This window comes from Alnus glutinosa, chromosome 7 (assembly GCF_958979055.1).
Source record: "Alnus glutinosa chromosome 7, dhAlnGlut1.1, whole genome shotgun sequence".
NCBI lineage: Eukaryota > Viridiplantae > Streptophyta > Magnoliopsida > Fagales > Betulaceae > Alnus > Alnus glutinosa.
In genome coordinates, this window is record NC_084892.1 from 957,771 (window position 1) to 1,100,907 (window position 143,137).

Genomic DNA, 143,137 nt, shown 5'->3' on the forward strand with positions numbered 1-143,137 from the left:
GGAGAGAGAGGGAGACTCGCCGGTAGCTTCAACAACGAGTGGGACGGCCGGCGAGCGAGCGAGAGAGAGAGGACGAAAATATTTGGGGGAAAACATTTTTCCCCCACGCTGCTTTCAGCGTTTTTGTATTTGTTTTGAGAAATGCTACATACCAAAATTTTTACAAAAAGAAACTTACAAACTGACGTGGAACCTCATATAAGGCTCCACGTCAGATTGATGGTCAAATATGTTTAATCCAATAGACAAAAATTCCCTGCCCTTTCCTGTTGAACCCAGCCCCCCCGACCACCGGCTTTCCGACCCATGCCAACCCACCAACCCACGCCGGTGTGCGTGAATTTTTGGCCGGAAACCCACTCACACCGGCGTGGGTTTGAGAGATCCGGCCAAGAATCCATCGTGCAACGGAAAAAGAGAGAGAGAAACCAAAGATCGGCCAGATTTCATGTCGCCGTCGCATCCCGACCCACCAACCTACGCCGGTGTGCGTGGATTTCCGACCGGAAACCCACGCACACCGGCGTGGGTTTGAGAGATCCGGCTGGATCTCCCGAAAAGAATCCCGGCCAGATCTCTCGAAAAGAATCCCGAGACCGGCCGGATTCCATGTCGCCGTCTCTGTCGGAGGGTCACCGATCGTCGGGGGGTCGAGGTCGTGGCTGGATGACCGGCCGAAGTGCTATCCAGTTTTTCGACGTTGCTGGGTCGGGGTAGATCGACGGGATTGACATTTCTTGGACTATAGCTTTTTTTTGGATTTAAAGGGCATTTTTGTCTTATGCAGAATGTCATGTCAATTTGTAAAGCTTTTTTTGTAAAAGTTTTGATACATCTAGCATTTCTCATTAGTTTTTGATTCGTTTAATTTTATTTTTTTTTTTTTTTTTTTTTCTATTAAAACAAATTTGGCGTGGACAAAGCCACATTAGTAGAGTCGTAACCGGGTCTACGATACAGACTTTTTCAACGCCAAAAATGCATCTATCCCGAGTTGCCATGCCTTCCCTGGCCCACGACAGCTTCATTAAATTTTATGTCCTTTAATGGTGCTCTCCAAGGTGATGCTGCGTAAAAAAAGAATAAAAAAATATAATAAATTAATGGCAGCATAATATTTTGATAAAAAAATCAACGTAAATCGTGCTAAACTTTTGTTAGGATCGAGTATAAGAATCACGCATATTCTGATATTCATCATGGGGACCGAGTTATGCTTGATGTCATGAATGCCAATACATCATTTTCAGACCCAAAATTCATTATTTTTTTTCCTACGAATCTCTATTTTAAGATTTTTGTTTTACTATTTTAAAAAATATTTATTTTCTCATTTTAATACTGATTTTATTATCAGATTTCACTAAATTTTTGTCAGAATCTATATTTTATTTCACAGTTTCATTTTATATACTAATTAGTGGCGTGCCATGCCGTGTCGTTTTGGCACGACGTGTCAGAACAACATGCCATTATATATACATTGGCATGTTATACTGGCACGCCACTAAATCATAATTTCTTGATTATTGACCTTTTAAAAAGATCATTAATCAAAGATTACTATTATTCAGACATTCACCTCTAAAACTCGGTCACAAAAATTATTTATTTTTGTAGCCATGTGATTCTGTGAAGTGTGAACCACATCATCTCCGAATAAATTAACCAATATTCTCATGTAAGCTCTTGCATCACCAGCAAAAGAGCAACTGGTGGAGAGTCCTCTTTTTTTTTTTTTTTTTTTTTTTTTTGAGGAATGGTGGAGAGTCCTTTAAATTTACGTGTTCACAAATCCGAGGCCCACGCCCCCAGCCAACGAAGCCGTGCTCCCCTTCTTTTTCCTGCCTTTCCAAATTCCAAATATAAATTATGTAATTGGTAACCGTTAAACAGATTATCTTATTATTCATAATTTAAACAAGGATAAAATTGAAAATCTTGTCAACCAAGCCATTTGGGCTTTACAGGGCCTAAATTTAAGATATTTATAAATAGAAACAGAGATATTTACCCAACAATGTACACCTTATTTTCAAGACAAAGGAGAAAAAAGAGTTATAATAATATTGGAGCTCCATTTAATATATTGAGAGATCAATCAGTATTTTATTCATAAATTTGAGTCACAATAGTACTCGTAACATCGATCTACCAACAGATTGCCAAATAATGGGACAAAATATCTCAGCTTAATTGGGCAAGGTTCTCACATACCCTAAACCCTAAACCTCTCGCTCCACCTAATAGATTACTTTTTCAAGGATTTCTAATTTAATTGTTGTTCTTTACATATTTTTCGAATTTCATATTCTGTGCATTTTTTTACCTGTTCTTCTTATTCTGGATGAATTGGAGTACTTTATTTGAATTTTTCTGATTTTAATTTTTACAGAAAATTGGAGAAGGAATTGGCAGGGGGAAGAACTCATTTTGTGGAGGTATGCAGTCTGCCCATAACCACCTTTCCTCAAAATTATGAATCAGTAGTTTGCAACATGATGCTAGTTTAAGGGTCTTCATAAAAACATATAATTTGTAAAATCATTAGTTTTTTTATTCTGGGCATTACACAAGTGGAGGTAATTAATCATCTCGTTTAATCTCATTTAATTCGTTCTAGTTACAAATGCCACTAAAATTTAGTATTATATATATATATATATTACAAAATATTCTAACGGAATTAGATCGAGGATTGAACGGGTTTTCAACTTTTGATAATTTGGTGACAATATTACAAAATTCATGACAAATTCTAGGGGTAGTAAGTAAAATTTGTTTGTTTAATTTGTTTTTTTTTTAAAAAAAAAATGAAAGAAGATATGTAAAAAGAGAACGAAAAGGAAATGGAAACCAATATAAGGGAGCAGCTAACTCTTAGAAAAACATCAAGGAGACAGCAACACTAACAACGGACAAACATTACAAATGAACCAGTTTCGAAAAATATCTTAAGAATAATGCATTAAAGATTAGTGCCTGAATTTTCAATCTGACAACAACGTGCCTGCCTACACTATCTTAAGAATAATGCATTAAAGATTAGTGCCTGAATTTCCAATTTGACAACGTGACTGCCTACACTGTGGTGGAGCTAGTTCTGATTCCACGTCTACATGAAAAAATGAGCTCAACTGGTCAAAGCCAATACGCCATTCTCAGACCCAAAATTCATTGTTTTTTTCCTATGAATCTCTATTTTAAGATTTTTGTTTTTTTTACTATTTTAAAAAAAAATTATTTTCTCGTTTTAATACTGATTTTATTATCAGATTTCACCAAATTTTTGACAGAATCTTTATTTTATTTCACAGTTCAATTTTATATAATAATTAGACTTTTTCTGTTTTTTTGGAAAAAGTCAGTTTGCTTAGACTACGTAAGGTTGCCTTTGTGGACTTAACCAACCTTGGCAGCTAGCCTATGGATTGATGGTACGTACCCTCCAAAATTCTTGCGCAATCAATTACCATCCTCTACTGTCTTCCATCTACAGCATTATTCTTTTCAAATACCTTCTCTATATATTGGAGAGACGGCGAATTGATGTTGCAAATAGTTAAAATTACCGAAAATTTCATTTCTCACCTCTTTTTTTTTTTTTCATTATTTTTGTAACCATATATATTCATAAACTTGAAAAAATATTAATTTAGTGTATTTATTTTTCAGTTTTTCTTAAATTTTAATCATCCATTAAATCCTAACGGATATGTGTCAAAATTCTCAAAATATTTTTTTGTTTTTTTAGATGAAAAAAAAAATAATTGCATAGATTTAAGTGTTAGTCAAGATTTAACGGAATTTACAAAAATATTCTTGCTTAAATCTTTGATTTGATTTATTTTATTTTATTTTATTTTTTAAAAAAATAGTATTTAAAAAATTTGACAAAATTTAAACAAAAATCATAATGAAATGATGAAATTAAAAAAAAAAAAAAAAAAAAAAAGAAAAGAAAAGAAGAAGAAGATAGATAGTATACTAAATTTACACTTTCTAAAATTTAAAAATATAATTGTAAAAATAATGAAAGAAGAGAGCGGTAAGTGAAGTTTCCGTCGAAATTATCCACAACATCCAAACTTTCTGCCTGTGGGCTGTGGCCATGTGATTCTGTGAACCACATCATCTCCGAATAAACCAATATTCTTATGTAAGCTCTTGCATCAGCAGCAAAAGAGCAACTATTGGAGAGTCCTTTAAATCTTGTTATCTCAATCTCTTTGCCTCCCACCAGTTGCCATGGCTTCAGAACAGTAGCGGAGCCAGGGTTTTGATTTAGGGGGGTCAAAATTAAAAAATAAAATTAATTAAATATTAATTAAAAATATTAAAATATATAAGTAATGAAATAAATAATAATTCAACAAAATTTAATTATTATTTAAAATACATATATGTAACTTACAATTTGTTTTGTTAAGCCTAACATTAATTTATTCATTTATCCTCGACAAGACTTTATATTTTGAAATCGGTGCATGCCTGCATGATTTTGTCATATTTTAAAATAATGTTTTTTCAAATTGTGTTTTTGAAAAGTTATGGTGTTGACAAATTCCTTTTTATAGATATGTTTTTAGGATTTAGTCTTTTTCATTAAGATAGTAATCAGAACATTTTGTTCTTAAGCAAGAATCTACTCGTAGATTTGCTAAATAAATCTCGACACAACATCATTTAAAATTTGACTAGAGCTGAATGAAATTATTGTTGTTCTCCGTAATCTGAACTAAATACAATTATATATTTCATACAATTATAATATGTAATAAAAAGCTATATATTTAAAAACAATTAATTTAATTGAGCAATATAAATATAAGAGATTACATACATTTTTGTTATTTAAAAATAAATCAGTGTAAAATTTAATTACATACCTGAAATTTTTTGAAAATCTAAAATTTATCATTTTTTTTTTAAAATAAAAAATATTATTTTATGTCTAAATGATTTAATTTTCATGTTTTTTTTTTCTTTCTCCTAGTTATCAAAGTATTAAAAAAAGTCAAGAAAAAAAAAAAAAAAAAAACCATGTGTTTTGTCTCTTACGACCGTCACTCTTTTTGTTTTTTTGTCAAACTTATGACTGTCACTTAACCAACGTACGCAACGTTTCTCTTCTCCTTTAAGTTAGACGTTAAACGCATCGTTTCTCATTTAAGTTAGACGCATCGTTTTGGTAAGAGACTTGAGTTGTCTTCTTCCTTCGTCCTCTAGCCCTAACTCCCTAACCCTCTGAAAATCTGAAATACAGACACAATTACACAAATAATGGTGTGAAAAAAATAGGGGAACACAGACACAATTCCTTCGTCTTTCCAGTGCTATGAAAGATTTTTGCCCCTTAAATAGTAACTGAGGGTGGGCAACAAGGGGCGGAGGAAAACTTCTACAGGAGAAAAATAATAATTTTGGGGGCTGAGGGGGGGCATTTGACCCCCCTCGACCCCCCCTCCCTCCGCCCCTGCTTCAGAAGCTCAGCAGCTTCACTTTGTCTTGTTTCCATTGATGGCCCAAGGCCACATGATTCCAATGATGGACATTGCCAAATTGCTGGCGCAGCGTGGTGTGGTTGTCACCGTAGTCACCACAACACATAATGCTGCCCGTTTCGAACCAAGCATTGCTCGTGCAATTCAGTCTGGTCTCCAAATCCAAGTTATCCCACTTCACCTTCCATGTGAAGAAGCAGGAATACCAGAAGGGTGCGACAATCTCGACAAGCTTCCTTCACTACAATTGGCCATGAATTTCTTCACTTCAACTACCATGCTACAAAAGCCAGTGGAGAAGTTGTTTGAGGAGATGGCACCGCGACCAAGCTGCATAATCTCCGACATGTGCTTGCCGTGGACAGCTGATGTTGCTCGCAAGTTTCACATCCCAAGATTTTCATTCCTCGGAATAGGCTGCTTTTGTCTCTTGTGCTGGCACAATTTACGTGTTCACAAACCTCACGAGACCATATCCTCGGAGTCTGAATACTTTGTCCTGCCCGGCTTGCCTGATCATATTGAATTCACCAAATCTCAACTAGCTTTATCCGCCGATCCAGAAATAGAAAATTTTTGCAAGCTAACGGTAGAAGCTGACTTAGCCTCATACGGGGTTCTGGTTAATACTTTCCAGGAGTTGGAGCCAGAGTATGTCAAAGAATACAGGAAGACGAGAGAAGATAAAGTCTGGTGTATTGGCCCTGTTTCGCTTTGTAACGTGGACAATTTAGATAAGGCTGAGAGAGGTAACAAAGCCTCCATTGAAGAATACGAATGCTCGAAGTGGCTTGATGCTGGGGAACCCTGCTCTGTTCTCTATGCCTGCCTTGGAAGCCTGTGTAATCTTATAACTTCACAGTTGATAGAGCTGGGATTGGGCTTAGAAGCCTCAAAGAAACCATTCATTTGGGTCATACGGGGATCAGCAAAAAGCTCACAAGAATTGGAGAAGTGGATTTCAGAAGACAGATTTGAAGAAAGGATCAAAGGGAGAGGCCTTTTGATTCGGGGTTGGGCTCCACAATTACTCATATTATCTCATCCTTCGGTTGGAGGGTTCTTAACGCATTGCGGTTGGAATTCAACCATAGAAGCAATATGTGCCGGGGTGCCGATGCTAACATGGCCGCTCTTTGGAGACCAGTTTTTGAATGAGAAATTAGTAGTACAGGTGCGAAAAATTGGTGTGAGGGTTGGGGTGGAGGATACTGTAAAGTGGGGTGAAGAGGAGAAGACTGGGGTGTTGGTGGAGAAGGAAAATGTTAAGGCGGCCATAGACATGCTAATGGATGAAGGAGAGGAAAGAGAAGAGAGGAGGAAAAGAGCAAGAGAGCTTGGGGAGATGGCAAAGAGTGCAGTTGAAGATGGGGGATCTTCTCACAAAGACATGACACTGCTGATTCAAGAAATTATGCGACAAGCAAGTTGTGAAGAATCAACCCTAACAGACGTATATTAGAGATAGAGAGTTGTTTCTCTTCATTTCATATCAAAGTTGGCTTCGTTCAGTGTTAGAATATGGAAACTTTCCATATTTAGGTTTGATTTGATTTCCATATAAAGTATGTACCATTTAGGTTTGATTGTAATAAAATCTTAGAGATTTGAGTATTATTCTTGTATTCATGATTTGATTTCCACCATAATTTCCCTATTTAATCGATCGGGGTTATTTGTATTGTAATAATTATTGTAGCCTTCGTAGCAATTTTTAAGAGTGGACGTATTAAAGTTTGTTAACGAAATTTCTGGAGCTGATGATTTGGAATTCCGGGTCGACACGGTGTATCGCGGCTTACAAGGTCGGTGAGAATCAAGTAAGGGTTCTTCAAGTTTTCTGCAAAACAAAAGGGGTCGTCGGGGTGTTCCAGCAACGCCTCCTCCGACGATCAAGTTTGAATTGGTGAAGAAGTCTAGTCGGAAAGAAAAAGTGCATATATCTTTAGAAGAAGAAGATACCGCCTTTTTATATCAGAAAAACCTTTTATATGCCTACCCCTCTTAAATATCCTTCACGTCAACATTTATTACCTGAAGATGCCTTTCTTTTCCTTAATTAATTTGAGCCCGTGAACCCAGGCGTTTATGCCGGCTCATCCCTACTTTCTCTGATCGGCGGCGAATGATCATCGATTAATAAGACAAAAATATTAATTAGAGAGAAGTCTCCCACTTCATTCAAATAGCTCTGCTCGTAGCTGTAGACTCCAGCTCATCTCTCTACCATTTCGAGTTACGGCGGGAAATTCCTTAACAAAGTTGATCGCTACATCATGTTGGTACTTATCCTAGATATGATAGAAGCTTTAAAAAGCAAACCTTAGGCATATATTTATAGGCACTCTGATCCACTTCACATTGTATCATCAATGATTTAGTGTCATTATTCATATCCATGCGATTTAGTGAAAGGAAAAGAGAATAGGGAGAGAATAATAATACAAAGAGAATTCTCTCGGCTCGACACTGCGTTTACGACTCTACATTCAAAGGAGTGAGTGACTAATTTCACCATGTCAAAAAAATATATATATATATATACTATCCCCAGTTAAACCCCAACATGTTAAGTTGAAATTCTCCTCTTGTTTCGCATAATTACAATCTAAATCACCATGTCTAACAATATCATGACATAAACTTGAGTAATATATGGTTGAAATTACTCTTGTATCCCTCCTATTGGATATGTAATTAATTATTATTAAATTTTGATTAAAACGTACCTCATATTTTGAGAACACAAAAAAAAAAAAAAAAAAACTTCTAAAATTACTCCATAAACTTTGTTAATTGATTTTTTGTAAATTCATTAAAAGCATAGAGATGGAGCTCTTGGTCCACACTGAACAGCATCTTTTGATAGGCCATTGGATAAAAAAAAAAAAAAAAAAAAGAGGGAGCAAGTACGAAATCCAGCATTTATAAAAGACACAAATGAAGGTCACGTACGTGACCTTCTACTTAAGGTCACATTACCAGAATGCTTAAAATATAAATTTAATTATAGTATTGATGGATTGATTAGGCGTGCTCTCACATACCAAGAACAGGCATATATATAAAAGAAACCCTAGATTCATTAAGTCAAAATTTGTCACGTGAAATGATTTTTGTTTAACTTAATAGAAAATGCTGACAATCGGATAAGCTTTTAAGGGGTTACTATATAAAATTTGGAGAGGTGTAGGGAGAGTAAATGTAATTTTTCTCAAAAAATATCTTTTTTTTTTTTTTTTTTTCTAATTACAAAAATAATCTTTTAAGTCAGACACTACAAACCCAAATTCTTAAATAAATAATTAATTGATCAGCCCAATTAAGATAATAATTAATTACAACTAGAAAATTATAATGGTCTAATGTGTTTACCTACTTAAACATATCCAATAATTACCCAAATTAAAGTCAAAATTGCCTAAAAAAATTATCATTGTATACGTCCAGCGTCACGCTTTTGGCTTTTGGCTTTTACTTACGTAAATTTTGTTATGTTTTGCTCGTGTTTTTAGGAGCATTTTTGTTATTATAAATCCATTAGAAATCGTTATTGATTATAAGTCCTTATTAATTTGTAGGAATTCTTATTTATTTAAGGATTAAGAATCTTTATTTTTTATTTTTTTTAGGATTAACTTCTAGTGACCTTAGGATATTTTAGATTTGTAACCCATATAAAGTCATGATTTGGTATTCATTTTCATAATGTTCATCGAATAAAATTTTCGTAAAAGAGTTATTCTTTTTTTTTTTTTTTTAGTGGATTGTAATGATTTCCTAGCGGATTCCACTGCCCTATAAAGATGTCATGTATGACTTTGGTTACCCTACAAAGATGTCTTTATTGTCCTATAAAGAGATCATGTTACCCCTACATCTTCCATTGCATCAAATACTTCCCACCAAACAAAGGTTATCTAAACTCTTGCATCACCAGCAAAGTATACTGAGAGAAGAATAAGAAGCTTATCTCTGTAGAACCAGTCTCTTTGTGAAAATGTCAAACACAGACGCCATGGCTTCTGATCATCAAACCCACCAGCTTCACTTCATCTTGTTTCCTTTAATGGCCCAAGGCCACCTGATTCCCATGATAGACATGGCCAAAATGCTGGCACAACGAGGTGTGACTGTCACCGTAGTCATCATATCACATAACGCAGCCCTTTTGGAAAAGAGCATGGCTCTTTCAGTTGAATCTGGGCTCCATATTCGAGTTATCCTACTTCAGCTCCCGTGTCAAGAAGCAGGAATACCAGAAGATTGTGATACTATCGACAAGCTTCTTTCAAATGGTCTGTCCGCGACTTTCTTCACTTCAACTAGCATGCTGAAACAGAGAGTGGAGAAGTTGTTTGAGGAGCTGGCACCGCAGCCAAGCTGTATACTGTCCGACTTGTGCTTGCCGTGGACAGCTGATATTGCTTGCAAATTTCATATCCCAAGATTTTCTTTCCTTACAGTGAGTTGCTTCTGTCTCTTGTGCTTGCACAGTTTACGCATTCACAGCAAGGTTCTCGACAGGACATCCTCCGAGTCAGAGTACTTTGTCTTGCCTGGCTTGCCTGACCATCTCCAGTTCACTAAATCACAGCTAGCTTTTTCCAACGACCCAGATCCAGCAATGAAAAAATTTAACGAGCAAATGGTAGCAGCTGAACTAGCCTCATATGGGGCTATTGTAAATACTTTCCGAGAGTTGGAGCCTGCATATATTAAAGAGTATAGCAGGACAAGAAAAGGCAAAGTTTTGTGTGTTGGTCCTGTTTCACTTTGCAACAAGAACAAATTATGGAAGGCTGAGAGAGGTAACAAAGCCTCCATTGAAGCATATGAATGCTTGAAGTGGCTTGATTCTCAGAAAACCTGCTCTGTTGTCTATGCCTGCTTTGGAAGCCTATGTAATCTAACACCTTCCCAGTTGACAGAGCTCGGATTGGGCTTGGAAGAGTCAAACAAACCATTCATTTGGGTCATTAGGGAAGCAAAAAACTCAGAAGAACTGGAAAAGTGGATTTTAGAAGATGGATTTGAAGAAAGAGTCAAAGGGAGAGGCCTTTTGATTCGGGGTTGGGCTCCACAATTACTGATATTATCGCATCCTTCAGTTGGGGGGTTCTTTACACATTGCGGTTGGAATTCAACCATAGAAGCAATATCTACTGGGGTGCCAATGCTTACATGGCCGCTATTTGGAGACCAGTTTATCAATGAGAAACTTGTAGTGCAGGTACTAAAACTTGGCGTGACAATTGGGGTGGAGGATCCTGAAAAGTGGGGTGAGGAGGAGAAGACGGGGGTGTTGGTGGAGAAGGAAAATGTTAAGGAAGCCATATGCATGCTTATGGATGAAGGAGAGGAAGGAGAACAGAGGAGGAAAAGAGCAAGAGAGCTCGGGGAGAAGGCAAAGAGAGCTGTTGAAGATGGGGGATCATCTCACCAAGACATGACACTACTTATTCAAGATATCATGCTGCAAGCAGGTTGTGAAGAATCAGCTTAACACAAGCATATGAGAGCGTTTTTTCCCCCCTTCCACTACATAAAAACGTGCGTTTTGTTGAATGTTAATTTGGTCTTGGTTGAGTTTTGAAATGTGTTTTTTTTTTTTTGGAAAAAAACAAATTGATTTTGGTTTCATCGCTAATTCTATGGTTGAATAATGTTACATCATTGTCGACGTCGTACTTAACCCGTATATATATATATATATAATTCATCGCTACTGCTGCAACCACAACTCGAAGACAGACAAAGTAAAAGAGACAAAAGGTCACATGGCCAGAATGCGTCAAACATAGTTTAATGGCATTGAGGCATCAACATGCTCAAACATTACAATCAATCCAACGAAGCACACACATTAACATGTCTTTTATTAGACAATCCAATACACCAAGAAAGAGGCACAAGAGAGATCCTCATCCCTGTATTGATCTAAATTTGAATCTTATCTATGTTTCACTTTCCACTCTCGGCAACAACCCCACATAGGAATGGCCAGCAGCTTCACTTCGTGATGATACCGTTGATCTCCCCAGGACACCTTATTCCCATGACTGACATGGCCAGGCTATTTGCCGAACGTGGTGCTGTCATCACAATAGTCACAACTCCCCTTAATGCCATCCGGCTCAGACCAGCCATCAGCCGTGCCAATGAATCTGGGCGCTGTATCCGGCTTCTCCAGCTCCAGTTTCCACTCCATGAGGCCGGCTTGCCAGAAGGGTGTGAAAATATGGATGCAATCCCCTCACGCAGTTTATTTAGGAACTTCTATGCTGCTGCTAGTAAGTTGCAGCAACCACTAGAACAATTGCTTGAAGAGATGGAACCCCGCCCGAGCTGCTTAATAGCCGATAACAACCTTGCTTGGACAGCTGATGTTGCTGACAAGTTCCATATACCAAGACTTTTGTTTGATGGGACAAGTTGTTTCAATCTTTTGTGCTGTCATAATCTGCAAGCATCCACGTTCCTCGAGAGTGTCTCTGGTTCAGATCAGCCCTTTACAGTGCCTGGTTTACCTGATCAAATTGAATTAACTAAAGCACAACTACCATCGGGCTTTAATCCGAGCATGCATGATTTTAGAGATCTTCAAGCAAAGATAAGAGCTTCTGGGGAAAGAGCTTATGGCGTGGTGGTCAATAGTTTTGAGGAGTTGGAATCAGAATATGTTAAAGCGTATCGCAACGCAAAAGGAGATAAATCAGTTTGGTGTATTGGCGCAGTGTCACTGTCCAACAAGGCAGACTTGGACAAGGCGCAGAGAGGTAACAGCTCCTCAATCGATGAAAACCAGTGCCTGAAGTGGCTTGATTCATTGCCTCAGAGCTCTGTTGTTTATGCTTGTCTCGGAAGCCTTAGCCGCCTTCCGCCTTCACAACTAATAGAGCTTGGTTTAGGCTTAGAAGCGTCCAACAGTCCATTTATCTGGGTGCTTAGAGGAGATGAAAATGGTGGAGAGATGGAGAAGTGGATCTTAGAGGAAGGATTTGAAGAGAAGACGAAAGGGAGAGGCCTTTTGATCCGGGGTTGGGCTCCGCAAGTACTGATCTTGTCACTCCCTGCAATTGGAGGGTTTTTGACACATTGCGGTTGGAATTCGACGCTGGAAGGGGTTTGTGCTGGCGTGCCAATGGTAACATGGCCTATTTTTGCTGAACAATTTTTTAATGAGAAGTTGGTTGTACAAGTTTTGAAGATTGGGGAGAGAGTGGGAAATGAGATAGCTGTTCCGTTAGGGGAGGAAGGGAGGTATGGAGTCTTGGTGAATAAGGAGCAGGTTAGGGAGGCTATCGGAAAGATAATGACTGAAGGGAAAGAAAGGGAAGACAGAAGAGAGAGATCAAGCAAGCTTGCAGAGATGGCAAAGAAGGCAACAGAAGAAGGGGGATCTTCTTACCTTGATATTACATTGTTAATGGAAGATATTAGGAAACTAGCCATAGGCCATCAAGCTTAAAGTCATTAGCCATTTGTGGATGCATTATCTCTACTATAATAGCATTCTCAATTGGGAAATGATCTGCACACTACTCTTCCACAACATTTTCACAACACGCCTACGTGGCATTAATATTTTATTGTTTTTTTTCTCTTTTCGTTCACGCTGCTAGAAATGAGTCACCCACACTGAAATCTCTCAAATTTCAAATTTCGCACCAAGACCTCTCTCTCTCTCTGAAATCTCTCTGCCCGTACAGATCTGAAATCTCTCTGCCCGTGGAGCGTCGTCCGTCGTCCGGCGCTTGCTTCCGTCGTCCGGCGCTTGCTTCCGTCGTCCGGTACTTCCAACGCTGCCCAGTCCGTCGTCCGTCGCCCGTCGTCCAGCGCCCGTCGTCCAGCGCCCGTCGTCGTACAGATCTGCTCTCCAGTCAGTAACGTCGCCGGCTTCTCTCTTGGCGGTAGGCGTCCTCCGTCGTCCCCACTCCGGTAGATTTGGCGGCCGGATCTGTCTCCGGCGACGCCCATAAAAAAGGATCTCTCTCTCTTTGGCCGGATCTGTTGCTACAAATAAAAGGGGTGAATTTCCTCTCTCGCCGGCCACCAAGACCCACCGACCGCCACCCATCGGAGCAACCCCCTCCCTCTCTCTCGCCGTGTTCCTGTTGTAAGTTTTCTGCTTCTCTCTTTTCATGATTTTCGCCACCCATCAGAGCACCATCTATAGCTGTTTGGTGCTAAAGTTTAGGCTTTTGTTGGATTTTTTAAGTGTTGGGGAATGTCCTCTTCCTTTCAAAAATTAGCAAAACCCAATGAAACCCATAAGAAAAACTCAATTCTGTAACACAAAAATATCATAACTTTTTAATGGGTGTCAACGAGAATAGAGAAGAGTGGGATTTACAATAATTTGGTACCTTAGAGGCTTTTGTTTAAGTCATGGTTTTGCAAATTGAATTGTTTTGGTGAGTGAATCTCACGGTTTTGAAGAATCTTGTTGAAACTATCGACTTTTGCATGTACAAAAGCAGATTCTTTTGGTTTAAAATCCATTTTTTTTTTTTCGGTTGGATCTGCTATAAGGCAGATTTAGTTTAGAGCTTTGAATCAACTAATGTAGAAAGTTTGTTTAGATTGGTTGAATGGAAGTTTTTGTTTTCTTCACAGCAAGTTTTGACAATTGTTTCTTTTTTATTCATCTAAAAAAACATAATGGTCTTCTTGTTTTTGCTTAAATGGGTCAATTTTTTATATTGGGTTTATCTTAGTTCCTGAAAGCTATTTGTGAGAATTGTATATGTAGTTGCTCATTGTAATCTTGTGTGTGGATGATGAGGTTCGAGAATGGATTTGGGGTTTCTCTCTTTTTCTTTTATGTTTTCCTCCTTTTTTTCGTTTGCATTGATGATGCGTCCTGCAAAAGCTTATTTTGGTCTCTGTCTGTATTTTCAGGTATTCATGAAGTAAGTTGACACAACCTGAGTGCAGGGTACTGTTAATGTTAGATTTTTTTATCAAAACATTGTTGCTGTTGTGGGAATATGAATTGCTAAGTTTTTTTTTTTTTCAATTACAACATGATGGTGTAGTGTAATTTATTTGTTCTTACTTTTTCCCGGTGCCAATTTCATTCTCAAGTTTGGAATAATGTATATGGCTTTGACATGAGTTGCATCAAGAAGCAAGCCTTGATGGAGCCCCTTGTCGACACAGTTGATCAGAATCAAATTTTTACGATCTGCGAGCTACTTAAGGTGGGAATTACAGGGGCATGCTGACACAAACATATGAAATAATATTAGATATTGTTTGATGGTAGATTTAGTTTGCTTTTCGTTTTTGCTTTCTGATTGATCCTTATGATGGTGGTTACTTTGCTTTTTGGCTAATGTAAGTTCATTTGCTTCCCTTCATTCAGGTAATGGATATCTCCAAGATGGCTCCTGGGGATGCTTCCTTCACTGCTCCTTTCCAACTTGTGGTAGAACGTGATGATTACATCCATGCTCTTTTGCAAGTGTCATAAGTTGACAGGCTTCTCCACATTTTATTGTTTGGATTAAGTTTTGTTGTGGTACATGTAATGATTCAAACTGTATATGGTTTAAAGGAAAAAGCATTTCTTTATTTAATATATTTCATTCTTGGCGATGGAACTAGTGTATTTCATGCAGAAAACAGCGTTCTTGTCCCATAAATTTGGTGATTTTCACATGAATACGTGATCATGGCTGAATATTTGGTGATCAATATTTTTAGACATTACTATTCTACATTAATTTACATACCAAAAAGAACACTGGTTTTCGTTTGTATTTTAAACTATACCTTTGGTTGGGGGGTACTACAAACAATGAAAGAGAACCAAAGCTAACCAAAAAGCAAAAAGACAACAAGATGCTTAAGCAGATTCTTCAAAACTGAATGAACATCTAACAACACTTGTAGAGCTTATCCATTATCCAACATTACAATATAAAAATTTCACTATATCCTAGTTACATATAATTCTATAAACAAAATTAAAAAAGGCTAAAGCAGCATGATATTGTTTCATCATTGATCGGTACTTCTTTTATGAGATGGTCAGCAGTGCTTGAAATTTCTGTGAATGCTTCGAGCCATTGAAGAGAAAAAGATCTAAAAGATCCTGCAAAAAACAACCAATAAAGCCAAACCCCTTTTTTACAGAATATTGTAACATAACTTCCAGATGCAAAAAACAACCAATAAAGCCAAACCCCTTTTTTTGAGGTCGATTGAAAGGCATGATAAAAAAAAAAATAAAAAAAATAAATAAATAAATAAAAATGCTGGCTACATATAGTATACATTCTAAATATGCTGCATTGGTTCCTCCAAACACTTAATTGGTGATCGAAGGGAAGGAAATGTAGGAAAAGAAAAAAGTTGCAACTTACAAAGAGTTAAAGAACACAACTTACAATGATATCCTGAACTCATTGTAAATTGCATTCTTGATCAGTTTGATATTGGAACCACCATGTGCAAAAAGAAAAAGAAAAAAGGCACATATTCACACCGCAAGGAATCATTGTGTCTAGAACTCAGTTACTATCGATTTGAACAAACTATAGCATAGTTAAATAATAACACAAACCATTGCACCATGAAAGTTGAAAAAAATAATCACTAAATACCAAATTACAGCATAACAAAACACAACCATGGATCCAATACCCTGCTTTAACAAATCCCTTCATGGAGTTTGAAAAATATGAACAAGGAAGGTTTGTATGAATTTGCTCCAATTGCTAATATGTTGAACTGATTTGAAATAATTTTTTTTTTTTTTTTAGATGAATAAAAGCTTTCATAGAACAATCAAATTATTGAAGAAAAAAAAAGATTATCCAGCACTCTTATTCTCTATTCATTTGACAACAAACTAATCAGTACGAAAAATCTGATGACATATATAAATGATTAATTTGTTGCATTATTGGGCATATATATTTTTTATTTTATTTTTTCATCTTATCTGAGTTCCAAGCAAAAACAACATGGCATACTTGTAACTTCTTAATTAGAATAAATTGACATTGTAACCTATAGGGAATTAACCACATAGAAAATTCTATCACAAACCAAAACTCTCTTCTGGCACTGCCAAACATACACTTCATTTGGTTATTAAGAAAACGTAGAGGAAGAAAAATATTCAAAATAGATTTATGAAAGCTATTAAGATTATTTTAGTATTCAATCATACAAGCAAAGTGCCAATCATAGGATTGAGAAAATTAATAGCGACCCAGATATATACTACCTTAATTTACATCAAAAGACCTACAAGAATGTTTAAAAAATTGAATGTGTTATTTTATATAATTCTCTAAATCGCAAATACTGCTTAATGAAACCAAAACAATATAACTCACCATAAAAGAAGATGGTTTACGAGCAACATAAACTTTTTTAAAAGTTTTTTTTTAAAAAAATTCACAATTATGCAGGAGCCACTTCAAAATTTCGCTTAAAGAATTAAAGGGCTTGTGGGGCTACGGCCCCCACTGGCCCTAATGTGGCTCCGCCACTACACATAAGGAAGTGAAAATGAGTGTATTATTAGTCTTTTTTTAATAAAATATTAACCTCTCATTAGTTCATTTATAATAATATTAACCTCTCATTAACCTATCTGTAAGCATGAACAAATGTGTGTATAATTAGTTGTATGTATAGTAGTGGGAGTCAAAATTTGAAGCCATTGGCCGATTTATTGTAGCAGAAGACAAGAAAGAGAAGCTCAATCAAGTGGCCAAAAACAAGGCAATTTCGTGATAAGCATCATTTCCATTTTCCAATCCCACACGCATAATTTTCACAAACACTGTTCTGTTTTACTCGTAATTTCTTGTGCGTAGCCAGTAAATTAGTCCAAATCCACGAAAATCTACAAAATTTCTGAAATCTACTAGCCAGCTCAGTGGAGCATTTTATCAAGCACCTTGTGTGCAATGGAAAAACAACCCAAAAATTATAATAAAGCAAAATGCAAAGCAAAACAACAAAGCTGCAAAACCATAGTTCACGTAGCAGCCAAAACAAAAAAAGAACAAAAAAACCCCAAATCAAAATTTCAAACAGAATGTAGCAGCAAAAAAGAAAAAAAAAAAAAAATACCTGCCCGCCGGAGAGAAGATCTGCCGGAGACAGAGCTGGACTGGGATGAGATCTGCCGGACGACAGAGGACGCCGGACGCCGGACGCCGACAGAGAACGGCGAAGAGAAGGGCGGACGTCGGACGCCGAGAGAGAACGGCGAAGAGAGGGAGCCCGCCGGAGAGAGAGAGAGAGAGAGCTGGAGAAGTAGAAGAAGAAGCGGGCGCTGGAGAGAGAGATTTGTGGAGAGGATCTGCCGGAGCTGGAGAGGATCTGCCGGCGACGGGATCTGCACGGAGAGAAATTTGAGAGAGAGAGGGACTGGGCAGTGGCTCGGTTGAGGGAAATTTTGATTTTCCCTCTCTCGCATGTCTTCTTCTAGCCGCAGGAACCAAAACACAAAAAAAAACAATAAAATATGCTTGCCACGTAGGACTGTTGTGTGAGAGTTGTGAGGCTTTTGTGTATAGATCATATCTCTTCTCAATTTCCTCTGTTTTTGTTGTTGAGAAAGTTGATCCATTAACTCATAATCAACATTTTCCCTTTATTTAGCGGGGGTAATATGGTTTTATACTTATTTAATTTGGTCAAATGTTGGAGGACTTATCACTGGTAACCCAGATGAACTCTAAAAGTGAGGATTCATTTGCAAGAGTCATCATTCTGACCTCCATTAATTTTCAGTCTTGTAAAGCAAATAAGCAAGAAATTTTTTCTCAAACATTTTTTGGCCCTTTAATTTATTTATTTCTCCATTTTTTTCCCCCTCTTTCTGGGTAAGGAAAGAGAGTGGGAAGAAGGGGTACGCTGCTTCCACGTGCTTGCTATACAAATTTTGAAAAGAATTGAAGGAGGTTCAAGAATTTATATACACATAATTTAGATTGTACTTAAGTCACGTAGAATATTTAGAATCGTTAGGTATTACCATGCTCTCCAACCGACATCCATGACGACTCACTTTATCGAGATTGATCCAATAGAAATTATTTATCTTTTGGTGACTTCACTCATTTATTAATATTCATTGATTTAATACTATGATCATACATTATACCAAGAAATTTTCTTCTAGCCTAAAAGTCGCCCCCATGTAACTTGACTACAAAGTCACGAACTCATTTGATTCTATGCTCGATACGGTGATTGGCTATGATATATACTAAAGGATGCAAACCTTTATAGAACTCACCTTTAAAACCGATTTAAAAAGCCGGACTATCCAGAAAATTATATACAGTTTATTAACATATACTTACTGCCATATTTGTTTTTCTGGACTTCTTTTCCCAAGACTAGCCGATGAGTTAGCAACTTAGCACAAAAGCCAGGATTAGGATTATCCTGATCATCCCGACAGCCAACCCAACTGGATCCCACTTGGCCTCTTCTAGCGCCCAACAGCCAGGATTAATTAGGATTATCCTGATCATCCCGACAGCCAACCCAACTGGATCCCATTTGGCCTCTTCTAGCGCACGATGCTTTGTTGGCGTTGAATTAAGCCAGCTACATGTTGCAACACTAGTCTCTTTCTGCCATACATAGATCTAAAAAATCTAAACACTATCAGTCAAACATCATCATCTCTATTCTCTATGTAGCAGTTACCTTCACAACACCCAAGGGCCAAGAAGATGAGTTTTTAAACTCCATTAATCTAATTTTCTATATATGCTCTTAACGCTTCAGCGCACCGAAAATAGTCAAGACACCAAGAAAACTGCTACTTATCCCACATTGCAACAATGGCTTCCGAACCTGATCAGCTTCACTTTGTTCTGATACCGTTAATGGCACCGGGCCACCTGATCCCCATCGTAGATATGGCCAGGATATTGGCACAGCGTGGTGTGACTGTCACCATCGTCACTACACGCCTTAATGCCGCCCGACTCAATATTACAATTGATCGAGCCATCGAATCAGGGCTCCCAGTCCGGCTTCTCCAACTCCGGTTCGCATGCACCGAGGCCGGGTTGCCGGAGGGATGTGAGAACTTAGAGGCTCTCCCCTCACGAGAGCTGTCCAAGAATTTCTTCCATGCAGCTAGCATGTTGCAATACCCAGTTGAACAGTGCTTGAAAGAGCTTCAACCTCGTCCAAGTTGCATCATCTCCGACAGATATCTTCCCTGGACAGCTGATATTGCTCGAAAGTTTCAGATTCCGAGGCTCGTTTTCGATGGGACAAGTTGCTTCGCTAACACATGCTCCCACAACATACAAGTTTCCAGGATTTACGAAAAGGTTTCTGAGTCGGAGTCCTTTGTTGTGCCTTGTTTGCCTCATCGAATAGAATTGACTAAGGCTCAATTACCAGACGTCTTCAATCCAAGCACGTTGCACTTGAACGACTTGCAGCAGGAAATTGAAGCTGCAGAAATGGCAGCATATGGAACAATTCTCAACACTTTTGAGGAGTTGGAACCAGAATATATCAAAGAATATAGAAAGGTGAAAGGAGGTAAGGTTTGGTGTATTGGCCCAGTGTCACTGTACAACAAGGATACCTTAGATAAGTCTCAAAGAGGCAACAAATCCTCAATAGATGAAATCCAGTGCTTGAAGTGGCTTGATTTATGGCCTGCATGCTCTGTACTTTATGCTTGTCTTGGAACCCTCAGTTGTCTTGAGCCTAAGCAACTGATTCAGTTAGGACTGGGCTTAGAAGCTTCTAACCGTCCATTCATATGGGTTATAAGAGAAGGATACAAATCAGATGAACTCGAGAAGTGGATTTCAGAAGAAAGATTTGAGGAGAGAACGAAAGGAAGAAGCCTTTTGATCCGCGGTTGGGCTCCACAGGTATTGTTTAATCATCGTTTGTCTCAAATCCTAATTTAATCATTCAATTTATATTCTTGATACTCATCTTTCATATGTGGCTCAAACTCTTCTCCATTCTGCTCTGAAATCAGGTTAAATCACTATTTATTCTTAACCCTCAGCTTTCATATGTGGCTCAAACTCTTTTCCATTCTTTTCTGATATCAAGTTAAATTACCATTTACCTGGAACAGATTTAATCATTTAATTTATCAGGTACTAATACTATCTCACCCAGCCATCGGAGGGTTCTTGACGCACTGTGGTTGGAACTCTACACTGGAAGGGGTATGTGCAGGAGTGCCGATGATAACATGGCCTCTGTTCTCTGAGCAATTCTACAATGAGAAATTTGTTGTCCAGGTGTTGAGTATTGGTGTGAGTGTGGGGGCTGAGTATGCTGTAAAGTGGGGGGACGAAGAGAAGTATGGGGTTATGGTGAAGAGTGAGGATGTAAAGAAGGCCATTGATCTGCTGATGGATGAAGGTGATTGGGAAGGAGAGACGAGAAGAAAAAGAGCCAGAGAAGTTGCAGAGATGGCAAACAAGGCGGGAGGAGGATCTTCGTACCAAAATATTACACTGCTGGTCGAAGATATCAGGCAACATGCCACTGCCAACAAAGTTAAGACGTGCTTGTGACAATGGGTGCCTAAAACTACAATCAGCTGATGGTCTTTTGTTGTATCAAACAGTAGTATTGAAATGTGATTGGGAAGTCCATGTTAATTGGCATAATAAAAAATATCAATGCCCTTGGTAGAACTAGACCATCTCATTGGTGTTAATTGTTCTCTCTTTACCTCAATCCTTTTCTCGTAGGAAGGAAACTCATGTTAGCCCAAACATTGCTGGGATCAGTCGATCGTCATTGTCTTTAGTCATATTTTAACCATTGCTTGTTAGAGGATAAACCTCTGCAGCAAGTCATCCACAGTATCAGCACATCTCTTTTTTGATGAATAAAAACCCTTCATAAGCTCAAAACTCAACATCCTTACACTCCAGTTAAAACTGGATACAAAACCTGCATAGGACAATCCCCAAGCAAGGAAAACTACTTGAACAGAAAAAAGAACCTGCTAAACCACTACCAATATCAGCACATCTCTACATCAACTCTACTGCATCAGCACATCTCTGCATCAACTCCTCATCCACGGCAGCACATCTCTACATCATCAAGTTACCATTGCAGAACACACAAGTCACAGCCAAGCCATACCTCTGATCTCTTGCCATTCCTCAACCCATACCACCATGTAATCAGCCTTTAGTTTATCTCTTTGTACTCTGGTCTTTACCCTTTCTTATAAGTCTATATATTAGCTTATTTTGTAACCAAACAAGCAATGAAATCAAGCAAGATGTAGTTGTTAATTTTACCTTGCTGTTCTCTTCTTCTTCGCTTCTATCTTCTATCTTCTTCTCCTTCTCTATTATTTTTCTATCATTGCTAACAAATTATGAGTCACGTAATTGATGCAACTTTGGCCGCATCTCATGCTTACAATCTCTTCGTTCTATCCTTATTACTTATTAGTTATATGATTAAGGAAAAACTAATCTTACTCACCTCTAACTTGCACTCAAATTGCAATGCCTTAATCAACCTTAAAATGTTGCATTGACCCCCTTATATTACTTGGGCTTTTCACTTGGTCTCTGCCTTCAGAGTTTTTGTTAATTTGGATGTCCTGGGAAACAAGCCTGGGGGGAGACCCACAGCTAGCCTGACCGCGGATTTGGAGGTGACCCACAGCCGACTATAAGTCTCCTCCCAAAGTTTGAGGGGTAGTTTCTCCTATGATTAATTACAATCAATTCAATAGTTTATGAAGAAGTTGGACCAATATTCGATCCTTTGCATTTAAATATTACCACGTCAAAAGGGAAAAGCAAACTGATGATAACAATCTGATCGATTCACATGGCCTGCAATTATTAAATATGAATTGTTCCGTATAAGCCTATGATAGACATGGCCTACAAGAATTAAATATGAATATTTCTGTATAAGCCTATGATAGACATAGTTCTGCAATAAAAATTAATGGCTTCTTCAGCGTCTCCCCAGCTTCACTTTCTTTTGATTCCTTTGATGTCCCAAGGCCACCTTATACCTATGATAGACATAGCCAAAATGCTGGCACAGAACAACGTTATAGTAACCATAATCACCACACCGCTCAATGCCATCCGATTTAGCGATACCATTGACCGCGCAGTAAAATCTGGGCTATCCATCCGAATTCTGCAGCTTCACCTCCCATGCGCAGAGGCTGGCTTGCCAGAAGGATGCGAGAACCAGGACTCTCTCCCTTCGCCAAGCTTGATGAAGAATTTTATGACCGCGATGAGCATGTTGCAGCAACCGCTAGAACACTTGCTTGAAGATCAGCTAAAACCCTCTCCAAGCTGCATAATATCTGATAAAAATCTCGCTTGGACGGCTGACACCGCCCTCAAGTTTCGTCTTCCAAGAATTTTATTCGATGGAACAAATTGTTTCAATCTTTTGTGCACTCACAATTTACACAAGTCCAAGGTCTACGAAACTGTTTCCAGTTCAGAGCTTTTTGTAGTGCCCGGGTTGCCGGATCGAATTGAATTCGCAAGAGCTCAGCTTCCTCGAGCCTTCAATCCAGGCTCGAACCTGCAAGATATGAAGGTTGTTCGTGAAAAGATAAGGGAAGCTGAAGCAGGAGCTTTTGGAGTACTGGTCAACAGTTACGAGGAATTGGAACCAGCATACGTCCAGGAATACCGGAAGACTATAGGAGGAAAAATATGGTGCATTGGCCCGGTATCTCTACGCAACAAGGACAACTCCGACATGTCTGAAAGAGGTAATATTAAATTACCATTTATTTCAAAAGCGAAATTTTCCCTGAATTTAATCATCTACCTTATATTCTAATTAACAGGCAAGAAGGCCTCCACTGATGAAAAGCAGTGCTTGAGGTGGCTTGATTCATGGCCGCCGAATTCTGTGATTTATGCATGTTTAGGAAGCCTGAATCGCCTTGTACCCTCACAATTGATAGAGCTCGGTTTAGGCTTGGAAGCATCGAGGAGGCCATTCATCTGGGTTATACGAGGCGGATATAAAAGAGAAGAAATGGAGAAATTGTTATCAGAAGATGGTTTTGAGGAAAGGGTAAAAGGAAGAGGCTTCTTGATCTGGGGTTGGGCACCACAAGTGCTGATTTTATCGCATCCAGCCATTGGTGGGTTCTTAACACATTGTGGCTGGAACTCGACAGTGGAAGGCATTTGTGCCGGCGTGCCGATGGTAACATGGCCTTTGTTTGCTGAACAGTTTTTCAATGAGAAGTTTGTCGTGCAAGTGTTAGAGATTGGTGTAAGGGTGGGCGTTGATGTGGTCGTGCACTGGGGGGATGAAGAGAAGTTTGGGGTGCTGGTGAAGAAGGAGAATGTTAAGGAAGCTGTAGAAAAGGTAATGGGTGAAGGAAAAGAAAGAGAAGAGAGAAGAGAGAGAGCAAGAAAGCTTGAACAGATGGCAAAGAAGGCAATTGAAGAGGGGGGATCTTCTTACATTAACGTTAAATTACTTGTTGAAGACATCATGCAACTGGTAAAAAAGCAATCAAATACTTGCTAATTGCCTTTGTGCAATTAAAACAAGTAAGAAACTTGTATGTTTCTTTTTCTTTTTCTTTTTGTAATTTTATCCTTTATGTTTTGGTTAAGTACTAGTGGAACTGTTTCACAAAGCAAATCTTAGAGGAAGAAAGTGGCACTTATTGGCAAGACACTCTGAATTACATAAATAAGTACTTACTAATTTATCTATTTTCTTCACTTTTATTTTGGAGAATCCAAAAGGAAACTATGATTCTTGAATTAATTTTTTCTTTTCTTTTTTTTTTAGAGAGATTGATACATTGTAGATTCTTTTTAGTGAGTCCATAATATAGCATGTTGAGATCAATTCTAAAACTTAAGCTTGTGGGTTTGAGCCCGTTAAGGATAAAAATCATTTGTGAGAAATATTTACTTGTATTTCCTAAATTAAAGGATTTAGAAAATTCGATTACCGTAGATTACGAGATTTGTTAACCCTAATTTAAGGTATGTTTGTATTTGAAATTATTTAAAAAGATATGATACGTTTACAATATTTGTGCAACCCTAACTTTTTTAAAAAAATTAATCATTGGAGCGTAAGACCCACATATCTCTTATTTAAACCATATGTAAATCTCTATAAATTGAACCTTGTACTCAAATCAAATATGAAAGAAATATATAGCATATAAGGCTTTTAATGTGTGGATGTAGGTCATGATCGAGCCGAACCACTTTAATCTCTGTGTCTTTCTCTCTTCTCATTATCTCTTTAGACTATTATAAGATTCTATAGAGCCCAACTATGTGATATTAATCACTCGCATTTATAACATCTTTTCAATGTGGGCTCAAACCTTTCTATACTCATATACTGATCATCAATTCATCGTTCACGTGTAAGTCTATCACCACATTGACTTCCCCTCCAACAGAAGATTTTTATCAATATTATAAATTATCTTCAAGATCACTTATGAGTTATGCGAGTTTGTTCGCGCCACACATCTTTGTCCTTACTTCAAGGACTAGTTATTGTTTGTCCTTGTGCCATGAATTTTTTTCCCCCTTATTCTTGGAACCCTTGTTCATATCTGCACGTTGCATCTTTGTCCCTGGCCTACTCTAAGGATCCTTGTATCATGGGTCTTTTTCTAGTTAACAATTGCTTGAATTGGTTTTTGTTTTGATAGATTCCGCCTAAGAATTATTCTCTTCTATTCAGCTTTAGAGGCTTCGTGGTGTCATTTCTTTCTTTCTAATTTCTTTTGTATTGTGTAAAAAAAAAAAAAAAAAAAAAAAAAAATGGGCTTGTCTGGGGAACACATACGTACGATCGATCGTCGATCTGATTCCTCAATTTCCGCAAACTCTCCAAATTCTAATGGCTAATGATCGAAAAACCAAATCCTTAATTAATTCACTTTGCTTTGCTCCCCCAACTTATCCTACGGCCGGCCACCTGATCCCCATATGGTAGACTGCATGGCCAAGCTACTAGCACTGTATGGTGTCACCGTCACCATAATCACCAACCCCCGTCAATGCCGCTCGAACGAAACCGATCATAGATCGGGCCTCCAGCTCCGGGCTCCACGTCCATCCAACTTCTTCAAGTTCAATTTCCATACGCTGATATTGGATTGCCTCAAGGATGCATGTGAAAGCATGCCTCCTTACAGGCATTATAGCATGTATGCTATACAACCACAAGTGGAGCAAATCTTGGTCGAACTAAAGCCTCATCCAAGTCGTTGCTTAAGTTCGGACAAATTTCTTTCATATATATATGGGTTGAAAGAGGAGGCAATTCACAAGTTGGAAGAGCTTCCAGAGATGGCCAAGATGGAAATGGAAGAAGGGGGTCTTCGGATGCGTTTGGGATTGTGATTTCATAGACCAAAAGTGCGATTTTAAACCAAATCATAGAAAATGAATCGTTAGAAAAATACATTTTTAAAAAACGTAGAATTTTAAAGGTTTCGGCCTCCTTCACCGAAATCCTGTACAAATGGCCAGATTCCGGCCAGCTTCGCTGGAATCCTTCCAATCCAAATTCCGGCAAAACTGGTCGGAATCCTGTCGGTCAGTAACTGAATCTCTTCATCAATAGTTTTTTCGTACGAGCTAAACGCCAGAAAATATTTTTAAGGAAATCATTTTTTCTGAAAAATGTTTCGTTGAAAATATTTTACACAAAAATCATTTTACGTCGAAACAAACGGAGCATCATATTTATATTCACGTGGTCATGTATGTGAGACTGGTGAAATCCATATGGACCATAACTATTTAATTAATGGTGACACAAAGTGATGAAGAGAGCGATGGAAGTAGGAATAATCATATAATTAATTTGTATATTTTGCATTTTATATTTTGTACATGAAGTAACTTGCCATTTGTAAAACTGCTCACAAAAAATAGATCAATATTGTGGAACTATAATGGGATAAAATAGAGTTCATAAAATCTCTGAAATTTGGCTGTATTTTTTACAAAATGAAATTAAACTAGAACACCCTTGTAATTTTTACTCTAGCAAGGGAAGTAGTTTTATCGAACCAAAATTATCAAATCGTATGATTATAATTGTCCAAAAATTAACGGCCATGATCTAATTGCTTCAAGCTATTTTATGCTTCGAGTCAGATGTGACTCGATCTCTCGAGCACATTGGAGCCAGATATGTTGTGAGATAACGGCCAAAGATTCCATGGAAGCCAAAATCTTGGATTATTCTTCAACTTGCGAGCGACATGTGAGGAATGTAAATAATATCACTATCGTCTCAGCATGTCCAAATACATTTGAATGTGAAGACTCCTCTTTAGTGCATAATACTAGTCACCGTCCAACTCCTTCAACAAACTCAGATACAAGACTCCTAGCTAATAGATAATATCTTTAGATAGAATTCTGTAAATTCAAATATAAAGATATTTGAATTCTGTTTTCAATTCAAATTTATAGATAAGATTATCTCTAGATAAGATTTATGATTGTAATTCAAATTCTAGATAGGTTGTAACTAATTTGAAGATCCTGTAATTTTTTCCTCTTTATTGACATTACTAAACATCAATAGCAAGCTAGGCCTAGACTTGAACTCTTCTAGCTAGCCGCTTTCAAAGCTAGGCCTAGACAAGGCACATGAGGTCTATTAAAGGTTGTAGTATGCAATCAAAAAAGATATAACTTTCAAAATTATTTTAATCTAGGAATAATTTTAAAAGGCTATATCAGGAAAAAATAACCCATCATCCTTTAAAAAGTGGCTTCAACTCTTATCTTTCCCACAAGAATATCATCCACGGCTTCCCAAATTCACTTTCTTCTTGTTCCGTTAATGTCCCAAAGCCATCTCATTCCCTTCACAGACATGGCCAAACTACTTGCATGCCGTGGCCTAAAGGTTACTATTATCCTTACACCCCTTAATGCAACCCGGCTCAACACAATCCTTGATCAAGCAAAAGCCTCCAACCTCAACATTCAATTCCTTTCACTACCGTTTCCTTGCCAACAAGCTGGCTTGCCTGAAGGGTGCGAGAACATGGACACCCTCCCATCTCCCGACTTAGTTCCACAATTTTTTGAAGCAAGTAACATGCTTCAGGACATTCCGAGGAAGGAGTCCGGGGAGTACCTTCGGCTTCAAACTCCTTAGTAAAAGGCTCATCTTGGGGGGTGCCAGCTTCTTCATCCCTCTCTTCAAGAGATTCACCACCTGAAGCAGCGGGCTCTTGACGCACCTCCTCGGCATCAGAAGGTCTTATAACCGCCTTGCCCCACATCCGCTCGGCCTCCAAGATCTTTTCAGCAATTCGGTCCTGGGCTGTGAACTTCCGCTTTCTGGCCGGATGTTTTACCCTGCGCGTGGCTTGTATGTCTCGGGCCTTAGGAACCGTTTCATCTCCTTCTCCAGATCTCCCTGGTTCCGGGGCAATCACTGTCGAAGTTCTGAGAGGAGGTTCCTCAAAAGAAGTTTCTGCACTCTGTTCACCCTGATACGATGCCTCGGAGCCAGACTCATCCCTTAAAGCAAAGGAAGGAGCAGCACTAGCTTCTGGTGTAGGAGAAACTTTTGGAACGAAACCCCGAAAACTTGCAGACCCCTCTTCAACGTTCACTCCAGATGATGGTACCGAATGAGGAGTTCTTCTTGCACCCAAGGCAGCTAGAGGAATGTTCTGTTTCTTCCGCAAAGGGACATCTTCGGGAACTTCTTCGAAACTTTTAAATGGCCTCTTCTTAGTAACAGGCCTCGGAGATGGAGGGGCATCGTTCCTCTTCTTAATAGCCCCTCTCTTGGTAATAAGCTGTTTGTCTCTCGGGATGTCGTATCCGAGAAACCGCCTTAAGTTCTCCTCAGTGACAAGATTGTCAAAATCAACTTCCTCAAATTTGTCAGCCTTGACCCTAGCTGCGGACCACCCACTTATCTTCTTGACATCCTCCTGGTCGGATACGCTGAGTGAAGGGGAGTCGCTTCAGTCAGGTCGTAGCAATTGCCAGGTCCGAGGCATCCTACGGTTCTCGGGCAGAAGAGTACCTTCAGGGCATTCCCACTCCCCAGAAACTCTGAAAAATTGCATTTTCCAGAATTTGTTGTTTGTTAGCCCACTCTTGAGCTTGATGAAGACAGGCGGGTGACGAACACACAGTTCAATCATCCCCTCTGAAGTTTGCCTCGGTCTGTAGATGTTGAAAAACTGCAGGATATCCATCTCCTTCTTTAGCACGAGCCTCCAAAGGATGTACGAAGCGAACAAATACCTCTAGGCATTAGGCATGATCTGACTGGGTGCAACCATCAGAAAAAGGACGAAATCCCGAGCAATCTCCGGAAATGGCAACCGGAGTCCAGCAAGAAACATCCTTTCAAACAAGGTGATGTCGCCGCCATCAATAAGCCGAGCTCCAGGTGCTTGATAGAACATCCTCACTGTTGGAGGAATTTCGTAGTTCAGACGAAGAACACCCTCATGCTTCGCAAAAAGGGCGGTTTCCACCCTACTCTCCAGGGGAGAGAGATCCACGAAGCCGTTGGACCTTTTTGTCCGAACCCGAGATGTAGCAGGAACAGTCGAAGCAGCCTTTTTAGGAGCCATTGAAAAAAGAAGAAAAGAAGAAACAGAGGATACAAGGAAAGAAAAAAGTCCAAGAAGAAGGCAACAATGGAGGATCGAGAGAGAGAGAGAATAAGTAAATGACGAGGAATGAACAGTGAAAGTGTTCAAAACTTTAAATACCCCCTCCCCTACATGTCCAAAATATCAAAAGGCACCATCATTTCAAAATTTCCGAAATTGAAAAGGCGTGCGTTCCGTATTCAAGAATTAAATGCGCTACCTCGATAGTACCGTTTCATGATGACAAAGGACGGCGGTTCAGAGCTGACGTCGTCATTGAAAAAAGAAGCGGCAAGGTTTAAATGTTTGAACTGTTGAAAAGACGTGCCCTTCACTGTAGCAGGTACAGGTTGGCAGGTTTGAATAATTCTCTTATTTTCATTTATTTCTGAAATTAGAGAATTAGGGGGGTAACTGTTAGGGATAAAATTAACCCTAGAGACACGTGGATTCAGAAACATCTCGGAGTTACGTCTCGGACATTTGTTCCGCCCAGCAAAGAAAAGATCGTCTAGGTATAAAGACATCTCGGAGGTATAACGACGTCTCGGTCTTAACACTCTAGGTTACGGTATATAAAATATTCCGAGATCTCCTAGTCTGATCGGAGCGAATATATTTCGGATATTTGAGTCTCGGAGTAATAACGCCTTGGGGTAATAACGCCTCAGGGGTAATAGCGCCTCGGGGTAATAACGCCTCGATGTGATATCAAGTCGGTGCGACAACATCTCGGAGTAACAACATCTCGACCTTACACAACCCTGTTATGGTGCGGCGATACCCCGAGATCTCCAAGTCGGAGCGAACATATCTCGGGTATCATCACCTCGGAGGTTGGCTGAAGTGTGCAGCAATTGTCTTAGAATGCGATAAGGATAGAATCCCAGAAGATCAGGGATAAACCACAATTCCATAATTAATGGGATAAGATAGTTATTGATACGGAATCAAGTTTAAAGAGGTACAAACGTAATCAACTTCGGACTCTACAATCCCATTCGAATTCCCTGAAGATATGGTTAAAGTTCAACCAAGCTAGGACTCAAACTCCTAATCCAACTAGGCGTCAAGAAGTCTGGTGAGACCGCAAGTCTGGTGAGACCGCAAGTCTGGCCTATAAATAAGACCGTCACACCAGGTATGAGATTACGAATTCTCTGAGCTCTTGAGATTGAGATTGAGATTGAAAATACTCTTAAGAAAATTGATTTGAACTGACTTAGGCATCGGAGTGGGCGTAGTCGGCACCCCCGACGAGGTGTTTGTTCTTTTTGCAGGATTGAAGTAGTAGATCAGAACCCAGCAGAGAATCACTAGGCGACACGTCACCATACCGGAAACTGTACCAACAAGAAGTTTGGGGTGCTGGTGAAGAAGGAGAATGTCAAGGAGGCTGTAGAAAAGGTAATGGGTGAAGGAAAAGAAAGAGGAGAGATCGAGAAGAGAGAGAGCAACAAAGCTTGAACAGATGGCAAAGAAGGCAATTGAAGAGGCCGGGGGGATCGATCTTCTTACCTTAACGTTAAATTGCTTGTTGAAGACATCATGCAACTGGCAAAAAAGCAATCAAATACTTGCTAATTGCCTTTTGTGCAATTAAAACAAGTAAGAAACTTGTATAGTTGTATGTTCTTTTTTCTTCTTCTTCTTTTCTTCTTTTTTTTTTTTTTTTTTTTTTTTTTTTTTTTTTTGTAATTTTATCCTTTATGTTTTGGTTAACTAGTGGAACTGTTTCACAAAGGAAATCTTAGAGGAAGAAAGTGGCACTTATTGGCAAGACACTCTGAATTACATAAATAAGTACTTACTAATATATCTATTTTCTTCGCTTTTATTTTGGAGAATCCAAAAGTAAACTATGATTCTTGAATTAATTTTTTTCTTTTTTTTTTTTCAGAGAGATTGATACATGTAGGGTCTTTTTAGCGAATCTATAATATAACATGTTTAGATACGATTTAATTCAATAACTTAAGCTTGTGGGTTTAAGCTGGTTAATGATAGAAATCATTTGTGATAAATGTTTACTTGTATTTCCTAAATTAAAGGATTTAGAAAATTTGATTACTGTACATTACAGATTTGTTAACCCTAATTTAAGGTATGTTTGTATTTGAATTATTTAAAGAAATATGGTACATTTACAACCTTTGTACAATTCCAATTTTCTTTAAAAAAAATCAATCATTGGAGATGTAGGACCCACATATCTCTCATTTAAATCATGTTGTACTCAAATCAAATATGAATGAAATATGAGAAATGATCCATACATTCATTTCTCACAACAGCCCCACAACAAGCTGACGTGGCGGGTAATATTTTATTATTTTTTTTGTTTTCTTTTGTTTTCTTTTTGTAAAAAAATAATAAAATATTATCAGCCACGTCAGCTTGTTGTGGGGCTATTGTGGGAAATAAGTGTAGGGATCATTTCTCATGAAATATATAGCATATAAGGCTTTTAACGTGTGGATGTAAGTCATGACCTGGCCGAATCACTTTAATTTTTGTCTCTTTCTCTCTTTCCCATTATCTCTTTAGATTATTATAAGATTCTATAGAGCCCAACTATATAATATTAATCACTCGCATTTATAACATCTTTTCAATGTGAGCTCAAACCTTTCTATGCTCGTATACTGATCATCAATTCCTCGCTCACATGTGAGTCTATCACCACATTGACTTCCCCTCAAACGGAAATTTTTTATTAATATTATAAATTATCTTCAAGATTACTTGTGGGTTATGTGAGTTTGCTCACGCCACACATCTGTGTCCCTAATTCTAAGACTAGTTATTGTTTGTGCTCGTGCCATAAATTTTTGCCCCTTACTCTTGGAATCCTTGTTCATATCTGCATGTTGCATCTTTGTCCCTGGCCTACTCTAGTACTACTCTAGGAATCCTTGTATCATGGGTCCTTTTCTAGTTAACAATTGCTTGAATTGGGTTTTTTTTTTTTTTTTTTTTTTTTTTTTTTTTATGGATTCCGCCTAAGAATTATTCTCTTCTATTCAGCTTAGACGCTTCGTAGTGTCATTTAATTTCTTTCTTTCTAATTTCTTTTGTATTATGTGAAAAAAAAAAAAAAAAAAAAAAAAAAGGGGAGGGGGGCTTGTCTGGTGCCCGGCCTCTCGCGTCGCACATGTGCTGCTGAGTGCTGACGTTCAGCTGAATCAGCTAGCAAGCCCCTGACGCATCCAACAAAACAAAAATCCAATCATTTCATTTGACGGTGGACCTTCAAGACCCTTGCAAGAACACATACGTACGATCGATCATCGATCTGATTCCTCAATCTCCACAAACTCTCCAAATTCTAATGGCTAATGATCGAAAAACCAAATCCTTAATCCACTTTGCTTTGCTCCCCAACTTATCCTACGGCCGGCCACCTGATCCCCATATGGTAGACAAGGCCAAGCTACTAGCACTGCATGCATGGTGTCACCGTCACCATAATCACCAACCCCGGCCCCGTCAATGCCGCTCGAATGAAACCGATCATAGATCGGGCGTCCAACTCCGAGCTCCAAGTCCATCCAACTTCTCCAAGTCCAATTTCCATACGCTGATGTTGGATTGCCTCGAGGATGCATGTGAAAGCATGGACGTCCTGGCCTTCCCTCTACGGACATGTTCAAAAGCCTCCTTACAGGCATTAATTAGCATGCATGCTACAACTACAAGTGGAGCAAATTAATCTTGGTCGAACTAAAGCCTCGTCCAAGTTGCGTAATTTCCGACAAATATCTTTCATTTATATGGGTTGTAAGAGGAGGTGATGATCACAATTCACAAGTTAGAAGAGATTGCGGAGATGGCCAAGAGGGCAATTGAAGAAGGGGTATTCAGGTGTTTTTGGGATTCCAATTTTATAAACAAAAAGCGCGATTTTAAACTAAGTCGGAGAAAATTAATCGTTAAGAAAATACATTTTTAAAAAAAATTGTAAAAAAATTGTATTTTCAAATCACAGGCAATAAAATGCTTTCTTGAAAATACAAAATTTTAAAGATTAATTAATATACGATTTTAAATGCCAAACTGTAATTTTGCCAAACGTTTAACTGCATTTTAAAAAAACATTTTTTCAAATAACACATTTTAAAATCGTTATTTTTTTAAAATCACACTTTTTAAAATCACAAACTCAACCCACATCGCAGAAAATATATTGTTAATTTGAAAGTGCGTTTCTAAAAAATGCGATTTGAAAATATAGAAAAATTTGTATTTTCTAAACGCGGGTAATTAAGGGGTGAATTTTTTTAAAAAAACAGACTATTTTAAATATTAAACTGCAATTTTAAAAATTATTTTCAAATTATATAATTTAAAATCATTATTTTTAAATCACTTTGAAATCATGAACTCAATCGGAGTCCTAATACTCGGTCAGGAAAAGTGACTGACTAAAAATTATACAAACTTATCTAAACTAATTTTTTAAGACATCCTTAAACCAAATTAATTAGAACAGTACTGATTGAATCAACCATCGGTAGATGATCGATCATTTCCAATGCCAGTCATTTCTTAATAATTACCTAGCAAATTAATTGCTGCGCGTGGGTAAAGAATGATAGAACCTTTGACGGTGGCAAAAATCCAACTAGTATTAATTGTCATTTTCAGCGTTCAACGTCTTTAGTTTATTCGGAAAAAAAAAAAAAAAAAAAAAAAAAAAAAAAAAAAAAACAATTAATATCCACAAATCTCTCACAAAATCGATCCCACGTCCAAATTAATTGATTGAATCATTGAATCTTAAAACTCGTCTAAAAAATTAAAATGAAATTGGTCAGCACTGTTCCTTAAACTTTTCTTCAATTTAATGAATTGAATCACTTTTTATTTTTTTATTTAAATGCATTTTACAATATATATAACTTCTCTTATCATTTTTTATTAAGTTTAAAATTTTGAAATAAGTAGTGATTTAATTAAAGATTATCTTCTTAATTGATCATCTCACATTTTAGAGATATGATACATTGTCACCCCAAGATACAACTCTTGACCACTTTTACCCATGTGGCAACTTTTATTTTTATTATTTTTTTTTTTAAAGAAAAATAACCCTAAAGCTAGTTATGAGACCACCTTACCACATGAGTGATCAAAAGTCATGTCTTAAGATGGTAAAAGATCATATCTCTACATTTTAATTAAATGTTTTACCAATTAGCCTCATTTATGACATAAGAAGGATTGTTTGAAAGTCCGAACCTCCTCCAATTAATGGACGTGTTTTGCCGACACAGGCTTAGGATTCACATTCATACTCCGTTTGTTTCAGCGTAAAATGTTTTTTGAAAAATGTTTTTGACATTTTTCGGTGTTTGAGGGGGGGACGAAAATAATAGTCAACCTGAAAATGATTAATTTCCGTTTGTCTAAAAATGCTTAATAAATTTCAGAAAATGATTTAAGCTTTTTAAAAGCGTAAATCATTTTTCCTAGACGGCAGATGCAATTAACTCTCTTTCAAACGACCCAGTTGACCTTCATGCTCAAGCAGTTGACTATTGCCGGATTCTGACAAGCCAGATTGCTGCCAAAATCTGAAAATTTCTGCCGGAATCCGACTATGTTTGGCCACCGTCGCCGGATTCCGGCAAACTGGACTCCAGCTAAAATGGCTGAAATCCGACACTATTGTGCCAAATTTCAGCCACCTAGTTGGGATCGGGCCAAAACGTTCAGCTTCTAGCCATTTTGGCCAGAATCCGACACAAATGGCCAGATTTTGGCCTCCTTCGCCGAAATCCGACACAAATGGCCAGATTCCGGCTACCTTCGCTGGAATCCTGCTAATTCAAATCTCGGCGAAATTGGTCGGAATCCTGCCGGTTGGTGACTAAATCTCGTAACCGATGATTTTTTCGTACAAGCCAAACGCCAAAAAATAATTTCAAAAAAATCATTTTGTTAAAAATATTTTACACAAAAACCATTTTAAAACAAATGAAGCATCATATTCATATTCACGTGGTCACGTATGTGAGACCGGTGAAATCCAAATGGAACATAACTATTTAATTAATGGTGAATCGAGCGATGGTACGTAGTAGGAATAATCATATAATTAATTTGTATATTTTACATTTTATATTTTGTGCATGAAGTAACTTGTCAACGTAAAACTGCTCACAAAAAATAGATCAATATTGTGGAACTATAATGGGATAACATAGAGTTCATAAAATCTATGAAATTTGGTTGTATTTTGTACAAAATGAAACTAAACTGAACACCCTCATAATTTTTACTCTAGCAAGGAGAGGGAACAGTTTTATTGGACCAAAATTATCAAATCGTATGATCATAATTGTCCAAAAATTAACGGTCATGATCTAATTGCTTCAAGCTATCTTATGATTCAAGTTAGATGTGACAAGAGAGTGAGGCGAGAGATTCCATGGAAGCCAAAATCTTGGATTAATCTTCAACTTGCGAGCGACATGTGAGGAATGTAAACAATATCACTATCGTCTAAGCGGGACATGTCCTGATACATTGAAAAATGATACCTACACAATCCCTCCTACCCAATTCTCATACAACCCTCTCACATTGTGTGGGTCTCATACATGTGGATCTCACATGTAAAACCCACACAATGTGAGAGAAGGGTTGTGTGGGAGTTTGGTGAAAGTTGTAAGGGAAACATTACTCTTATCTGAATGTGAAACTCCTCTCCAGTGCAGAATACTAGTCACCATCCAACTCCTTCAACAAATACAAGGCTCCTAGGTAATAGATAATATCTTTAGATAAGATTATGTACATTTAAATATTGAGATATTTGAATTCTGTTTTCAATTCAAATCTCTAGATGAAATTTATGTTTTTAATTCAAATTCTAGATAGGTCGTAACCGATCGAAGATCATGTAATCTATTCCTCTTTATATATGTTACTAAACATCAATAAAAAGTATTGGACTTCAAAATCTGTTAAGGAAGACATATGTAAGAAATAATGTAGCTAGCAAGCTAGGCCTAGCTTCAACTCTTCTAGCCGCTTAATTCTCTGGTGGTTTTTGCAGCAACTTCAAATAATTGTGGTTTATATTTTTCTAACTTAATTTCGTGTTCGATCTTATTTGCAACCTATTATTAATTAGTATAATCCGTATATGCAGTGATATTGTATTCGTTCCATTGCATGGGGTCAAGTAGAGACTAACAAGAATTAAATCTCCATTTATTTTTTGCTTTTATTTTTTAGTCTAATAAAAATCATATTTTTCAATTCCAATAATTAAGGAGAGTAGATTCTATACAAAAAATTAAAGTTGTAGTACGCAATCAAAAAAGAAATAACTTTTAAAATTATTTTAATCTAAGAATAATTTTAAAAGGCTATATCAGGACAAAATAACCCATCATCCTTTAAAAAGTGGCTCAACTCTTATCTTTCCCACAAGAATTTCATCCATGGCTTCCCAAATTCACTTTCTTCTTGTTCCGCTAATGTCCCAAAGCCATCTCATTCCCTTCACAGACATGGCCAAACTACTTGCACGCCGTGGCCTAAAGGTTACTATTATCCTTACACCCCTTAATGCAGCCCGGCTCAACACAATCCTTGATCAAGCAAAAGCCTCCAACCTCAACATTCAATTCCTTTCACTACCGTTTCCTTGCCAACAAGCTGGCTTGCCTGAAGGGTGCGAGAACATGGACACCCTCCCATCTCCCGACTTAGTTCCACAATTTTTTGAAGCAAGTAACATGCTGCAAAAACCACTAGAGAAGTGGCTAGAAGAGTTAGAACATTCTAGGCCTAGCTGCATTATTTCTGACATATGTCTTCCTTGGACCTCAGATCTCTCTCGCAGGTTCAAGATTCCAAGGTTTGTCTTCCATGGAATATCTTGCTTCACTCTCTTGTGCTCTCACAACATATCTCGCTCCAAGGTGCTCGAGACACTCAAATCTGACTCGGAGTCATTTTTGGTGCCCAACATGCCAGATAGAACTGAATTCACCATGGCCCAGCTGCCTGAAACAATGAAACAAATTTCGGGTGACTTGAGTGATCTTATGGACCAATTTAAAGCTGCTGAGCTTTCGGCACAAGGGATATTGGTGAACACTTTTGAAGAGTTGGAGCCAAGGTACGTTAAAGAATACCAGAAAGTGGTTGAGAAGATTTGGTGCATCGGACCCTTATCTTTATGTAACAAGTCCTCCATTGATGAGCCGGAGTGCATGAGGTGGCTCGATTCAATGAAGCTCAACTCTGTCATTTACGTTTGTTTTGGTAGTCTCTGCCACTTGTTAGCTTCACAATTAGTTGAGCTTGCTTTGGGCTTAGAAGCATCCAACCGTCCATTCATTTGGGTTGTTAGGAAAGGAGATTACTCTACAGAATTAGAAAAATGGTTATTGGAAGAAAAGTTTGAAAAGAGGATTGAAGGGAGGGGTCTTATAATTCGAGGATGGGCGCCACAAGTTCCAATATTATCCCATCCAGCCATTGGAGGGTTCTTAACGCACTGTGGATGGAATTCAACACTAGAAGGAATAAGCGCCGGCTTGCCGATGATAACATGGCCTATGTTTGCTGAGCAGTTCTACAATGAGAAGTTGCTTGCCCGAGTGTTGAGGATTGGTGTGAGGGTGGGAGTCCAAGCTTGTGTGAAGCGGGGGGTAGAAGAGAAGCCTGGTGTGTTTGTGAAGAGGGAGGACGTAAAGAAGGCTATAGAGCAGTTGATGGATGAAGGTGAGGAAGGAGAAGAAAGAAGAAAGAGAGCTAGAGATCTTGGAGGGATGGCTAAGAGGGCAGTTGAAGAAGGGGGATCCTCTTACATGAACGTGACATCGTTGATCCAACATATCAGGGAACAAGTCAGTCATGAGGTATCAAGCAAATAAAAGGAATTTCAATTCCTCTATGATTTCTTATATATACAGTACTCATTTCCTCGTCTCTTTGGAAACTTGGACTGCCCTCAATGGCCGCTAGGCCCGCTACCACCCGTTCGACGGGCAGTTTTCCATCTATATTTAATTATCCCTTTTAGATCTCCCCTTGACAGAGGAAAAGGCCCCTCTTGGTAGATTTTTTGTAGCCTCCCTTTTGATAGGCTATTTGGTAAAAAAAAAAAAAAAAGGGTTCACAAGTACTGTATGCCTCCTTTGCTCTGAAAAAATAAATAAGCGTGTGCGTTCTTTTTGTTGAAAATGGATGTGCTTAATTTTGGTCACTTCGAAAAATCCACAGGGAACATCATGGTAGACTGGTGGCACATTTGGTCCAAAAAAAATAAAATTAGTAATGTCATTCCTCTTGTAATGTACTGATTCAAATCACCAGTACTGCTAGCTCTTACGTCACTCTCGATCACGATAAGAAGCAATAAAAAAGAGAACGAGACAACATACAAAGAAGGGCACACCAAATTTCATGAACAATTTGTTAGCTATATATAATTAAATGCTATTAATTAAGCTGGTAAATAAGCGGCGAAATAATTAATTATATAAATACTTTTAGTTATTAATTTGTAACATTTATTTAAATGGAGTGAAAAAACCTTCAAAGAGTTAGCAAACAGAAATTTAGAGAGACTTCTACATATTGAATGTTGTACCGATGAAATACACAAATTCTTTATTTATAAGCTAAGTCAGGGATTTTCAAAATTAATATACACCGTCATTGATCCTCCCATCAAGAAATAATTAATTAATTAAATTGATTTGATATCAATTTACAAATTAATGTCAATGACAATTAATTTGATTTGATTCCATTAGTAATTTAATTATATTAAATTACTATACTGTACACCGTATATGCAACTTATTATTAAATATAATAAATCATATATACATGTGGTATATAAGTCATATATAGAAGATAAATCTTACATTCTCCCACTTGACATGTATGACACATGTCCTCATGGTGTTAAGTTCTTTAATGTCGCTACCTACTTATGGAACCCCCCACCACTCAGCTAAGAAATTTTCCACATAAATCATAGCGGTAAAACCATTATATGATAGGTCATCACTTTCATGTATTACAATGTGTAACAGTCTTTATATAAGCATTATATGGGTAATTAGTTTTTATGAATGAACTTCTTATAAGTTAATAATTTCATATCTATATGCCAAATTGAGAGAATTTAAACAAAAATGAATTAATGAGTTTCATATGACTTTATACTTTTTTAAACGGTAGACTTTTAGTCATGAGATTCACAGTCATTAATTCAGTACTTATATACTCAATAGACACTTTATATCTCTTAATGTTCTCTCTCGTATATATTGAAATACTTGATATCGATATATTTACTTTTGTTTCTACTCATTATTCTAATAAAAGATAACTTAAAGTAAAATTATCGCATAATATTTTTATAGTCTAACCGTAAAATATTCGACAATCTTGAGATCAACCTTTAACAAAATGTCCCTTCCATATATCATGCATGTATATGTAGTGAATTCATAGTATATAATAATTTTAATTTTTATGGTAGACGTAGCAACTTTAGTCTACTTATTGCATCTCTAGAATATAACCTTTTAACAATAAAATAAAATAAAATAAAATAAAATAAAATATCATGGAATAGACTTTTTACCCTCTCCGAGAGACATAAAATTTTCTCCTACCCCCGCTTCACCAAACTGATTTATCTCCTTTTGCCTTGCGTTACGCTTAACATATTCTGATTCCAACTCCTCAAAAACTATTGACCACTGCCACGCCATAAGCTCTTTCCCCAGAAGCTCTTATATTTGCATGAAGATCTCCAAAATCATGCATGCTTGGATTAAAGCCCGATGGCAGTTGTGCTTTAGTCAATTCAATTGGATCAGGTAAACCAGGCACAGTAAAGGGCTGATCTGAACCATGCAGAGACAGTACTCTCGAGGACCTTGGATGATGGGGGTAGATTATGACAGCACAAAAGATCGAAACAACTTGTCCCATCAAACAAAACTCTTGGTATATGAAACTCGTCGGCAACGTACATCAGCTGCTGCAACGGGGTTGTTTGTTAAGGGAGGGTACAATACCGAATAGTGGGATACTGTATATATAATTATTTTTTTATTTTTTCATATTTTTTAATACTAACCAACATCAAAATATTTTTATTTTTTTATTTTTTATATCACATTAATAATTTTTTATTTACTACGATCTAAAATTTTTTTACTTTTCTATACATTTTTTTAAACTTTTATATCTCATCATCATTTTTTACTAATTTCAAAATTAACAACTTACTATTCTATTCTGTACAAATCATTACCAAACCAGCCTTACTAACAGCAGCAAAGAAGTTCTTAAAGAAGTTCCTTATTTTTATTTTTTATTTTTAACAAAAATTAATCTCAAAATTAGTTAAAACTGACATTAATTACTCTTAAGAAGAAAAAAAATTGATTTCTAGCGTTACAAAAAATAAAAGTATATATACCTAACTAGCTAAGCCTAAATCTCTATAATTAAAGGACGTACAAGTCAGCTTAAATACCCTGCGTTCTAGACGTACATGGAAGGACTTGACTTGAGTGACCCAGATGGTCCCACGCACGTAGAATATCGAGACTGGACCACATGGACCACGCTTAATTGACGGACCAGCTCTATGTAGGGCTGATCAGTTGTCAATTTTTTATTTTTTTATTTTATTTTTATCTCCTTTGTTTTCGTCAAATATGTTGAAGAAAAAGAAAAACGTAATCCTATCAAATATAACCCCACAATATTTACTTTTAAATTAAATATCCATCTTGGAAAGACAGCAGAATTTTCTCAATGCATGCATGTGACCAACGGAAATTAAAATACTTTTCAGCCAAAGAAAATAAAAGTCCAATCTTGTCTAAGAAACCAATGACCAAATTATGCTTAATTCGTAGCTCATGCAATTAATTACAACTGGTCCAAGCAAAGAAATATGGAGCCTATATCTTCACATGCAATTCGTAGTTCATGCAAGGCATGGCAAAGACATGTGCAAAAGCATATTCAAACCTTCAGGTCAAATATAATTAAGATCACGTTCGGAGCGTAGGAATAGAACTAAGAATAAAATAGCTATTTCAATAGATATTCGGTTATCGGTTAAACCATCATTATTAATTGGAGATAGTTTTTCTTTGAAAAATGAAGAACATCTATTTCTCTCAATAAGAGGAGAATAATATGTATAAATCTCTTGATAAATAAAATAGCTCTAAAAATAATGTTACTAAAAAACCATTCCTCACTTTCATTACGGTCTCCTTCATGGGTGGTTGACCATCCCAAACAACTCCAACCAAACCAGTAGGGTGGTCGCACTACCCACAAAGCCTTCATAGATGGTTGCATATTATAGCCACTCTCGACGTGCCATCTGGTGACCTGTGACCACCAGGTGGCCGGTACTCACTGCCGGTCGCCACCCAACTCAAGCCACCACTGGCCACTATTTGGCCCGACTTGCTGCCGACAACTATATCTAGCGGTCCTTCACCATCTCAGACCATCGTTTGCCACTATCCTTGATGACCCTCCACCGTCTCTGAACGCCATATGACGTCATTCTCAGTGGCCCTTTGTTGTCTCCGATCACTGTTCGTTGCCATGTCTGACTGCCCTCCATCATCCACCACTAGCCATCGCTCGACCCAACCCATAACCCAGAATAACCCACTACAAGCCACCCTGGCAATGGGCTGCACTACGTGATGGCCAACTGGCTAGTTGTGGGTTGGGGCAGACGGTGACCAAAGATGGTGGAGGATCGTCAAATATGGTTGCCAGGTTGGATAGAGGCTAGTGGTGGCCAGCAGTGGCCAATGGTGGGTTGGGCCGGTGGTAATCTTCGATCTAGTACGGCCAACTAGGAGAGAGGAATGCTATTCTAGTGTTGTTTTTTTTAAGTAAAAATATTTTAGAAAATTTGGTTGAAATTTAATTTCATTTCCGTTAGAAAATTTGATCATTTATATGTTGTCAACAAACAAATAAATAAGAATGATCATTCTATATATCAAGTAATATTCATCATTACTTATGGTATACCAAAACCTAACCTAAATTTAATACTAATGATGATCGACGCATGCCGTACACAAGGCCATATTAGATTTGGACCATCATATTTGGTCATACTAAATTAACAATAGTAATAGCAATAATAGCTATAATCTTTTCCTTTTCTTTTCTTTTCTTTTCTTTTTTGTTTGAACAATAATAGCTATTACCATCATAAATTTGGTCATACTTCGGCTGCCAGCTAGCCAATGGCTGGTGCTATATATATATATATATATATACATCAATATCGTTGTTATTGATTATAGCTATTATATATATATATATATATATATATATAAAATAGCTATAATCAATAACAACGATATTGATGATGACTATGATAACAATAATAATTAAAAAAGAAAAAAACTCAAAAGCCCAGCCAACTACCCCTTCGAAGTTCGACCTGAAAGTATTCTTAATTCACACACAACTAATCAGGACGTGTTGGTTGGGTCAAAAGTATGTGATTCCAATGTAATTAATTAGAATAACCAAGTCCCATGCAAGTACTTGACCCACACACACACACACACACACACACACACACACACATATATATATAACAAAGTACTATATACAAATAGTTAATTGCCTCCTCGATCTCCTAATTGCACACGCCAACTGACTCGATCATCCCAAATTTATTAAAAAAATAATTGCAACTAATTTTTTTTTTTATCATTAATTGTCGACTATATAATTATTAATATGGTTTAAAAAGTCGAGAGACGTTGTCGTTACAAATAAATTGAAATAATTTCTATGCTTGCATCCATTATTTACCAGTAATTAATAAACTACCTTTTCAAAAAAATAATAATAATAATAATAATTAATTGACCACATAACCCCCATGGCGCAGAGACATGGCTAGCTAGATCCGCTTCTTATAGTGGGGTGGTGCGCGACTGTAAAGCTTGGTCAACAGTCAACACCCCCTACACGTACTACTATTTTAAGATCTGAAACAGCTGTTCATCCGGCCGGCACCAGGGCTCCCCCGCTCCGGTTCGCCTTCTACAACTCCAACTTTCATGCCGAGAAGCACTGGGATTTCCTGCAAAGTTTTATTGTAAGGTTAACTGCCATAAACCCTTCCCTTTCTTTTTATTCATTTTCTTCTTCTTCTTCATGGCACCATGGCTGCAGGTTGCATGGGTGAGATTGATGACCTTTGAAAGATGAGGTTGCGGCTGTTTTCCATAATCTATGAAATAACTCTATATATATGTTGATTCATTTTTTAATATCAATTATTCAAAAGGAGAAAAAATGGATGTTTAATTTATAGATTAGTGTTCTGTTAAAATTGATTCTTACGGTAAGTCATAATTGATGATGTTACAGGCAATTAATAATTGATGATATGATACTGACAAGTGCAGCTGGGTAGCTGGAGGATAAGGGCTACATTTGTGTGGTTCAACTTTCTGAACATTAAAAACCCCGTACGTAAAGAAGCTCCCGATTCATACAGCAAAAGAACATCAGTTTCAATAATCCCCCAACAGGGCTCGACGCTTTGGTTGATCATCTCTTCTTCATCAGGGATGGCGTAAAGGCTAGCATTAATATCCTCCTCAGTTAGCACAAGGCGAATTAAGGCCTTCCTGCAGGCTAGAAGGTACGTTTGAATTCATCAATAATAAAAAAGAATTAGTGCCAATCTCTTGAATTTATCACTTAAAAAGCAAGGAAATCTGTAAAATCTGTAGTATTCTTTCTTCTCGATCCTAATTAATGATAGTTGAGAGGTGGAAGAATGATCGATTTCCTTAAAATGAAGTCTCAGAATTCCTTGCAGCTGCAGCTACAGGAAGATGGTTAATTTGCTATAGGCTTATAGCACTGAAGTACGTAATTAAGAGGGCGCTGAGGTGAATCTGGATCGGCCTTTCGGTTTCTGCTCTGTGGCAAGGTAAGGCTCAAAATCTGAGGCCAAATTAAATATATATATATATATATAAAATTAATAAATGAAAAGACAGCCAACGAGGGCATGCTGTCTGGGTTGAAAGCGTGTGAAATATTGGCAATCTACTAAGAAAAAACATCGTACATGCATGTTTTCTCACACGCAAATTGACTAGTACATATTCATGCAGTTGAAACTTGAAAGCATGTGATTGGCAATCTAGCCAAGAAAAAACAACGTACCGGCCTAGGCCTGCATGTCACAACCCACACGGCAAATTGACTAGATCTTCAAGCAGTCAGTCAGCTGGCCGGGTTGAAATTAAAGCATGTGATTATTGGCAATCTACTAAGAAAAAGCATCGTGCATGCTTGTCACGCAAATTGACTACGTTCATGCAGTCTAGGTAATTGAAAGTAAGAAAGATAATTTGTGTTCGCATGTCATGTCCGAATTGTGTTGAGGTATGGGTATACAACTATATAGGTTAACCATAACTCGATTCATTTAATTAAACGAGTCAAACCTCTCAACCCTAACCCTCTAAGTTTGTATTGAGTTCGTGTCGGATTCACAGGTCATGTCAACATGCAATTGCCTTTCATTATGTCATGTGTCGGGTTTTGGTCATATCGAAGTATGGGTATAAAACTATATAAATCAATCGTAACCCAACCGATTTAATTAAACGGGCCGGGTCGTCAGACTCATCAACCCTAACCGTATAATTTAAATGTAATATGTTTGTATTGAATTTACAAATTGTGTCAAAAAAGTTGCTGGCCTAATTGAAAGCATGTGATTGGCAATCTACTAATTAAGAAAAAACGTCGTGCATGCATGTCATGCAAATTGACTAGATCTTTCCAGTTCAGACGATCGACGAACGAAAAGTAATCTTTCTTGAATGTGCGTACAAATTGCCAGTAAATTGTTGAATCTTTCAAAGTCAAGGACTCAAGGTCATGACCGAATCAGAACCTGCCCAACACTTACGCCATAGCATTCATTACAAATAATTTGGTGATGATCACCAAATTTGTAAAATCCATCTCCTCCTGTTCTTGCAATTAATCATTATCAGTGATATTCGATATTCCTTCTTCAATGGATTCTGCAACCGGCCAGCCTCACTTTGTCCTAATACCACTCATGGCCCAAGGCCACATGATCCCCATGATTGACATGGCCAGGCTCTTTGCGGAGCGTGGCGTTATTGTGAGCTTGGTGACAACCCCCTACAATGCGTCACGATTTCAAAGAGCTATCAACCAAGCAAGAGGCTCTGGGCTCTCGTTTCGGCTTGTTCAGCTCGAATTTCCATGCCAAGAAGTGGGACTTCCTGAAGGATACGAGAACCTTGACATCCTGCCCTCCAGAGACCTACTGAGAAAGTTCTACAAAGCTCTCAGCATGCTCCAACAGCCACTAGAAAAACACCTCGAGAAAGAAACTCCCCCTCCAACTTGCATAATATCTGACAAGTGCCTCTCTTGGACATCCATCACTGCTCAAAACTTCAACATTCCAAGGCTTGTTTTTCACGGGATGGGCTGCTTCTCACTTTTGAGCTCCCATAATATTAAACTTTACAATGCTCACAATTCTGTCAGTTCTGACTCGGAACCCTTTGTGATCCCTGGAATTCCCCATAGAATTGAGATAACAAAAGCCCAGCTGCCGGGAGCTTTTGTTGCCCTGCCTGACTTGGATGATTTTCGAAACAAGATGCAAGAGGCTGAATCAACCGCCAATGGGGTTGTGGTGAATAGTTTCCATGAATTGGAGCGTGAGTACATTGAGGAGTACGAGAAGGCTATTAAGAAGAAGGTGTGGTGCGTTGGGCCAGTTTCTTTACGTAACAAGGAGAATTCGGACATGTTTGAGAGAGGTAACCTTAAATCACCACATAGATCGAACTCATATCTTTCTAAATCATTACTAATTCTAAAATTTTAGAGAAACTTCATTTATCACTTCTGATTTTTCATTATTTTTGTATTCATATGCGTCCTTAAATTTTAAAAAGTGTTAATTTAATTATCTCTCAATTAGAATTTTACATTAAATCCTATTAAAATTTTTAAAATAATCCTGTATTTTCTTTATATATATATATATATTCAAAAATTCAAGCATGGATATTTTTGTAAATTCCTTTAAATCCTTACCAACATCTAAATTCTTGTAATTTTTTTCTTTTTTTCTTTTTCCTAAAAAAAGATAGAGGAGTATTTTAAGAATTTTGAGGCACATTCATCCATTAGGATTTAATGGAAAATTCTAATGGATAGGTAAGATAAAAATATATATATATATATATACTAAACTGACACTTTTTAAAGTTTAGAGTAATGCTACACATCATCCTCTTATCCTCCTTTTGTCCTCCCAAAATTGATATGGCTCTTAAAATCACTATTGAATTTTTGATATATCACTATTGGATTTTAATCCAATGGTGATTTTAAGAGTCACATCAATTTTGGGATGACAAAAGGAGGAGAAATGGATGATGTGTAGCATTATTCTAAAGTTTAAGGGTATGATTGCAAATTAATTAAAGTGGTAAAATATCAGGGGTGATAATTAGTAAAGTTTTCCATAACTTTAAATTACCACTTATCAATCTCAAAAGTTTAAACGAATAGAAACTCATGACCTATATTCTAATACTATGTTAAATTATCATTAATCTCAAAAACTTAAAATAATATATTTAAGCAATTAATTTATATTGTAACAGGTAACAAAGCCTCAATTGACGAGCAACTTTGCATAGGATGGCTTAACTCGAAGAAATCAGGATCAGTTATTTATGCTTGTCTAGGTAGCCTGTGCCGCCTGGTTCCCGCACAATTAATAGAGCTTGGGCTCGGCCTAGAAGCATCAAATCAGCCATTTATTTGGGTGATCAAAACAGGAGAAAGGCATTTGGAGCTGGAGGAGTGGTTGGTGAAGGAAAGATTTGAGGAAAGGATCAAAGGGAGGGGGCTGTTGATCAAGGGATGGGCTCCACAGATGCTTATTCTATCCCATCCAGCAGTCGGAGGATTCATAACCCACTGTGGATGGAACTCGACGCTAGAAAGTGTGTGCTCCGGTGTGCCGATGATAACATGGCCTCTCTTCGCCGAGCAGTTCTTCAATGAAAAACTAGTCGTAGAAGTTTTGAGGATTGGGATTAAGGTAGGCGTCGAGATCCCTGTCAGGTGGGGGGATGAAGAGAAAGTTGGGGTGTTGGTGAAGAAAGATGGGGTTGAGAAGGCAATAACCATGCTCATGGATGGGGGAGAAGAAGGTGAGAAGAGAAGAAAGAAAGCAAGAGAGCTTGGAGAGATGGGAAAAAGGGCACTGGAGGAAGGTGGATCTTCTCAATTAAACATGTCATTCTTGATCGAAGATATAACAAAACAATCCACCCAAGGAAAGGCGTAATTAAAAAAAATAAAAATTAACTATGTTATATATTTTATTGATCAATTATTGAGTGGAGAGATTCAAGGAGATTAATTTCTTGATTTTCTCCATTAATTAAAATAAATTTCTTGTATTCTATGTTATTTTGTATTAGTAGCACTGCACCTTACACATAGCGGTGCTCTAATATAGAAAATAAATAAAACGAAATAAAGAGATCGATAATATCAATAAATAAAATATGTTATTTCAGCATTTGTTAGTAAAGTGTACGTGTTTGTGTATGTATTCTGTATTTCTTTTCGTTCTCTCTTTAATTTATTCAGTTTGTTCATCCACCCCTTTTTTCTTTTTCTTTTTTCTTTATTATCACTATCATTATAAAAAACATTAAAAATTAAAAAAATTATATATTTCTCAATGCTAAAGGATACATATAACTTTTAGAGGCCGGTTTGTAAAAATTTCTTACAAACTAATTTGTAGAATTGGTAGGAAATTAAAGCTCATGGATCAAACCGCAATCCATCTCTTGGTCTTTCTCCGATAATTGAACAATATTATATATTATTAACTGAGGTTACATATTGTACGCATGGCAACATTTTATTATTTTCCATAGCTTTTTATACACGTCGCAAATTTTATGTTAAGTTTTCATACGGTATATGGACAAAAGTATCAAATTGATAAACTTGTAAAGTACAGATATCAATTTTATCAGTTTTTAAAACTGAGGTAAATTTAATTTTGATACAAAAAACAAAAATAAAATAAAATCACAAGTACCAATTACGCATTTAATCCAATTAAAGAAAAATTACCATTAATTATTAGCATACCAAAAAGAGAGTCAACCATGAGTACTTTACAATGTGCATGGGTCAACAATACTGAACCATGTCCGACTGCTCATCAAATTAGAGTAACACAGCGTCACAGCTGCTCTCTTATGTGAGTACTTATGGGCCTAGAATGCCCGATCATATTTGACTATCCATCAATATTTGGGCAAGATGGCCATAAAAGGTATATATCGATGATGATTTATATATTATGTTCATGGTTAATAATATGTATAATAACACTTTGGAGAAAATAAAGAATTTCAGAAAATAAAACTTATAAGGAAAACAAAATATAAATATGTCAAGAACGATGATGTCTCTTTTTTGAAAATAAAATAGATATAGTCGTAATGGGGCGACGAAAAGCCTTACGAGCGTTTAAACTATTATCCGTGCATGAGATCCGATGAAAGATAAAGCAATTTTTACTGCGTTAATAAAAGTGGTAGCGCCATGTAGAATTGCAAATTATCGTATTTATCTCGTTTAACAAATTAATGGCGGGGCGTTACAATATATTTATAATGAACAGAAATGAGTACTGAAAGATTAAGATTTATTCAAATACTATATATTTAATTTTACTCAATCATCTTTCATCACCCAACCGGCCAGTATGCTTAAGTTACAATATTTCTCTATCGATCGTACATATAATATATAATAAATTCTTACATATAGTATATATCAGTCTGTTTGAATATCTTCTTTATCCCTATCAAGATCAGGAACAGACAAAATATTTTGATGATAGAGAAGCTATTCATCTCCATTAATGTAGGTAATATCCATGCAGAGAGCTGCTTCAGATTTTCCCAGTTGCTTTGCGTACGACACCCTATATGTGTAATTTGCTCCTAGTCCCAAACATTGATACTCTCCAAAGAAGACCGTTCTGTATATATTCGATCAGAATTAATCATATTCAAAAACAGTAAACAACGTACTTTGATAATAATAATAATAATAATAATAATAATAATAAAAACCACTAAATTAATGGATCGATTAGGCCACAAACTGATCTCTGGAGGGGTCTCTCCAATCATTCCAACCATCCGGAGCAACGACGCCCGGTATGTTGTAGAAAACACCAGAGTGGCATAAACTCCCCAAGCTCGCCCAAGCCATACTCTCCCAGTTCCACTGATGCTACAATTCACGAAGGAAAAACCAGTTTGCTCTTTCATCGACTGCCTCCCATGAGCTGTGATAGCCCCGCTAATCACAATTATTCAAAAGTAGAAAAAATGGATGTTTAATTTATAGATTATAGTGTTCTGTTAAAATTGATTCTTACGGCGGGTAATTCATATATAATTGATGATGTTTCTGGCAAGGAAATAGATCCATCCAAGTGCACGTGGACAGCTGGAGGATAAGGGCTACATTTGTGTGGTTCAACTTTCTGAACATTAAACCCCCGTACGTAAAGAAGCTCCCGATTGATACAGCAAAAGAACATCAGTTTCAATAATGCCCCAACAGGGCTCGACGCTTTGGTTGATCATCTCTTCTTCATCAGGGATGGCGTAAAGCTAGCATTAATTTCCTCCTCAGTTATTACAAGGCGAATTAAGGCCTTCCTGCAGGCTAGATGGTACGTTTGAATTCATCAATAATAAAAAAAGAATTATTGCCAATCTCTCGAATTTATCAGTACTTAAAAAGCAAGGAAATCTGTAGTATTCTTTCTTCTCGATCCTAATTAATTATGATAGTTGAGAGGTGGAAGAATGATCGATTTCCATAAATTGAAGTCTCAGAATTCCTTGCAGCTGCAGCTACAGGAAGATGGTTATTTTGCTATAGGCTATAGCACTGAAGTACGTAATTAAGAGGGCGCTGAGGTGAATCTGGATCGGTCTTTCGGTTTTTGCTCTGTGGCAAGGTGAGGCTCAAAATCTGAGGCCGAATTGAATATATATTAAAAAAATTAATAAATGAAAAGACTGCCAACGAGGGACATGCTGTCTGGGTTGAAAGCATGTGAAATATTGGCGATATACTGAGGATGCGTTTGGAATTGCGATTTTGTAGATAATAAGTGTGATTTTAAACTAAATCGCATAACATAAATCGTTTGGAAACTATTTTTTTAAAAATTGCGTTTTGAAAACGTAGAAAATCTACTTTTTCAAATCGCAGGTGAGATGGTGTTTTTTTGAAAATGCAAAATTTTAAAGGTTAATTTGCGATTTTAAATGTTAAACTGCGATTTTGCCAAACGTTTAACTGCGTTTTTAAAAATCACTTTTTTCAAATCGCACATTTTATAATCGTGATTTTAAATCGCACTTTTTGAAATCGCAAATCCAAACGAACCCTAAGAAAAAACAACGTACATGCATGTTTTCTCACACGCAAATTGACTAGATATTCATGCAGTTGAAACTTTGAAAGCTTGTGATTGGCAATCTAGCTAAGAAAAAACAACGTACCGGCCTGCATGTCACAACTCACACGGCAAATTGACTAGATCTTCATGCAGTCAGTCAGCTGGTTTGAAATTAAAGCTTGTGATTATTGGCAATCTACTAATAAAAAGCATCGTGCATGCATGTCACGCAAATTGACTATATGTCCATGCAGTCTAGGTAATTGAAAGTAAGAAAGATAATTTGTGTTTGCATGTAGATCGGGTTCGGGTCATGTTGAGCTATAGGTATAAGATTATATAGGTTGATCATAACCCGACTCATTTAATTAAACAAGTTAAACCCCTCAACCCTAACCCTCTAATTTTGTATTTAGTTCGTATCGAGTTCGCGGGTCATGTCAATAATTGCCTCTCATTATGTCATGTGTTGAGTTTGAATCGTATTGAAATATGAGTATAAGACTATATAGATCAATCATAACCCAACCCATTTAATTAAATGGATCGTGAGACTCAACAACCCTAACCTTTTAATTTAGATGTAATATGTTTGCGTTGAATTCACATATTGTGTCAAAAAGTTGCTGGCCTAATTGAAAGCATGTGATTGGCAATCTACTAATTAAGAAAAAACATCGTGCAAATATGCATGTCATGCAAATTGACTAGATCTTCCCCAGTTCAGACGATCGACGAACGAAAAGTAATCTTTCTTGAATGTGCGTACAAACTGCCAGTAAATTGTTGAATCTTTCAAAGTCAAGGTCATGACCGAATCAGAACCTGCCCAACACTTAACGCCATAGCATTCATTACAAATAATTTGGTGATGATCACCAAATTTGTAAAATCCATCTCCACCTGTTCTTGCAATTAATCATTATCAGTGATATTCGATATTCCTTCTTCAATGGATTCTGCAACCGGCCAGCCTCACTTTGTCCTAATACCACTCATGGCCCAAGGCCACATGATCCCCATGATTGACATGGCCAGGCTCTTTGCGGAGCGTGGCGTTATTGTGAGCTTGGTGACAACCCCCTACAATGCCTCACGATTTCAAAGAGCTATCAACCAAGCAAGAGGCTCTGGGCTCTCGTTTCGGCTTGTTCAGCTCGAATTTCCATGCCAAGAAGTGGGACTTCCTGAAGGATACGAGAACCTTGACATCCTGCCCTCCAGAGACCTACTGAGAAAGTTCTACAAAGCTCTCAGCATGCTCCAACAGCCACTAGAAAAACACCTCTAGAAAGAAACTCCCCCTCCAACTTGCATAATATCTGACAAGTGCCTCTCTTGGACATCCATCACTGCTCAAAACTTCAACATTCCAAGGCTTGTTTTTCACGGGATGGGCTGCTTCTCACTTTTGAGCTCCCATAATATTAAACTTTACAATGCTCACAATTCTGTCAGTTCTGACTCGGAACCCTTTGTGATCCCTGGAATTCCCCATAGAATTGAGATAACAAAAGCCCAGCTGCCGGGAGCTTTTGTTGCCCTGCCTGACTTGGATGATTTTCGAAACAAGATGCAAGAGGCTGAATCAACCGCCAATGGGGTTGTGGTGAATAGTTTCCATGAATTGGAGCGTGAGTATATTGAGGAGTACGAGAAGGCTATTAAGAAGAAGGTGTGGTGCGTTGGGCCAGTTTCTTTACGTAACAAGGAGAATTCCGACATGTTTGAGAGAGGTAACCTTAAATCACCACATAGATCGAACTCATATCTTTCTAAATCATTATTAATTCTAAAAATTTAGTGAAACTTCATTTATCACCTTTAATTTTTCATCATTTTTGCATTTATACGTACCCTTAAACTTTAAAAATTATTAATTTAGTCATCTCTCAATTAGAATTATACATTAAATCTTGTTAAAATTTTCAAAATAACTCTGTATTTTCTATATATATATATATAAATTCAAAGATTTTAAGCAAATATATTTTTTAAATTCTGTTAAATCCTTACCAACATCTAAATTTTTGTAATTTTTTTCTTTTTTTTTTTTTCCTTAAAAAAGATAGAAGAGTATTTTAAGAATTTTGACACACATTCATCCATTAGGAATATTTAACGGAAAATTTTAATGGATGGGTAAGTTGAAAAAAAAAATTGAAAGATAAATATACTAAATTGACACTTTTTAAAGTTTAAGGGTATAATTGCAAATTAAAATGATGAAATATCAGGGGTGATAATTAGTAAAGTTTTCCATAATTTTAAATTACCACTTATTGATCCCAAAAGTTTAAGCGGATAGAAACTCATGACCTATATTCTAATACTATGTTAAATTATCATGAGCCTAAAAAACTTAAAATAATATATTTAAGCATTTAATTTATATTGTAACAGGTAACAAAGCCTCAATTGATGAGCAACTTTGCATGAGATGGCTTAACTCGAAGAAATCAGGATCAGTCATTTATGCTTGTCTAGGTAGCCTGTGCCGCCTGGTTCCCGCACAATTAATAGAGCTTGGGCTCGGCCTAGAAGCATCAAATCAGCCATTTATTTGGGTGATCAAAACAGGAGAAAGGCATTTGGAGCTGGAGGAGTGGTTGGTGAAGGAAAGATTTGAGGAAAGGATCAAAGGGAGGGGGCTGTTGATCAAGGGATGGGCTCCACAGATGCTTATTCTATCCCATCCAGCAGTCGGAGGATTCATAACCCACTGTGGATGGAACTCGACGCTAGAAAGTGTGTGCTCCGGTGTGCCGATGATAACATGGCCTCTCTTTGCCGAGCAGTTCTTCAACGAAAAACTAGTCGTAGAAGTTTTGAGGATTGGGATTAAGGTAGGCGTTGAGATTCCTGTCAGATGGGGGGATGAAGAGAAAGTTGGGGTGTTGGTGAAGAAAGATTGGGTTGAGAAGGCAATAACCATGCTCATGGATGGGGGAGAAGAAGGTGAGAAAAGAAGAAAGAAAGCAAGAGAGCTTGGAGAGATGGGAAAGAGGGCACTGGAGAAAGGTGGATCTTCTCAATTAAACATGTCATTCTTGATCGAAGACATAACAAAACAATCCACCCAAGGCAAGGCGTAAGAATAGAGAAGAGAATCTTTTGAATAATTAAAAAATAAAAATTAACTATGTTATATATTTTATTGATCAATTATTGAGTGGAGAGATTCAAGGAGATTAATTTCTTGATTTTCTCCATTAATTAAAATAAATTTCATGTATTATATGTTATTTTGTATTAGTAGCACTGCACCTTACACATAGCGGTGCTCTAATATAGAAAATAAATAAAACGAAATAAAGAGAGATAAAATCAATAAATAAAATATGTTATTTCAGCATTTGTTAGTAAAGTGTACTTGTTTGTGTATTCTGTATTTCTTTTCGTTCTCTCTTTAATTTATTCAGTTTGTTCATCCACCATTTTTTTTTTTTTTTTTTTTTGTTCTTTATTATCACTATCATTATAAAAAAACATTAAAAATTAAAAGAATTATATATTTCTTAATACTAAAGGACGCATATGACTTTTAGAGGCTAATTTCTTTCAAACCAATTTGTAGAATTGGTAGGAAAGCTCTTGCAAAAGCTCATGGATCAAACCACAATCCATCTCTTGGTCTTTCTCGGATAACTGAACAATATTCTATATTATTAACTGAGGTTACACTTTGTACGCATGGCAACATTTTATTATTTTCCATAGCTTTTTATACACGTCGCAAATTTTATGTGAAGTTTTCATACGGTCTATGGACAAAAGTATCAAATTGATAAACTTGTAAAGTACATATATCAATTTTATCAGTTTTTAAAACTGAGGTAAATTTAATTTTGATACAAAAAACAAAAATAAAATAAAATCACAAGTACCAATTACGCATTTAATCCCATTAAAGAAAAATTACCATTAATTATTAGCATACCAAAAAGAGAGTCAACCATGAGTACTTTACAATGTGCATGGGTCAACAATACTAAACCATTCCGACTATCAAATTAGAGTAACACAGCGTCACATCTGCTCTCTTAGGTGAGTACTTATGGGCCTAGAATGCCAGATCATATTCGACTATTCATCAATATTTGGGCAAGATGGCCATAAAAGGTATTATGTTGATGGTTAATAATATGTATAATAACACTTGGGAGAAAATAAAGAATTTCGAAAAATAAAACTTATAAGGAAAACGAAATATAAATATGTCATGAACGATGACGTCTCTTTTTTGAAAATAAAATAGATATAGTCATAATGGGGCGACGAGAAGCCTTACGAGCATTTAAACTACTATCTGTGTATGAGATCCGAGGAAAGATAAAACAATTTTTACTGCGTTAACAAAAGTAGTAGCGCCACGTAGAATTACGAATTATCGTACTTATCTCATTTAACAAATGGCAGGGCGTTACAATATATTTATAAAGAACAGAGATGAGTAATGAAAGATTAAGATTTATTCAAATACTAAATATTTAATTTTACTCAATCATCTTTCATCACCCAACCAGTATGCTTAAGTTACAATATTTCTCTCTCGATCGTACATATAATATATAATAGATTCTTACATATAATAGTATCAGTCTGTTTGAATATCTTCTTTATCCCTATCAAGATGAGGAACAGACACAATATTTTGATGATAGAGAAGCCATTCATCTCCATTAATGTAGATAATATCCATGTAGAGAGCTGCTTCAGATTTCCCCAGTTACTTTGCGTACGACACCCTATATGTTTAATTTGCTCCTGGTCCCAAACATTGATACTCTCCAAAGAAGACCGTTCTGTATATATTCAGAATCATATTCAACAACAGTAAAAAATGTACTTTGATAATAATAATAATAATAAAAAAAACCACTAAATTAATGGATCGATTAGGCCACAAACTGATCTCTGGAGGGGTCTCTCCAATCATTCCAACCATCCGGAGCAACGACGCCCGGCATGTATGTTGTAGAAAACACCACAGTGGCATAAACTCCCCAAGCTCGCCCAAGCCATACTCTCCCAGTTCCACTGATGCTACAATTCACAAAGGAAAAACCAGTTTGCTCATTCATCGACTGCCTCCCATGAGCTGTGATAGCCCCGCTAATCACAATTATTCCAAAGGAGAAAAAAATGGATGTTTAATTTATAGATTATAGTATTCTGTTAAAATTGATTCTTACGGCGGGTAATTCATATATAATTGATGATGTTTCTGGCAACGAAATAGATCCATCCAAGTGCACGTGGACAGCTGGAGGATAAGGGCTACATTTGTGTGGTTCAACTTTCTGAACATTAAACCCCCGTACGTAAAGAAGCTCCCGATTCATACAGCAAAAGAACATCAGTTTCAATAATGCCCCAACAGGGCTCGACGCTTTGGTTGATCATCTCTTCTTCATCAGGGATGGCGTAAAGGCTAGCATTAATTTCCTCCTCAGTTATTACAAGGCGAATTAAGGCCTTCCTGCAGGCTAGAAGGTACGTTTGAACTCATCAATAATAAAAAAGAATTATTGCCAATCTCTTGAATTTATCACTTAAAAAGCAAGGAAATCTGTAGTATTCAGCTTTCTTCTCGATCCTAATTAATTATGATAGTTGAGAGGTGGAAGAATGATCGATTTCCTTAAATTGAAGTCTCAGAATTCCTTGCAGCTGCAGCTACAGGAAGATGGTTAATTTGCTATAGGCTATAGCACTGAAGTACGTAATTAAGAGGGCGCTGAGGTGAATCTGGATCGGTCTTTCGGTTTTTGCTCTGTGGCAAGGTGAGGCTCAAAATCTGAGGCCGAATTGAATATATATTAAAAAATTAATAAATGAAAAGACTGCCAACGAGGGACATGCTGTCTGGGTTGAAAGCATGTGAAATATTGGCAATCTACTGGGGATGCGTTTGGAATTGCGATTTTGTAGATAATAAGTGCGATTTTAAACTAAATCGCATAACATAAATCGTTTGGAAACTATTTTTTAAAAAATTGCGATTTGAAAACGTAGAAAATCTACTTTTTCAAATCGCAGGTGAGATGGTGTTTTTTTGAAAATATAAAATTTTAAAGGTTAATTTGCGATTTTAAATGTTAAACTGCGATTTTGCCAAACGTTTAACTGCGTTTTCAAAAATCACTTTTTTCAAATCGCACATTTTATAATCGTGATTTTAAATCGCACTTTTTTAAATCGAAAATCCAAACGGACCCTAAGAAAAAACAACGTACATGCATGTTTTCTTACACGCAAATTGACTAGATATTCATGCAGTTGAAACTTTGAAAGCTTGTGATTGGCAATCTAGCTAAGAAAAAACAACGTACCGGCCTGCATGTCACAACTCACACGGCAAATTGACTAGATCTTCATGCAGTCAGTCAGCTGGTTTGAAATTAAAGCTTGTGATTATTGGCAATATTCTACTAATAAAAAGCATCGTGCATGCATGTCACGCAAATTGACTATATGTTCATGCAGTCTAGGTAATTGAAAATAAGAAAGATAATTTGTGTTTGCATGTAGATCGGGTTCGGGTCATGTTGAGGTATAGGTATAAGATTAAATAGGTTGATCGTAACCCGACTCATTTAATTAAACAAGTTAAACCCCTCAACCCTAACCCTCTAATTTTGTATTTAGTTCGTATCGAGTCCGCGGGTCATGTCAATAATTGCCTCTCATTATGTCATGTGTTGGGTTTGAATCGTATTGAAATATGAGTATAAGACTATATAGATCAATCATAACTCAACACATTTAATTAAATGGATCGTGAGACTCAACAACCCTAACCTTTTAATTTAGATGTAATATGTTTGCGTTGAATTCACATATTGTGTCAAAAAGTTGCTGGCCTAATTGAAAGCATGTGATTGGCAATCTACTAATTAAGAAAAAACATCGTGCAAATATGCATGTCATGCAAATTGACTAGATCTTCCCCAGTTCAGACGATCGACGAACGAAAAGTAATCTTTCTTGAATGTGCGTACAAACTGCCAGTAAATTGTTGAATCTTTCAAAGTCAAGGTCATGACCGAATCAGAACCTGCCCAACACTTAACGCCATAGCATTCATTACAAATAATTTGGTGATGATCACCAAATTTGTAAAATCCATCTCCACCTGTTCTTGCAATTAATCATTATCAGTGATATTCGATATTCCTTCTTCAATGGATTCTGCAACCGGCCAGCCTCACTTTGTCCTAATACCACTCATGGCCCAAGGCCACATGATCCCCATGATTGACATGGCCAGGCTCTTTGCGGAGCGTGGCGTTATTGTGAGCTTGGTGACAACCCCCTACAATGCCTCACGATTTCAAAGAGCTATCAACCAAGCAAGAGGCTCTGGGCTCTCGTTTCGGCTTGTTCAGCTCGAATTTCCATGCCAAGAAGTGGTACTTCCTGAAGGATACGAGAACCTTGACATCCTGCCCTCCAGAGACCTACTGAGAAAGTTCTACAAAGCTCTCAGCATGCTCCAACAGCCACTAGAAAAACACCTCGAGAAAGAAACTCCCCCTCCAACTTGCATAATATCTGACAAGTGCCTCTCTTGGACAGCCATCACTGCTCAAAACTTCAACATTCCAAGGCTTGTTTTTCACGGGATGGGCTGCTTCTCACTTTTGAGCTCCCATAATATTAAACTTTACAATGCTCACAATTCTGTCAGTTCTGACTCGGAACCCTTTGTGATCCCTGGAATTCCCCATAGAATTGAGATAACAAAAGCCCAGCTGCCGGGAGCTTTTGTTGCCCTGCCTGACTTGGATGATTTTCGAAACAAGATGCAAGAGGCTGAATCAACCGCCAATGGGGTTGTGGTGAATAGTTTCCATGAATTGGAGCGTGAGTACATTGAGGAGTACGAGAAGGCTATTAAGAAGAAGGTGTGGTGCGTTGGGCCAGTTTCTTTACGTAACAAGGAGAATTCCGACATGTTTGAGAGAGGTAACCTTAAATCACCACATAGATCGAACTCATATCTTTCTAAATCATTATTAATTCTAAAAATTTTAGTGAAACTTCATTTATCACCTTTAATTTTTCATCATTTTTGCATTTATACGTACCCTTAAACTTTAAAAATTATTAATTTAGTCATCTCTCAATTAGAATTACACATTAAATCTTGTTAAAATTTTCAAAATAACTCTGTATTTTCTATATATATATATATATATAAATTCAAAGATTTTAAGCAAATATATTTTTTAAATTCCGTTAAATCCTTACCAACATCTAAATTTTTGTAATTTTTTTCTTTTTTTTTTCCTAAAAAAATATAGGAGTATTTTAAGAATTTTGACACACATTCATCCATTAGGAATATTTAACGGAAAATTTTAATGGATGGGTAAGTTGAAAAAAAAAATTGAAAGATGAATATACTAAATTGACACTTTTTAAAGTTTAAGGGTATAATTGCAAATTAAAATGATGAAATATCAGGGGTGATAATTAGTAAAGTTTTCCATAATTTTAAATTACCACTTATTGATCCCAAAAATTTAAGCGGATAGAAACTCATGACCTATATTCTAATACTATGTTAAATTATCATGAGCCTAAAAAACTTAAAATAATATATTTAAGCATTTAATTTTTATTGTAATAGGTAACAAAGCCTCAATTGACGAGCAACTTTGTATGGGATGGCTTAACTCGAAAAAACCAAGGTCAGTTATTTATGCTTGTTTAGGTAGCCTGTGCCGCCTGGTTCCCGCACAATTAATAGAACTTGGGCTTGGCCTAGAAGCATCAAATCAGCCATTTATTTGGGTGATCAAAACAGGAGAAAGGCATTTGGAGCTGGAGGAGTGGTTGGTGAAGGAAAGATTTGAGGAAAGGATCAAAGGGAGGGGGCTGTTGATCAAGGGATGGGCTCCACAGATGCTTATTCTATCCCATCCAGCAGTTGGAGGATTCATAACCCACTGTGGATGGAACTCGACGCTAGAAAGTGTGTGCTCCGGTGTGCCGATGATAACATGGCCTCTCTTCGCCGAGCAGTTCTTCAACGAAAAACTAGTCGTAGAAGTTTTGAGGATTGGGATTAAGATAGGCGTCGAGATCCCTGTCAGATGGGGGGATGAAGAGAAAGTTGGGGCGTTGGTGAAGAAAGATGGGGTTGAGAAGGCAATAACCATGCTCATGGATGGGGGCGAAGAAGGTGAGAAAAGAAGAAAGAAAGCAAGAGAGCTTGGAGAGATGGGAAAGAGGGCACTGGAGAAAGGTGGATCTTCTCAATTAAACATGTCATTCTTGATCGAAGACATAACAAAACAATCCACCCAAGGCAAGGCGTAAGTATAGAGAAGAGAATCTTTTGAATAATTAAAAAATAAAAATTAACTATGTTATATATTTTATTGATCAATTATTGAGTGGAGAGATTCAAGGAGATTAATTTCTTGATTTTCTCCATTAATTAAAATAAATTTCATGTATTATATGTTATTTTGTATTAGTAGCACTGCACCTTACACATAGCGGTGCTCTAATATAGAAAATAAATAAAACGAAATAAAGAGAGATAATATCAATAAATAAAATATGTTATTTCAGCATTTGTTAGTAAAGTGTACTTGTTTGTGTATTCTGTATTTCTTTTCGTTCTCTCTTTAATTTATTCAGTTTGTTCATCCACCATTTTTTTTTTTTTTTGTTCTTTATTATCACTATCATTATAAAAAAACATTAAAAATTAAAAGAATTATATATTTCTTAATACTAAAGGACGCATATGACTTTTAGAGGCTAATTTCTTTCAAACCAATTTGTAGAATTGGTAGGAAAGCTCTTGCAAAAGCTCATGGATCAAACCACAATCCATCTCTTGGTCTTTCTCGGATAACTGAACAATATTATATATTATTAACTGAGGTTACACTTTGTACGCATGGCAACATTTTATTATTTTCCATAGCTTTTTATACACGTCGCAAATTTTATGTTAAGTTTTCATACGGTATATGGACAAAAGTATCAAATTGATAAACTTGTAAAGTACAGATATCAATTTTATCAGTTTTTAAAACTGAGGTAAATTTAATTTTGATACAAAAAAACAAAAATAAAATAAAATCACAAGTACCAATTACGCATTTAATCCCATTAAAGAAAAATTACCATTAATTATTAGCATACCAAAAAGAGAGTCAACCATGAGTACTTTACAATGTGCATGGGTCAACAATACTAAACCATTCCGACTATCAAATTAGAGTAACACAGCGTCACATCTGCTCTCTTATGTGAGTACTTATGGGCCTAGAATGCCAGATCATATTCGACTATTCATCAATATTTGGGCAAGATGGCCATAAAAGGTATTATGTTGATGGTTAATAATATGTATAATAACACTTGGGAGAAAATAAAGAATTTCGAAAAATAAAACTTATAAGGAAAACGAAATATAAATATGTCATGAACGATGATGTCTCTTTTTTGAAAATAAAATAGATATAGTCATAATGGGGCGACGAGAAGCCTTACAAGCATTTAAACTACTATCTGTGTATGAGATCCGAGGAAAGATAAAACAATTTTTACTGCGTTAACAAAAGTAGTAGCGCCACGTAGAATTACGAATTATCGTACTTATCTCATTTAACAAATGGCGGGGCGTTACAATATATTTATAAAGAACAGAGATGAGTAATGAAAGATTAAGATTTATTCAAATACTAAATATTTAATTTTACTCAATCATCTTTCATCACCCAACCACTATGCTTAAGTTACAATATTTCTCTCTCGATCGTACATATAATATATAATAAATTCTTACATATAATAGTATCAGTCTGTTTGAATATCTTCTTTATCCCTATCAAGATGAGGAACAGACACAATATTTTGATGATAGAGAAGCCATTCATCTCCATTAATGTAGATAATATCCATGTAGAGAGCTGCTTCAGATTTCCCCAGTTACTTTGCGTACGACACCCTATATGTTTAATTTGCTCCTGGTCCCAAACATTGATACTCTCCAAAGAAGACCGTTCTGTATATATTCAGAATCATATTCAACAACAGTAAAAAATGTACTTTGATAATAATAATAATAAAAAAAAAAAAACCACTAAATTAATGGATCGATTAGGCCACAAACTGATCTCTGGAGGGGTCTCTCCAATCATTCCAACCATCCGGAGCAACGACGCCCGGCATGTATGTTGTAGAAAACACCACAGTGGCATAAACTCCCCAAGCTCGCCCAAGCCATACTCTCCCAGTTCCACTGATGCTACAATTCACAAAGGAAAAACCAGTTTGCTCATTCATCGACTGCCTCCCATGAGCTGTGATAGCCCCGCTAATCACAATTATTCAAAAGGAGAAAAAAATGGATGTTTAATTTATAGATTATAGTATTCTGTTAAAATTGATTCTTACGGCGGGTAATTCATATATAATTGATGATGTTTCTGGCAACGAAATAGATCCATCCAAGTGCACGTGGACAGCTGGAGGATAAGGGCTACATTTGTGTGGTTCAACTTTCTGAACATTAAACCCCCGTACGTAAAGAAGCTCCCGATTCATACAGCAAAAGAACATCAGTTTCAATAATGCCCCAACAGGGCTCGACGCTTTGGTTGATCATCTCTTCTTCATCAGGGATGGCGTAAAGGCTAGCATTAATTTCCTCCTCAGTTATTACAAGGCGAATTAAGGCCTTCCTGCAGGCTAGAAGGTACGTTTGAATTCATCAATAATAAAAAAGAATAATTGCCAATCTCTTGAATTTATCAGTACTTAAAAAGCAAGGAAACCTGTAGTATTCTTTCTTCTCGATCCTAATTAATTATGATAGTTGAGAGGTGGAAGAATGATCGATTTCCATAAATTGAAGTCTCAGAATTCCTTGCAGCTGCAGCTACAGGAAGATTGTTAATTTGCTATTGGCTATAGCACTGAAGTACGCAATTAAGTGGGCGCTGAGGTGAATCTGTATCGGTCTTTCGGTTTTTGCACTGTGGCAAGGTGAGGCTCAAAATCTGAGGCCGAATTGAATATATATTAAAAAATTAATAAATGAAAAGACTGCCAACGAGGGACATGCACGCTGTCTGGGTTGAAAGCAAGTGAAATATTGGCCATCTATTAAAGGTGCGTTTGAAATTGCAATTTCGAAAACAATAAATACGATTTTAAACCAAATTGCATAACATAACTCATTTGAAAACTATTTTTTAAAAAATTACGATTTGAAAACGTAGAAAATCTACTTTCTCAAATTGCAGGTGAGATGGTGTTTTTTTGAAAACGCAGAATTTTAAAAGTTAATTTGCGATTTTAAATGTTAAACTGTGATTTTGTCAAACGTTTAACTGCGTTTTTAAAAATCACTTTTTTCAAATCATATATTTTATAATCGTGATTTTAAATCGCACTTTTTTAAATCGCAAATTCAAACGGACTATAAGAAAAAACAACGTACATGCATGTTTTCTCACACGCAAATTGACTAGATATTCATGCAGTTGAAACTTTGAAAGCTTGTGATTGGCAATCTAGCTAAGAAAAAACAACGTACCGGCCTGCATGTCACATCTCACACGGCAAATTGACTAGATCTTCATGCAGTCAGTCAGCTGGGTTGAAATTAAAGCTTGTGACTATTGGCAATCTACTAAGAAAAAGCATCGCGCATGCATGTCACGCAAATTGACTATATGTTCATGCAGTCTAGGTAATTGAAAGTAAGAAAGATAATTTGTGTTTGCATGCAGATCGGATTCGGGTCATGTTGAGGTATAGGTATAAGATTATATAGGTTGACCATAACTCGACTCATTTAATTAAACAAGTTAAACCCCTCAACCCTAACCCTCTAATTTTGTATTTAGTTCGTATCGAGTCCGCGGGTCATGTCAATAATTGCCTCTCATTATGTCATGTGTTGAGTTTGAATCGTATTGAAATATGAGTATAAGACTATATAGATCAATCATAACTCAACACATTTAATTAAATGGATCGTGAGACTCAACAACCCTAACCTTTTAATTTAGATGTAATATGTTTGCGTTGAATTCACATATTGTGTCAAAAAGTTGCTGGCCTAATTGAAAGCATGTGATTGGCAATCTACTAATTAAGAAAAAACATCGTGCAAATATGCATGTCATGCAAATTGACTAGATCTTCCCCAGTTCAGACGATCGACGAACGAAAAGTAATCTTTCTTGAATGTGCGTACAAACTGCCAGTAAATTGTTGAATCTTTCAAAGTCAAGGTCATGACCGAATCAGAACCTGCCCAACACTTAACGCCATAGCATTCATTACAAATAATTTGGTGATGATCACCAAATTTGTAAAATCCATCTCCACCTGTTCTTGCAATTAATCATTATCAGTGATATTCGATATTCCTTCTTCAATGGATTCTGCAACCGGCCAGCCTCACTTTGTCCTAATACCACTCATGGCCCAAGGCCACATGATCCCCATGATTGACATGGCCAGGCTCTTTGCGGAGCGTGGCGTTATTGTGAGCTTGGTGACAACCCCCTACAATGCGTCACGATTTCAAAGAGCTATCAACCAAGCAAGAGGCTCTGGGCTCTCGTTTCGGCTTGTTCAGCTCGAATTTCCATGCCAAGAAGTGGGACTACCTGAAGGATACGAGAACCTTGACATCCTGCCCTCCAGAGACCTGCTGAGAAAGTTCTACAAAGCTCTCAGTATGCTCCAACAGCCACTAGAAAAACACCTCGAGAAAGAAACTCCCCCTCCAACTTGCATAATATCTGACAAGTGCCTCTCTTGGACATCCATCACTGCTCAAAACTTCAACATTCCAAGGCTTGTTTTTCACGGGATGGGCTGCTTCTCACTTTTGAGCTCCCATAATATTAAGCTTTACAATGCTCACAATTCTGTCAGTTCTGACTCGGAACCCTTTGTGATCCCTGGAATTCCCCATAGAATTGAGATAACAAAAGCCCAGCTGCCGGGAGCTTTTGTTGCCCTGCCTGACTTGGATGATTTCCGAAACAAGATGCAAGAGGCTGAATCAACCGCCTATGGGGTTGTGGTGAATAGTTTCCATGAATTGGAGCGTGAGTACATTGAGGAGTACGAGAAGGCTCTTAAGAAGAAGGTGTGGTGCGTTGGGCCAGTTTCTTTACGTAACAAGGAGAATTCGGACATGTTTGAGAGAGGTAACCTTAAATCACCACATAGATCGAACTCATATCATTTTAAATCATTACTAATTCTAAAAATTTTAGTGAAACTATATTTATCACCTCTGATTTTTCATCATTTTTGCATTCATACTTACCCTTAAACTTTAAAAAATATTAATTTAGTCATCTCTCAGTTAGAATTTTACATTAAATCCTGTTAAAATTTTTAAAATAACCCTGTATCTTATATATATATATATATATATATATATATATATATATATCAAGCATATATATTTTTGCAAATTCCGTTAAATCCTTACCAACATCTAAATTCTTGTAATTTTTTTCTTTTTTTTTTTTTTCCTTAAAAAAGATAGAAGAGTATTTTAAGAATTTTAACACACATTCATCCATTAGGATTTAACGGAAAATTCTAATGGATGGGTAAGATGAAAAAAAAAAAAAAAATTGAAAGATAAATATACTAAATTGACACTTTTTAAAGTTTAAGAGTATGATTGCAAATTAAAGTGGTAAAATATCATGGGTGATAATTAATAAAGTTTTCCATAACTTTAAATTACCACTTATCGATCCCAAAAGTTTAAGCGAATAGAAACTCATGACCTATATTCTAAAACTATGTTAAATTATCATTAATCTCAAAAACTTAAAATAATAATAATAAAATAATATATTTAAGCATTTAATTTATATTGTAACAGGTAACAAAGCCTCAATTGATGAGCAACTTTGCATGAGATGGCTTAACTCGAAGAAACCAGGATCAGTCATTTATGCTTGTCTAGGTAGCCTGTGCCGCCTGGTTCCCGCACAATTAATAGAGCTTGGGCTCGGCCTAGAAGCATCAAATCAGCCATTTATTTGGGTGATCAAAACAGGAGAAAGGCATTTGGAGCTGGAGGAGTGGTTGGTGAAGGAAAGATTTGAGGAAAGGATCAAAGGGAGGGGGCTGTTGATCAAGGGATGGGCTCCACAGATGCTTATTCTATCCCATCCAGCAGTCGGAGGATTCATAACCCACTGTGGATGGAACTCGACGCTAGAAAGTGTGTGCTCCGGTGTGCCGATGATAACATGGCCTCTCTTTGCCGAGCAGTTCTTCAACGAAAAACTAGTCGTAGAAGTTTTGAGGATTGGGATTAAGGTAGGCGTTGAGATTCCTGTCAGATGGGGGGATGAAGAGAAAGTTGGGGTGTTGGTGAAGAAAGATTGGGTTGAGAAGGCAATAACCATGCTCATGGATGGGGGAGAAGAAGGTGAGAAAAGAAGAAAGAAAGCAAGAGAGCTTGGAGAGATGGGAAAGAGGGCACTGGAGAAAGGTGGATCTTCTCAATTAAACATGTCATTCTTGATCGAAGACATAACAAAACAATCCACCCAAGGCAAGGCGTAAGAATAGAGAAGAGAATCTTTTGAATAATTAAAAAATAAAAATTAACTATGTTATATATTTTATTGATCAATTATTGAGTGGAGAGATTCAAGGAGATTAATTTCTTGATTTTCTCCATTAATTAAAATAAATTTCATGTATTATATGTTATTTTGTATTAGTAGCACTGCACCTTACACATAGCGGTGCTCTAATATAGAAAATAAATAAAACGAAATAAAGAGAGATAATATCAATAAATAAAATATGTTATTTCAGCATTTGTTAGTAAAGTGTACTTGTTTGTGTATTCTGTATTTCTTTTCGTTCTCTCTTTAATTTATTCAGTTTGTTCATCCACCATTTTTTTTTTTTTTTGTTCTTTATTATCACTATCATTATAAAAAACATTAAAAATTAAAAGAATTATATATTTCTTAATACTAAAGGACACATATAACTTTTAGAGGCTAATTTCTTTCAAACCAATTTGTAGAATTGGTAGGAAAGCTCTTGCAAAGGCTCATGGATCAAACCACAATCCATCTCTTGGTCTTTCTCGGATAACTGAACAATATTCTATATTATTAACTGAGGTTACATTTTGTACGCATGGCAACACTTTATTAATTCCCATAGCTTTTTTATACACGTCGCAAATTTTATGTTAAGTTTTCATACGGTATATGGGCAAAAGTATCAAATTGATTAACTTGCATGTAAAGTACAGATATCAATTTTATCAGTTTTTAAAACTGAGGTTAATTTAATTTTGATACAAAAAACAAAAAATAAAATAAAATCACAAGTACCAATTACGCATTTAATCCAATTAATGAAAAATTACCATTAAGTATTAGCATACCAAAAAGAGAGTCAACCATGAGTACTTTACAATGTGCATGGGTCAACAATACTGAACCATGTCCGACTGCTCATCTAATTAGAGTAATACAGCGTCACAGTTGCTCTCTTATGTGAGTACTTATGTGCCTAGAGTGCCAGATCATATTCGACTATTCATCAATATTTGTGCAAGATGGCCATAAAAGGTATATATCGATGATGATGTATATATTATGTTGATGGTTAATAATATGTATAATAACACTCGGGAGAAAATAAAGAATTTTAGAAAATAAAACTTATAAAGAATACGATATATAAATATGTCATGAACAATGACATCTCTTTTTTGAAAATAAACGAGAAGCCTTACGAGCATTTAAACTATTATCCGTGCATGAGATCCGAGGAAAGATAAAGCAATATATTTTTACTGCGTTAATAAAAGTAGAAGCGCTACGTAAAATTGCAAATTATCGTACTTATCTCGTTTAATAAATGGCGGGGGGTTACAATATATTTATAATGAACAGAGATGAGTAATGAAAGATTAAGATTTATTCAAATACTATATATTTAATTTTACTCAATCATCTTTCATCACCCAACCAGTATATACTTAAGTTACAATATTTCTCTCTCGATCGTACATATAATATATAATAAATTCTTACATATAATAGTATCAGTCTGTTTGAATATCTTCTTTATCCCTATCAAGATCAGGAACAGACAAAATATTTTGATGATAGAGAAGCCATTCATCTCCATTAATGTAGGTAATATCCATGTAGAGAGCTGCTTCAGATTTCCCCAGTTGCTTTGCTTATGACACCCTATGTAATTTGTTAGATATATTCAACATATTGCTTAAACTAACATGCGCAGCAAAAAACAAATAAGATAGGATTCAGGCTTGCCTCTAGCCATATTTGCTCAAGTGTTTTCACGATCCATCTGAAGAACAAGAAAAGATTATTTGAGGGATCTTCTAACCTATGCCAATGACTGTATTGCCGTACTAATGGTGTACACAAGCTATTAATTTATAGGCTAGGTCAGGGACCCTCAAATATGGTAAATACCGTATTGTTCCTCCCATCAAGGAAACAATATTATTAATTAATTTTAAATCAATTAAAACGATTCTATTACGGTAATTTAATTAATTAAATTACTTAACCGTAATACCGTATATACTATTTATTTATTAAATATTAATAAATACTTCTTTATGTGGCATATAGGCCATATATGGAGATAATATATTATATTCTCTCACTTGGACTTTATGACACATAACCTTATAGTATTAGGTTCCTTAGTTTGGCCAATCAGTTATGGAATCTTCCAATTCAGATAAGAAATGTTTCACACGAATCATGGCGGTAAAACCGTTATAAAATTAGGTCGTCCCTTCTAGGGGTGTGCATGGGGCGGGGCGGGGCGGTTTTTCGCCTTTTTTGGCCTCGCCCCGCACCTATGCGGCTTGGAAATTTCCAACCCGCAAACCGCACTTAATAAAGACAACCCATGCAGGGCGGGTTCGCGCGGGACGGGGATTGCGGGGTGGGGCGGGTATTTTGAGTGTCATTTACGTAATTTTGATTTTACTTTGTAAAAAATAAAAAATTGAAAAAATACTGATTTTTTTAAGAAAAAAATTAAATTCATATTATTTTTTCACATAATCTTTTAAATGTAAAGTCAGATTTTTAGGGAATCCACTATGTTTCATTAAAGAAAAAAATTATAATTTCAAAGCTCCTTAAATTTAGTCCTTCAACATGTTGACACATATCTTTCAATCGTTCCTATTTCTATACAAGAACATTTTCCATGGAATTAGCCTTGTAAACTAAACTAAAAGCCCTATTAATTATAAAATAAAATTCTAAGAAACATGATTTCTTTTTCTTTTCTTTTTTTCTTTTTTTTTTTCTTTTCTCCTCTGTGCGGGGCGGGGCGGGGTGGGGTGGGGACCCGCATTTTTTAAAAGGCTAAATCTGCAACCCGCCCCACCCCGCATAAATTTCTCAAATTAAGACCCTAACCCGCAAAAAAAAACCTGAAAACCCTGTCCTCTACGGGGCGGGGTGGGGCGGGTGCTGCGGGGCGGGGCGGGGATTGCGGGTTTTGCACACCCCTAGTCCCTTCCATGTATCACAATGTAAAAGACTCCTTATATGAGTACCTTATGGATAATCAAGCTTTATGAATGAACTTCCTATAAGTCATTCGAGTCCAACTTTATTTATCCTCATGGATAAAATAACAAATGTGCACAAAATCATTATTATAATAACTTTATGTCTATAAACCAAAAAGAGACAAACCAATTTAACCAAGCAAAAAATGAATTAATGAGTTTCATATACTCCGCATGACTTTATTCTTTCTTTACCGGTAAACTTTAAGTCATGGGATCCGCAATCATTAATTTAGTACTTATATGCTCAATAGACCTTTTTATGACTTTTAGGCCTCGTTTGGTTTGCGGAATGTCTATTCCATTAGGAAAATGAATAACTATTCATGGGAATAAATGAAGGTGGAATGGAATAACTATTCCTATTCTTTTGTTTGGTTGTAACGGTGGAATAGAACATTGCATATGTATTCTTTTGTTTGGTACAGTGCAATACATTGGTGAATGGAATCATATTATAATCAAATTTTCTAAAATACCCTTATAATACAAATATAATTTATATTATTGATGACATTTTTTTTCTTTATTTAAGAAACATAAACAATCATACTATGACCTTTTTTGTTTTTTTTTTTTTAATTTCATATAGTTCATGGCATCTTTTTTTTTTTTTTTTTTTTCATATACAATTACGCTACAAAATGATTTATAAGGAAAAAAAAAAAAAAAAAAAAAAAAAAAAACACACACACACACACACACACATAATCATCATATCACCATCATAAAAAAATAAAAAAAATAGATCATCTGGCCCTTTTTATTTTATTCTTTTTTATTTGTTTTCCAGCAACAAACATTCATTCTTTGCTTACAAAGTAAAATGATTTATAAGAAAAAAAAAAAAAAAACATAATCATCATAAAAAAATAAATCATCTACAAAACCCTTTTTATTTTATTATTTTTATTTGTTTTTGAGTAACAAACATTCGTTCTTTGCTTACAAAGTTTTTCTCAAACCTCCGCAAGGCAATTGGAGTCCCCCCGATATTAAGAGGTACTCGTTTTGCTACGTCTAAGTGCATTTTGTAGGCTAAATCATAAGAGGAGGGAAAAAAAAAAAAAAAAAAAAAAAAAAAAAAAAAAAAAGAAAGAAAGAAAAGAAAAGAAGAAGAAAGACTACCCCACAACATTGCATATGTATTCTTTTGTTTGGTACAGTGCAATACATTGGTGAATGGAATCATATTATAATCAAATTTTCTAAAATACCCTTATAATACAAATATAATTTATATTATTGATGACATTTTTTTTCTTTATTTAAGAAACATAAACAATCATACTATGACCTTTTTTGTTTTTTTTTTTTAATTTCATATAGTTCATGGCATCTTTTTTTTTTTTTTTTTTTCATATACAATTACGCTACAAAATGATTTATAAGGAAAAAAAAAAAAAAAAACACACACACACACACACACACACACATAATCATCATATCACCATCATAAAAAAATAAAAAAAATAGATCATCTGGCCCTTTTTATTTTATTCTTTTTTATTTGTTTTCCAGCAACAAACATTCATTCTTTGCTTACAAAGTAAAATGATTTATAAGAAAAAAAAAAAAAAAACATAATCATCATAAAAAAATAAATCATCTACAAAACCCTTTTTATTTTATTATTTTTATTTGTTTTTGAGTAACAAACATTCGTTCTTTGCTTACAAAGTTTTTCTCAAACCTCCGCAAGGCAATTGGAGTCCCCCCGATATTAAGAGGTACTCGTTTTGCTACGTCTAAGTGCATTTTGTAGGCTAAATCATAAGAGGAGGGAAAAAAAAAAAAAAAAAAAAAAGAAAGAAAAGAAAAGAAGAAGAAAGACTACCCCACAACAAATTAAGTTGGGTTGAGAAACAGAGAGAGGGGGATGAGAATATAATTGCAGAGATGGAGAAAGATATTGATGGTGCACTTGAGTGATGAATTTTTGAAATCAGAATTAAATTCTTATTTTGTTTACGAATTTTGAAATTTGACTTTTTAGAAAAAATTGAATAAAATATGATTTGTTTATAAAAAGTTGAATAAAATATAATTTGTTTTTTAAAAAGTTGAATAAAATATGATTTATTTCTGAAAAAAGTAGAATCAGAATTATATTTTATTGTCAAAATTTCGTATCAAAACACACCATGAGTTGAGAAACAGAGAGAGAGAGAGAGGGATAGGAGACTTGGGTGTTGAGAAGGTTGGAGTTTTTGGGCAAAAGACGAATTTAATTTATTCCCATAGGAAAGGAATAGGTATTCCACTCCTTTTTGAGTGGAATACCTATTCCTCTTCGTAAGGGAATAACTATTCCGTGGGAATAACTATTCCCTTAAATAATATACAACCAAATAAAAGAATAGCTATTCCGTAGGAATAGCTATTTCTTTCCATGGATCTAATCCGCAAACCAAACGAGGCCTTAATGTTATCTCTCGTACTGAGATACTTGATGTCGATTTACTTCTGCTTCCACTCTTTATTCTTGTAAAATAAGACTATAGTAGAATTACCGCAGAGTATCTTTATGATCTAACTGTAAAATTGACAATATTGAGACTTTCAACAAAATGTCTCATTCATCATGCCTGTGTACTAAATTAATAGCACGCTAGATTTTTAGCTTTCTTGGTAGACGTAGCAACTATAGTCTACTTACTGCATTTTTAAGATATATCTCTCAATAAAAAGATATATACCCTAAAGTAGACTTTCTACTATCTACACAATTAGCAAAATTCAAATCTAAACAACTAACCACCTCCAAATGGAAAGTGTATCTTTATGTTAAGTTGTACTTCTTGGTTCCTTGCATATACCGCAAGACTTTATTTGCATCACTTTATTGACCTAATATTCTTATTGTCAGTCATATGGTTATGCATAATGCAGATGCTTAAAGAAAAACTTTTCATCTGCCCTTATTCCAATACCTTTTGGGACATTAATCTGTATTTAATTGGTCCCTCTTAATTGCTACTGAAGGTGCATAATCTTTTATTCTAAATCTTTCTAAAACTTTTTCAAAGTAGGCCTTCTGAGACAATGTTAATATTCTTTATGTCTCTCTGAATCTCTATGTCAAAAGACATAAGAGGTTTCACCCAAATCCTTCATTTCAAAGTTTTGTAAAATGAACTTTATGTAGCAAACCTAAATCACCACTTGCAAAATATATATATATATATATATATATATATATATATATATATATATATTCATATGGGTCTAGAAATATTACTTTACTCTCACTGACCTTAAGGTATATATTCATATGGGTCTAGAAATATTACTTTACTCTCACTGACCTTAAGGTATATATACTAATTATCAAGGTTTTCAAACAATAAAACAATTACCTTGTAAAAAGTATATCTCCGATAAGAGATCTATCACAACCTATAAATAGAATTCTTTAATTTGCAAGTATTCTGACTGTTATTTTATAAAACCTTTAGGTTGTGTCATGTAAACCTTATCTTTAGGATCCCCATTCAGGAAAGTTGTTTTCACATCTATTTGATGTAGCTCTAGTTCAAAATGAGCTACTAATGCTATGATTATCTTGATGAATCATTCTTAAACACTAGAAGAATTTTTCATGATAATCAATGCCTCATTTGTGAGTAAAACCATTGGCTACGAGTCTAGCTTGACTTTTGAGCAATGGATTTATCTCTTACTTCATGGCACTGAATCAAAATGTAGAGTTTTCTTCACTCATAGCATGTAAAAACAATTTTGGATCATCTTTATGTCCAATGTCAAAATATCAGACTCTGGGAGATATATAACATGATCACTAAGAATTGTTGATCTCCTTATTCTATAGGATTTTTTTAATTCTACTTCCTCTACATTTTGCAATGGGAGAATAGACTTTTGAACCTGTTTTGTATGAGTTGGTTGTTCTAGAACTGATTGTGGCTCAGGATAATCAATCTGATTTTCCCTGAATACAATCAATCATCCTCTATGAGAAGGAGATTTGGCCAACTCTAGTGCTTCCTCAAATTCCAATTTGTGTGAATGAGCACTCCCACTAGGTTCCGTATCCTCTAGAAATTTTACAATCAACAACTCTAGGATTATATGAAGGATAATAAAACATTAAAACCCCTTAAAGTTTACTAGATAGCTTATAAAAGATCCGCTGGTTGTCCTTGAATCTAATTTCCTTCGGCGAGAATTATAAATCCCCTCTTTAGTAAGGCAACCCCATATGTGTAAATAATTTAAACTTGGCTTCCATCTATTTTATACTTTAAAAGTGTCGTAAGAATAACCTTAGATAGAATCCTGTTTAACATATATACAACGGTTTTCAAAGCTTTACTTTATAAAGGTAATAGCAGATTAATATTACTAATCATTTCCCTTTTGTGTGTACCTACCTTAATATTCTATGCCTATATTAGATCTTATGATTTTCATATTGTTTCCCTTCTTCTTATAGGTATTGAAAGCATTCAATACCCCACCTTGAATATTTAGAAGATAGAGATACATAAACTTTATATGGTCATCACTAAAAGAGATAAAAATATATCTGACCATTTAGGCAATGAGTATGAAAAGGTCAACACCTTTCAATGTACATGATCTCAAGAATTTTAAAAGGCTCTCTTTGGTACCTCTAGTAGTCTTGTTGGTATGCTTTCCCTTTATGCAGTCCACACAAGTACCAAAGTCAGTAAATTACTGACTTTTATTTTCTGTATGGAGATATATTTCAATCTTCAAAGCCATAACAAGAGCATTTTTTAAATTCTCAAAGACTCTACTTTACGTCAACATCAGTATGTAGAAACAAACAAATAATTTTGTTTCAAAAATTGGAAGGTAGGTCAATTTTAAATATGCTTTAAATAAACCCCAACCAATATTCCACCAAAAATAAGAAAAATTTCAAGTTTAAAATAAAATTGAAATTTTTAACAAGCCAAACCAGAAAAATAAATTTCTAAAAAATTATGGAATATAAATCATTTTTGAGGTAAAAAATATAACTGAATCTCAAAATTAACCTATAGATCCCAACAACCTCAAATTATAAACACGTGTCATTTATTTTAAAAGGACTCTACATTTGTGTTGACAACGTGGATTGTTAAATAATAATCAATCCACGACATATTTGAATAAGTCACAAAAAGATATTCATGACATACTAGATATATGAGATTATCTTTATTTTAAGTCATTTCTTACACTTCATGCAATCTTTCTTTATATGCCCTTAATTTTCCTTATTGCATGAGAAATAAGTATCTTGATTGTCATAATACTTTAGCACCTTATTCTCATGCTTTAAGTGTTGGACATGATTGCGTTTATCGGTCTTTCCCTTGACATGAGTAATCATGTGAACACTTTATGAATTCTCTCATATCCTTGAACACACATGGTTAGAAGTTTATTTACTAACCATTTATCCTTACGTGTGTTCAAGATAAAATTCTATACTTAGAAGAAAGAATTAAAAAAATGAAATAGACCAATAATGACTCAAAAAATCTCAATCTTTAGGGACTTAAGCTAAACTACAAAATCTTTCATTCCCATAATGGAATTAGAAACTCTCAAATGAAAAAGCATATTAATTTTTTTCCAGTCAGAAAAAATATTACCATAAAGTATTGAAATATAAAACTACCAAAGTAGAGTAATTTGAATAGATGCAATAACCAAAAAATAAAATAAATACTTTAATGCTATGAAGTAACTTTATTTTAAATTCGTCAATGCCAATTTAAATAGTAAATTTCAACCTACCTATGGGTAAAGGTTGCATCACGCATGAAATTTACTCTTTATTAATAAGACTAAAGCAAATTTAAATATTAAAAAATAAAATTTTCCGTACCTGTGGGCAACCGAGAGAAATTTTACTTTTAATACTAAATTTGTTATCTTATTCTAATTAAGTCATAAAAAATAAAAACTTCATTGTGGGGATAAGTAATTAAATTTATGAATTAACTACAAGACGATGTCAACTTTATTTTAAATTAGCCAATGTCAATTTAAATAGTAAATTTCAACCTACCTATGGGCAAAGGTTGCATTACGCATGAAATTTACTCTTTATTAATAAGACTAAAGCAAATTTAAATATTAATAAATAAAATTTTTCGTACTTGTGGGCAACCAAGAGAAATTTTACTTTCAATACTAAATTTATTATCTTATTCTAATTAAGTCATAAAAATAAAAACTTTCCTGTCGGGATAAATAATTAAATTTATGAATTAATTACAAGACGATGTTAATTTTTCCATATGAAATTCATGTGTATGATCTTAATGCAATTATTATAAAATCGAGATGTTGTGGCTCTCCCAAAATCATAATAATCACGTTGCAGTTTATGAACATCTAATAAAAATTCTTTATAATGTTCATATGTGTAACCTGATGTAATTATTATTAAAAAACTAGGATGCTGTGGCTCCCCAAAAAAAAATTATTATGATAATTACGTGTGTGTAATCTTGATGCAATTATCATTAAAATTTGGGATGCTGTGGCTTTCCCAAAATCATCATGATAATTGCGACTTCATTAACATCTAACAACTTTATAGATGCCTCCTTAATAGCCTCAGGAATATAACAAACCAATACCTAAATGGGGTAAATAGCATTTTTCAATGTGCAACCAGGTGAGTTCTCAGGAAAGTGAGGGGGGTCACTTGGACACACTTAAATCCCAAGACTTTCCTAGCCAGAACTTTTCTAGACATTGCATTCTTAGATATTACTGTAAACACGCCAACATATATAGTATTGTTAATTATTCTTAGACCTAGGCATCAAACAATTTATATTTAAACAATATAAATACAAATATAAATCTGTGCATTTAAATAAAGTAATTTATTTACAACAATGTAAATAATAAAAGCATTAAGAAAACATAATGGCCCAAGGGTTCAGACTCTTTACACTTGGTGAATCTAAGTTTTAAGCATCACTGAGACTTTAAAGGCCTGATGGGTTGCTGCACGTCAGCCCACTTAAATGTTCCCTCCTTTTTCTTTTTTTTCCTTTTTCTTTTTAACTGAATAGGGCATCTTGGGCTGACCCAATGGGTTAGCACTTGGATTGGGCTGACCCGAATGGGTCAACCCACTTGATATCAGGTTGGACTCATGGGTTTTAAACCCTACCCGACCCCTTATCCGACCCGACCTGTATTTTTCTCAAAATTTGGAACCCTAAATTTCAATCCAGCCGCCACCCCTTCTGCCGTCGCCTTCTCTTTCTCCCCATCCACCGGCCGCCAATCCCACTGTTTCCTCATGTGACGGCCACGACGGCCGCCGCTCAGCAGGTCACGGCGCCGTTCACCCAAGTACCAGGCGGCCCGTGAAAGGGCTGTCGATACTGTCACGGGCGACCCTTGGGGGGCCACCCATCATAGTGACGGTTAGAGGCCGCTTGGAAGCGGCCTCTCCTCTTTGGGCAACAGTGCCGCTATGCCCAACGGCCAGCGGCATTTCTGGATGGCGTCCGTGATGGCATCTTTGAATGGTGTCCACGATGGCGTCTCTGGACGGCATCCACGGCGATTTCAAAATTGCCTAAATGGTCTGAAACGATGCCGGCCACGAAAAGGGCCGGCACCAACTTCATGTGGCGAGAAACCGCTAAAACCGCCGATGAATGGCTTGTGCTAAGGAGCAATCCGCCGGTGGATATCACATTGTTCGTCCATGGGTTTCAAGTACGGTGCCTAAGTGTTGGTGCTTTACTGTAATCTAACAATCCTCTTATGCACACATTCGAAACATCAAACACGTACAGTCCGTGAACAATAATAATAATAGGCTGATTTTTGTTCCATATGGAATAGTGGAACAAACAACATGTTGAAAAAACTAATACCCGTATGTTTTTTTTCAACCGTTCGTGAACAATAAATATAATTTCAAATAAATTATGTTCACACAAAAAAAATATTGAATTCAACAAAAACTTAATGCTAAACAAAATAGCATAGGTTGCTCTGATACCACATGTTAGATATATTCAACATATTGCTTAAACTAACATGCACAACGGAAAACAAATAAGACAGGATTCAGGCTTACCTCTAGCCATATTTGCTCAAGCGTTTCCACGATCCATCTGAAGAACAAGAAAAGATTATTTGAGGGATCTTCTAACCTATGCCTATGACTGTATTGCCGTACTAATGGTGTACACAAGCTATTAATTTATAGGCTAGGTCAGGGACCCTCAAATATGGTAAATACCGTATTGTCCCTCCCATCAAGGAAACAATATTATTAATTGATTTTAAATCAATTAAATGATTCCATTACGGTAATTTAAATAATTAAATTACCTAACCGTTTAAATTACCTAACCGTAATACCGTATATACTATTTATTTATTAAATATTAATAAATACTTCTTCTTTATGTGACATATAGGCTATATATGAAAATAATATCTTACATAATTTGCTCTTGATCCCAAACATTGATACTCTCCAACAGGGGCGGAGGGAGGGGGGTCGAGAGAGGGCAACTACACCCCCTCAACCCCCAAAAAGTTTTCTTACTCCCGGTAAAACTCCTCTGAATACTTTGGTTGCTCACCCTCAGCCACTCATTAGGGGGCATCCACGTTACCGGCAAAGCTTTTCCAGTCTTTCAAGGATTTAGGTTGCTCACTGTTTAAAATTTTCAGTCCTTCACGATTCAGTGTTTCAGAGATATAGAAATTAGGTTAGAATCACGAAGAAGGATGACAATACAAACGATGTGTTTTTAGTTTAGTATTTGGCAAAACGCACCGTTTAAATTATAAATTGAAGTTAGTTGATTTGCGTGTTGCGATTTGCATGAGACCGTGAGTTGCGTGAGGGAATTTGCGAATTTAGATATGTTGCTTAAAGCATATTTGTTAAACGTTGCGTTTAGTAATATACAGAGTTCCATGATCATGACAATCTGTTTTGTAATATGTTGACATTAGCCTACATAAAAAGTTAAAAACATAAGTATATATTGAATTTGTTGCGATTTCAATTTTTCAAAGTTCCAAACAACTTCTTTTCAAGTCAAGCAAATTTCTCTTCTTTTCCAAGAATTCAAAATCAATTGGTAAGGTTTTTTTTTTTTTTTTTTTTTTTTTTTTTTTTTTTGGTTCAGAGGTGATCAATGAAAAGAGTCAAAAGTCCGCCTACAACATAGCAAAAACTCAACCTTTTTTTTTTTCTTTTTACAATTTTTTTTTCGATCTTAAAATGTTTTAGATATGTAATCAAATTTTTACACTCATTAATTTTTTAAATTTATTATGTATATGTAAACTTTTATATTTAAATTGTTCTTTTAAATTAATTGTTTATGAATATATATAGTTTTTGCGACATATTTTAATTGTATAAAATATATAATTGTAATCGGTTGAAATTAAAAAAAAAAAAAAAAAAAAAAAAAAAAAAAAAAAACAACAACAACAACAACAACAACAATAATTCTATTGAGGTCCAATCAAATTATAAACGAGCTCATGTTGAGATAGATTTAGCAAATTGATCCATAAATCCTTGTTTAAAAAAAAAAATCAATTACCATTCTAATATTGGGCATTAAAAAATAAATTGTAAGTTACATTTTTTATATTTTAAACAATAGTAAGAGATTTTGTTTAAAGTGTTTATTTATTTCATAACTAACATTTTTAATCAATTTTTGTTTAACTTTATTTTTTTTATTCTGTCCCTAAACCAAAATTCTGGCTCCGCTACTGCTCTCCAAAGAAGACCGTTCTATATATTCCCAATCATATTCAACAACCGTAAAAAAAAACGTACTTTGATAATAATTATAATAATAATAAAAACAACTAAATTAATGAATCGATTACGCCACAAACAGATCTCTGGAGGGGTCTCTCCAATCATTCCAACCATCCGGAGCAACGATGCCCGGCATGTATGTTGTAGAAAACACCACAGTGGCATAAACTCCCCAAGCTCGCCCAAGCCATACTCTCCCAGTTCCACTGATGCTACAATTCACGAAGGAAAACAGTTTGCTCTTTCATCGACTGCCTCCCATGAGCTGTGATAGCCCCGCTAATCACAATTATTCAAAAGGAGAAAAAAATGGATGTTTAATTTATAGATTATAGTGTTCTGTTAAAATTGATTCTTACGGCGGGTAATTCATATATAATTGATGATGTTTCTGGCAAGGAAATAGATCCATCCAAGTGCACGTGGACAGCTGGAGGATAAGGGCTACATTTGTGTGGTTCAACTTTCTGAACATTAAACTCCCGTACGTAAAGAAGCTCCCGATTCATACAGCAAAAGAACATCAGTTTCAATAATCACCAAATTTGTAAAATCCATCTCCACCTGTTCTTGCAATTAATCATTATCAGTGATATTCGATATTACTTCTGCAATGGATTCTGCAACCGGCCAGCCTCACTTTGTCCTAATACCACTCATGGCCCAAGGCCACATGATTCCCATGATTGACATGGCCAGGCTCTTTGCGGAGCGTGGCGTTATTGTGAGCTTGGTGACAACCCCCTACAATGCCTCACGATTTCAAAGAGCTATCAACCAAGCAAGAGGCTCTGGGCTCTCGTTTCGGCTTGTTCAGCTCGAATTTCCAAGCCAAGAAGTGGGACTTCCCGAAGGATTCGAGAACCTTGACATCCTGCCCTCCAGAGACCTACTGAGAAAGTTCTACAAAATTCTCAGTATGCTCCAACAGCCACTAGAAAAACACCTCGAGAAAGAAACTCCCCCTCCAACTTGCATAATATCTGACAAGTGCCTCTCTTGGACATCCATCACTGCTCAAAACTTCAACATTCCAAGGCTTGTTTTTCACGGGATGGGCTGCTTCTCACTTTTGAGCTCCCATAATATTAAACTTTACAATGCTCACAATTCTGTCAGTTCTGACTCGGAACCCTTTGTGATCCCTGGAATTCCCCATAGAATTGAGATAACAAAAGCCCAGCTGCCGGGAGCTTTTGTTGCCCTGCCTGACTTGGATGATTTCCGAAACAAGATGCAAGGGGCTGAATCAACCGCCTATGGGGTTGTGGTGAATAGTTTCCATGAATTGGAGCGTGAGTACATTGAGGAGTACGAGAAGGCTATTAAGAAGAAGGTGTGGTGCGTTGGGCCAGTTTCTTTACGTAACAAGGAGAACTCGGACATGTTTGAGAGAGGTAACCTTAAATCACCACATAGATCGAACTCATATCTTTTTAAATCATTACTAATTCTAAAATTTTAGAGAAACTTCATTTATCACCTCTAATTTTTCATCTTTTCGCATTCATATGTATCCTTAAATTTTAAAAAAGTGTTAATTTAATTACCTCTCAGTTAGAATTTTACATTAAATCCTGTTAAAAATTTTAAAATAACCCTATATATATATATATATATATATATATATATATATATATATATATATATATATATATATATATATATATATATATAAATTCAAAAATTCAAGCATAGATATTTTTGTAAACTCTTTTAAATCATTACTAAAATCTAAATCTTTGTAATTTTTTCCTTTTTTTTTTCGTTTTCTTAAAAAAAGATTGAGGAGTATTTTAAAAATTTTGACACACATTCATCCATTAGGATTTAACGAAAAATTCTAATTGATAGGTAAGATGAAAAAAAAAATGAAAGATGAATACACTAAACTAACACTTTTTAAAGTTTAAGGGTATGATTGCAAATTAAAGTGGTAAAATATCAGGGGTGATAATTAGTAAAGTTTTCCATAACTTTAAATTACCACTTATTAATCCCAAAAGTTTAAGCGAATAGAAACTCATGACCTATATTCTAATACTATGTTAAATTATCATTAATCTCAAAAACTTAAAATAATAATACTAAAATAATATATTTAAGCATTTAATTTATATTGTAACAGGTAACAAAGCTTCAATTGACGAGCAACTTTGCATGGAATGGCTTAACTCGAAGAAATCAGGATCAGTTATTTATGCTTGTCTAGGTAGCCTGTGCCGCCTGATTCCCGCACAATTAATAGAGCTTGGGCTCGGCCTAGATGCATCAAATCAGCCATTTATTTGGGTGATCAAAACAGGAGAAAGGCATTTGGAGCTGGAGGAGTGGTTGGTGAAGGAAAGATTTGAGGAAAGGATCAAAGGGAGGGGGCTGTTGATCAAGGGATGGGCTCCACAGATGCTTATTCTATCCCATCCAGCAATCGGAGGATTCATAACCCACTGTGGATGGAACTCGATGCTAGAAAGTGTATGCTCCGGTGTGCCGATGATAACATGGCCTCTCTTCGCCGAGCAATTCTTTAATGAAAAACTAGTCGTAGAAGTTTTGAGTATTGGGATTAAGGTAGGCATCGAGATCCCTGTCAGATGGGGGGATGAAGAGAAAGTTGGGGTGTTGGTGAAGAAAGATGGGGTTGAGAAGGCAATAACCATGCTCATGGATGGGGGAGAAGAAGGTGAAAAGAGAAGAAAGAAAGCAAGAGAGCTTGGAGAGATGGGAAAGAGGGCACTGGAAAAAGGTGGATCTTCTCAATTAAACATGTCATTCTTGATCGAAGATATAACTCAACAATCCACCCAAGGCAAGGCGTAATTAAAAAATAAAAATTAACTATGGTATATATTTTATTGATCAATTATTGAGTGGAGAGATTCAAGGAGATTAATTTCTTGATTTACTCCATTAATTAAAATAAATTTCATGTATTATATGTTATATTGTATTATTATAATTAGCACTGCACCTTACACATAGCGGTGCTCTAATATAGAAAAATAAATAAAATGAAATAAAGAGAGATAATATCAATAAATAAAATATGTTATTTCAGCATTTGTTAGTAAAGTGCATGTACGTGTTTGTGTATTCTGTATTTCTTTTCGTTCTCTCTTTAATTTCTTCAGTTTGTTCATCCACCCCTTTTTTTTTTTTTTTCTTATTATGATCATCACCCTATCATTATAAAAATCATTAAAAAAATGTAAAAAAAAACTATATATTTCTCAATGCTAAAGGACACATATAACTCTTAGAAGTTGGTTTATAAAAAATTTCTTACAAACCAATTTGTAAGAAAGCTCTTGCAGAAGCTCAGACCTCGATCCATCTAAACAATATATATCATCAACTGCGGCTACATTTTTGTACATATGGTAACATTTTATTAATTTTCCATAGCTTTTTATGCACGTGGAAAATTTTATGTTAAGTTTTCATACATAGATGGGCAAAAGTATCAAATTCATAAACATGTAAATAACAAAAACAAAATCACAACTACCAATTACCAATTACGCATTTAATCCAAAGAAAAACTACCATTAATTAGAACACCAAAAGGAGAATCAACCACTAGTACTTTAGTTACAATGGGTCAACAATACTGAACCATGCCCGACTGCTCATCAAATTAGAGTAACACAGCGTCACAGCTACTCTCTTTTGTGAGTAATTATGGGCCAAGAATGCCAGACCATATTCGACTACTCATCAATATTTGGGCAAGATGGCCATAAAATGTATATATTGATTAGCACGGGTAATTTTTGACACGACCTGTGAATTTGACACGAAGTTAAAGAGTTAAGCTTAAGCTTAAAAGGGTTCGGGTCATAAAAAAGTTGACCCGTTATACCCGTTTAATAAAATGATTATTATAGGGTCAACTCATTTGACTCGTGGGTTAACTCGTTTGACCCCTATACTTAAACCTTTTTTTTTAACACTAAAAATTAAATCTAAACAATCATGTTACTTCTCTCTTTCTCTCACTGTCTAAAGAGTAAAGACTAAACTAAAAAATCTCACAAAAAACAAAACAAGTCTTTTTCTTTTATTAAGTTAGAACTTGAACATAAAAGGCAAATACTAAAAAAAAATTAGAGGAGTTTTTTTCTTTGTCTTTCAAGTTTTTGAACTTAGAAGTTGAATCAAAACAAGTAAATAATAAAACAACTCAATATTTCATATTTTAATTGTGAAATAATATAATTATTCAAAAAATTTGATTTTTTTTTTTTGTTTAAATTTGTGTTTTTTAGTTTTATTTTTATAGACTTTATTAATAAACAGGTCAAATGGATCGTGTTGTGTCAACCCTTTATTTAACAAAGTCGTGTTGGGGTTTAAGGATTTAATCATTTTATCTAAACGGATCGTGTCAGGATTGACCCTTAACGGGTTAGCAGGTCAAATGGGTCGTGAATAAAGAATTTCAGAAAATAAAACTTATAAGGAAGACGAAATATAAATATGTCACGAACGATGACCTATCTTTTTTTGGAAAATAAAACAGATATAGTCGTAATGGGGCGACGAGAAGCCTTCCGAGCATTTAAACTACTATCTGTAGAATTCGAGGAAAGATAAAGCAATTTTCATTGTGTAAATAAAAATAGTAGCGCTACGTAGAATTGCGAATTATCGTATTTATCTCGTTTAATAAATGGCGGGGCATTACAATATATTTATAACGAACGGAAATGAGTAATGAAAGATTAAGATTTATCCAAATACTTTATATTTAATATTAGTCAATCATCTTTCATCATCGAACCAGTATATATGCATGCTTAAGTTACAATATTTCTCTCTCGATCGTACATATAATATATAATAAATTCTTACATATAATAGTATCAGTCCGTTTGAATATCTTCTTTATCCCTATCAAGATCAGGAACAGATAAAATATTTTGATGATAGAGAAGCCATTCATCTCCATTAATGTAGGTAATATCCATGTAGAGAGCTGCTTCAAATTTACCAAGTTGCTTTGCGTACGAGACCCTATATGTGTAATTTGCTCCTGGTCCCAAACATTGATACTCTCCAAAGAAGACCGTTCTGTATATATTCAGAATTAATCATATTCAACAACAGTAAACAACGTACTTTGATAATAATAATAATAATAATAATAATAATAATAATAAAAACAACTAAATTAATGGATCGATTAGGCCACAAACTGATCTCTGGAAGGGTCTCTCCAATCATTCCAACCATCCGGAGCAACGACGTCCGGCATGTATGTTGTAGAAAACACCACAGTGGCATGAACTCCCCAAGCTCGCCCAAGCCATACTCTCCCAGTTCCACTGATGCTACAATTCACAAAGGAAAAACCAGTTTGCTCGTTCATCGACTGCCTCCCATGAGCTGTGATAGCCCCGCTAATCCCGCCGGCGACTTCTTTCGCTATTGAATTAATGGTGCACCCCTGCCATATATATATGTCCATATACAATATCTTGTTGGTAAGATATTTACTACACGCACAAATACCATCTAGCAAAGCATACATGTTCTTGATGTGGAAGGTTTGTGGTACCTGATAGAGAGATCTAGCGCTTCCAAAAATGAAATCAATGGATCCTTGGATGAAACATTCGATGAAATAATGCCTCCCACGATCATCATTAAGTGTGTCTTGGGCTCCATAAAACCCACATCCATAAAATGCAGCCCTGTCGCCTGCAATTCGAAGTGCCACTGCCTGACCTCCAATTATCCCCTGTGGTGGGGAAGGAGCTGTGTTCTTTTGAAAGAAGCAGAAACAAATTAATCAACAGAAAAATTCCCATAAATGGTCCATTAATTAGGAAATTTATAAGCAATATAATCTTACATTTATGTGCATGTGTGCATGTCAGTTACCTTAAAGCTAATATTGTAAGCAGTAAAGTTGGAAGCAAAAATGGCAACTGAAGAGCTGTAGGCAGTCCCTCCGGTGGAATTTGCGGTGTCGTTCCATTCTATAGCTGTATTAAGATATCCCTGACCTTGAAATATCAGATTTGTCTTGTTGGCCCCCACAACCAATTTTTCCCTGCCAACATTTGGTAATCTAGCTTATTGCTTGCAAATGTGTCTAACACGTCTTTTCTCTTAATGATGAAAACTCTTTGTTTTTCTAATGATTAGAAAGAGAAAGGGTTGAAAATTTTGTATGAAATAATGACCTGTAGGTACCAGAATCAATGATGATGAGGGTCCTGGTGGGGCTATTCTCAGGAACAGCATCTACTGCCTTCTGGACGCTGCTAAAATTTGCACAACCCTTCAAGTCGACCGTCAAAATGAGTGCCACTTTGTAGATGGATACGAGCCTAGACTTCCATTTTCTTGTGTCACATCTTCTCTTAGGCTTCCTCCGATGATGATGGCCTCTATACAGGATATGGGACAAAAGATCCTCAACCCCACTTTGCTTGACAACCGTATTGTAGATAGCAAGGTAGAAACTGTCCGGAGCACTAATGGCAGTACTAGTATTTGAAGGAGGGACAGTATACAGGGTGATGATGATGGACAGGAGTGCAATGGCAAAGGCAGAGAGCCAAAATATGGCTGCTTTGATTCTCATGGTTAATGCTGTGGTATTGAGTTAAATGTACTGTATCATTGAGTATTTAAAAGTGGGTTTAGGGTTTCATCATGTGCCAACATGGAGAGTTCTTCATGATTGGCGTGTGAGGTACGAAATGTAGACACACGGGAAAAAGTGGAGAGATGGTGATTAGGAAGTTGGCTCCAAAAAAGTGATTGTATGGGAAAGAAGGAGAAAGAAAGATGGGCACCAATATTGAAGAGAGGAAAGTGGAGAGAAAAATGGGCAGCAATGAAGCAAGGAAAACTCACACGCTAAGCCAGAGAAATAGAGCAATGATGGAAGTGCCGAAAGTGTAAGGGATGTGCGTGCGTTTGTTCAGGTGGTGGCTCCTTCACTACTTCTGAGACAATGCCGAACTGGGTAGTGGGATTGGGAGGCTCTGGCTGATTATGAAAATGACTGGCTGCAGAAATTGAGTTGGGTTCTTCCTTCTTAGCAACAATGCACGATTCAAACAAGCTTACGGCATTGAGTTTTAGAGGTATGTCAATGGCACCGCCCTCGCTCATTGGTGGAGTAGCAGGAAATCTTGGCCCCGTAAATCCGAATGAGGCAATGCCATCATAAGGATGGTCACGTGGGTTTGTCCTCTAAGTTTCACATTATTGAATGATTTTTAGCTGGTTAAAGCAAACATGCAATCTGTGATCATGTACAGCATCTTCATATGATCTTTCACCCTGAATGGGCCGGTTTGGAAGCGGTCAAATCACTCATTTAATCGAAGAGAGTGGCTCACCCACCCGCAATAGCCACCTTTGTGGCTCAGTGCAAGTGTTGTCATGCTCGTGTCCTAGACCATTCATTTTAAAACTAAACCATTGCATCCCTGCAATGGTAATTTATGCCGTGATCAAGGTTGACGCAATTGTGCTTGTCAAACAAAACAGAAAGATAGTTCGTATTCCAAGTATTCAACTCTTACCACTGTGTACTTTGCTTCAAACAAAACTTCCATTGATACTCTTGACGGTAAAACTCTCGCCCGATTTTCACTTCACTGGTTACAAGCTGGAATAATTGTGCTATATTAGTAGTCCCTAAAATTCTGGTGCTAAATGCTAATACTTGTCACGTTTAGGCCTTTAGCAATGTCCAACATTTCTTGTCCTTACTTTCTATTGGGCCTAATAACTCGACACCCAGCCTATTGACCAATCTGCCCACGCAAGTTGCCTATTGACCAATCTGCCCACGCCAGTAAAACCTTTACCGGAGTTGCAGGAACTAGGAAACACAACAATGAGCTAGAGCCTCCAATGAGGGTGTACCATGTGGCCAGCCATTTCGGCAAACCTGCTATACAACGCGGCCAACACCATGTAAAAAGGAGAATTCCACCTCCTCTCTTAAGTTATCTTTTTCTTACTTAACTAAGATTATTCTTCTAAGTTATACTAACTTAAGGATCAGAGAGTCACCTCGGCCTACAGTCAACTGTTCTAGCACTTTTTTTTCTTTTTCTTTCCTTATATTTTAATGGCACAAACACTGGTTCCACCAGGTTGTGTACTCCAATTGGTTAAAATTGGTTATCCAGTACCAAAAGAGCAAAAAAGATGAGTTCGAAAAGTAACTTAATCAAAAGAGATTTACAAAAACCAACCCAAGCGGGAAGGGAAACGAAGACTTTGCATCTCTACTTTTATAATCACGTGTTGATGACTCGACATTGGCGAACCATTTTCTGAAGCATGGACGTCCCTTTGAAGGTCACCATCTGACAGCAGCTTCTTCGGTATTTGCTAAGCTGCAGCATGGTACACAGAATTGTGATGCAGGGAAAGTTAAAATGCAAGCTGAAATAGAAAGCACATGCAGATGCATATTAGCATACCTGGTCGGGTTTCATTCTCTCAAAACCAAATCTGTCCGTCCATATGGATTCTGCTTCTACAGCAGCCGGGAGGACAAGGCTCTTTACATTCAAGAAGGCCAGCAGCTTCTCAATGCAGGAAAACAAGATTTGGAAGTAGCCCTGTAAGGCGGAGTTCCGTGACATAAAAAACCAAACTTGCACGAATATTGCCGTAGGTGAAAAATAAGAAAACTAGCAGAGAAATATTGATTCTCAAAGAGCATATTTACAGTCCCAAACAGAGTTCAACACATGCCAAAACTAATCATCATGAACATAGTAATAGGGTGCTGCTCTTCGGGAATACTAGCATACACCTGGTCGAATATCTCCGAATCCAAAGGCATCTTTTCTATTTTTTTTATTTTAATCTACAAGAGCACTGCATAAGAGCAATCACTTTCCCCCCACTGATTCTTTTATCACCACTGGTTTTCCAACTGAATTTTAAGAAGATATTTCCATCATCAGTTCTGAGTTACATGTTTGTAAAGGCAAGTATGAATCGTACATAAGATTGCAGAGGATTATGTCACACCTAAAAACCACAAAAATAACAGACTACAGAGTCCACCTGTATGTAAATCTAGGGAAAAAGTTGGGTGAACATGCAGATAATTGTGGTATAGTGTTGACCAGGGATAAAGGTAGATTTCAAAACCAATGCGTTAATGGAGGGCAGGGGTGGATGGTAACGATTAGTAGCCGAGTAAGGCACATTAGCTTCTCACCTTTCCATGGTTACCATTACTTGTTGCAACTAAAGGGAGTTCTGCAACTTCTCGCCCAAAAACTCGAAGAATTCCCGCTGATACAACGGATGAGCTGCAATGTTGGTAAACGAGACTGTTACCATATCATACAGTGAGATAGCACATAGGTTAGACCTTAGATATATAGAAGACCAGTTCTTACTTGACCATCAGTATTGCACAGTACATTCCGCCAAATTCTTGACCCCTTATGTCCCTTCTGTGAGAGAGAGGCACAAGTTAATAAGAAGAAAAATATCGGATAAAGATGGCTAAACATGTACTTTAAAAGCACATTAACAATAACAAAAATATCTTATCTCTCACCCATAAACCATGGCTGGAATAAGGTCGCGTCCACTGATTGAGTCAATTATAGGGGCAAAGCAATCCTGAAATACAGATATTAACTTTCAATTAAATATTACTCGCAGTTCATTTTTACATATATGAAAAATGATTCACTTGTTTCCCTCGCATGCATTACATATATGATCTCACTAAGCATGAAGCTTAAAAGCAATTAAAAGCGCTAAATGTACAGCAAAGACTCCATATGCATCTCTAGGGTCCAAGCATGAGATGTGATGAATTTCTATTACAGTAGCAAATCACAAGTTCCTAGTGGTTGGATAATAGATCACAATGGTATAAGGGAGATACAGGAAAAAAAAATTGCAGTTTAGGAGAATACAATCAACTGCTGCACAAACCTAAAAACAGTAAAAGATTTTCAATTAAAATGCAAAACCACAGCATCGTAGTGAACATGTTAATCTGCTACAAGAAAGGTGGTCAAATGCAGATCCTGTGAGAGTACGCAGTACTTTAGGCAGTGCCAAAACACACGCTTTAAAGCCAGTATTTCACCACCAATTTTTTCAGCTATAGAATTAAATTGGAACCATTTATCAAAATCAGGAACTTTATGGATTGCTACTCTAAGGCAATAATCAATTCACTTCAATTGTTATATGTATTCAAAGCCACTTTATGATGTATCCAACTAATTAATTACTTCAGATCCAACAATTAAGGACAATATCAACTACTGCTGGGATTACTTACAATATGAAAATATATTTAACAAAAACTTCAAGAAAAAAAGTATCTACACAGCCTGGGGTGAACTTACATGGAAGATGGCAACAGCCTCTGAAAGATAGAACCTAGTTTCAGGAGAAGCAATTTTACCACTAAGAAGCCTCCATCTAACATCAATATCATTAATGGACTCTAAACCTCTCTCCTGTTGCTTTCTTATTATAACATCCAAAAGAGAGTCTGGGAGCTTTTCAGGTCCTCTTACAAGCAACTTCTGCAAAGTAGAATTTATCCTGGTGCAGTCCATGCTACAGAACCACTCCCCTTCTGGCAATTCCTGTTGTAAAAGTGCATCAACATTTTGATCCAGAAAGAGAGGTGCATGTCCACTGGACAGGAAAGAAGAGTTGTTCATACAAAGTAATCCAAATAGAAAACAAAATAGAAATCATTTATGTGCACACCTTCAGATATGCCATTTTTTGATCCCTCAAACAGCCAACATGAAATTCCATCTCACACTGGCATGATAGTAAACCCAAAAGAGTAGAGAAAATGTAATTCAGTCATTAGCAATGATAAATTCATAAATGACATTACACGCTCCCATCAATTGAGAGCTCAAATCTGACAAAAGATGGCCTGAAACAAGGAGATTACCTGATCACAAAGTAAAATTGTCCTTGGACCAAATCCTGATTTGCTAAAATCATAACCTCTGCATGCGCAGGGTTAAAAAAATGTCAAGCTATGGCTAATTCAAACAGGATTGACATACAAAATATATATTATGATGAAGGTAACATCAAAGTGCCGTGTATCAAAAAGTAGATAATGACAAAGCCCATAAGCTTCAATAGATTTCAGACAGAAACAAAGAGTAATTATTACCTGCATAACACACATCCACTAATGTCAGCTTCTATGTTTTTGACAATACGGATGCATCTCATAGTTATCTCTTCTATAGGATCAACCCCAGAAACCCTTCCAGCTGCAACAGCATTTTCATTATGCTCCACAAATTTTTCTCTTTGGAACTTATTCTGGCAATATGTACAGTACCAATCACCACGAGGAATACTAGTTAAAGATGCACATTCTGCAGAAGCAAATAAGTATGTACATCAAAATTTACCAAGGCAGACCACCATTATGTGAAAATTCAAGAGAGACAACTAATATAGTCAACCAACATGATGCCACAGATTATGAAAAAAGCACATAAATAATGAGCAAACTTTGAACAGCCTCATAAAAAAATCAGGGCATTAAAGAGAGCAACCACATTTTTCTTTTCAAAACAAATTGAAACCCATTACAGATACACATCATTAGCACCCATAGGCCCATAAATACTTGGAAATTGAGGAAGACAACCAAAAGCACAAATGTGATGCATACAGACTGCATAATAGGATAAGGAATTGAACATACAGATTAGAAATCCAATTTTGAAGCTAGAGTGGTTGGACTTTAGGTCCATAATTCTAACATTGAAAAAAATAAAACAATTTCAGTTAAAATCATAAGTGTCATGTTTTTTTTTTTTTTTTTGGTGCACGTGAGCGTGTAGAGGGGGGGGGGGGGGGGGGGGGGGGGGGGGGGGGTTCAGAATTGAACCCATGATTTCATGTTCCAATGTAAAATGCAAAAACACCCTTCATAAACATGAGCAAAGGTCTGATTCCCCCTTCTTCCAACAGGGGCCAAAGAAGAAGTTTAATTATATAAGTTTTTTTTTATAAGAAAACTGCTTGGTCTTCTCCCGCGAAGACGGTAAAGTTTAATTATATAAGTTAACAACCAACTAACCCACTTAATTCAGTATGCTACTCATAATTTATATTTCACCTTTGTGGAAGGCCCTTGGGCATCCATCACAGAGCAAAAGATTCCCACCATCTGCACAAATGATGCATAGGTTATCATTATCTTCGGCAGAATACTTGCGGCCTTTTGAGAGAGATACTGCCAGTTCATGAAGAGACACCCCATTGGATGTGTAAATGTATGCATAACTGCAAATGAGCACAAACACCATCATAGAATTTAAAAGAAACGGGTTATTCAAGAACCAGGAAAATATCTCATGCACAAACTTACGGTTTCCTGCGAGAGGCCCAGCCAGCATGAGCTTCAAACTGTGAGGGGCTGACCTGCATGTTAAACATGAACAATGTGAAAAATATTCAAGTATACTCCAGTACTTAGATGCACAAGAATTAATAAATTTACCTCATGATTGCAACAACGACAAAATATACCAAAGCCCCTTTTATAACCCTCAAGTAATTTCTGCCAAGGAAACAGAGATACGTAACACATCAATAAAATACAAAAATATGTAAGCATTTGAGATGTTTTATCTCAACAACCTGTCCACGTGCGTAATAGGCCACTTCAGTTCCATCAGGCAATCCACCTTCCTCAAAAACCAACTTATGGAACCGTTGATATCTTGAGAAATAAAAATAAATAAATAAAGACATCCAACAAATGAAAGAGGTTATCTACTAGTTAAAAAAGGAAAGGAACTTAAGCAACAACCATGCTAAAAAAAACAAACAAGAAATAAAAAATACCAACTTTGTTGTTATTTTCCATGGACTTTTATTTTGCGAAGGGACACACATAGAAGCACTTTTGGACGGCCTTGATATCAAAACTGACTTTGATGATCTGCAAATAACATCAAGAGAAGCATATAAATAACAGGAAATGATAAACTTTAATAAAAATACTGATCACTACCTACAAACTACATAGTGAAAACATAACCAAAGAACCAAATTGATTATTTCCTCACCACAAAATAGGCTACATCAAAAAATAACTAAATAAATAGACCAAAGAAGATACTGACTTCGCGGCTATTTTCCATGGTGTCCTATTTTTTGAAGAAATACAAGCAGAAGCACTTTTGGAGGACTTTGAGAAGAGACCTCGTTTTGGAGACCTGAAATAACATAGTTGGAAGCGTGTTAAAAGAAAAGAAAATTTTAAAGTGTAAATAGGAAAATCGAATGCATGTATTGTGCGTATGAAAACAAAATAAAAGAGTATCTGGATAAGAATACTGTAAACCAACAAAATATAATGAGAAAAAATTGTTCCATAAAATTATGTTCTTGCAAATTCCATCTGGTTCAAGAGCATTAGATCTAAGAGATAAAGATAAAGTACTCGCAGTGAATTGGAAAGGAAAAACTAATCAGAAATAAGCTATATGCAAAGCAAACCAATAAGACCATAAAGATACCAACTTCGTTTTTAACTTCCATTGACTTTTAAGCTGTGGAGAGACAGAGACTGAAGCCTTCAATTGACCCTTATTTTGTGGAGAAATAGAAACTGAAACAGTTCTGGGGGGCTTTGAGATCAATACTGGTGTTGATGACCTGAAACAAGGCATATAAGAGCATATTGTAAAAAGAATCTGAAGATCAAAAACATACACTAGCAAAAAACCAAAATAGAGATATATCCCTCAAACTATACCCTTGCACTTACCACATCGTTCCATAAATTGGAAAACCCAGTTCATTTCATGTCACTTGAAGACATGGTGTGACATTAAGAAATAGTGAATTTGTCAGAGTAGCTTGTTGTAGCAGAACCAAATCCATTTAAAATGAGTAAGACTTAGGATTCTTATCAAGAAAGCAATAACATCTTAGAAGTATGAGAATTCAATTTTTGTTGGTAGACTTTCCCTCCATTATCGCTTGATTGCATGCAATATATTGTATACACTTTTCCTATCTAAATCCACTTCACATGTAACTGCAACATTCGATGAGCTGACAAAATATTAATAACAGCAGTCTACCAGGATATAGAAAATCTGGGGACCATCACACACTCTTATAAGAATTGACATTTAAACATTTCTTCTTCTTTTTTCCCCTTTTTTTGTATCTTTTGTTTGATAAGTAGACATCTGAACATTGTTACTTTTACGAAGAAAAAAAAAACTAGCTAATTACCCAAAAAAAAATAAAACAAAAACAAAAAAGATGATTACAAACCCTAGTGAAATGAACTCCACAATTTTACTGTCCACCAAGAAAGCAACATAAACTGCAAAGCTGCAGAAAGTAACTTGTCAAGAAACTGTACCTGAGTTTTTTACCGTCTTCGTGAGTACGGATCCCATGAGATTCCTGTAAATCCACACATGAATTGCATAGAAGCCCTACATTTGCCACACAAGACCTAGGAAGGCATCCTAGAATGTTGAGCACCCACCACAATCAACAAATTTAAAAAATAAAATAAAAAAGCTAATAGTCATATCCTGTCAATTTTTCTGCTACAAGAATACAAATAAATCAGAAATAATAAGGTAAAACCCACCTTTGCATCTCCTGCACGTAAAATATTTGTCTTCAGGTGGGGAACCAATGATGCTCTGAATTGTTGCCTCCACCGTATGCAGAGGAGAGGCCCTGCATGCCTTCACCAGGTCCAGCAGGCTCTTTCCATTTTCGAGGCAAATATACTGTGCTGCCCGTTTGTACGTCTTACAAGCATGAATCTCAAACTTTGACGGCGGAATAACCTACAATAATGGAGAGAGAAGAAGCAAAGAAGTAAATGCATTAATCATTAGCTAAAGTGCCTAAAATGCTTAACTAGAGTAATATCCAATACTAACTCTGCATCCTTTGCATGAAGTACACGAGCACAGAATTCCACCACCTCTAATCGTGCCACGCAGACCAGATCCCTGAGACTAAAATACCACCAATTTCAGCCTTAAGACATTAGAATTATACTCTAGACTTATCATCAAACATAAATATTATTAAACAACATCAACCTGGTTGGTACCCATGTAAACCACCGTCACGCCGTCGAGCAAACCAGTCTCAAAAAGCTCCTTAACGGTCATCGGCTTCTTATTAAGCGCAATCTTCTTCGACATTTTTAATTCCAACTTATTCTTCAGCGTCTTCGAGGCACTCACTCCACCCGTTGCCTCCCCATCTAAATTCAAATTTGATTCAATCTGAGCAGCTTCTGATGAATTTACTACACTCTCCATCGTCGGCTCGACCTTCGGTCTCTCCGCCGATATGGGCGTGAACCCCCACACTTCTTTGGGAAAATCGTTCTTTCCCTCACTACTCTCGGCAGAAACCACTGCAACCTCGACGTCTCCTTCCTTGGCTGGAAACTGTACCAGCTCGCTCTCTTGCCCCTCTCTACAAATGGGTATTCCCAAATTGCAATTGGGTCCGCCTCCAACCACAACTTGGGAAGCATTGACATTGATTTCTTGCTCATCCGAGCTCCTAACTGGCTTATCATGGCCGTTCTCAGAAATTTCATTAGACCAATTAAACCGAGACTTTCTTTCACGGGTATAAACAATTAAACCCTTCACCACAGAGCCTTTGAATCTCTTACAATCACTACTACTATTCTCAGAAACCTCGACACAAGAAGAACTCGCCTGACTCGTCTCGGCCCGAGTCCCACCACCAAGTGAATCGCCTACCTCCAGCTCTCGCTTCATGTCTCTCGCGAATCGGCCCCCAAATCTGTACAACCTCCCCAAAAAAAGAGCATCAGAATACACTGAAAAACCCCTAAAAAATTTCCAGGGTTTAGAAGGTGAATTGGTGAACGAAGAATGTACCTGATAAAATCAGAGGAGGGCCATGAGAGATTGACGGGCTCGAATCGGCGACTATAAGGGAACGTAGAGAAATGTATGGATCTGGGATTAGGGTTTTTGGAGTTCAGGGTTTCGTTAACTTAGATTTGAATTGAAAGTGGGAACCGAAGAGATAGAGGTCCAGAGTGACCACAGGTCCAAAACTTAGAGAGAGAGAGAGAGAGAGAGAGAGAGAGAGAGTAAAGGCCAAAGAGGAATCGGGGAGAATGGCAGGATTCGTAAATAAAACAACCATGAAAATTGAAAATTGAAAAAAAAAAAACCACATTAAAATTTGACCGTAAGGCCAGCAGTTGTTTTTCTGTTTGTCTTTGAGAATTGAGAAGTGATTTTATTTTCTTTTTTCTTTTTTATCCTTTTTGTATAGTATATTTAAGTAGGCCATATATCAGATAACTTAAAAGCTTTGATATTATAATAAATGTGACCTATTCATGCTTCTTCTTATTTAGATAGCTTAATAAAAATGAAACAATTAAGAGGTTTACAGATGGGGAACAAGATTCTCCCCATTTTACTTTAAATATAAAGGAATTAGTTCATAATTTTTATCACCAGCATTTAATAGTGTATATATTGTTTATGTTGTCAAATCTTTTGAAATTTTTAAATAATATAATATTACATAAGTATGCCGTAAAATATAATATGAACCATGAAATGATTTCTCCCCATATTTAAAATGAAAACAATCGTGTTTAGATAAATGGAACCGGCTCGAATGAACGCAATATCTGTTAAATGAATCATAGGTTTATCATATTATATTAATATAATAAACACTATCTTAAATGAAACACTTTACGATTTTGTTTAAAATCGTGTTTTTTGGCTTATTCCTTTTTATTATCTTAAAAAAAAAAAATTACTAAATTATATGTATCCAAGCGTGTAGGGGTGGAAGATGAGTCCAGTCGCTCGTGAACTCAGCTCGACTTAGTTCGGTTAAACTCGATTCGGTCTCGATTTAAATAATAAATGAGTCATTTATTAACACAATAATATGTTTGAATATTAAATGATATATACTCATATAAACTCGGTTCGACTCATATAAACTTGTATAACTTCATTTTTATAATTTTTTTTTGTATTATTTTCATATTATAATAAGAACATCTTAAGTATATAATAGATATAACTTGACTTATTATTGTAAGTTTAGTTTTATAGATTTGTGTGTACATTAGTGTGTTTGTGAGTATGTGTGGTTATATGTGTGTATATACATGCATGTAATTTGCGTATGTGTATAATGAATTTATATACATATATATGTTGGGGAAATTATCATCCCCTAGGCAAATGGGCATATACCCGAATAAGGGCCCAGATGATCTTACTGGCCAAACTTAACTCACTCTGTCACCACGGTTTTAACAGAATCCTATAACACCTTGAAGGCTATATTTAGAACATATGGAATAAGATACATGATTCAAATATCCTATGAAGAGTAAGTGTTACACTCTCCTACTCTCCCACTCAACCTCTATCTCATCCCACAAAGGATCCTACTCAACCATGACATGAAGGTGGAACAATGCAGTTGAAAACTATGTGCTTATGAATAAGCTGCTACCCTAGGTACAAAAGACACTCTGATTATATACTGAAAATATACAAAAACTCTTGACTCTCAATACTCTCGAAAATGGCCCACTGACTTAGGCATTGGAGAGGGAACGTCGGGAAACCCCCCTCTGATGCATTGTTTGTTTTTCTTTGCAGATTACGAAGAACAATGCAAATGAAAGATCCACACGTCACCAGACTGAAAACTGTTATAACAATATATAAATTCGAGATTATATTATTTAAGATTCAAGTTAATTTATTTAATTAACTAAAGCAATAAAATTCTAAGTAATTAATTAACTAAAGTAACAAAATTTTAAGAATACTTAATTTATTAATGATTAGTATGGATTTACGAAAAAAGTAAACAATCATGATATTTACTTTATATAAAAAAATATATATATATAAATTAATTGAGCAGCTTGTGATAAGATCGAGTTTGATTCATGTTCAAAAATAAAATTTAAACAAGTCAAGCTTAAACAGAATATCTAGCTCAATGATAAGTTCGACCTCAACTCGTGTTCGAAATAAAATTAAATAAGTTAAACTTTAATATTCAATACTCGACTCGACTTGGTTTAAATACAACCCTACAAGCGTGTCATGTGCAATAGTGGGCTTGTTTGTTAAGTGCTGGAACATTACAGAGTAGTGGTCACTATTGTAGATGTACTTTTTTTTTCTTCACTTTTTCAAATTTTCAATAACAATCAACATCAAAACATTCTCACTTTTTTCACTTTTTATATCACATCAATAATTTTTTATTACTATTCAAATAAAAAAAATTCACTACAATACAAAAATTTTCCACTTTTTTATACAAATTATTTTTATGGTATATCACATCATCACTTTTTACTAATTCTAAAATTAACAATTCACTACTCTGTTCTGTTATGTTCTTTGCCAAACAAGCCTAGTGATACTCTGAGCATGTTTACTTTGTTGCCATGTTGGGGCAAAGTGTTAGGCCCATACGACCATATCTTTCTCAGCTTTTTGCATTAAAGACCAAGAGAAAGGTCCATTCCTAGATCAAATGGGCCTTTAAAATTGAATTCAAACTCCAAAGCATCTTTGGAAACTCGCTCGGCCCATCCATTGAAGTGTATGCCAAATCCTATTCCACCCAAGGCCAATGTAAAAGAAGAAAATAATGAAGAAAGAAAACACCCCCTTTATGTGTAAACAATGTGGAAATTTTCCCATGTATTCAAACTATTCATAATGATAGTCTGCTAGTACTTTTGATTTTAAATAGAAGATCAACCCAAACCTGAAAACATTCATTAGTTGGCATTGGGCAAGAGTAAAGCATTTTCGCTCCTAGATGGTTTGACTATAATTTTGCATGTTATGGATGTTTTGCACAAAAAAATATTGGAGTTAGGATTTTGATCCTGTGCAATAGTATTGTGGCTTATGCGGGAGCCTATTCGGATCTTACCTGTAACGCCCTGTTTTTACAAAAAGCGTAAGTGAAAAAAATTTCAATTTTCATATGACATTATGACGTCATCAGAGTTAAAAAAAATTGACAATGAAAATATATTTTTTCTTAATAACTGGGAAAATAACACTTCAGAGTTGACTGAATTACCTCATTATATAAAAATATACAAACCTTGTGTTCTGATATATTAAATACACTCAAAACAATAACATATGTGCCACATGTGGTACTTAATAATACGTAACCATTGTTTTATTATAATACAAACCAGCACATAAAAATATTACATATTAAAAGGTCTCAGCCTTAAACATAAAAATATTAGTAGTTCCTCCCTTCCTTCCATCCATCCTGCATAAACTTGTATGAGATTGTGGTTATCACTACAATCTCATATTGTGGTCATGTGAGTCAACAATCTTCAATAACAAAATAAAATAAAGCATCATTTAAAAGTACATTATACAATCATATGATGACAGTTATATGTATGCATAATCTCTTATACTCATTTTTGCCCCGGGACTTAAACCCTCAGTCATTGCCTTAGGAATTTAACCGTTTCTCTTATTAATAATTATTGCCTTAAAGACTTAAACCCTTGTCTTATTATTATTGGTGATTACTGATCAGTGATTAGGGACTCTAACCACCTTTGGTATTATTTGAACCTATGGTATAAATCAATATTGCCTCAGGGACTCCAACCATCGATCTTTGCTATGGGACTTTAACCTTCGATCTTTAGAGATTGATTGATAGTGCCTTGAGACTTTAACCCGTAGTCTTTGTCTTGATCAGACTCTAACACGCAGTCTTTGTCTTGGAACATTAATCATTAGTCTTTCTTATTCGCAGGTTCATAATTCTCGATAGTCTAATATGCAATGACAATTTATCAATAGGTTCATCATACATGACAATAAAAACATGCATATTTCTAAATAAAACATGTTCCACACAACTCGCATACAATTAAATAAAACAGAAATCATGTCATCAAAGACCACCACGTATCATCCCCAGTAAGTAAGAAATACTCACAACAGTGATATATGCAACTTTGAACATGTAAAATGCCAAACAACTCGTATACAATTAAATAAAACAGAAATCACTACATTACTAAAGATCACCACGTATCATCTCCATACAGTGACTCAGTGAGTAAGAAATACTCACAGTTTTCTGCTTCAAAGTGATCCACAGAAAAGATGATTGTATAGTTATATACATGTAATTAGTATAAAATACTAAGAACCTATTTAATACTTTTAACACTTCTGACTTCTAAACCACTTAACATAATTTTTTATTTTCGCTTGGATATTGCCACGACATATAAAATAGGTCAATTATATTGCCACATATTATTTTATATGGATGTTATTACGGCATCTATTAGTGCCCTTAAATATCTATATATCAAAACAGATCTCATAATAGCATTAATATGCTAAAAGCATAATATCCTTATTTATTTTTTATTTTTTTTATAATAAAAATAGATATAACTGTTAATACTTATTGAACTTATAATAGAGTTTTGCAACCCAAAATAACTGAATCTTTATTTAGATACTTTTAAAGCAAGTACTGTTTCAGTTATTTTAACTAAAACAGTGAGATACCAAAAATAGGTTTAAGCCAACATATGGCTTATTTTTATATTAAATAAACATAATAATTTCATTAATATAATAAATGAGTTTTACACTTTTAAAAACAAGTTGATAGAATAACGACATCTTTAACCCTTATTTTAATCTTATAAAATCTTGGCAGAATAACGACATTAGTATTAGTAATGCCTAAAAATACTTTTAGAATTTTGGGCAGCATAACGACATCATTATGGATAATTCCTATTATACCCTTTATAAAATTTGGCAGAACAGCGACGCTTTTATAACTAGTGCTTAAAAAACCTTTTAAAATTTCAAACAGCGTAACGGCACATTTATGGAATACTCAATTGAATTTGAGAATCATAATGACGTATTTAGTAAATATTTGTACAATTTTGGAATGAAAAACTTTCAAAGCATTTTTTTAAGCACATAATGGATAAAATGATGTACATGACTTCTAAATATAAAACTCATGAAATAAATGATTGGAAACTTAAGAAGACACATCCAGGTAAGGTTGGAAAACTAGAAAAGAACTTCAAGGGGAGTGATCCTTACACTCACACTATTAACTTGACCTTATAGTAACTATAAACTACCATACAAGACAAGAATGAACACTTATGAACTCAATAAAGCATAAAAAAAAATCAATAGGGTGACGTGGCGGCCGCACATGCATGCTGCCAGCCCACTAGCAGTAGGTTCACGGTGATTTTCGGCCAATCTACAAAAATCTGATTTTTATGAAATTTTACATGTAGATAAAAGACTTCGAGAAGAGCGTTTTGGCTTTTGAATTGACCAAAATGAAGTTCATTTGACTCTATTTTTGTTATTCCAAAGTTTAAAGTCCGTTAAACTTTTTATTAAATTAGAATTATAAATACGTCTTAATTAATCAATGATTATTTATTTTTATAAATATTCATAAATATTCTTTTACTTTATTATTAGGTCTTAAATTATAATTTTAAGACATTATATTTTATGTGTTAAAATCTGAGGCGCTACATTACTTATTAAGGTTGTCTAAACACATGCTCGAGTAGATGGGATCTGGCATACTCTTTCATGGGTTTGGCTAATTTTATTGTACAGAATCTGTCTTTGAAGGAAAACTAGATTGTGCGGTAGTTAAATGCTCGGCTAAAATAAAAGTTAATATGCACGTGATAGTAAGAGATGTCTCTAAGCATGTATCATACTAGGGATGATAATTTTTGACATGGTCCACAAACCCAATGCGAAATTAGCCGGTTAGAATTAAGGAATCTGACCCGTTTATTAAATGTGTTGATCGAGTTAAGATTAGCCTATATAATTATATGTACATATCTCAATACAACTTAAACCTAACGCACGAACAGAAATTGACACCCCTCCATTATACTGCTGAACCCATCAGTTAAACAAATCGGCTTGATTACCTTTGATCATAGGGAAAAAATTCCTCAGCGATCAGCATGGATTGATCGAGAAGCAAAACTAAGCAATCTCTAGAGCATATATATCACTTAAAACAAAGTAGAAGCTTTTCAGCATAAAAGAATTCATGGAGGAGTGTAATATTGATTATATATAGGCCATTATGAATTTCTTGTGCATATATTGGGAGCAACATATTTTCGTACATACAGGGGCGGATTGATCAAGTGCAGCCTTGGGGTTGTAGCCCTCCAAAATTTTAGAATTTCTTTTTATTTTTTATTTTTTTAAATACACCCTTAAATTTTTATTTATTTATTTTTGCCTACTCCAAATCCAAAATTATGAGGTTGTAGCCCTCCAAAATTTTAGAATTTCTTTTTATTTTTTATTTTTTTAAATATACCCTTAAATTTTTATTTATTTATTTTTGCCTACTCCAAATCCAAAATCATAATTCCGCCCTTACGTACAATTATATTTCATATGCATACATAGACTAATTAAAATTCATTTAGTAATGCATATACATTAATTAATTTGCACAACTTACGTCATAATATGGACAGATTAATTCTTTGATTATTTATGTCACATTAACATTTCGTAATTGGCCAAATATTTTAATTATACAATGATTATGATGAAAGCGAAATTGAACCCACATACATGCAGTACTCTCACGTAAATACTTGGAGTTCATGCTAGCTCGTTGCCATATGAACCGGCCAAGGGCCCAAGGCAAGCAAAAAATCCTTAATACAAGTTTATCCTCCTAATACCCTCTCCCCAAACCTCCCCACTCAACCCAAAAGGTAACACTAATTATGCTGTCTGTCAGTGGGACATTTTCTGGGGCTTCTGATGTGAAGTTCAACTATTCAGGAAGATGGAGAAGACAAATTACTCAACTGGGTACAACACAATAAGCCAATATAATCTACCCACTGGCATGAAAGAATACTGTTGATATATTGATCGTATGCCAAACGCAGAAGAAGGCTGCAAAAAGAGCAAACGGTGGGGCGGGGTACACCAAGTACCATGCACCCTTCCGCTGACAATTTTCTCCATATCACAGCACTCTGGCAAATTTAAATGTGTCCAAAGTTTATCCATGACAACAAAGACTGCAATAACAAATATGCATGGAATATGCTCAAAGTTCACACGCAACAATATAGACTAATTGCATTAATAGTTTACCCAGAGAGGCCGAGGCCGAGATACATGTGATTTGCTACCAGGACAAGCAGCAATTATTCATAGCAAAAAAAGCAAAACAAAGTAAGAAAATTACATAATATATATTCTGAGTCGCCCATATCGAAGCTAAGTTAACTCCTCGAGCCCAAATGCAGGTGGAGCGTACGTAGAGAGAGTCCGAGGAGGAAGTACTGTGGAAATGCCAAAGGATCGAAGTTGCCCTTCAAGAGAAACCGCCCCTTTAGGAAGGCGATTCAGTTTCAGCGAACTTTTTTTTTTTTTTTTCTTCCTTTCCCCCACTGCCCTGCTGGATGAGAGAGCGTGGGAAAAAGATAACACACCACCACCGACCGACCACCCCCTCCTCCTCCGACCAGTTGGGTTGGCATTGGAGGGGGTGGCGGAGGGCCCAAAGCATTATGATGGGATGGTGCAGTAGTAAGAGGGTTTGATCATGGAGCTTGGATAGGTTGATATAGGATTTACTTGGTCATGAGGGCAATAAAAGGTTGAGATGACTTAAGTAGAATACTGTGATCGCTTTTTGTTAAAGGAAATTAAAGAGTGAAATGGAGGCTACAAAGTTGCAGAATCTTCCTTGGGATATGCCATTGGCACCTTCTTTCCTCCACATCTGATGACTACCTCTCCTTTCACTATGTCCATTTTGGTTTTCTTTTCAAACCCATGGATTTTATATTCTCAATTTGTCTCACTGAACCTTTTTTGTTTCTTATCCAATGAGGAGAGCTATTCTTAGCCTAATAGGAATGTACTATGATGACATGGCCTTCCAAGTGGCAAAATTTTGGCATAAAATGCTTCAAACTCTACAAATTTTACTACAACTCTATTACAAATTCACGTGACAAGGTGCGTACATTTTATGAAAATAAGTGCTATATATGTAAATTCTAACGTAGCAATCTAATAAGAGTCGTGTGATCAATTTGTAAGCGCGGTAAGCATCATATTGACTATCACGCGTTGATCTATATTTTAGTAACCGACATAATTAGTGCCGTCGGATTTGAGCTTTGATCAGCATGAGATCTTTTAACCGGTTGTGTCAAGTATACAAAGCACTCTATGGTGTCTTTCAAGGTAAACATGTCACTTCCTACTTAGTAGAAGGCAAGCCTTTTTCTTTTAGTTTTTTAAGGCTTTAATTGTCCGAGTGAGATTTCATGTTCTCTGCTCAATGACACCAGCAATTTCCTTCTTTTGCTCTCTTGAACACAAAAAAGTCAGATAATCCTTTTGATTGCGTAATGACTTTGGAACGAAGAGGCGATTTGCACTTCGATGAGCCATATATGTGAGAGTGAGACAAACGTAATTAGTGGATTATGGGTGATGTAACGCTCTTAACTTAAATATTAAGCCAACAATAAATAGAATATTCGCATATTCTACGTGACGCTACTACTTTTACTTCGATTCAAGTAGCGAGATCGATCTCCTAATATTTCTAAATCTTCTCAGAATAAAAATAAAATCTAAAATAAATTCCTTAATAATAAATTAAAGCCTATAAACTAAATTCCACTATTAACCGAAATTTAGAATTATAAATTAAGGTAGAAAATGATGACCAAAAACGTATTTTTCTTGTAGCAGGCCTCAAATAGAATTGGGATTAAAGCTCCGTTAAGTGGAAAAATAATGAGAAAATTGGCAAGTAAAACAAAAGGAGAGAATCTACAAGAAGGAGATGCTGAAGTTGGTGGGTATATGGGTACCCAGGAAGCTTTGGAGGAATATTATTTGATACCCAAAATAACAATATATGCTTAATTCCACGTACGTTTCCAACATCAACAACACTGTGACCACTAGAGAGATCAATTGCACTATGCATTAAAAGAATCATGGACACAGTTTTCATACCTCTGTAGTCTTTGCAGTTTGCACCTTAGCCATAGCGTCCGTACTAAAGAATGGGGTAGACATAATTACAGGATACTTTAATTCGAGTATTCAATTGATATTGGGTTTTGTTGCATTACTTTACAAAACCTTTGTTTAAGAGTAGGCCGGAAAGGTAGACCTGCACGATCACTTATAACTTTATGTTACTCTAGCTTGTGCCGACAGTTTTTTACACTATTCACAAACTCAACATGAATTCAATACAAAATAAGCCGGTTAGTGTTGAGAAATCTGACCCGTTTAATTAAATAGGTCAGGTTATGATTGATTTATATAGTCTTATACTTATATCTCGACACAACCCGAATCTGAGAGTTGACAATTTTTTACACGACCCGCGAATTTGACACAAATCAAATATAAAATTAGGGGGTTAAAATTGATGACTATGACCTGTTTAATTAAATGAGTCGGGTTAAAATTGACCTATATAGTCTTATACCCATGTTTCAACACGACTCAAACCGGTAAGCGAACATAAATTGTTACCACTAACTCCAGCTTCATTTGTTAAAATTTTATTCTTCTGTCTTTTGTCTTATGTTCTCAAAACAAAAGGATTAACAAACAACTTAAAACACAAAACTGTTTTTACCTTTACGACACATTAAACCACTTTTTCAAACCAAAAACAAAAAACACCCCCTAAAACACATTAACAAACATTAGAATATGCCACTAGAGAAGAAGAAGAAGACCCAAAAAAAAAGAAAAAGAAAAAGCCTTTCCTTTTGTTTCAATTCCATATTTGACTCTGCCCTCTAGCAGCCCATAACATCCTGTAAGCCACCCCTCAATTGTTCATCATTTACAAGCCTTGACAAAGGGTGTTTTATCCTCCTATACAATAATTCACACTACGGAATATTGCTACAGATTGAGAATTGTGGTATACTCAAAAGATTCGTGGAAAAAGCAGCCTAAAATTGGTAAAAAGAGATCAAACAAAAAAAAAGTTGCAATTTAAAGTCACGAATTCATGAGAACCAACTTCTCATACTCTTGCCTGCCTTGAGCTTCATCACAAGTTCCTCACGCTGAGCTTCTACCTCAGCGTATTTGAGGCTCATGTGCAGATAGCGCTCGCGGATGTCTATTAACTCTGCCTCTAGTGATGATTTTGTGCGTCCATTCCTTTCTTTTGCCCCTATTTCATCTTCAGCTGTTGATTTTCTAGCAGCATGCGCATGGCCGTTTTGGCCCTCAGATGACAACCTGCAGTAGTCTGGTTAGACTGAAGAACACAAGGACTAAAATAAAGTAAAAATTTTGCTCGCTACAAGGCATATACTATTTTCTCAAATTTGAAAAACTTAATAGTTCTTTTATTTTTATTTCTTGCTGAACAATCAGATTTTCAACTGAGACTCCTAGACTACGATGCTTGCAGTTAAAAAGCTTGTTTCATTTTTTCTATTACGCTATACTTTGCTGTGTGAAGTGTGTAAATGTAGACATCTGCCTCCCCCCTCCCGCTCCCCAAAAAAGAAATGGGATGTCCTATGGTGTTATTGTTTAGTGATTCTATAAATAATTACCTATCGTCCAGTATAACTGAATTAGCTACAGCATATTGATGGTTCTATCATACCTTGTTCACTCAGTCACTCAACTAAGATAACAATAACATTTATCAAGTCAACGATATATTGTCCCACTTTCTTTTTGAAGAGAAAACATTGGGTTAATTTTAAACCTTTATATATATGTATGCATGCTTGTATGTATGTATGCACGCATGTACGTATGTATATGTATATGTATACGTGTGTGTGTGTGTGTGTATGTGATTGATTGACTTCGGTTGCTTTGGTTGCAAACTACGACTAAAGAAATATTAATTCACCATGAAGGAGAACTCAAAAAATAAAAGTTTTGAGCTTATATATGTGAGTAATTGACTTGTGGCGCAATGTAAAGACAGCTTGCTATTGTGAATATTTTCCTTATCTTACATCTAATGTAGACATCTAATGTGAGAATTGCACAGAAGGAGGTAAGATGATGTCTTGAGCAATTACAAATTAGGGACCCTTGACACAAATAGACATGCCACGAATTCAACCCTCCTCGCAACAATAAATCAGTTAGTCAAGAAAAAAGTACGAGTAAGGGATTGAGCTGCCAACTTGTGAAACCCTTGCTTGTTGGGAGAAAGGAGGAAAAGGTCAGGCTAGTAGCTAAGAATATTATATATTATTAATATTAATAGCTGCAAGACCAAAACAGGGTGCAGAGGCTTTTTCTGGCTCAGCAGGAATAAATGTACTTTAAGTGCTCAATTGGGAGAAATTTTTGAATTAGATCGCGTGGAAAAAAAGCTCATGAGCTTAGTCTTACTTCACCGCCAAGAAAAGAAAGAAGACTTCCATCTCTAAGTTTAACCTAGACATAGCTCGCTTCTTTTTTGGTGTGAAGCAGTGTCAAACCAAAATACCCAACAAGTGTTTGCCAGACACCCCCCAACACAAAGAACTGACCAGCACCTCATAGCTAAAACTGAGAAAAACATACCAAAATAAGAATCCTCACATGGCATTTTGTTTGGTAGGGCAATGAAAGGCTACTTCAATCTTGGAAACAGCAGGAAAATTGAGAGGGTCAGCTTTTGAAGTGTTCGTCGGTATCACAAGCCAAGGCCCCTCGATTCGGCAACAAGAGTCGGTTATGGAATACTCTTTTGGTCGGCTTCGAGGGTTGCGCTCGTTGCGGGACTTAACCCTTCTTTCTTTTTTTTTCTATGAAAGCAAGAGATTAACAGTGTTGTTCTAAATTCTGCCTTATTTCATTCCATGAAATCTAGAAGCACTTCAAGATGAGTCAATCTTAAAAGCTGTGATCAACCTAAAGCTTGAAAATGTGAAAGGCTGAAGTTGATAACAATGAAGTTTCTTAGTTTTGTTATCGATCTATAGAACAAAAAGAGACAATCAAATTCAGGCATCTCCTCTTCTGAAAACCATATTTCCTTTCTACTAAGTTGGTTACAATTAACACGAAGAGCCTAATAGAATACAAGGGACTTAAAATGGAAGAAATCTTTCATCTTGTTGGCCACTTTGAAATGAAGGTTTTGCACTACAAACCAGTACAAGCATATATGGAAGATACCAAGCATAAAAAATTGCACATTAGTGTTTTGAATGCGTAATGTGCTCCACTTACCTGTCAACCTGAGCTTTATACATGCTATTTGCTTCCAAAGCCTTAGCAAGTTCATTCTCAAGCAACTGAACCTTTGAAGCAGGATCGACTCCAACAGCATGACGACTTCCGTCAAGAATCTCATGGCCATTATCATCCTTTTCAAAAATTAACAAAAAGAGAAATAGAAGCTTTATAGAGTTAGCTGAAAACTAATCCATGCTAAAAGGATTCTTATGCACTTAGATATTATCATGCAGATATTGATGATATGCATGAACAAAGAGATGTGAAACATCTTCTTTTGGAAAATTAGCTATAGAAACAGAATTGAATAAAATGAACATCAGATGTCTTACCTCTCTTTGATGTTGGTTGCTATGAAGCCTCTGTTGATCTTTTAAAAGTTCTTGTACTTTACCATTCTTCAAGGCTTGTCTCCTTTTAACATCACGATGCTGACTAGAGTTCTTCAACATGTCATTCTTCTAAATCAGTACACAAGTGAAGAAGTTAACTAGTAAGTTTTGACATTGAATACTACAGTGCAATTAAAGAAGTAAAATGTCACTAACCTTTGAGAGCTTCATATCTTCATGGACAGGAGTAACTTTGGTATTGGTTTTAGAAAAACTAGAAATCTTTGTACTGCTGGACTCCCGTTGATTCTGCTTTCCTTCCTTCATCAACTTTAATTCTTCTTCAAGGGCTTGAGCTTTTGTTATACACTGATCTCTCTCCTCCTCTAGCAGTTGTATCTTCCGCTGATATTGGCTGTTTGCTTTCCTGATCTGGCTGAGCTCGTTTTTTAGCTCAACATCCTGAACACATGGTACCTCTTTTGTCATTAGACCACCCTCCATCTGCAGAAGCTTTTCTTCTAACGTGACTTTGCAGTCCTCTAATTCAGATATGGCCTTCTGCAATGCAGAGATCTTCTCAACGAGTAAATTCTTCCCTGCCTTCAGATCTTCACATTCCCCAGATATTAAATGCAGTGAAGCTTCCAGTTTCTCCTTTTCAAACTTGGTTCCATTAAGATCATTCTTAAGAGCCAAAACTTCATCACAAAGATGTGTCATATTCTGCAACTGAACCTTCAAATTGTCAGATTTTTCTGCGAGTTGTTGCCTTTCATATTCAGAATCTTTAAGCTTTAGTTCAAGACCATTCACAGTGGTTTTAAATTTTGCTTCATCTGACTTGTAGTTCTCCAACAGCTTCAACACTTTCTCATTGTCGGCCATCAGCATTTCCTGGTTTTGTTTAGAAGCAGCAAGCTCATCCATCAGGCTTTGCAGCTTTGATTCAGATTCTATTTGCCTGATACTGAGCTCATTCTCAATCCATTTCAGCTTCGATTGAGATTCGTGAAGCGAAGATTCGAGATTAGCTTTATCTACCCATAAACCGGATATTTCAAGCAAAGCATCAGAAGCTATTCTTTCTTTTTCTTCATGATTTGCAGAAAGTTGCTTTGTTAGGTGTTCTACCTCTTTTTGAAGGTTCTCAACTTCAACTTTTTTCTCCAAATACATCATATTTAATAAGTCTCCTTCCGCAATAAGTTTTTCTTTGTGTCTTCTGTTTTCATCAAGAAGTGCTTCTAATTCTGAAGTAAGGCTTTTCTCTTTTGAGGCAATTTCTTCCAGCATTGAAGAAAGATTTTCTTCTAAGATTTCAAATCTTTTGGAGCTATCTGCAAAATTTCTCTCTGACTCTCTCAACTTTTCCTCCAAGAGGGAGCAAGTCTTGTTCAACTCCAATTTTTGCTTCCTCAACTCTCCATTTGATTTCTGAAGAGCACTGCATTCTTCGATGAGACTCTCAGCTGTAGCTTTTAACTTTGCATTGGCTCTTTTAAGATCTTCACATTCTTCTTGAGCTTCTGACCACCTGTGTTGCACGTCCTCTAACTTTTCTTTCATACCTACCTTTTCAGAATCTATCTCAATTATTATTCTAGTGATCTCATCTTGGAGGCTTTGAGCATGAGATTTGGAATTCTCTAATTCCAATTGATTGGACTCCCTCTCATCTGTCAAATATCTTAGTTGATCTTCCAAATCAGATATGTGCGCTGACAACTGTACATTTTCTTGTTTAAGATCTGATATGCGGAGCTCCAGTTCATATTTTCCATGTTCTAGCTCTGAAGATTTTCTTTCAAGAATCTTATTGGCAGAAACATGGGAATCCAAGCTGCCGCTGAGTGCCATTAAATCATTTCGCAAATCATCTAAGCATTTAGATGTGATATCACTTTCTCTCTGCATGTCTCCCATTTGTTCCTCTAGCTGGATTTTTTCCATTTGAAGATTAGAGACCTTAGCCTCTAATTCGCCCCAACACTGTCTAAGTACTCCAATCTCCTCTTCTTTAGACTGCAAATTAGACTCCAGTATTGCAATCTCAGAAATTTTTTGAGTCAATTCCTTACCCAGTTCTGTGACTTTAGCTTCCATTTCCATATTCAGACGCTCAAGTTCTTGAATTGAAAGATCATAATTATCTTCAGACTCCCTGAAATTTTTCCTCATTAACTTGTCTTCCAGAAGGTGTGTTTGGGATATATGTTTGCTGACTTCAGACTCAAAGCTGGTAAAAGATTTATCTAAAAGCTCATGGGGTAGAAGATCAAAAGGAGTGCCTCCCACCATGGAATTCTTTGTTGCTTCCTTAAGCTTGAATAAAAGCTCTAGGTTTTCATCTGTCAGCTCATTGCAATCCCTTTCTAGCTCCTGCACTTTTTCTTTCAATACCTCGATTTCCCTGATCATATTCGCATCATCTTCATTTATGGACCCCATTTCTGGAAAATGTCTTTCTCTCAGAGAGTCGGATAACTTTGCTTTTAAACTGATGATTTCTTCTTCTTTGGCATACAACTTACGTTTGTATTCTGTCTCAATTTCAAAAAGGGTTTGGTTTCTCAGACTCCCTTCATTCCCTATTTGATGATTTTTATTCTCCAATACTTGTTCCAGCAGTTGCACCTTATCTTGCAAACTCTTCTCTGATTCCTGCAATTGCTGTAGCTGGAGCATTAAATTTCTGTTTTCCTCTGGATTTACTTGGATAAAGTTTTCAATGTCATCGAATTGTGATTGAGGTGCTGAAAGCTTCTCTATCTCAATTTTCTGCTTTTCTATCGTCTCTTCCAGCTCCTGAAGAACAGAAACAAGCTCAAGGTTTGATGCTTGACTCCTCTGCAACTGCAGAGCCAAATCGGCATTGGACTCTTTCTGAAACTTTAGTTCATCTTTTAGTTCCTTTTGAATATGGGATACACCTTCATCTCGAAAGGATGAATCCTTGGTTGCTATTTGTTGCACCATTGGGTTCTCCAGAAATTTCAATTGTTGTACTTCTTTTTTCAAATTATCACGTTCTGCATTTGCTGTTGAAAGCTCTATGCTTAGATTTTCTTGGTTTTTGGACTGATCGGAGAATTCCTTCCTCAGAATATCCAAATCAAGCATGAGCTTGCGGGCATTCCTCTCCCACATCTTAGCTTCTGCACGAAGCTCTTCAATTGTTTCTTGTGCAGCTTCATTAAGGTTTTTAGAAGAACCAGCTGGTTTCAAAGATGATTTTGCAAATTCTTCCAAACTATCCTGGGAATGATTTCCTGAACCCATTAGCCGTGAAGATGATGAATGACTTGGTTTAAAAGGATCATCGACAGAATTGCTGCCAGTATGTAAACTATTTTGGGAGCTGATTGATTCTTGTCTTCCAATCAGACCGTGCCCATCACTACTTAAGTTGTTTCCTGGGGAGCACATTTCCCTCGTTATGGAAGCCTCCCTTGAGTCATAGCTGTGATATGAGCCTGATGCAGAGAAACTTGTTTCCTACAGTGAAGTGAGGAGATAATTTTAGTTTTACGGTAACAAGGGCTGGTTAACAGTAGTTGATGCACATAACTATCCACAGGATGTGTAGTATACAAATCAGATAAAATACTGTTCTAATGTACAGGAGACTCTTGATTGCTAGTGGTCGAATAAAATGCAACTTTATGCATAACTAAATTTTAATCAAACAGAGCAGAATTTTAAGCTGACTTCCAAGTTAGTTTCCAGATAACAATCTGCATAGATATTTTTAAGACACAGAAGGTATAAAGGAGGGACTTAATGGAAGGTAAGGTGTTGAAGGCTAGAGACTAGTGTTTTAAGCCTAAGAGAGAATGGACTTGGATCAAACTTAACTAGTGAAAGGAAAAGGCTTTCAGGTTATCTTTTAGGCCCAAATTGGGCAAGAGTTACAAAAATTCAGGAGAATCACCTGAGTCTTAGATCATCTCTCTCGTGTCTAATAATGCACAATAACTGAAGATCTCAAGGTTAAATATATCATAACCAAAAAACTGCTTTAGTCAATTCAGAAAAAAAAAAAAAAAAACACTGCGTGCAACGGTTACTTCATCAAAATTTGTGTTAAAAGCAAAGAGGAAACAATTTAGCGTAAGAACTATAATTATTGATGAGCAAAGATTGAAATACTGATATGTTTAATGCCTAACAATGATGTTCTCATAAGTTCTGAGGGTTATTAAACATTATCAGGATAGTAGTAGTACTAGCAGTAGAATAAAAGGATTCTTGAAGTGAGAGGATCTAGTTTCCCTTTACGAATTTAAAGGTCAAAGTTCCCTCTAAGAACCTACTCTGTTACTATTGGGTTCACATCAAACAAGATAGAAATATAGCCACTTTTGAGTGGAAATGTAATCATACCCTGCTCCCAAGTTCTCCCGGGTGTGAGGTAGAGCCCAAATCTTTGCTAGAGGAAGATCCAGCACTCCTTGCAAATGTACTTCCAGATCCATCTGACTTAGAGTCCAGATCATGATAGTTTGCTTCCTGATCTTCTTCCATATGGAAATTAGTCTCTTTTGATTCTTCACCCCTGAAAAATGTGTAGTAAATCCCTATAACCGAACATAAGGTTAAAGGTGTAATGCAATGTTGAAGAACATCCATCATAGAATTCAAACCTGAGATTTGTTCTTGGTGTGAGGCAGTGAATTTTTACCTGCAAAACGGATATGTAAAGATAACTGTTTGAAGCCACATTTTTTATAGTGCCATAGCAAACTACATTTAGAACTAAAAGCCCAAGCTTTTCTACGAAATTGAAAGAGGAGCTGCAAATTCTGAATGGAAGGGAAGAGATATAAGGGAAAGAAACATGAGTTCTCAACTAAGTACAAGTACTTTACATTCTCCCCACACTGCACGCGCATATGTAATAATTAATTTACACCCTTTTAAACTGACTTAACATAAATGTAAAACTACTGTTCCTTAAAGCAGCCAAATGCTTTCGCCCAGAAAATAAAAATGGTAGACAAATTCTTTTTTATTTATTTGTTTGGGGTAAGTAAGTGCCAAATATTTACAAATGCATTTGAAAATATTTGTCCCAGTCGTACCAATATTAGATTCCACTAATCCACACTAAGATATCACCAGAGGCACACACTGACAAGAAGGATTTGTTTAGCCAACCCCAATTCCTTTATAGTTACAGAAGCTGAGGAAGCTATTTTGTGATAACTGTCATTGTGGTAGGGCACTAGAAACTGCTGCCAGTACGAGTAGCACATTGCAAATTTTGTTGAAATCAATGAAGTTGAATCGATTCCCAGATGCCTGGAATCATTAGATTGCAACTAGGAATCGAATGTCATCAACAGTGTTCCAAATTTTTTCATGGATTTAATATTACCATCCCAACTCCCTTGAATATCTTAGCTGGCCAGTTCCACTACAACTGAACAGAGCTTTTTCCCAACAACTTTATTTGACCAGATCAGTTGGTTTTCTTACTACTGCGTTCCATCTACAATCGTATAGTGTAAAAATATCATTACAATCTGTCTTTTCACAATGACTGGACCTAAAGCTAAAGCACTCATCATCAGTGCAATCATCTGGTCCTCACTAGAAATAATAAATCATCTTAGTGCATTCCCATTTTTTTCCTCCATTGAAGCTATCTCTATCTCGATTTTTCAAGTTAGACCTCTCAACTATTAAAACATCTTCATTTTAATAATGCTCATATTATGGGAAATACTGTTTCTCGACTACCTTGCATTCCACACCAAAAAGCATATCCGACCTGCAGCCATCTTATGGAGTTTTCCCTTTGATAGTACCCATCTTGCACACAGCAAGCCATAAATGTATCATACTGAGAAATAAGCCCAAACAAATCTAGAAGAAACATGTCTGATCCTCTCAGAAAGCATAGCAGGTCTCATCCAGCTTGTAGAAGTTTTACATTGATTTGACGTTACTCATCTATCACACATCAATGCAGTAGTGTCATATCATTGACAAACCCAAGCAATTCTAGAAAATAGCATTCTTTCTTCTTCTTTTTTTCTCATTAGTTTAGCCAGCTGTAAACTCAAAAACTGATTTCAATCTTCTCTTCTGACTGTCAGCCATCAAATAAAAACATAATAAAGTTCTCTATTTGGTGATTGATCAGAAAGTATGAGGCAATTGCTTCATAACATATACACATATCAAACCGGGTATAAATGGCCGAGAAGAAAAAATCTTTGGTTTGAGGGAGAGACAGAGCTTAAATGAACAAAGTATTATCTATACCATCCCACAAAGATCACTAAACATGTCAAAAGAGGTAGCTACACATATTTCTCTTACAAAATAAACAGAAATACAGTATCATGAAGCCTCCTTGGCCATCCCTCTACCCTAATGATGGAAAACCATATTTCGATGGCATATAGGTGAAGAGTTATGACCTTCATATACTTCATATAGAGGTATGACAAAATTGACTAAATCTGAAATTTTGAAGAAGCTTTATGTCAATTTCATTAAAACAAGATGATGCTATCATTATAAAGGCATAAAATATCTCTCCCCAAAGGGAGCCAAAGATCACATAGGTATAATAAAAAGGCCCTAATATTTTCAATGAGTCATGTGGCAAAGTCAAAACAAAGACCCAGGAATAAATAGCATAAAATTATAAAACTCACTTGTAAAATTGTCCCATAATTGCACTTTTTCAATGGCAGTGAAACTGGAACAGGAGCATTTGAACTCATATAGCCTGTCATATTGACTGTGGCTTCTCCAAGGATGCCAGATCTAGCTGAACCCTACAGTAAGAAAGTCATTGCTAGTATAATGTATAAGCCAATGGAGTTTAGGCATGCAAGAAAAACATTCTTGGCAGAAAAAAAAAAAAAGGATAAAGAAGATAGAGATAAAAAATAAATATAAGAAGCATATTCAAAATTTTATTCAGAGACTGGAAAATCAGCAAAGAGAAGATGTCATGTATATTACATCCTCATTCAAGGGAAAAAAAAAAAAAAAAAAAAAGGGAAGAAGAAAACGGTTAACGACCACAGAAAGAGTATGAGGTGGCAACAACAATACCATGGAGACCACAAGCTTGAAGAAACAATCTTGTAGTTCCTTTGAAGAGTCATCCTGTGAAACCCATACAGATTCTGACAGAGTATCTGTCCATTGACAACTTCCATTTTGCACTAGTGCTTTGCCTGACTTTGCAATTGTTTTCCCAGTTTCCACAGAGACAATAGATACAAGTAGCTTGTCCCAGCCTTTCGGTACCTTTTACCACAAAAAATTATTTGTAAGCAAATATGTGACTGTTGACTAAAGATCCTTCAAAAGCTTGTTTATGGCTAAACTGAATGAAAAATTTGCCAGACTAATTTGAAAAGGCAGTAGTTAAGATATAAATCGAATAATAAAAAATAAAAAGTTGAAGAAGAAGGAAAACAACCACCACAACAACAATATTCTAAATTTTAGGAGTCCATATCAAATCCGATGTGATGCATGTATTGTGGTCAGACTCCTCTTAGAGAAGATGCTGTTATGGTAAAATCCATGCAGAGAGTTTCACAGCCTCTCACTGATCTCCTTACCCTTTTCTTTCATTTTCTTTTTTCTTTTTTTTCTTTTTTTTTTTTTTTTAAAAAAAAAAAAAAAAAAAAAACTGATTATCATATTGAAACCAATTTCCTCCTGTATGAAAAATGAATGGCAATTTTATCCTCGGATGGTGCTCGGACTCTCCTAAATTAACTCATAGTAGTTGCATGATCTTCCAGTTACGTGATTGATGATTCAAACTGCAAAGAACATTGGAATTAACTCTGTTTAAAGTCAAAGGCTATTTAAATCGTGACCCTTGAGAATGACTTTTTGTTCATCTGCCACCAAAAAGAAAAACTATTTAAAAATATAAAAAGAACTGTGGTCAGTTAGCATTTTTATTTATTGAAGAAAGAAGACGTATTGCTATCACTACGCTGAAATCAAAGTCCTCCAATTTTAAAAGTCACGCAACATCATGTCTTTCCTAAGAAAGCTCCATGCCAATTGATATCCACAAAGCATAATAAACCCAGATAAAACTGATTTAGACTCAAGAAAATAAACCTCAATATTCTAGAAAATTGAATATATGAATAAATATTGAATGATAATTTCAGCCCCTAGTAGGTGAGGGAATGAAGGCTCGCACTGAAGCCTCCCATCAGAACAAAGAACAAACACAATATGTGGGTAGCAATCACTATTTATGCCTTGGACCTAAATCTACACAATGTCAATAAAAACCCACTTCCTTTTCAGAGTTTGAATACAATAATTAACAACAAAAGTTAAAGACTGATAATTGCATCCACAATTTGCCACACCCAACCTCCATAAAAGTTTCCTTGCATCCTCAAGCATCTCACAATTCATCTCAAGAACTCACAAATACCCTTTAATTCAAAACTTCCCCTAATAACTGACACCACAAAAGAATTTCTTGTTCTTTATCTAATTATAATAAATGGTATCAATTATATGTCATTGTTCTATTAGTTCATAAGCCCACAACATCCCTTTGTAAAGATCATTTCCATTTTGAGCAAACACACAACATATCTGATCCGAACAATGCACGAATAATTCATTCAGAGCCAACAAAAAAAAGGTTAGTACCCAATGAATCATGGAGCGAAATAGCAATGTTAAGTGTACCTGGAGGGCCTTAAAGCGGGAGAGCTTGAAATCCACTCTGTCCCCTGATTTGGCATGCCTGCTCTTGTGGTGCAGCCTGAACATTTTCTTCTCATTCACTCACTCTCTCACCGATTCATACATTAAAAATTCAACACCACCACAACCACCATTATCATTCACTACCAACCAGAGAGAAAGCGTTAGCTAGTTGGTCATTGTTGCGAAGGGTGTTATTTTATTTTCCTTACTTTGGCGTTTTCGTAGAGAGAGAGAGAGAGAGTGTGAAGTGGGTATCTGAAAACGGCCGGTAGAGCAGTTTAACTGAACGCAGATAGGCCCGCCTACGGCACAAAAGACGACGACATGTCACGACTCAATTCCTTGTGAGCTGAGATGTCAAATGTCAATGAATCGAGTGGTATAATTCCTTTAGACTTCTTCGCTAATAACAAAGCAATACACCTTTCCACTGAAGATAACGAGGCAAAGTAGAGCTTTTTATATATATATATATATACTTTCTCGACGCCGTCGACGTTTGGATATATTCCATCCATCTTCTTCTTCTTCTTCTTCTCCTACTTTGTCAACTTATATTACTTTATTAATTTTGGAGTAATGCTTGTTGGGAATTGGGCCAATCGGATTGTCAAGCCCACTGTAAAACTGACCCATACCAATGGACGGCTAAGCCCATCAGCCACCATTAACCTGTAACGGATATTTTACGAGATATTCATGATCCTAGAAATCTCGGGATCCACTCCTAAGATCCCGAGATTCATACTTACAGGCTCCAATCAGCTTATAAAAGGAAAGCACTACACTCGTAGGGTTGTACATGCGAGTAATTTTAGGAGTATCATGGTCTATTAAAAAATAAAATAAATTTTAAAATTTTTATTAGACGTGTGATTGATCCTGGGATCCAACAACTTCAAGAGTTTAATAAAAAAGAAAGCACTATTCACAGGTAGGGTCGTAGGAATGTACATGCGGATGGTCATAAATAAAAATGTTGTCACGAAAGCATAAGTATCACCAGGGGGTAAGTTTTAAATATATATATATATATTGAACAAAATTTGATTTTTTTTTTTAAAAAAAAAAACTATCGAAATAAATAAATTATTTAACGAAATTTAATTGTTGTTTAAAATATAGAAATGTAATTTAAAATTTATCCCCACCCCAAAATATTTTGGAGCACATTAGGGTCAAAGTTTAGGGGAGCCATGACAAACACAAAGACTATAAAAAAAAATGAAAGAGATGAAGTTAAAGTGGTTGAAGTTATGTTGAATTTTATTGGAAATTATTAGAAAGCATGACCAGGTTGTTTGTATAAATGTTGGTTAGCTGCAATATATAGACCATTGATGTGGATTGTAATACCCTGATTTCTATCTTTTAGAGCTAAGTTTATTTAATTTCAAAAAAAGTTAGCCATAAGTTAGCCAAATTTGCTGTTTCCCACCTTCAGAACCAAGTTTGGTTTGACTCTTTCCCCTCTTGTCTGTCGAGTCTTGTTTCCTCTGAGTTTAATTGTTTTTTTCTTGCTGGGAATACAAGCTCATTTCAAAAAGAGTTTATTTAATTTCAAAGAGATTAAGGATTTATGAAATTTTCAAAAATGATAATTTATGGAAAAATAACTGGGACACGCGACCTCTTAAGGAGCAAACACATTTTGAATAGGCTTTTAACTTTTAGAGGAGGATTTTATAAGTATTACAGAGGTTTAAGAAGAATTGCGAGGATAATAATAATTTTTTTTAAATGGTATGATTTGAGGTTAAAAATAAAAATAATTTGTGATTAACTGATTTTATGAATAGTTAAAAGACTAGAAAGTTGCAATAGAAAATAATATATTTTTTAGTATTATTTCACGTCAGAAGAATGTGGCTTAGAAATTAGAAGTTAATGTGGGTGAATTTTTTAACCAAAATATTCTCATAAGATCTTTTACGTGTCAAGAACACGTGATGAAAATTTGAAGTCAATTAGAATGTTTTTCCGGGCCCAATTAAATAAAAAATGAAAACTGAAATGGAATTTTAAGTATAGTAAAAGTAGGATCAAACCAACTCAAAACGCTTCATCCACCCATCAAAACGATCTTCTCAAAGTCTTTTATGCGCTCGTAAAATTTCGTGTTTAAAAAGAACCCGTAATAGACGGGGGGTGTAGAATTTGCTGACACAGAGGAATTGTTTGGCAAGAGAAAAAAAAATTCTATCTCCACTCTTTACTTTTTAAAAAAACAATCAACTTCAAAACATTCAAACTTTATATCATATAAATAATTTTTTATTACTATTTAAATAAAAAAATTTACTATAATACAAAATTTTTTAACTTTTGTATACAAATTTTTTTTTTACTTTATATTATATTTGTAACTTTTTATTACCATCCTCAACTCTCGTTTCTTTACCAGATAAGACCGAGTGTGAGCGAGAAAGAGAGAAGACGAAAAAAAAAAAAAAAAAGAAGAAAAGAAAAGAAAAAAAGAGAGTTGCTGACGTGGTACTCGTTGAATAAGTACTTTGGTCCAGAAAAAACAATTTATTCAAATTAGCTAAATGAGTGCTTCTCGTTATTCTCTTCGATTTTGTGTCTGTTTTCCAAATTAAGTAGTTATAATATTCAAATTAATCTGCTAAGTTTAAATTAGTAATTTAAGAATGTTTATTTATATAATATTATTGATTTCAATTTATTATTATAATAGCTTAAGAGTAATGCTACACATCATCTTCTTGTCTTCCTTTTATCCTCCTAAAATTGATGTGGCTCTTAAAATCACCATTGAATTTTTGATATATCATTCTTGGATTTTGATCCAATGGTGATTTTAAGAGCCACATCAATTTTAGGAGGACAAAATGAGGACAAATGGATGATGTGTAGCATTACTCATAAGTACTGTTGCTTCACCAAATAATTAAAAATTTATAAAAATATTATAATGTTACTCGGGCATTATAATGACATTATTTTAAACATCACAGTTTCATTCAGCATTACAGCTATGAGTAATGTTACACATCATCTCCTTGTCATCCTTTTGTCCTCCTAAAATTGATGTGGCTCTTAAAATCACCATTGGATCATAATCCAAGAATGATATATCAAAAATTCAATGGTGATTTTAAGAGTCACATCAATTTTGGGAGGACAAAAGGAGGACAAGAGGATGATATGTAGCATTACTCTAGTACTTATAATTGTTGATAAGTATTATTCACTCACCAATTTTTTTTTTAATTATAACGAGGTTATTGAGAGTAATTTTTTTTTTTTTTTGTGTATTTTTATTAAATTGTCCCACCAAAATAACTAAAATTTGAATGAGGCCGGTGAGAATGCTCTGATAGGCTGAGTTACTATAGGATTTTCATTCGACGAAGTTTTATGAACAGCTTTATAAATGAAAAAGCATTTTATTTATAATAATTTTTTTTAAAAAAAAAAAAAAAAAGAGGCTAAAAAAATATGTGAATATTACCCAGTCTTCGTCAACCTCCAGATCATCCTAAATTTCTAATAACACAACAGAAACACAAACATATACAAAATTTATACAATCGTCTTCTCATCCAGATCGATTACCAAAAATCTTTTTGAATCCTACCCTTAATTTTTCTTTGCAGTTTGTGACATCTAGTTGGATCTACCTGCCTGATTACCACAGACCACGACCATCTTCCTTGATTTACGGCTGGATCTTCGGTGTCCTGTAACATCCACCAAGTCAACATGGCTGAACTTGCCTATGCTATCGCAGCAGAGATCTTGGTGAAGCTAGGATCCATTGCTTATAGAGAGATCAGCTTCGTATTGGACATCAAAAGCGAGCTGACAGAGCTTGAGGGTACCATGACAACCATTCAAGCCGTGCTCTTGGATGCTGAAGAGAAGCAAGCTACCAGTCGCCCGCTGAGCATCTGGCTGAGGCAGCTCAAAGATGTTTTTTCTGACGCCGACAATGTGTTGGATGAAGTTGAGTACGAAGTTCTTAAGAAGCAAGTGATGAGAACATATGGGCGCACCAGTAGAGAGGTATGTGGTTTGTTTTCAAGTTGTAGAGCCTTTGCATTCCGTTCTCAACTGGGTCACAAAATCAAGAACATTAGAGAGAAGTTAGCTAAGATTGCAGCTAAGAAGGATCAATTTAATCTTATACCTCGACTTGAAGATGGGCATGTCATGCATCGGAGGAGGGATATGACCCACTCATTTGTTCCTCCTTCACAAGTCATTGGTAGGAAGAATGACAAAGAAAAATTAATAAGTCTTTTGAGGCAACCTGATGCTAACATGCATGACAATGTAATTTCTATAGTTGGATTAGGAGGGTTGGGGAAGACTACAATTGCTAAGTTGGTATACGATGATCAACGTGTAGCCAATCATTTCGAATTGAGAATGTGGGTTTGTGTGTCTGAGGATTTTGATGTTCCTAGATTAATAAGAGAAATCCTTAAATCTGCAACCGGTGCAAATATTGATGAGACGTTGGGTGTAGATTTGTGGCAAACTAGATTAAGAGACTGTTTAAAGAACAAGAAGTTTCTACTTGTTTTAGATGATGTTTGGAATGAAGATCGTAATAAATGGATTGAAATGAGAGATTTGTTACTTGGCGGTTCCAAAGGAAGTAAGATTTTAGTGACAACACGTAGTAATAAGGTTGCCTCAATCATGGACACTGTTTTCACATACAATTTAAAAGGTTTATCTGAAAAGAATTGTTTGTCTTTGTTTATGAAATATGCATTTAAGGGAGGGAAAGACAAAGGATATCCAAACCTCTTAGAAATTGGAAAAGAAATTGTGAAAAAATGTGAAGGAGTTCCATTGGCAATAAGGACTTTAGGCAGCCTACTTTTCTCAAAGGTTGATGAACGAGAGTGGAAATTTGTAAGAGATAATGGGATTTGGAAATTAGAACAAAAGGAGGGTGATATTTTACCTGCTTTAAAAATAAGTTATGATCAAATGCCATCTCACTTGAAGCAATGCTTTGCCTTCTGTTCTCTTTTCCCAAAGGATCATTGGTTCGATAGTGGTGAGTTGATTGCATTTTGGATGGCGCATGGACTCCTTAGTAAAACGCCTAATAGTCAAAATCTAGAGTTGGAAGATGTTGGCGACATGTATATCAAGGATTTGTTGTCCAAATCTTTCTTCCAAGATGTTACGAATGACACGTGGTACTATAGGTTTAAAATGCACGATCTCGTCCATGATCTTGCACTCAAGGTTGCAGAAGAAGAGTGTTCAGCAGTCGACTTTCACACCCGAAACATTGCTAGAACAGTTCGTCATTTGTCATTTTCACACAATGTTCAACAAGTTCCAAAATACTTTTACACCTTAAGTAGTGGTGTGCGGACCACTTTGTTCCCGGTCAAGCAACAAGTGCCAACCTTAGTTGAAGCTTGCATCTCAAGATTCATGTACTTGCGGGTGCTTGACTCAACTAATTCATCTTTTGAGGTGTTGTCAAGCTCTATTGGTACTTTGAAGCATTTAAGATATTTGAGCCTAGCTAAGAATGACAGAATCAAGAAACTTCCCGATTCCATTTGTGAGCTATACAATTTGCAAACTTTACTACTTCATGGATGTTCGAGTCTTGAGCGATTGCCCAAAGATACAAGGAAGATGATTAGCCTTAGGTATCTGACGATAACAACAACTTGCACGCGCTTGTTTGAAAATGGTGTATGCTGCTTGAATTCTCTTCGATTTTTACATGTATATCTTTGTCGGAGTCTTGAAGTTTTGTTTCAAGGGATGGATGGGAGCTTTACCAACCTTCAGACATTGGTTGTTTCAGGTTGTCCAAAGTTGACCTCTTTTACACATGAGATCAAGTACCTAACCGCCTTAGAGACCCTGGTAATTGAGTATTGTAAAGAACTTAGTTTGACGGGAGGAGAATACAATCGGGATCTCAACTTGAGCCTTCAAAAATTAAAGATTACACGTGTACCAAAGTTGAAGGTTTTGCCGCAATGGCTCCAAGGATCTACTAACACTTTGCAATACCTGCGTATTTCAATGTGTCAAAACCTCACGATCTTGCCGGAGTGGCTGCCAAGTATGAAGTCGCTTCACACACTTGAGATTTTCTGTTGTACCAAGTTGTCATCTCTTCCGGAGGGGATGGATCGTTTCACTGCACTACAAGAATTGAGGATTACCGAGTGTAAAAAATTGATTAGGAAATGCAAAGAGGAAGATCGGTCCAAAATTGCTCATATACCAAAAGTTAGACTGGTAAGATTGCATTCTCTAACATTTCAACATCAATCATTAATACTATTTGTTTATTCGAGTTATTTTTGTTTATTTTTCGCTTCTCTTGTTCTCATCTTAAGTTTACATATTTGTCTATATATTTGCAGCTTCCATTAAGGTGGCTCAGAACCAGAAGTTTTGATGAGGAGGAGGGGGCAATACTATGAAAAATCTTTAAAAATTTTGGGGGGCAATTCTTATGTCCGCCCCTGGCAGCTTCCATGGCATGACTTCAGCAAACTCAGCTAAAACATATTTGCTCCTTGATTATGTTGTAAACATTTTGATCATTACGATTTGTATTAAGAGATGTAAACAAATAAATATTTTGTTATACACTGATCTCTCTTCTCCTCAAGCAGTTGTATCTTCCGCTGATATTGGCTGTTTGCTTTCCTGATCTGGCTGAGCTCGTTTTTTAGCTCAACATCCTGAGCACATGGTACCTCTTTTGCCATTAGACCACCCTCCATCTGCAGAAGCTTTTCTTCTAACGTGACTTTGCAGTCCTCTAATTCAGATATGGCCTTCTGCAATGCAGAGATCTTCTCAACGAGTAAACTCTTCCCTGCCTTTTTCAGATCTTCACATTCCCCAGATATTAAATGCAGTGAAGCTTCCAGTTTCTCTTTTTCAAACTTGGTTCCATTAAGATCATTCTTAAGAGACAAAACTTCATCACAAAGCTGTGTCATATTCTGCAACTGAACCTTCAAATTGTCAGATTTTTCCACGAGTTGTTGCCTTTCATATTCAGAATCTCTAAGCTTTAGTTCAAGACCATTCACAGTGGTTTTAAATTTTGCTTCATCTGACTTGTAGTTCTCCGACAGCTTCAACACTTTCTCATTGTCGGACATCAGCATTTCCTGGTTTTGTTTAGAAGCAGCAAGCTCATCCATCAGGCTTTGCAGCTTTGATTCAGATTCTATTCGCCTGATACTGAGCTCATTCTCAATCCATTTCAGCTTCGATTGAGATTCGTGAAGAGAAGATTCCAGATTAGCTTTATCTACCCATAAACCGGATATTTCAAGCACAGCATCAGAAGCTATTCTTTCTTTTTCTTCATGATTTACAGAAAGTTGCTTTGTTAGGTGTTCTACCTCTTGTTGAAGGTTCTCAACTTCAACTTTTTTCTCCAAATACATCATATTTAATAAGCCTCCTTCCGCAATAAGTTTTTCTTTGTGTCTTCTGTTTTCATCAAGAAGTGCTTCTAATTCTTAAGTAAGGCTTTTCTCTTTTGAGGCAATTTCTTCCTGCATTGAAGACAGATTTTCTTCTAAGATTTCAAATCTTTTGGAGCAATCTGCAAAATTTCTCTCTGATTCTCTTAACTTTTCCTCCAAGAGCGAGCAAGTCTTGTTCAACTCCAATTTTTGCTTCCTCAACTCTCCATTTGATTTCTGAAGAGCATTGCATTCTTCGATGAGACTCTCGGCTGTAGCTTTTAACTTTGCATTGGCTCTTTTAAGATCTTCACATTCTTCTTGAGCTTCTGACCTCCGGTGTTGCATGTCCTCTAACTTTTCTTTCATACCTACCTTTTCAGAATCTATCTCAATTATTATTCTAGTGATCTCATCTTGGAGGCTTTGAGCATGAGATTTTGAATTCTCTAATTCCAATTGATTGGACTCCCTCTCATCTGTCAAATATCTTAGTTGATCTTCCAAACCAGATATCTGCGCTGACAACTGTACATTTTCTTGTTTATGATCTGATACGCGGAACTCCAGTTCATATTTTCCATGTTCTAGCTCTGAAGATTTTCTTTCAAGAATCTTATTGGCAGAAACGTGGGAATCCAAGCTGCGGCTGAGTGCCATTAAATCATTTCGCAAATCATCCAAGCATTTAGACGTGATATCACTTTCTCTCTGCATGTCTCCCATTTGTTCCTCTAGCTGGATTTTTTCCATTTGGAGATTAGAGACCTTAGCCTCTAATTCGCTCCAACACTGTCTAAGTACTCCAATCTCCTCTTCTTTAGACTTCAAATTAGACTCCAGTATTGCAATCTCAGAATTTTTTTGAGTCAATTCCTTACCCAGTTCTGTGACTTTAACTTCCATTTCCATATTCAGACGTTCAAGTTCTTGAATTGAAAGATCATCATTATCTACAGTCTCCCTGAACCAGAAGGTGTGTATGGGATATATGTTTGTTGACTTCAGACTCAAAGCTGGTAAAAGATTTATCTTAAAGCTCATGGGGTAGAAGATCAAAAGGAGTGCCTCCCACCATGGAATTCTTTGTTTGCTATTTGTTGGATAATCCTTTTGAATATTGGATACACCTTCATCTCGAAAGTATGAATCCTTGTTTGCTATTTGTTGCCCCACTGGCTTCTCCGGTGAAAATTTCAATTGTTGTACTTCTTTCTTCAAACCATCACGTCCTGCATTTGCTGTTGAAAGCTCCATGCTTAGATTTTCTTGGTTTTTGGAATGATCGGAGAATTCCTTCCTCAGAATATCCAAATCGAGCATGAGCTTGCAGGCATTCCTCTCCCACATCTTAGCTTCTGCACGAAGCTCTTCAATTGTTTCTTGTGCAGCATCCTTAAGGTTTTTATAAGAACTTGCTGGTTTCAAAGATGATGTTGCAAATTCTTCCAAACTATTCTGGGAATGATTTCCTGAACCCATTAGCCGTGAAGATGATGAATGACTTGGTTTAAAAGGATCATCGACAGAATTACTGCCAGTATGTAAACTATTTTGGGAGCTGATCGATTCTTGTCTTCCAATCAGGCCGTGCCCATCGCTACTTAAGTTGTTTCCTGGGGAGCACATTTCCCTCGTTATGGAACCCTCCCTTGAGTCATAGCTGTGATATGAACCTGATGCAGAGAAACTTGTTTCCTACAGTGAAGTGAGGAGATAATTTTAGTTTTACGGTAACAAGGGCTGGTTAACAGTAGTTAATGCACATAACTATCCACAGGATGTGAAGTATACAAATCAGATAAAATACTGTTCTAATGTACAGGAGACTCTTGATTGCTAGTGGTCAAATAAAATGCAACTTTATGCATAACTAAATATTAATCAAACAGAGCAGAATTTTAAGCTGACTTCCAAGTTAGTTTCCAGATAACAATCTGCATAGACATTTTTAAGGGTCCGTTTGGGTTTACGATTTCAAAAAGTGCGATTTAAAATGTGTGATTTGAAAAAAGTGATTTTTAAAAACGCAGTTGAGCGTTTGACAAAATCGCAGTTTAGCCTTTAAAATCGCGAATTTACCTTTAAAATTTTGCATTTTCAAAAAAGCACCATCTTATCTGCGATTTGAAAAGGCAGATTTTCTGCATTTTTCAAATCGCAATTTTTAAAAACACAATTTCCAAACGATCTATGTTTTGCGATTTGGTTTAAAATTGTACTTATTGTCTACGAAATCGCAATTCCAAACGCACCCTAAGACACAAAAGGTATAAAGGAGGGACTTACTGGAAGGTAAGGTGTTGAAGGCTAGAGACTAGTGTTTTAAGCCTAAGAGAGAATGGACTTGGATCAAACTTAACTAGTGAAAGGAAAAGGCTTTCAGGTTATCTTTTAGGCCCAAATTGGGCAAGAGTTACAAAAATTCAGGAGAATCACCTGAGTCTTAGATCATCTCTCTCGCGTCTAATAATGCACAATAACTGAAGATCTCAAGGTTAAATATATCATAACCAAAAAAATGCTTTAGTCAATTCAGAAAAAAGAAGAAGAAAAAAGCACTGCGTGAAATCCATGCAGAGAGTTTCACAGCCTCTCACTGATCTCCTTACCCTTTTCTTTCATTTTCTTTTTTTTTTTTTTTTAAAAAAAAAAAAAAAAAAAAAACTGATTATCATATTGAAACCAATTTCCTCCTGTATGAAAAATGAATGGCAATTTTATCCTCGGATGGTGCTCGGACTCTCCTAAATTAACTCATAGTAGTTGCATGATCTTCCAGTTACGTGATTGATGATTCAAACTGCAAAGAACATTGGAATTAACTCTGTATAAAGTCAAAGGCTATTTAAATCGTGACCCTTGAGAATGACTTTTTGTTCATCTGCCACCAAAAAAGAAAAACTATTTAAAAATATAAAAAGAACTGTGGTCAGTTAGCATTTTTATTTATTGAAGAAAGAAGATGTATTGCTATCACTACGCTGAAATCAAAGTCCTCCAATTTTAAAAGTCACGCAACATCATGTCTTTCCTAAGAAAGCTCCATGCCAATTGATATCCACAAAGCATAATAAACCCAGATAAAACTGATTTAGACTCAAGAAAATAAACCTCAATATTCTAGAAAATTGAATATATGAATAAATATTGAATGATAATTTCAGCCCCTAGTAGGTGAGGGAATGAAGGCTCGCACTGAAGCCTCCCATCAGAACAAAGAACAAACACAATATGTGGGTAGCAATCACTATTTATGCCTTGGACCTAAATCTACACAATGTCAATAAAAACCCACTTCCTTTTCAGAGTTTGAATACAATAATTAACAACAAAAGTTAAAGACTGATAATTGCATCCACAATTTGCCACACCCAACCTCCATAAAAGTTTCCTTGCATCCTCAAGCATCTCACAATTCATCTCAAGAACTCACAAATACCCTTTAATTCAAAACTTCCCCTAATAACTGACACCACAAAAGAATTTCTTGTTCTTTATCTAATTATAATAAATGGTATCAATTATATGTCATTGTTCTATTAGTTCATAAGCCCACAACATCCCTTTGTAAAGATCATTTCCATTTTGAGCAAACACACAACATATCTGATCCGAACAATGCACGAATAATTCATTCAGAGCCAACAAAAAAAAGGTTAGTACCCAATGAATCATGGAGCGAAATAGCAATGTTAAGTGTACCTGGAGGGCCTTAAAGCGGGAGAGCTTGAAATCCACTCTGTCCCCTGATTTGGCATGCCTGCTCTTGTGGTGCAGCCTGAACATTTTCTTCTCATTCACTCACTCTCTCACCGATTCATACATTAAAAATTCAACACCACCACAACCACCATTATCATTCACTACCAACCAGAGAGAAAGCGTTAGCTAGTTGGTCATTGTTGCGAAGGGTGTTATTTTATTTTCCTTACTTTGGCGTTTTCGTAGAGGGAGAGAGAGAGTGTGAAGTGGGTATCTGAAAACGGCCGGTAGAGCAGTTTAACTGAACGCAGATAGGCCCGCCTACGGCACAAAAGACGACGACATGTCACGACTCAATTCCTTGTGAGCTGAGATGTCAAATGTCAATGAATCGAGTGGTATAATTCCTTTAGACTTCTTTGATAATAACAAAGCAATACACCTTTCCACTGAAGATAACGAGGCAAAGTAGAGCTTTTTATATATATATATACTTTCTCGACGCCGTCGACTTTTAGATATATTCCACCATCTTCTTCTTCTTCTTCTGCTCCTACTTTGCCAACTTATATTACTTTATTAATTTTGAGTAATGCTTGTTGGGAATTGGGCCAATCGGATCGTCAAGCCCACTGTAAAACTGACCTATCCCAATGGACGGCTAAGCCCATCAGCCACCATTAACCTGTAACGGATATTTTACGAGATATTCCTGATCCTAGAAATCTCGGAATCCACTCCTAAGATCCCGAGATTCATACTTACAGGCTCCAATCAGCTTATAAAAGGAAAGCACTAACCACGTGTAAGGTGTTCATGTGAATAATTTTAGGATTATATTAAGTGTTCACAAAAAAATAAAAAAATAAAAAAGAAAGATGACTTTTAAAATTACTATTGGGCATGTCATTGATCAAATGATAATTTTGATCAAATGGTGATTTTAAAAGTCACCTTATTTTTTTATGAATACTTAATGTACTTCTAGAATTACTTTGTACATGTAAATGCATATGCGGTTATTTGTAATATCTACACCCGTATTTATAGAATAATTCTATTAGTACATCAAGTGTCCGTCAAAAAATGTGGTGGCTTTTAAAGTCACTATTAGGCGTGTGATTGATCAAATAATGATTTTGATGAAATTATGATTTTAAAAGCCATCTCATTTTTTGAATAGACACTTAATGTACTAATAGAACTACTCGTATTCATAAAATGCAGATATTGCTTTTAGACAGAGGTGGAGCCAGCATTTGAGATTTGGGAGGCAAAATTGAAGAGAAAAAAAAAATTATTATTTATCCTTGGGGCTTGGGGGGCCAAGCCCTCCCCCCTCCCAAACCTCTTGGTAGTTCTGTCATTGCTTTTAGATATCCGTGTCTTTTTTTACTATCTGTATCCACGCGGTTATTGTGATTATTAAATGCAGTTACTACTCATTATCCACTAATAGGTAATGGACCTAAATTAATTGCTTTTAAAAATGATTTTGATTGATTTTTAGTCTTTTTTGCTTGTTTTAAAAATATAATACAACACTGGAAATATGTAGAATCGAGAAAAAAAAAAGGGATAATAGATACGACCTCAAAATATTCATAGTAATCGATGCTCACAAAGAAACACCATTATGTTTTCTATCAATGATTCAATGAGCATGACAATCAAGTCAACAAACATAAATTACAAATCTAACATAAAAAAATAAAAAAAAAAATAATAAAATATTACAAATTCATAACATAAAAAACATAATTTATCTAAGTATAACACATTCATAAATTAATGTTGACGGCGTTGTGTTGTGTTGAATATATTAACTATAATATATATAAAAATATTATATATAAAGATCTCACATTCGCACATGCGGATAATGATTTTTACTAACCGCATCCGCATGTACGGATAGCGGATGCGAGCAATTAATATCTACTCGCATGTATACTCCTACACACATGTATGAGGTTAAATTTTGATATACTATTTTTTCTAATACAAACAAATTGCCGACTTAAGTATCGAAACTATCCGCTGTCGGTACACTTCCAACAAGCTTTGTTGCTCATTCTTTTTGTTTTGCAGGTGTCTACTAAAAACTATTCCAACAATGCTAAAAATTTTATTTCTTATTTTTTTAAATATTCATGATGGTGATGTGCTTGGTTAATGTTTGGATTAATCTTTCTTAAGAAAAAATAATAATTTTGAGAATTGATTGGAACTGACATATCAACGTAATGAGATAGTTGTTTGATAAAAATATGATTTATAGTATTTATCTTTAATTTTAGGAATAAAATATAAAGAGTAATGTTATAAAATTCTCAATATATCCCCCATATAAAAATGAGACGTTAATTTAGATATAGGAAGAGAGTTGAAAGACCCAGGTTTCGTCACCTGGCTCAAATGAGCCCAACATACTGCGTGCGGTTATTATTTGAACAATTGAGGAATTTCATACGCATGAGTTTCGTGATGCTAGTGGCTCATGGGCCTTAGCTTTTGGTCCAAATAGCATTTCTCTCCTAACTACGAGGGAAAATGATTGACGTAAATGAAGAACAAACTGGAGAAGGTCCTGCACCGAAAAATTAAAGGAGAAAATATACTTTACCCCAAATATTCCACACTTTTTTTTTTTTTTTTTTTTTTCAATCTTGTTTCTAAAGCGAAAAAAAATTGCAATGCAATCCAATCAAATTTTAAAAAATTTTAATGTTGCTTCTTTGTTACTTAAGTCCGTCTTTTTTTTTTTTTTACGAAAATAGACCGTAACACGTGAGTTTTTAAGAGCAATTCTTCTCAAACTATTCCTTAATAAAATCATTTTAAAAAAATAAAAACAAAACAAAAAAAAGGCATAAAAAACAATAATAATTTGGGGCCGACCTGAGGTAGTTTGGCCACCCCATGAGCTATGGGGCTGGTTTGCCACCCCATGTGGCCAAATGGGGGTGGCCGTATCTTATCCGAAAATTTCATCATCCTCCAAGTAATCGTAACCAATAATTTCTTTGTCATTGCATATACATGTTAAAGTAATGCTGCTTTTATGGGAGTTTATTATTTTCTTGGGTTGGTATCTAGCTAGCTAGGCTTGTTCTCCTCATCGTTCTTCCTCAATAGTTGAAATATATACGGCAGAAAAATATTCTGATCGAACGTATCTCTTGTGATCACTACATTGTGGATGATAAAGACCTTTTTTTGCCGTCGTTGAGTTCATACTTTATTAAATCTAAAGTCACCATCTTACATTTTAAAAAAATGTAAATGAGCTAGACATCTCTTCTTTGTCACTTTCGTACGTAGAGGGTGTTATAGATTAGTTGATTAATTACTAGTTAATTCCTTGGAGGTAGGACATTGCTCAAGAACTGAAAAGGGATCTTTGGACGGATACATAGGCTCTGTTTGCTAATGGCTTGTAATCAAAATGGTATTAACCTCGATAACTATGAGAGAATTATAGGAAAGGCCGGGAGGGAATGTCGATATATTATTATAAACAAGAATGTAGTCACTAAAGCATAAGCATCACCATCTTAATTAATTTATTTATTTACATGCCACAGTAAGAACTATAATTACAGGAGTATTTATTCACTACCAAAAAAAAATCACATTTTCTTAACGGTTTTTTTGAAAACTGTCTAGAATTATAATTTTCCAGTCGGTTTTATAAAACCGTTTATAAATTAATTTTCAGACCTTTTTTTTAAAAAACCGTCTCTAAATTTAGAGACGGTTTTAATGAAACCATCTCTATATTTTAATTTTCAGACAGTTTTATTATAACCGTCTATAAATTTACAGACGATTTTAAAAAAACAGTCTAGAAAATAAAATTCAGATAAATTTAGAGATGGTTTTTTTGAAACCGTCTGCTAACATTTTTTTAAATTTTTTTTTTTTTTCTTTCGTTTTCTTTTCTTGTTTCTTTCTTTTTAAAACAAAACCATCGATGGAATTTTCAAAACAAAACCCATGGCTTTTCAAAACCATGGATCTCTCTCGTTCTTCTTCCTCTCTGCGGATGGCGATTGAAGGCTGACGACGGGATCTGGACTGTGGGAGGGATCAGGACAACGGCTTGGTTGACCTTGAAGCTGCCCTGGCTTGACGACGGGAATGGGACGACGACTTCTCTCTCTCTCTCTCTCTCTCGTTTGACAGATCCAGCCGAAACCCACGCTCAGCCAGATCTCTGGCCGAAATACAGAGAGATCCGGGCTTCGGATTTTTTGTTTTTTTGTTTTTTTTTTTTGTTTGGGTAAGTGAAATTGTTAGGGTGTGGATTGTGATGATTTTTGGGTTTGATTTGTGAAGGATTTGTGAACATTTTCGGGTTTGATGTGTATGCCGGATACTTGATGGTTTTGAGAAAAAGAACAAGAAGGATTTTTGTGTAGAAAGCTCAGTGTGGGTTTGCGAAGGATTTTTCTGTCCTCAGTGTTTCGATAGAAAAGAAGGGTGCTGGAGGAAGAAGAGGTGGCGGGGGGTCGAAGAAAAAGCAGGTTTCTTGGTCGGCGGTGGGGTCTTTGTCGATCGGCGTTGTTTCGTGTTTCTGGGTTTTGGTGGGGGGTTTGGTGCGGTTGAAAGGCTGGATTGTGGATTTAGGGTTTAGGGTTTAAGGTTTAGGGTTAGGGTTTTTTTTTTAGAAAGTGTAGGATTTTTTTTTTATAGGGTTTAGGGTTAGGGTATTTTTTTTAGAAAGTGTAGGATTTTTTTTTTTAGGGTTTAGGCTTTAAGGTTTAGGGTTAGGGTATTTTTTTTAGAAAGTGTAGGATGTTTTTTTTTTTAGGGTTTAGGATTTAGGGTTTAAGGATTAGGGTTAGGGTATTTTTTTTAGAAAGTGTAGGATATTTTTTTTTTTAGGGTTTAGGGTTTAAGGTTTAGGTTTAGGGTTTTTTTTTAGAAAGTGTAGGATTTTTTTTTTTTAGGGTTTAGGGTTTAAGATTTAGGGTTAGGGTTTTTTTTTTAGAAAGTGTAGGATTTTTTTTTCAGGGTTTAGGGTTAGGGTATTTTTTTTTAGAAAGTGTAGGATATTTTTTTTTTAGGGTTTAGGGTTTTTTTTTAGAAAGTGTAGGATTTTTTTTTTAGGGTTTAGGATTTAGGATTTAGGGTTTATGGTTTAGGATAAGGGTTTTTTTTTAGAAAGTGTAGGATTCAGAGTTTATTTAAGGGTTTATAATTGTGTTGGTTTTATGATTATAATTTTAGGATATAAAGTTTAGGGTTGGAGTTTAGGTATTTCTTAAAAAGTAGACGGTCAATTTTAATTTTTTCCTTTTTTATTCAAACCCATTTTATTTTATTTTTTTCATTTATTATTTTAAAAAGTGTCATCGTTGGTTTATAACGCTAAACTAATATCGGACATTGTTTGATTTTGTTTCACTAACAAGAAAACTCTGTAATCCATAATAACACATTCAAAAATATATATATATATATATATATATATATATATATATATATATATATATATATATATATATATATATATATATATATAAAACCTCTCAAATAAAAAATTAGGACAAAAAAAATTAAAAACAATAAAAACACATGGTAAAAAAGTACATGGCTTCCAAAGAAATAAATATATATAAAACCTCTCAAATCAACAATTAAAACAACAAAATTAAAAACAATAAAAACACAACAACATAGTGTAAAAGTATAAGGCTTCATAAAAAAAATTAAATAAATAAAAGCCTAAATGACACAAAAAATACAAAGGTGTACACTAAAATTTCATCAAAAATGTACTTACCAAATACATGAAGCATTGTTAATATATATATATATATATTAAAAAAAAAAACACCAAAACCGAAATGCAAGAGTCCATTAAAAAAAAAGCAAAAACAAAATTATATGTATAAAAATTCAGTAACATTGCAATAAAAAAATAGAACAAATAAAAAATCACTCGAACAAAAAATCACTCGGCCGGATATACATGTAGAAGAAAAAATTAAATACAAACAATGAGGGAAATTATACTCACTGCCAAATTGGGTCACTGCCAGGTATATATCTGCATATTTGGAGGAACAAAATATACCAAAAATATCAAAGTTAGCAAAATATACCAAAATGATATATGTAGAAACCGGTAAACATAGAGAGAAAATGAAAGTGTACCGGAGCAAATTCACGCACGGCCGAAGAAGGAGCTGCCGGAGAGTAGTCCCAGTAGAAGAGAGAGAGAGAGAGAGAGAGAGAGAGAGAGAGAGAGAGAGAGTCGGTGTGAGAGAGAGGTGCTCGTGCGCCGACGGTCACGACGCCGGCCGGCTGAGCTCGACGTACGGGGAGAGTGAGAGAGAGAGAGAGAGTGATAGAGAGAGAGAGATCGTAAGAGAAATGGGTAGCTTCCAGAGGAAGCTACCCATTTCTATATAATATACATATACATATAAAATAATATAATAATTAAAAAAATCAAAAATTTTAAAAAATCCGAATTCGTTTGGCCAGGTGGCGCACGGGAGAAGTCACGCGCGGCAGACCTGGCCAAACAATTGGACACGTGTACGGAGTACACGTGTCCAATTGGAGACGTGTATTTCAATACACGTCTCTAATTGTAGTTTTTTTTAATAAAAAAGTATATTATAATTATATATAAAATAATATATGAATAAATATATATATATAATTTATTCAAGTAAATACAAATACAAACCCATGCAGCCCTAAATGTATGTACCGTACATATAGCTAAACCCTAAGCGCTAAAACTAAATCGTAAACTATAAATTAAAACTAAACCCTAACCCTAAAATTAAACTCTAACACTAAGTATATATACTATATTAAACCCTAAATAAAAAATAAAAACTAAAACCTAACCATAAAATTAAACTCTAACCCTAAGTGCATAGACTATATGTAGCTATAAACTATAATCCTAAGAGTATGTACTATATATAGTCATAAACCGTAACCCTAATCCTCTGTCCAAAAGTATATATATATATAGCTATAAAACTAAACCCTAAGTAAATGTACTATATATATAGCTATAAATCATAATCCTAAGTATATGTACTATATATATTGGAACAATCTAATTTTGAACTGCTCATGATTTAATATATATATTTAAAAGTGTACAATAATAACACATGAAAAATATATTGACATTATTATTCATAAAATGTAAAATCAATTAAATTATAACCCATAGCTTTAAGTGTATATATTATATATACCTATAAACCCTAAGTGTATATATTATATATAGCGATAAACCCTAACCCTAAGTACCTGTACTATACACATAGCTATAAATCATAATCCTAAGTATATGTACTATATATATCGGAACAATCTAATTTTGAACTGCTCATGATTTAATATATATATATATATATATATATATATATATATATATATTTAAAAGTGTATAATAATAACACATGAAAAATATATTGACATTATTATTCATAAAATGTAAAATCAATTAAATTATAACCCATAGCTTTAAGTGTATATATTAATATATACCTATAAACCCTAAAACCCTAACCCTAAGTGTATATACTATATATAGCGATAAACCCTAACCCTAAATACATGTACTATATACATAGCTATAAATCATAATCCTAAGTATATGTACTATATATATCGGAACAATCTAATTTTGAACTGCTCGTGACTTAATATATATATTTAAAAGTGTACAATAATAACATATGAAAAATATATTGACATTATTATTCATAAAATGTAAAATCAATTAAATTATAACTCATAGCTTTAAGTGTATATATTACATATACTTATACACCATAAAACCATAACCCTAAGTGTATATACTATATATAGCGATAAACCTTAACCCTAAGTATATATACTATATATAGCTATAAACCCTAACCCTAAGTGTATATACTATATATAGCGATAAACCCTAACCCTAAGTATGTATACTATATATAGCTATAAATCCTAAGTTTAAGTGTATATACTATATATATCGGAACAATCTAATTTTGAACTGCTCATGATTTAATATATATATATATATTTAAAAGTGTACAATAATGACACGTGAAAAATATATTGACATTATTATTCATGAAATGTAAAATCAATTAAATTATAACCCATAGCCCTAAGTGTATATATTATATATACCTATAAACCCTAAAACCCTAACCCTAAGTGTATATATATACTATATATATCGATAAACCATAATCCTAAGTATATATACTATATATAGGTATAAACCCTAGCCCTAAGTGTATATACTATATATAGCTATAAACCCTAACCCTAAGTGTATGTACTATATATAGCCATAAACCCTAAATGTATGTACTATATAAGGGACTAAACTATAAGTATTTAATTCATTATGTAGCGCAGAACTCTTAAAATAATTGCATTTACTATATATAGCCATAAATAGCAAGGTTATTGTATATAGTTTCTAAACCGTTTACATGCATGCATATCTATATATATAGTATTAATTATAGGTTTTTTAACTTTGTTATGTTTTAATTTTTTTTTTTTTTTTTTTTTTTTTCTAAACATAGATGGTGTACAAAACTAAACCCTAATTTGAACTATTTGGTTTAATTAGATATATAGCACCAAATTTGTTTAATTATGCATGTAGTACAATATGTAAATTAGGTTAGGGTTTACGTACTTATTAGTATACTATATATATATAAATAAGGAACCTAAAAAGTATAAATTCCAACCATAGAATTTACATATAGCATATAGCTTTCAAACCTAATTTTATGTGTATAAGTTATGTACACCGTATTTTCACAGATTTGTATGATTAATAAGATAAGGAGTATTTTTTTTTTTTTTAAAAATAAAATAAAATAAAATTAACACAACACAATTTTTTTTTTTAATATATATTTGGCAAAAAATAACAATTTGACACGTGTAATAATACACATGTCAAATTGGACACGCGTATTTAATACACGTGTCCAATTGGACACGCGTATTAAATACTCGTGTCCAAATGGACACGTGTATTATTACACGTGTCCAATTGGACACGCGTATTAAATACGCGCGTCCAATTGGACGCGTGTATTTTTACACGCGTCCAAATTGGACACGTGTAATAATACACGTGTCCATTTGGACACGAGTATGTAATATGCGTGTCCAATTGGACACGTGTATTAAATACGCACGTGTATTATTACACGTGTCCAATTGGACACGCGTATTAAATACGCGCGTTCAATTGGACTCGTATATTAAATACACGCGTCCAAATTGGACACGTGTAATAATACACGTGTCCATTTGGACACGAGTATGTAATACGCGTGTCCAATTGGACACGTGTATTAAATACGCGTGTCCAATTTGACACGTGTATTAAATACACGTGTCAATTTGTGACTACGGTACAATTAGACACGTGTCTCATAAGACACGTGTCAAATTGGACGCGTGTCTACAGTAACCGGTACTGTAGACACGCGTCCAATTGTGAGTATTTTTGTAGTGATTAAATGGGCATGACATGTTGCGATCAATCGAACCAGGTTTTAATCGTGCAAGGGAAGCTTCGTAAGAAATCAAAAGAGAGGGGGGGGGGGGTGTCCCCCCCCTCCTCTCTCTCACTCTCAAAGATGCAGAGACAAGAGAGAGTGAGAGAGAAGGCATATAGAGAGGGTGCGTGAGAAAGGAGGAGAGGAGCGCCAAGCCTAGAAAGCTCAAACCTCTATGCTCTTTGAGTTTCACTTTGGTTATGTGGGTATGCTGTTAGTTTTGATTGTTGAGATCGGATGATTTCGTTGTTGTGATTTTGATTGTTGGAGTTTTGAATAAGGGAGAGGTTTTTGTTGCATGAGAATTTGTTGAGTTATTGTGGTTATTATTGTTGTGTTGGAGAAAAGTAGCGTTATTGAGGTTTGAGTAGAAAAAGGGAGGATTTTGAGGTGGGAAGATGTTGTTTTATGTTGTTGGTTGATTGATGAAGCTTGGTGAGGTATGGAAAAGGAGAAAAATTAGGGTTTGGGTGTTTTTCGAACATGAAAAATGCCTAACAGCGTGATTGGATCAAACAAAGTTGGGTTTCGTTCGATATTGAACTTAGAACAAAATGGTTTGATCACATTTTGATTGATTGAACCAATAACAGTGTTGAAAAGTGTCACGCGTGTGAGTAAAACTGTGCATTATGGGTTCGATCGTTTGAACGAGGAACAAAATGATTTTATTGCAATATGATTGATCAAACCAGAAACAGAAAGGTTTGATTGAACTTCGATTGCAGTCCGATCAATCGAAGTGAAACAGAAAAGTTTGGATAGGCTTTAAATAAGTTTTAATTATGAGGAGGTATTAATTAGGGAGTTTGATGCAATTAATTGCAATGTTGGAAGAGGATTAAGATATTGAGGAATTAGGTTTAAACCAAATAGAGCGCTTGGGGGTGTTATAGATATACTTTAATTGGTTCAGTTTTTTGTATATTCATATGATATAATGAACGATTTTAAAAATAAAAAAAAAAATAGAGAAATAAATAGAAAGATTCTTAATTTAAGGCTCCACTTCAGTACCAAAGTTTTTGACATTGTTTTGGACCCCAAGTATTTGCATTGGCTTGGCCGGAAGCAATGTTTTCAATGCTTTCATTTGAAAGGCTTAAGAGCATTCACAACAATTTTCCTACCATTTTTCCTATACGTAGAGAACAAAATCATTTTTTTTTCCTTTAAAAAAAAAAATTCCACAGTAACTTCCCTTTATTTTTTCCTATATCATTAAAATATTATGTTTTTTTACTTTTACTTTAATTAAAGTAGGAAAAAGAAGATAAAGTAGGAGAGGTATAATATATTTTTTGTCTTTACTTTAATTAAAAGTAGAAAAGAGAAATAAAGTAGGAGAGAAATAATATATTTTGTGAATAAACAATTGAATAGGAAGTGAATAATAGTGTTTCCCAATGCATTGGGAAGCACTGTTCATTTCCCCTGAAAACGAAAATTTTAGAGAAGCTATCGTGTAAGGCTTTTTGTAACTTTTTTTGAAATTTTTCTTAAAACTTAGAGAACATACCCCCATAGAGAAACTGTTGTGAAATGTTAATGCTCTACCATGAGCTCAATATTGGAGCCTTGAAGGGCTTGGCGAGTTTCTTGGTCTACATAATAGATTCTCATTCTTTGAATGTTGTTGTTGTTGTTGTTGTTTTTTTTTTTTTTTTTTTTTTCGTCGAATGTTGTTTTGGTTATGAAGTGCAATAACCTCAGATGGCTTTGGTATGTTGTTCCCGACCTTTCAATAACAAACACCAATTTGGTCACCATGAGAATCTCCTACAATTTTCTTTAAAAAAAAATTTAAAATTTTCAAATTACGTAGTTTAGGCCATTTAGGCATCGAAACGCTTCGAAATTATTTTTCACTACAAAAAAAAATATTTTTTGCCACTTGCAATTCGCCACGTGTACGGTCACTGTACACGTGGCGAACTGTTAGCCACGTGCAAGTGGCCACGTAAATACACGTGGTGAATCCGGGTGACACTAATTGCACAATTGGCCGCGTGTATTTTAATATGCGCGGCCAATTGGCCGTGTGTATAATAATACACGTGGCCAACAGTTGGCCGCGTGTATTAATATACACGTGGCCTATTGGCTGCGTGTATAATAATACACGCGGCTAACTGTTGGCCGCGTGTATTATTATACACGCGGCCAACTGTGAAATTTTTTTCTTAATATTTAATTCTGTTTTTTAATTTCTTTTTATTTAAAATATATATATATTTTTTTTTACTAAAATTCTCCAAAATTATTTTATCTAAAAATATCACAAAATCAAATTACACAAATTAATTAAAACAACAATATTTAAAAATTTGAATACCATGTACTAGTAAATGTATTCGTTACTAACAACAAATACTTACACAACAATATTAACAAATTTAAAAATCTTGATCTAATAAAGTTATTCGTTACTAACAAAAAAAAAAATACACAAAATATCTACAAATCTGGAGGATCACGAGGTGCAGTCCCGGGCGTGAACTCGCCAACCAACGATTGTCCCGCAAGAGATGGTGTAACGGGCGATGGAGTCCCGAGAGGGGATTGTTGGCTCAGCAATTGTCCAACAGGAGACACCGGACCAATCGTTGTCGCATTACCTGCAAGTAATAAAAATAATTAACCTATATAATATTATATGCAAATTTAAACAAGTAATGAGAACAAATTAAAAATAAACCTAAGTGTATACATAATATGAACCATACCTGCAGGCGCACTACTAACAGACGACGTACTACCTACGTGTGCAGGTGAAGACTGCTGAGCACCAGGGCATACGAACGATAATCCTGTAGAGGACATGAAGGCCTCAACCTGTCGCATGCGCTGCTCCATAGCATCAAACTGTTACTGCAAATATACCAAGGGATAAAGAATATAAAATTAAAACTCTATACAGATCCCCCGACCATATTTTTTATCCACCAGCTATCTCAAATAGAAGAGAATGAACCATCCTATAAGTTGTCTTCATGGAAAGAGTAGAAAATGCAACTCATTATTCACTGCAATGAAATAAAAACTCCCAAGACATTTACCATAGGAAAGAAAAATTGTTACACAGAAACCTACACAAACCCTTAAATAGGAGAGGTCTTCTTGGCCATTACTCTGAGCGCACCGATAAGCTCTCAGATCCATCAAAGCCCACATCTGCTAGTCAACTACCTGTTTGGTTTCTGTTTTCTTCTTAAGTGGAAACTGTATTAAAATCAATTGTCCAAACGCCTTACCATTGTTTTCAATTTTCAAAAACTGTTTTTGGAAACAATTTGCCAAACACTTTTTTAATAAAAAAACAACAAAAAAACAGTTTTCTGTTTTCGTTCTCGAAAACAGATTTCAAAAACAAAAACAGAAACCAATTTGTCAAACGGCATATTCTTTTGTTTAGTTTTCTCTTGTGTATCTTTTGTATACTTCCCATCTGCTAGCACAACACCCATTTTTGTACTGAGTGAATATTGTTAGTTTAAAAAAGAAAAAAAAAAGAAAGAAAAAAAAAGAAGGTGAATTAAACATCATATTTAAGTTGTAGGATAGTGGAGGGAGAAGTACTTATGCTGTGATTTACAATTTGTTTCCATCTTCCATTTTATTCTGTTTTGCATATTATGGGAATTGATTGAATTGTAACACTAGGGAAATATAAATTGCTGCTTATTTCAATTAAAAGAAAGTATTACAAATTTACAACTGCGAACTGCTTGTCAATAAAACTTGGATGACCTCTTGGAAGTTTTCGTGTTGCCCCCTCCCTTTTATTAAAAAAAGAAGTGGTGAACTGTTTAACATCTTTAATCCAGCGAAAGGACCAGAAGACAAAGCAGTGATCGTTGGGCAAAAACCTTTCAATGTATAGCTTAGTGATTTCGATTAGAATATTGCCTAAAAGTGATAGATCTTTGTAGGTAGCCCTGTGGGTGTGACATGAGGGATACAAAAACTGTGAAATATTACGTCCTTGTTTAATTTAATTTATTTTCAACTCTGTTTAGGAAATGGTTAGCAAAATATACTTGGCCAACGTTCTCACACCCTTGTTCAAGTCATCCCGGATGTTACTATCGGATTTTAAGGACTGAATATACTTGTGTGGAATCAAATCATGGAAGGCAAGCCCACAAGGTACAAGTTTTTCTAAATGTTAGGAAAAGGAACCTTGAGGTAATTGAGGTACTATCTCGATAAATAATGTTTTGTAGGCTTTAACTTTGATTATGGAGGATGGTAGCCAAATCATGGAAATCTATGGGGTAATCGATGAAGGATGTTATTCTAGGCTTAAGATTATCAAGAAGGATTTAAGAATGTTGGAGGTTCTGTCGCGGACTAAGAAACATTTCTAGGAGTTGTTTTGGGTTCTAGATGATTTAGAAATAAGAGTTGGGTTATAGGTGTTTGATTTTGGGTTAATAAAATGGGACGGTTGACTGAATATCATGTGATTAGCAGACTTCGATCGATTGAAGTTGGAGTTTGATTGATTGGACCTGTGGCGCTCAAAGAAAGAAAGATGTGGCAGATGAGCACTTATTGAGTCTAACCTAGTCAACTCGATCGATTGAAGTAGGGTTTCGAACAATTGAAATGGAATCTACACGTGGCAGAATCACGCATGCAGGTAGGTGAGAAATGACACGCATATAATGGGCATGACATGTTGCGATCAATCGAACCAGGTTTTAATAGTGCAAGGGAAGCTTCGTAAGAAATCAAAAGAGAGGGTGGGTGTCCCCCACCCCCAATTGGCCGCGTGTATAATAATACACGCGGCCAATTGTGAAATTTTTTTCTTAATATTTAGTTCTGTTTTTTAATTTATTTTTATTTAAAATATATATATATATATATATTTTACTAAAATTCTCCAAAATTATTTTATCTAAAAATATCACAAAATCAAATTACACAAATTAATCAAAACAACAATATTTAAAAATTTGAATACCATGTACTAATAAATGTATTCATTACTAACAACAAATACTTACACAACAATATTAACAAATTTAAAAATCTTGATCTAATAAAGTTATTCGTTACTAACAAAAAAAAAAAAACACAAAATATCTACAAATCTGGAGGACGTCGCTGCGGATCACGAGGTGCTGTCCCGGGCGTGAACTCGCCAACCGGCGATTGTCCCGCAAGAGATGGTGTAACGGGCGATGGAGTCCCGAGAGGGGATTGTTGGCTCAACAATTGTCCAACAGGCGACACCGGACCAATTGTTGTCGCATTACCTGCAAGTAATAAAAATAATTAACCTATATAATATTATATGCAAATTTAAACAAGTAATGAGAACAAATTAAAAATAAACCTAAGTGTATACATAATATGAACCATACCTGCAGGCGCACTATTAACAGACGACGTACTACCTACGTGTACAGGTGAAGACTGCTGAGCACCAAGGCATACGAACGATAATCCTGTAGAGGACATGAAGGCCTCAACCTGTCGCATGCGCTGCTCCATAGCATCAAACTGTCGTAGGCGCTGCTCCATGCTGTTAGCCCGCTCTCTCTCGGCCCGCACTATGCCCTCCAACCCGTCATTCCTCTCTCTCTCGGCCCGTAACATAATATCCATCTCCGCAATTTTGTGGGCAGCCCAATCCTGAGACGTGCCCTCGGCCGGTCCCCCCCGTCTGCGGGCCCTATACGAGAAACAAGTCCCGCGAACAGGAGTAACGTTCGGCCCAACCTGCCGAACCCTACCCCCATACTCGGGTCGCCCAACTGCCTGCTCGTACACGTCGCCAGGTGCCCAACGCA

The 143,137-nt window shown here is 35.6% G+C and overlaps 15 protein-coding genes, 2 long non-coding RNA genes and 1 pseudogene across 26 annotated transcripts; 13 read left to right on the forward strand and 5 right to left on the reverse strand.

The window, feature by feature from the left end:
• Nucleotides 1-5,475: 5,475 nt before the first annotated feature.
• On the forward strand, nucleotides 5,476-7,147 carry LOC133873911 (UDP-glycosyltransferase 73C11-like). Its single transcript, XM_062311714.1, has one exon. It carries the CDS (start codon nucleotides 5,521-5,523, stop codon nucleotides 6,964-6,966), a length of 1,446 nt encoding a protein of 481 aa, XP_062167698.1. The 5' UTR covers nucleotides 5,476-5,520; the 3' UTR covers nucleotides 6,967-7,147.
• A 2,224-nt stretch (nucleotides 7,148-9,371) lies between these two features.
• LOC133873523 (UDP-glycosyltransferase 73C11-like) lies at nucleotides 9,372-11,175 on the forward strand. The gene has a single exon (XM_062311236.1). The coding sequence runs from the start codon at nucleotides 9,505-9,507 to the stop codon at nucleotides 11,008-11,010; it is 1,506 nt and encodes a 501-aa protein (XP_062167220.1). The 5' UTR covers nucleotides 9,372-9,504; the 3' UTR covers nucleotides 11,011-11,175.
• Nucleotides 11,176-11,334: 159 nt separating this feature from the next.
• On the forward strand, nucleotides 11,335-13,022 carry LOC133873522 (UDP-glycosyltransferase 73C4-like). Its single transcript, XM_062311234.1, has one exon. The coding sequence runs from the start codon at nucleotides 11,464-11,466 to the stop codon at nucleotides 12,973-12,975; it is 1,512 nt and encodes a 503-aa protein (XP_062167218.1). The 5' UTR covers nucleotides 11,335-11,463; the 3' UTR covers nucleotides 12,976-13,022.
• A 131-nt stretch (nucleotides 13,023-13,153) lies between these two features.
• Nucleotides 13,154-15,082, forward strand: LOC133874102 (uncharacterized). Its single transcript, XR_009901206.1, has 3 exons — nucleotides 13,154-13,623; nucleotides 14,409-14,710; nucleotides 14,875-15,082. It is a non-coding gene; the product is annotated as an uncharacterized LOC133874102 (long non-coding RNA).
• Nucleotides 15,083-15,354: 272 nt separating this feature from the next.
• On the reverse strand, nucleotides 15,355-18,061 carry LOC133874280 (uncharacterized). The gene is made up of 2 exons (XR_009901232.1): nucleotides 17,604-18,061; nucleotides 15,355-15,606 (listed from the first exon to the last, which is right to left on the reverse strand). It is a non-coding gene; the product is annotated as an uncharacterized LOC133874280 (long non-coding RNA).
• Nucleotides 18,062-19,209: 1,148 nt separating this feature from the next.
• Nucleotides 19,210-21,798, forward strand: LOC133873045 (UDP-glycosyltransferase 73C25-like). The gene is made up of 2 exons (XM_062310757.1): nucleotides 19,210-20,392; nucleotides 20,630-21,798. The coding sequence occupies exons 1-2, from the start codon at nucleotides 19,334-19,336 to the stop codon at nucleotides 21,053-21,055; spliced, it is 1,485 nt and encodes a 494-aa protein (XP_062166741.1). The 5' UTR covers nucleotides 19,210-19,333; the 3' UTR covers nucleotides 21,056-21,798.
• Nucleotides 21,799-22,466: 668 nt separating this feature from the next.
• LOC133873674 (UDP-glycosyltransferase 73C3-like) lies at nucleotides 22,467-24,229 on the forward strand. Its single transcript, XM_062311416.1, has 2 exons — nucleotides 22,467-23,262; nucleotides 23,341-24,229. Exons 1-2 carry the CDS (start codon nucleotides 22,467-22,469, stop codon nucleotides 24,036-24,038), a joined length of 1,494 nt encoding a protein of 497 aa, XP_062167400.1. The 3' UTR covers nucleotides 24,039-24,229.
• Nucleotides 24,230-36,564: 12,335 nt separating this feature from the next.
• LOC133874095 (UDP-glycosyltransferase 73C3-like) lies at nucleotides 36,565-38,320 on the forward strand. The gene has a single exon (XM_062311926.1). The coding sequence runs from the start codon at nucleotides 36,594-36,596 to the stop codon at nucleotides 38,034-38,036; it is 1,443 nt and encodes a 480-aa protein (XP_062167910.1). The 5' UTR covers nucleotides 36,565-36,593; the 3' UTR covers nucleotides 38,037-38,320.
• Nucleotides 38,321-43,113: 4,793 nt separating this feature from the next.
• Nucleotides 43,114-47,700, forward strand: LOC133873900 (UDP-glycosyltransferase 73D1-like). 9 transcript variants are annotated; one of them, XM_062311701.1, is made up of 5 exons: nucleotides 43,114-43,299; nucleotides 43,570-43,846; nucleotides 44,015-44,140; nucleotides 44,328-46,028; nucleotides 46,884-47,700. In XM_062311701.1, exons 4-5 carry the CDS (start codon nucleotides 45,245-45,247, stop codon nucleotides 47,573-47,575), a joined length of 1,476 nt encoding a protein of 491 aa, XP_062167685.1. In that variant the 5' UTR covers nucleotides 43,114-43,299; nucleotides 43,570-43,846; nucleotides 44,015-44,140; nucleotides 44,328-45,244; the 3' UTR covers nucleotides 47,576-47,700. The 9 variants fall into 9 exon arrangements, with proteins under 9 accessions (XP_062167685.1, XP_062167678.1, XP_062167679.1 ...); XM_062311694.1 differs by having other exon boundaries at nucleotides 44,027-44,140; XM_062311695.1 differs by having other exon boundaries at nucleotides 44,027-44,140; nucleotides 44,998-46,028.
• A 2,878-nt stretch (nucleotides 47,701-50,578) lies between these two features.
• Nucleotides 50,579-53,988, forward strand: LOC133872469 (UDP-glycosyltransferase 73D1-like; annotated as a pseudogene).
• A 2,829-nt stretch (nucleotides 53,989-56,817) lies between these two features.
• On the forward strand, nucleotides 56,818-60,073 carry LOC133873908 (UDP-glycosyltransferase 73D1-like). The gene is made up of 2 exons (XM_062311711.1): nucleotides 56,818-58,714; nucleotides 59,382-60,073. Exons 1-2 carry the CDS (start codon nucleotides 57,931-57,933, stop codon nucleotides 60,071-60,073), a joined length of 1,476 nt encoding a protein of 491 aa, XP_062167695.1. The 5' UTR covers nucleotides 56,818-57,930.
• A 2,148-nt stretch (nucleotides 60,074-62,221) lies between these two features.
• LOC133873725 (UDP-glycosyltransferase 73D1-like) lies at nucleotides 62,222-66,594 on the forward strand. Its single transcript, XM_062311470.1, has 4 exons — nucleotides 62,222-62,471; nucleotides 62,649-62,761; nucleotides 63,939-64,947; nucleotides 65,643-66,594. The coding sequence occupies exons 3-4, from the start codon at nucleotides 64,164-64,166 to the stop codon at nucleotides 66,332-66,334; spliced, it is 1,476 nt and encodes a 491-aa protein (XP_062167454.1). The 5' UTR covers nucleotides 62,222-62,471; nucleotides 62,649-62,761; nucleotides 63,939-64,163; the 3' UTR covers nucleotides 66,335-66,594.
• Nucleotides 66,595-79,698: 13,104 nt separating this feature from the next.
• LOC133873930 (UDP-glycosyltransferase 73D1-like) lies at nucleotides 79,699-82,205 on the forward strand. Its single transcript, XM_062311733.1, has 2 exons — nucleotides 79,699-80,582; nucleotides 81,314-82,205. Exons 1-2 carry the CDS (start codon nucleotides 79,799-79,801, stop codon nucleotides 82,003-82,005), a joined length of 1,476 nt encoding a protein of 491 aa, XP_062167717.1. The 5' UTR covers nucleotides 79,699-79,798; the 3' UTR covers nucleotides 82,006-82,205.
• Nucleotides 82,206-83,973: 1,768 nt separating this feature from the next.
• On the reverse strand, nucleotides 83,974-87,170 carry LOC133872776 (probable pectinesterase 15). Its single transcript, XM_062310378.1, has 5 exons — nucleotides 85,377-87,170; nucleotides 85,072-85,243; nucleotides 84,746-84,952; nucleotides 84,384-84,634; nucleotides 83,974-84,258 (listed from the first exon to the last, which is right to left on the reverse strand). The coding sequence occupies exons 1-5, from the start codon at nucleotides 85,778-85,780 to the stop codon at nucleotides 84,051-84,053; spliced, it is 1,242 nt and encodes a 413-aa protein (XP_062166362.1). The 5' UTR covers nucleotides 85,781-87,170; the 3' UTR covers nucleotides 83,974-84,050.
• A 197-nt stretch (nucleotides 87,171-87,367) lies between these two features.
• Nucleotides 87,368-95,336, reverse strand: LOC133872775 (uncharacterized). The gene is made up of 21 exons (XM_062310377.1): nucleotides 95,109-95,336; nucleotides 94,287-95,010; nucleotides 94,122-94,199; nucleotides 93,821-94,025; nucleotides 93,584-93,692; nucleotides 92,728-92,862; nucleotides 92,328-92,420; nucleotides 92,051-92,143; nucleotides 91,840-91,921; nucleotides 91,700-91,759; nucleotides 91,568-91,620; nucleotides 91,316-91,482; nucleotides 90,353-90,563; nucleotides 90,122-90,179; nucleotides 89,926-89,982; nucleotides 89,553-89,798; nucleotides 88,745-88,809; nucleotides 88,581-88,637; nucleotides 88,397-88,490; nucleotides 87,645-87,785; nucleotides 87,368-87,557 (listed from the first exon to the last, which is right to left on the reverse strand). The coding sequence occupies exons 2-21, from the start codon at nucleotides 94,983-94,985 to the stop codon at nucleotides 87,459-87,461; spliced, it is 2,802 nt and encodes a 933-aa protein (XP_062166361.1). The 5' UTR covers nucleotides 94,986-95,010; nucleotides 95,109-95,336; the 3' UTR covers nucleotides 87,368-87,458.
• Nucleotides 95,337-105,095: 9,759 nt separating this feature from the next.
• Nucleotides 105,096-117,049, reverse strand: LOC133872946 (uncharacterized). 2 transcript variants are annotated; one of them, XM_062310624.1, is made up of 9 exons: nucleotides 116,591-117,049; nucleotides 114,965-115,162; nucleotides 114,559-114,681; nucleotides 112,534-112,571; nucleotides 112,274-112,445; nucleotides 108,104-111,385; nucleotides 107,888-108,013; nucleotides 107,550-107,686; nucleotides 105,096-105,599 (listed from the first exon to the last, which is right to left on the reverse strand). In XM_062310624.1, exons 1-9 carry the CDS (start codon nucleotides 116,672-116,674, stop codon nucleotides 105,362-105,364), a joined length of 4,398 nt encoding a protein of 1,465 aa, XP_062166608.1. In that variant the 5' UTR covers nucleotides 116,675-117,049; the 3' UTR covers nucleotides 105,096-105,361. The 2 variants fall into 2 exon arrangements, with proteins under 2 accessions (XP_062166608.1, XP_062166606.1); XM_062310622.1 differs by having other exon boundaries at nucleotides 107,888-108,016.
• Nucleotides 117,050-120,124: 3,075 nt separating this feature from the next.
• On the forward strand, nucleotides 120,125-123,245 carry LOC133872947 (putative disease resistance protein RGA4). The gene is made up of 2 exons (XM_062310625.1): nucleotides 120,125-122,866; nucleotides 122,995-123,245. Exons 1-2 carry the CDS (start codon nucleotides 120,338-120,340, stop codon nucleotides 123,052-123,054), a joined length of 2,589 nt encoding a protein of 862 aa, XP_062166609.1. The 5' UTR covers nucleotides 120,125-120,337; the 3' UTR covers nucleotides 123,055-123,245.
• Nucleotides 123,246-124,113: 868 nt separating this feature from the next.
• On the reverse strand, nucleotides 124,114-125,688 carry LOC133872587 (uncharacterized). The gene has a single exon (XM_062310144.1). It carries the CDS (start codon nucleotides 125,686-125,688, stop codon nucleotides 124,114-124,116), a length of 1,575 nt encoding a protein of 524 aa, XP_062166128.1.
• Between the last annotated feature and the right edge of the window lie 17,449 nt (nucleotides 125,689-143,137).

Bases quoted from the DNA above. Each gene is read 5' to 3' on its own strand.
- LOC133873900 (XM_062311701.1), top strand. From the start codon at position 45,245: ATGGATTCTGCAACCGGCCAGCCTCACTTTGTCCTAATACCACTCATG. The intron at 46,029-46,883 runs GTAACCTTAAAT...ATATTGTAACAG, and splicing joins TTCGGACATGTTTGAGAGAG to GTAACAAAGCCTCAATTGAC.
- LOC133873930 (XM_062311733.1), top strand. From the start codon at position 79,799: ATGGATTCTGCAACCGGCCAGCCTCACTTTGTCCTAATACCACTCATG. The intron at 80,583-81,313 runs GTAACCTTAAAT...ATATTGTAACAG, and splicing joins CTCGGACATGTTTGAGAGAG to GTAACAAAGCTTCAATTGAC.
- LOC133872776 (XM_062310378.1), bottom strand. From the start codon at position 85,780: ATGAGAATCAAAGCAGCCATATTTTGGCTCTCTGCCTTTGCCATTGCA. The intron at 85,244-85,376 runs GTCATTATTTCA...AAATGTTGGCAG, and splicing joins ATTGATTCTGGTACCTACAG to GGAAAAATTGGTTGTGGGGG. The intron at 84,953-85,071 runs GTAACTGACATG...TTCTTTCAAAAG, and splicing joins CTTACAATATTAGCTTTAAG to AACACAGCTCCTTCCCCACC.
- LOC133872587 (XM_062310144.1), bottom strand. From the start codon at position 125,688: ATGTGCTCCCCAGGAAACAACTTAAGTAGCGATGGGCACGGCCTGATT.
- LOC133873674 (XM_062311416.1), top strand. From the start codon at position 22,467: ATGGCTTCTTCAGCGTCTCCCCAGCTTCACTTTCTTTTGATTCCTTTG. The intron at 23,263-23,340 runs GTAATATTAAAT...TCTAATTAACAG, and splicing joins CTCCGACATGTCTGAAAGAG to GCAAGAAGGCCTCCACTGAT.
- LOC133873522 (XM_062311234.1), top strand. From the start codon at position 11,464: ATGTTTCACTTTCCACTCTCGGCAACAACCCCACATAGGAATGGCCAG.
- LOC133874095 (XM_062311926.1), top strand. From the start codon at position 36,594: ATGGCTTCCCAAATTCACTTTCTTCTTGTTCCGCTAATGTCCCAAAGC.
- LOC133873523 (XM_062311236.1), top strand. From the start codon at position 9,505: ATGTCAAACACAGACGCCATGGCTTCTGATCATCAAACCCACCAGCTT.
- LOC133873725 (XM_062311470.1), top strand. From the start codon at position 64,164: ATGGATTCTGCAACCGGCCAGCCTCACTTTGTCCTAATACCACTCATG. The intron at 64,948-65,642 runs GTAACCTTAAAT...ATATTGTAACAG, and splicing joins TTCGGACATGTTTGAGAGAG to GTAACAAAGCCTCAATTGAT.
- LOC133873045 (XM_062310757.1), top strand. From the start codon at position 19,334: ATGGCTTCCGAACCTGATCAGCTTCACTTTGTTCTGATACCGTTAATG. The intron at 20,393-20,629 runs GTATTGTTTAAT...TTAATTTATCAG, and splicing joins TCCGCGGTTGGGCTCCACAG to GTACTAATACTATCTCACCC.
- LOC133872946 (XM_062310622.1), bottom strand. From the start codon at position 116,674: ATGTTCAGGCTGCACCACAAGAGCAGGCATGCCAAATCAGGGGACAGA. The intron at 108,017-108,103 runs GTTAGTGACATT...GTACTGATTTAG, and splicing joins AAGATATGAAGCTCTCAAAG to AAGAATGACATGTTGAAGAA. The intron at 105,600-107,549 runs GTAAGTGGAGCA...AGACTACTGCAG, and splicing joins TATAAAGCTCAGGTTGACAG to GTTGTCATCTGAGGGCCAAA.
- LOC133872775 (XM_062310377.1), bottom strand. From the start codon at position 94,985: ATGAAGCGAGAGCTGGAGGTAGGCGATTCACTTGGTGGTGGGACTCGG. The intron at 91,621-91,699 runs GTAAATTTATTA...TTTAACATGCAG, and splicing joins GTCGTTGTTGCAATCATGAG to GTCAGCCCCTCACAGTTTGA. The intron at 87,786-88,396 runs GTGAGAAGCTAA...TCCGCCTTACAG, and splicing joins GTAATGGTAACCATGGAAAG to GGCTACTTCCAAATCTTGTT.
- LOC133872947 (XM_062310625.1), top strand. From the start codon at position 120,338: ATGGCTGAACTTGCCTATGCTATCGCAGCAGAGATCTTGGTGAAGCTA. The intron at 122,867-122,994 runs GTAAGATTGCAT...ATATATTTGCAG, and splicing joins ATATACCAAAAGTTAGACTG to CTTCCATTAAGGTGGCTCAG.
- LOC133873908 (XM_062311711.1), top strand. From the start codon at position 57,931: ATGGATTCTGCAACCGGCCAGCCTCACTTTGTCCTAATACCACTCATG. The intron at 58,715-59,381 runs GTAACCTTAAAT...TTATTGTAATAG, and splicing joins TTCCGACATGTTTGAGAGAG to GTAACAAAGCCTCAATTGAC.
- LOC133873911 (XM_062311714.1), top strand. From the start codon at position 5,521: ATGGCCCAAGGCCACATGATTCCAATGATGGACATTGCCAAATTGCTG.